At 31.9% G+C, this 144179-nt stretch overlaps 6 protein-coding genes across 12 annotated transcripts; 2 read left to right on the forward strand and 4 right to left on the reverse strand.

Moving 5' to 3' along the window:
- Positions 1-7087: 7087 nt before the first annotated feature.
- LOC134683845 (uncharacterized protein DDB_G0290587-like) lies at positions 7088-11037 on the forward strand. The gene is made up of 3 exons (XM_063543154.1): positions 7088-7133; positions 7852-8039; positions 9796-11037. The coding sequence occupies exons 1-3, from the start codon at positions 7099-7101 to the stop codon at positions 10992-10994; spliced, it is 1422 nt and encodes a 473-aa protein (XP_063399224.1). The 5' UTR covers positions 7088-7098; the 3' UTR covers positions 10995-11037.
- Positions 11038-14835: 3798 nt separating this feature from the next.
- On the reverse strand, positions 14836-16332 carry LOC134684572 (uncharacterized). The gene has a single exon (XM_063543867.1). It carries the CDS (start codon positions 16330-16332, stop codon positions 14836-14838), a length of 1497 nt encoding a protein of 498 aa, XP_063399937.1.
- Positions 16333-20177: 3845 nt separating this feature from the next.
- LOC134683846 (D-galactoside-specific lectin-like) lies at positions 20178-24549 on the forward strand. Its single transcript, XM_063543155.1, has 4 exons — positions 20178-20206; positions 20643-20816; positions 21607-21894; positions 22611-24549. The coding sequence occupies exons 2-4, from the start codon at positions 20648-20650 to the stop codon at positions 22616-22618; spliced, it is 465 nt and encodes a 154-aa protein (XP_063399225.1). The 5' UTR covers positions 20178-20206; positions 20643-20647; the 3' UTR covers positions 22619-24549.
- Positions 24550-26869: 2320 nt separating this feature from the next.
- LOC134685636 (uncharacterized) lies at positions 26870-91339 on the reverse strand. Of its 6 annotated transcripts, XM_063545567.1 has the most exons (30): positions 91240-91339; positions 91030-91106; positions 82737-82791; positions 72834-72908; positions 69911-69956; positions 69065-69102; positions 60157-60229; positions 58586-58655; positions 57803-58007; positions 56028-57572; positions 54609-55302; positions 53110-53320; positions 48347-48444; positions 47553-47651; positions 45075-45199; positions 44570-44768; positions 43934-44068; positions 43459-43539; positions 42759-42908; positions 42249-42356; positions 41215-41568; positions 40706-40796; positions 38816-38932; positions 36867-36904; positions 35288-35791; positions 33046-33126; positions 32411-32544; positions 31666-31790; positions 31080-31094; positions 26870-29446 (listed from the first exon to the last, which is right to left on the reverse strand). In XM_063545567.1, the coding sequence occupies exons 1-29, from the start codon at positions 91320-91322 to the stop codon at positions 31081-31083; spliced, it is 5625 nt and encodes a 1874-aa protein (XP_063401637.1). In that variant the 5' UTR covers positions 91323-91339; the 3' UTR covers positions 26870-29446; position 31080. The 6 variants fall into 6 exon arrangements, with proteins under 6 accessions (XP_063401637.1, XP_063401636.1, XP_063401638.1 ...); XM_063545566.1 differs by lacking the exon at positions 31080-31094; XM_063545568.1 differs by lacking the exons at positions 31080-31094; positions 38816-38932.
- Positions 91340-97268: 5929 nt separating this feature from the next.
- Positions 97269-105984, reverse strand: LOC134684574 (uncharacterized). Its single transcript, XM_063543868.1, has 5 exons — positions 105823-105984; positions 100484-100640; positions 99615-99850; positions 97908-97930; positions 97269-97559 (listed from the first exon to the last, which is right to left on the reverse strand). The coding sequence occupies exons 1-5, from the start codon at positions 105836-105838 to the stop codon at positions 97269-97271; spliced, it is 723 nt and encodes a 240-aa protein (XP_063399938.1). The 5' UTR covers positions 105839-105984.
- Positions 105985-108508: 2524 nt separating this feature from the next.
- On the reverse strand, positions 108509-124762 carry LOC134685638 (17-beta-hydroxysteroid dehydrogenase 14-like). 2 transcript variants are annotated; one of them, XM_063545573.1, is made up of 9 exons: positions 124646-124762; positions 124429-124467; positions 122465-122559; positions 120651-120717; positions 113937-114028; positions 110885-110989; positions 110293-110360; positions 109746-109842; positions 108509-108997 (listed from the first exon to the last, which is right to left on the reverse strand). In XM_063545573.1, exons 1-9 carry the CDS (start codon positions 124728-124730, stop codon positions 108845-108847), a joined length of 801 nt encoding a protein of 266 aa, XP_063401643.1. In that variant the 5' UTR covers positions 124731-124762; the 3' UTR covers positions 108509-108844. The 2 variants fall into 2 exon arrangements, with proteins under 2 accessions (XP_063401643.1, XP_063401642.1); XM_063545572.1 differs by having other exon boundaries at positions 122465-122562.
- Between the last annotated feature and the right edge of the window lie 19417 nt (positions 124763-144179).

The raw sequence follows: 144179 nt of genomic DNA on the forward strand, positions 1-144179 counted from the left end.
AGGTCATAAACGTAAAACAATCCACACTACATTTTTATCGGAAAGCTAGGTAGAACAATTGATGTACAAATTACTATTTGATTTGGCCTTACAATTCGATTTGGTCCTATGTTTTATTGTAGATATGTATAAAATTGCTATTCTCATTTATTTTTAAACGGTTTAACATGCTCTGTTTTATTGTAGCTAGGAAACATTTGAAATTATTGAATAAAATATTTGTTATTAATGACATAAATTAAGCATTATAGTACCAACATACTAAAACATTTTAAAAAGAATATTTAAGTCAATTAAATACATTTTTGTAAAGTATTTTCTTTGTTCAGATTAAATTAGTCTTATTAAAACTAGAAGTCAGAATTAAAATAGTGTCATTATATAAAATAATGTAGGTAAAGAAATGTCCTGTAATAATAAAACTGCTGTCTTAACTTATATTTGCAGAGAATTTATTGGCCATGTTATAGGCGAACTAAATAAAACAAATGTTAACAAGGCAATTCATGGGAAAGTTTTGAGGCCTTTTGGAAGACAATAGAGACAATGCTGCCAGATAATGATTTATTAGACGCATCACACGTATTATCTTAACTTCAAACATATTTGATCATTTGCTTAAAACATATAACCTACTTGAGACAGCAAACAGACCTAGTCAAATGTATATATATATAGCCAATTTATCTGTTTGACAAAATCTTCATTAGGGATAGGTATTAGTTATATTAAATTATATACATTTGGTAACATCAGTATCTTTGCAAAACATATCAAGAGCAAACTGTATATGTCCTACTTTTAAAGCCTTTATTCACCAATGTAACATATACATTTTTTGAATGAATATCAAGAAAAAGCAGTTTTTCTAAATCAGTATAATATTTCATTATTTTGGTCATTGAAATAGTTTACGAATGGATTCTTTCTTTCTGTGGGTCGATTTGAAACTGCCATCATCATTAACTTTACGCCCCTGTTTTTTACAACACATTTTCGGCTTACTGAAGAGTCATGATCAGTTTTTGAACTTTTGGATTTTCTGCTTGGAAACAGCGGATGTTGCTTTCGCTTTCTTGTTATTTTTGGAAAAGTTGGTTGTCTTACAAATATATAATGCCGTTGTGATTGCTTGTTAAATAGTCTTTTTTGTTCACGTCAATTGTCAGGAAGTTATCATTGTTTACATATATACTCAATTTTTCTTTTAATAGCCTGTTCGGTTGTTTCTTTGTCTTCCTTTAATTGTTGTCTTGTTTCATCAATTGGGGTAGACTCTATGTCAGGTGATGAAAATACCATTTTTTGCTACCATCACACAAATACAATGTATACCATGGCTATTGGCAAAACATGTACATTTAAATGAGGTCAAATAAACAACTGATACATTTCCCAATCTGGACAAAACCTCTAGATCTGCGCCCTACAGTGAGGTCGATGTTCCTTTTAGACGCAATAAATTCAGCTTAATGAACATGCTTACACATCCATAAAAAATAGGAGAGAATGGAACATAAATAATGCCTTATACCTTTATGGTTTACTTTCAATTGTACAACCTTCAAACAAAACCACTAATGAACATTCAGTAAAGATTAACTTAAATTAAATCGCATTGTTTTAGAAAAATTGATGAGTCAAATGATTATTTGCACTTGTATAACCTGATGACGCCTTGTTGGAAGACAAAAACAATCAAAATCGAGGAGACTCTTAACCCAAAAGACATTCACAACAGTAAAAAAATAAAACAATAAACAACGCGAATTCCACTAAAAACCTGAAGTAGAATTAGATGCTCCAGAAGGCTAAGCATTTGTGGGACCATATACAGCACCCGCGAAATTAATAATCTTGATTTCAACAATTCTTACTTGATGGTGTACTTTTAAACATTGTTGATCTGACTTAAGATAATAAAAAAAAAACATACCTCTTGTTGTTGCAGCTGGACAATTGCACACTACATTGACAATGTCTACATTATAAATCGTCCCAAATGCTGTCTGTGATGGAACAGTGCATTCTGTGGATGAAGTCCATTGTATCATTTGTTCAAGTTCTGCCTTGAGCATATTCTCTGCTGTCAATTTACTTTTGTCTTCCCTTTGTCCTCCCATATTTTTCAAGCGACTAATCTTTGCGAGTTCATCTATATTGCTAAAATTACGATGTTTTTTTTATTTGAAAACATAATTCAAAGATCTATTAATAAATAATTTCTTAAAAAATTGAATTCACAGTATTTAATATTCAATGTAATGAAATTGCATCTTAAATTGAAATCATCTTTCTAATTTCAGACGATTCAAGTGAACGATAAGAAGAACAGGATTGTGACAAAATTAAACTTACTTACTCATAAAACATAGTTTCATTTACATGGAGTAAGATTATTAAGTCCTCTACTCTGCTATTGGCATACCCACCAAGGAAATGGTATTTCATGCCCAGGAAAAACCTGAAAATGACAAAATGTTATTGAGTTTGAATTTATGATTTATGTTTGAAGGAACAAATAGAAAGTACATAAAATTTTAATGTGCATACATTTGAATGTTATAAGTAGCATTATATTTTTTGTTTTAATGTTTTCATACACATCAGGTTTTGCTAGACTACATTTTTCATTTGTCTGCTTTTATGTAATTATCGACTTGCATTGACGATTATGATTTTTGTATTAAATTTGCATAACCTATCATGAAAGAACGGCAATAATCTCTCCGTATAGTTAAACAATTGTATAGTTTATATCATTTTAAGTCTTTGGTTACCCACGAAGAAGTAGGATATAGACAAAGTGTAACACTTTTTATACTTCAGGTCATAAAAACAGAGACAGTTCAGTTTATCCCCAAAATAAAATATAATTAGTTACTATTATCAAATAGATAATGATTAGATGATGCTTAAAATTTCGATTTTGTAATATATAAGGTGTATAGTAATAAAATGTATTAATAACCTTTCAACTAAGTTATTTGTATCTTGATCTTAATGAAAAAATATGTCTTCCATAGTTGGTCCATCGACATCCCAACTTGTCAGTACACCAGTTGTCTAACAAGTAGTCTGTTATTTGTTTGGAAGGCATCTTCTTTTGCAACATTTGAACTTTTTGAAAAGTATATTTGTTGATGAAAATTTATATTGACACATACAGGAACAGAATCTTAAGATTAAACACGCATGTACTCATAAGCATTGTATATTTATAGGTAAGATCTTCAAATCGCATCAAGCAACTCTTTGTACTTTTAAATTATTTTACTGATATAATTCAATAGAGATTCATTGCTATATGTTTTAGTGGGTTCTTTTTATCTTTTATCAACCAAAATTTATGTTTTTTGTAAGTGTCACTAGTTCATGAGATAAATATTATTATGTAAAATTATTTATCTAATATTCTTTGCCAAAATTCAACTGAAATTTGTGTTGACGTTAATTGTATTAAATTTGATATGCAGGAAAAGATGTTTCTTTAGATGAATCTTTCTTAGCATTGTCTATTGGTCAATTGTTAAATAACTATCACTGCACGAATATGTGAATAATGTCATAGTTTAACCTGTAATTTTTACAGACAAATATATTAAAAGATATAATTGAATGGCCTTTATTTATCTTTTATATCCATATCAGATTTGGTCTTGACTCCGAATGATGTAACTAACTGTAAACAAATAACATGACGAAAATGGAGTGTTAATAAGCAATGATATTGAATTTGAATTATTGTCAACTTTGATACCCACAAACCTTGGACATAAATCAAATCCATGATTTTCAGCCGTAGTCTTCAGAGATCTCACAACTATTTTGACAACCAGTATCATTTGACGAGATATATTACAAAACATGAGTGCCCCGGCCTTGCTGTTCGTCTCTTGCAAAAAGAGCATAGAATGAATAACCATAGGCAGTTAAACAAAACATATGTTGTAAGTTTATTGTCCCACAGTTAAACTTTTTTTTAAACGTATCAATATTTTAAATTGAAATTTCCATGATTATATATAAGTATATACCTTTATATGTAACATCTAAAACCACCACATTTTCTCCTAGTTTCATTATTCTTTTTCTTTGTGCTTCATTCTGGTAAATAATTACTAATGGTTATACCCCCCTACAATGTAAATGTTACATATTTATAAATGCCCATAAGTATGAGTATGAATTACATATTTTATGCTAAAATCATGTTCATATAATGGAAGAGAAGACGACAAACTAGCTACATTGTACTCATATTAAATAACCTCAATTAAAACTGAAAAGACAAAAATGTAAACTCTATTGACAAAATATATGACGTGTGAACAAGTATAGCACTTAAAACAATCAAAGGGATAAAAAAACGAAAATACAAAACATCTATTATAAGAAGTCAGATATACGTTCAGTCTACAGAAAACTCGTCTGTACAGCTCTCATTGAATCATTTTACGGACAAAACATATACTTGTTCACACGTCATATATTTTGTCAATAGAGTTTACATTTTTGTCTTTTCAGTTTTAATTGAGGTTATATTCACAATTTTGGAAGGGTGACCAGAGGTCACCATAGTCAATATATGTGTAGGGTGACCAGAGGTAACCATATTCAATATCTTTGTATGGTTACAAGAGCTAACCACATTCAACATCTTGGTAGTGTGACCAGAGATTACCAAATTAAGCATATAAGTAGGGTTAATAAAGTTACCTAAATTCAATATTTATGCATGGTGTCTAAAGAAAAATATTTGTTTATCTATGTATAGTGATCCGAGGTAACCACATTCCAAAAAGGCAATTGCTATATATATTTGTTGACAATGGCAAAATAATTAGATATATGTGTACAGCGACCAGAAGTTACTATATTAATTATAAAAGTAGCGCAAAAAGTGTGAATCGAGATATCCGATGCTAACCAAATTCATTTTTTGTGAATTGTTATAATAAGTAACATAAGTCAATTTATTGAATGTTGGCCAAAGGTTACCATTTTCAATATCTTTGTAGGATGACCAGAAGTAACCATAGCTAATATCTGTGTGGGTGACCAGAGGTAACCATTTTCAAAAGATGTGTAAGGTGACCAGAGGTAACCTCATTCAATATCTGCATAGGGTGACCAGAGGTAACCATATTCCAAATTTTGGTAAGATGACCAGAGGTCACCATATTCAATATATTTGTAGGGTGACCAGAGGTAACCATGTTCAATATCTTTGTAGGGTGACCATAGTCAATATATGTATAGGATGACCAGAGGTAAGCACATTCGATATCTGTAATGGTTAACCAGAGGTTACCTTTTTCAATATTTGTGTAGATTGATCAGAGGCTACAACGTTCAATATATGAGTAGAGTGAACGAAGTTTACAAAATTTAATATTTAAGTAGGCTAAATATAGGTAACCAAATTCAATATGTATGCACGGTGACTAGAGATAACCAAATTATATATTTGTGTATGATAAGAGGTATCCAAATTCAAAATATGTGAAGGGTGACCAGAGGTAACCCCATTCAGTTGATGTGTGGGGTCACTTGAGGTATTTAAAGTTCATAAATGTATAGAGTGACCAGAGGTCACCACAATCAATTATGTAAAAGGTGACAAGATGTAACAAAATTCAATATCTGAGAAGGCTTGCGGGGGTGACCAGAAGTAACCAAATTCAATATCTTTTAATGTTTAAGAGAATTTAATGCATGTGTTGGGTGACCACAGGTAACCAATTTCAATATATGTGTAGGGTGACCAGAGGTCACCACAGTTAATATCTGAAATGTGACAGGATGTAACAAAATTCTATATCTGTTTAAGGTGGCAAGGTTGACCAGAGGTTACAAAATTCAGTATCTAATTAATTGTAGGTAAATTCAATATATGTAAAGGGTGATCAGAGGTTACCAAATTCAATATATGTGTAGGGTGACCAGAGGTCACCACAATTAATTATGTAAAGGGTGGTAAGATGTAACGAAATTCAATATCTCTGTAGGGGGCCATTCAATATATGTCATGAGAGTGCAAAATAGGACATTAGGGTTTTTTTTCTAAAAAAAAAAAAGCCATGTCACTCGCTTTAAGATATAAATAGAGTAAAGGGTGAATCTTCTATGCATTTTCAATTGTTTCTTTTTAGTGAATTATTATGATTATTGATTATTTGGTATTTTCTTTACTTTTTGTATCTCTCTCAACAGTATCCTTTGAAATATGGTTATTCCGGAACTTTGCATTAAGCTAATATCCGTTTTATATAGCAGCAATTATAAACTGTGTATCCCCTTAGTAACGTACTTTCACTTTAAACCGGAAATCATGTACTATTTTTTGTCGCGTATAGACTCAATTTTAACCGTTTCTGTTCAGGTGACCAGTGGGCACAGTTCAGCGTAACTATTATCCTTGTGCGTCTTTTTTTCTCGATTAGTTGTCTTCCAAATATATTCTAGAGTTATTAGAAATTGATGTATATTGATTTGTTCAATTTATTGTTTTTAATTGTCTTGTAACTTTATATGCATATGTCTATAGATATATTTGTATTTATTTCAAAGGTCATTATATTGATTTTACATAAATCCCATTAATTTTTCAAATTGTTTTGTTCTTATTTCCAAGCATTTTTTTTTTGTATCTATGTAAGATTGAAACTTAAGTATCTTATAGCATACAGACAAAATAGTTTGATAGGCAGTTTATGTCAAGAATCATGCTGATGATTTGCGCATTTGACTTCCTGATAATTTTCGCAATTAGTTTTGGTAAGTTTATAAAAATATTGTTTGAATCCATGTTGTTTTTGTGTGTATTTTATCAAAATTTCAAATAATTGACTAGAAAATATTTAGAGGGAGATATGCAACCTCATTTGGGCATGCGACAATCGATAAATATTCAAAACTTCTTTGAATGTTTGATTGTCCCATGCTCGTACCAAACAACTGCATGGTTTTGTGTTGTGTGTGTGTTTAAAGGATGGCGTACAAATCTTTGTCGTTGACGTGCACTAGATACCTTACTTTATTAGAATTACAAATATCTGATAATCTTAGCTAAAATTATATCTATTTATAGGTGTAATGGCAGAAAGTGAAGCACAATTTGAAACCTTTATGTAAGTTTTCTTCATATTGTTCTATACAAATTAATTCCGTTGAAATAGAGGCTGAAAATACCTCAGAGGGTAAAAACTCACAAGTCTAAGAAAAAACGATAAATATTTGAGAAAATAAGGAGAGACGAAGAAACAGTATATAAATTGAAATCACTACACTAAAACCCTAAAAGGACTGAGAAACATGCCAATTATGGTGTGTATCATTGGAATTATAGAAGACAAAACAAAATAATCAAACACATCCAAAAACAAAGTTATATGAAGCTGTTAAGTATATGCTCAGAAAAATAATATATATAACTCAGTCATTATATTCTGTTCGCTATGATCTCTTATGGGCGAAAGTGGCCGTTTGATGGCATTGACGGTAAATAATCTTGTTATGGACACAGATGATGGAGGGAAAAAAACATACAGGCTATATACATGTGCATTCATAGGAATACGCGTATACAAGAACGATTATTAAAATGGCGTGTTTGTACAATGAAACGGGGCAAAACAACAATACACCAAAAAATAGCATTTTATTTATCATATTAAAGGTTCAATTAATTGATGAAGATACTTCTTTGTAAATTGAACAGAACTGACATCTTAAAGCCGGAACATATTTTCGTTGCAACTTCTAATTGATGCAGCTGTACCATCAATTGCTATTTTGGCTATATCCAATAGTATATGAATATTCATAAAACACTTCTTACTTTTGTAGTCCAGCAGGAGGCTATGTGATGATTTTAATAGCAACATTGATTGGTCTAGCTATTATAGGCGCTTTGATCTTCGTTATTATCCAGGGAAGGAGGGCAAAATCTCCAATATCTAGATGCCCTGAGAGCTCAACCAGTGGACCAAAACCTTCAGCTCTTGACTTCAACAAAACCATGGCATTTACTAGAGGTGATGCGTTTCTTCGTTGTTTTCTGTGTTCTGTTGTCTTTGGATTTTTCTAGCTTTGAAACATTCAAAAATGTGTGTTTTTAAAATGTGTGTTTTCAAAATGTGTGTTTGTTCTTTCTTGTCTGTTTTACGTTCTACATACATTTGATGAAATGCACGTGGTGGATTGTTGGTTCATTCAATTCATTGTATAAAAATTTCAGAATAAAAATGATAGTTAGCTTTGCTGTTATGGCATACAAAATATAAATTATCAAACACCTTTTTTATGAACATCTAACTATTTGCTTACTCGCAAATTGTTAAAGGGTTAAAAGAAATTAGCTTTTAAAACGCAAGTTTAATTTAATCATATATTCTTGCAGATAAATACTTCAAGGAGTCAAAGAAAAAAGAAATGAAAAAGAAAAAACCGTTTAGAAAATTCATAGGCCAACAACCCATCACGTCAGAAGAAAAAAGGCTATTTAACAATGGCGAGTCTTTAGGATCAAATTCAAGCTCGCTATGTAATGGAGAAGTTGAGCGGCAGTCACCGGAAGTTGTTTCGCGAAATAAAATGATTTTGAAGAAATTCTTTTCTAATTCCTCCTCTAAAATCAATGCACTTAGCAAGCTATCTACTGTAGACCAGGGCAAGAAAAATCATACCACTGACCGACATAATATGAAGGGGAAAACAAGTCCGAACAAACAGTTAAATCAGTCCGGAAAAACAAGTTCCTTATCAATTTCGAATATCGATGTTAGTCAGTCAATCGATACGAACACGGGATGGGATGTTGCAGCAAATAAATTTGGTCAATCATCACATACTAAAGGGTCGAAACGAATTGTTGGGGGTTTATCATCATTTGTTAAGGATAAGATAGTCCCAAACCCTCCAAATTCAGGATGGGATGTTGCAGCGTCAAAATTCGGACAAACATCCGAAGCAAAAGGATCTAAACGAATCGTTGGTGGTTTGCCAGCGTTTATGAAAGTAAAAATTCTCGAAGAAAGTAGAAAAAGAGAATCAGAAATGTTAAATGGAAACAAAAAGATGCAAAGCGTTCAGAAAAACTTCGGAATATCAGCAAATCCAAACAGATATGTGTGGACAAAAAAACATGTAAAATCGCAGAAAGGAGCGTAAAAACAATCATTTAATCTAAAATGAGATTATTTTCAATCTTAACATTTGTTTAAAAACGAAAGGAAGGAAAATATATAAGTTGATTCGAAGTTGATTCGACAGTACCACATGTGCAACAATACAATATGTTAGCAAATACAACTGTCTATTAGTTGTTTATCTTTGAAAAGGAGTTTGTCTGGAAATGTGTATATAAACTTTGATAATACTATTTAAGAAATTTTCTTTTTTAAAAACTATAATTTATTGCAATCCATTAATATTTGCTCTTTATTACAAAATCGATTAGTGTTTGGACAATAATTTCTGCACTGAAGTAGAGACAAGTCCGAGTGTAAATCTATTATTGTCGTATTGATCTAAAAGCTGATAGTTTTAGTATTTAGGCAGCAGAGCTTTTATAGTCATCTATTGATATGTGAATGACATGTTATTTTATATATTTTTGAACTTTTTTATTCCATTTTATACTAGTTTTTACTTAAGGACTGACTTTATATGCCTATATTATAAATACATCTACCATTTTATGTTGAAACATGTTTTGTTCTTTTGGATGCTTTCCAAAGTATAATTAAATCAGTACTGTACATTATATTATATGAATTGTTGTTTTCACAGTATCACTGAAGGATGACAGGATCGATACAGTGGACATTGAAAATGATACGGAACCAAAGACAAAAGAGGAAACAGAAACAAAAAAGGAGAGAGGAACAGCAGACGACAACGGACTACCAGAAGAATCAGAAACAGATAAACCAAATGTTCCACCTCGTCAAACCCTTAAGCGATCGCTCTCCCGACAAGCTATAGCTACTCCCGAACAAACAGAAACAAACAGGTATAGTGTGATGAGTAATGCTTCGGTCATAACCAGACAGGCAAGCTGTTCTTCTATTTTGGTAAGAACATCACCTGATGACGCTAAACGACCGGAGTCAACGAGACCAGAATCAACCATGGTAACTGTAGAGGAACATCCAGAAGGACCATCGGACGAAAATGTGGTACATAAGGGGCCTACTCCGCCACCTTCAATTGAAAACAGTGCTACAAAACATCCCGAGAAGACAACTCCACCAACAGCTAAAGCACCTCTAAAACGAACGATGTCTAGAAACGCAATTGCCCCGATTCCTACCAACAAGCCTTTGAATAGACAAATGTCTAAAAGTAATATCACACCAGCTGCACCTGCTTACAAACCAATGAATCGGCAAATGTCTAGAACGATGTCCAGATCTGTCTTGCGTATAGCAGAACATGCACCAGTTCCAAAACCTGTCATTCAAGAAGAACACGCCGAATCAAAAAAAGAGGAAACACCAGCGACACAGATACAGGAAACACCAGCAACAAGTACTGAAACAACACAGAAACAGGAAACACAAGCGACCAGCATTGATATGACGACAGAGAAAAAGGAAACACAAGCGACCAGCATTGAATCGACCACACAGAAACAGGAAATACAAGAGGCCAGCATTGATATGACGACAGAGAAACAGGAAACACAAGAGACCAGCATTGAATCGACGACACAGAAACAGGAAACACAAGAAACTAGCACTGAAATGACGTCAGAGAAAGGGGAAAATGAGGCAATTTCTAACCTTGCAGATAATGAAAATAAAGAAACACCAGATGGAGAACAAAATACTCAAAAGGTTGAAAATCTAGTCGAGAGCGGAACCAAATCTGATGGAGAAGACTATGAAAAGACTGGTGATGGGACAAAGACAGACGAAAAGGATGCCAAGGAAAAAGGGGTAAATGATAATATAATTGAGGACGTAGCTGAGATTCTAAACGCTTGAATCAGACGTTTTTATTTTGTTTTAAGTTTTATTTGTTGTAGTTTTATTTGTTAGACTTTTTATTAAATATCTTTGATCGTTGACAATCATTCTTGAAGAAGTGTGTCAAACATTATATAAAGCATTTTTTTCTAATATCAGTGCTTGTTTGACATTTATTGGTATGAATAATATAAAGCATGAATTCTCTCCTAACTTATACCTTACTTCCTCATTGATCTCAGCTTTCAGTTTTTAAACTGGCGAAAGTGCTAGGATATTTAATTTGGAATGGGCCTTTATTTGGTGTAACAACCTATCAATATGGCTTTTGTTGATTTTTTGTTTTAAATTATCCAGATATCCCCTGACACCATTATGACATGTATATGAAAATGTTATGTTGAATGTTAACAAGAAATAACTCGGAGAATATTTATGAAAATAATTTAAAAAAGTTATTAATTATCGGTATTATCCCTGATACCTCTCTTGAGGGTCTTCACGCGGATTCTTACTTTCTCTATTCTTTAAAGGCCCTTAATTTTTGTTATTTTTTAGAATCATTTTAAGGACTTTTTCATTTTCATGTTTTGCATACAAAGCTTCTTATCTAAAATCGTCATGTCTAGATTGTTCTATTATTACATCTTCCTGTAATGAGATGATTTCATTTTTCTTTACATAGTTCATTCCATTTTCCACAGTAAATCTGTTTAATTTTGAATCTATTTTTTCTATTCTTTATATATCTTGCTATTTTCCCTCCACTCATTAACTTTTTGTTGCCAATATTATCTATTCCAAAACCCCATTCCGACCCCTCATTTATTATGCTCTTTTCAATTGTAACAGAAGATACAACCAAAGGATAAAATGTGATATTTTCTATGTTATTTTCATAATTCGCATCTTTAACAATTTACCTCAAAGATTGATTATGTTATCTAAAATAAAAGTTTTCCTGTGATACAGTTGATATGTTATATGAGACTATTATTGTTGTTTATAAGATAATGTAGCATTATAAATATTTCATAGTTATAGTCTGTTAGAATTTATATTTTTTATAAAGTTGCATTGATTGAAATAAAAAACGTGTCTTGTTAATTTATCTGTTAACCTTGTTACTAGGCAAATGAATTATTAAAGATTCAAATATTGGATTTTTTTTGTATCAAATATTTTCCATCAATTCAACATGTATCCATAAAAAACGTTATTCAGCAGTTGAAGTTGCTTTTAATACCACGTTACAAATTTCACAAGTTTCCAGAATTATTCATCGATGTTTATCACTTGCCCTATTTTTTAATTTGAGTTTGTAAGACATACTAGCTAACCTCCAACAGAAATGTTGGTTTAGTTTTTAGATTGTAGAAAAAACGACTTATACGACCGAAGGCAAAAACTGGAAAAGACTAAACCACAAATTAGCAAAATGGTGATTATAGAAAATCATAAAACGCGTATATGTTAAAGCACAGTTTAAACACAGTAAGTGAAAACATGAAAACTTGTAAAGAAGAAAACTCAAAATAATGTATAATGACTTTAAAATTGTTTGTATCCTTCATTGTACTTATTTCTGTATAACATTCACATACTATGTAGGGTTATAAATCAATTTGATTTTAGAATTATTTATGTCTTTAAACTTCTTCCACTATTGTTATTTACCTCTATGATATGTTATATATTGTTTATGATTGTTATACTTTGTACCTTCAATCATCTTAATAAACAAATTTGTTTTGAAAGATTCTTATTTTTATATTTACTCCTAAACATATTTCCGATTGTTACAACTGCTTCGTTGGAGGAGGTGTATATTAATCTAACTCTATTTGTCCTTTTCATGAAATCAGCATACCATTGATACGATGAAATAAAAATCAGATAGTTTAGCCTCAAGCTTCAGGTGTGCATGCTGTATGATGTCAAATGCCGAAAAAAAAACAAAAAACGGAAAGTTCCTTATCAAATGGCAACATCAAAAGTTCAAACACATGAAACTGACTTGTAGCAAGTATTTCCAACAATGTTTGAGTAAATCAAAACGAAATGCATTATGGGAAAATATGTCAAAAAATGTGGTATTGTGGTCAACTTGGTGTTTTAATCTTAATCACTATAAACGAATAACTTTTTTAACAAAGAAAAACGCAAAACGGCATAGGAAAACTCTTTAGACACAGTGTATAAGCAAAGACGAAATTCAAAAGTACAAAAAGACCAGAGCACTAGAACACAATGACGGGATTAATAAAAACCTAGCTACGCTAAATGTATTCACCACAAATGGACTAAACAGAGAGGATAAAAAATATAGCGACCAACAAAACTTTAAAACTTCAAAACAAAAAATTAAGAGAATAAACAACGTCAGTACCTAGACTCTACAAAATATACAAAAATATCGAACTCCGAGGAAATTGAAAACGGAAAGTTGGTAATCAAATGGCAAAATCAAAAGCTGATACACATCAAACGAACGAATAACAACTGTCATATATTTCTGACTTGGTTCAGACATTTTCTTATGTAGAAAATGATGGATAAAACCTGGTGTTATAGCTAGCGAAATCTCTCACTTGTATGACAGTTGCATAAAAATGCATTATATTTACAACGATGGGTAAACAAAACAAACAGACAAACTACAGATTCCTATTTTTTGTCTGCTCTATGGTATGGTTGGTGTCTCTTTGAAACATTCTCCATTTCCATTCTCAATTATTTTCCTGTTTTTCGTCGGTTTTTATAAAACAAAAAAAGAGCTATACTTCATGGAGTAAGTTACAATTTGAGAAGCTCTTAATTTTCGCATTTTAATTTCTAGTGATCAATCATGTTCTCTCACTTCTCGATTATAACAAAGCCTTTCAACATTAATAGTTTTAATAGTATGTGCATGTCCTTTCAGAGCAATTTGAATATTAATTTCAATTAGAAAGGATTTTAATGTGACTACAGTGGAAACCGTATTCAAAAGAATGTTTTGAGTCATTTGACTATTTGGTCATTCACCTGCTCATCGATGGTGTGTTTGATTTCATTCATTACATTATTGGTTATTGTACTCACAAAGTACCTAGGTAAACTCGTCTGTCTTTGTTTGTATTCAGTCTTAAGTAAGTGTTGTTCTTACTAGTTTCTTGTACAGTGAAATTTGTAATTATGAAAAAGACACAATGCATATAAGTGACTAATCACGAGATATTTTTGAATTTACAGGTTGGTTAGAACTTTTTGAAAAAATAAACGCTAACACATCATAGCAAGTGAGTAATCTATGTTTCAAGTTTTATAACAAAAATCGCGGTTTTAAAGACTGTGGATTTTCTATAAAAATCTTGATTCATTTGACACAAAGTCCTCTTTTTCTATTAAATGTAATGAAACAGTAAATGATAATGCTTTGCATCAAGTTTCCCCTTGGTATGTGTACAAAATGGCCTACCTCTTATATTCATTATATCTGTAGTTTTGATACATTTGAAGTTTTAAAATTTCGTACAAAAATGGCTACAGAAGTGGTCATAAACCTTAAGTTCATATCTGGTAAACAACAAATGTATTTGATGGAGAGTTATCTCACTGGAAATCATACCACACAGTCTTATTGTATACGTTCGTCGGTTTTAGTAATAAAAAAAACGTTACATCTCATGGAGTAAGATACAATTTAAGAAGTTTTAATTTCCTGATTGATCTCTCGTATACTCTTATTCCTTGATGTTATTACAATGCCCTTCGACATCAATAATTCTTATATTTGGTTCATGTTTTGAATGAACATTTTTCACAGCATGAATCTGAATATTTGTATAACCTGTTATCTCCAAATGTATACATAATGTTACTCTATGTCGTACAGTGCAGCATACCCATCCGTTTCATTGCAAATTAATAAGCGGTCTCCTTGTGCGTCGTAGAATAGTCCTGTTGGCCAGTTAAGGCCATCCGATTCTCCACTCAACAATACTTTGTAACGTCGGCCATCGGGAGAAGTCACCATTACATTGTTTGTTCTATAGCCGACAACAAAAACATTACCTTCGGCATCAGTCGCTATTCCCTGCTCTGAAACAACATTGTCATACCCGTAGCACCATAATTCATCGCCGTTAAAGTCACAGCAGTTTACGGTGTTTTCTGCCCAGTCAGTATAATAAATTTTATCGGCGTGAAGCGAAATATAAAAGACATGATCTACATTGATAGGAATGACGGCTATCAACATTCCAGCAATACTTATTACTTCAATTCCCTTTCTGTAGACCACGACGAAGAGATTCCCATCCCGATGGCAAATTCCCCAACAATCATTTGCGGTTTTAATAATTCTATCACATTTATGTTTCGAAATGTCTAAAATTTCGAGTTGTCTGCCCCTACCATAGGTTACTGCAACTCGGCGGGGATCGATTACAACAACATCGAATGGTTTACCGGAAACACTAATATCGTGGTGATGTGATCCCTCTTGGTCGTGAATTACAAGTCTTTCGTTTTTCTCATCGACGAAAAGAAATTGGTTGCTTGGTAGTATAATACACTTCTGTACCGACAACTGGGCTTTATTCTTTATCCTTATGTCTGTTTTAACTTTCAGTCTTATTTCGGCAATATTTCTTGCAGGATTGAGGTTTAATTTCAAATCTTCATTTTTACAAGATAACTGTAATGATGGTGATTTTTCGGATATTGCAATTGCGCCAAAAGATTCAATTTCTAATACCATTAGTTCTGCTTCAGTACTGGCGTCAAATTCCAAATTTGAATGTTTTAAGCCATGAAGTAGAACAGTTATGGGTTTCGTAAGTCGCGTCAATTCTTTCTTTACCTTTTTTGCTATAATGAAATTTGTCGGAGATTTTTCTTCCTCGGTAATATTTTCAAAATTTATTATCAGTGACGCAAGCTTTGATTTCTTATTTTCAAGATCTTTAATGGTTTCCTCGATTTGAGCGGCGAGTTTGGTATGTGTATCTGATAAATCATCCATTAGATCTTGTTGCAATCGATCAAGATGGTCATTGATCTTATCCCTAAAATGTTTAATGTCTGCTGCGATAGTATTCTTCTGCTCTTCAAGTTGTGTTCTGTTTTCTTTTTGATCTTGAAGAAAACTTTCTATATTTTTCTCCATGTCTGCAGAGGCTTGCTTAATGTCTGATAATTCACTGAGGTCAGCGTCTTTTGATATTTGATCAACGTCAATTAAGTTACGACATCCTTCATGTTTGCTTTCAATGCATGACTCGCAGATGACTTCGTCGTGTCTCGGACAATAATAGTCAAGTTCCTTCCCATGAATAATGCAATGGTCAAATTTCTCAGTCACTTCTGACATCTTTGAAAAATCTGTATGCTAAAATTTAATATCAAATATAATTTTTTTATACCGTACAATTCTTTGTATGTTTAGACCGGTATGTCAATCAATGACATTGTTTAAATAGTTATATACATTATCTAATTTTGCTTTGAAGTTTCTTTTGTTAACAGATGACAGAAACTACCGAATATTATACTTATTTGGCCTTTTCAAATGTTTTTTTTTATTTGAGCGTCACTGATTAGTCTTTTTTTTAGACGAAACTCGCGTCTGACGCAAATACTAAATTTTAATCCTAGTATATGTGATGAGTTTATATATCACTAGATTTCCGTTGTTTTTATTCTATGTGTCATTGCATTGGACTGTTATACAGGGTTTGTTTAAATTCATGCGATGGAGATTCATAAGTGCTCTCATGAAGTTTGTGAGTAAACACACCTCCCCTATTGCCTAAACATGAAACCCGATTTTATGGAGGAGTCTACTTGTTGTTCAAAAAAAAATACCAGAATTAGGCGTTATTTTTAAGAACAATGTTTTAGCGGTAGACGACATATGTCTGAGGTACGCACCACAGTTTAGGAAATAAAATTAGAATTGGCGAACTACAAAATGTTAAATCCTCTTCTATTCAAGGCTTTCCAAAACATTATGTTCAAGTTTGCGTCATAAATGTGGATTTGTATGTATCTTTGTGCTTATAACGTGACTCTGTACTTTGAAAGATCCCGTCAGTGTGATATTTGTCTATAATATGTCATTATGATATATTTCTATTATGAATTACTATATACGTTGAACCACAAACGTCAAAATCAATCAATGGCGTAGTGGAATTAACAATTTTTGGATTCTCATAAATTCTATGTATAACTTTTGGACTAGTTTGAATCTCGGTCTATTTCTGTAATTTATACTCACATACTTTTGATTTTTTTACCCTGTATGCGTACATTGCCTATGTAAATTTTAAAATTGTTTGTATGCACATTGAACGACAAATTTATGTGACGTATATAATTTTTCTGACGTCAGACACTCAAATCAATCCATGTGTTCGTAGATTATAATAGTAGATGTTTTTGTGTCCTGTTAAATTGTTCCTTTTAAAATTGTTATACGATGATGACTGATGTACCCATATTTTGACTATTTTATTAATTGTGACTGTTTATGTAACGCATCATGTAAATGTAGCGGGATTTGATGAGACTGTTATTAAAGTGAGAGGGTTAGCGCTATAGAACCAGGTTTAATCCACCATTTTCTACATTTGAAAATGCCTGTACCAAGTCAGGAATATGACAGTTCTTGTCCATTCGTTTTTGATGCGTTTTGTTTTTTGATTTTGCCATGTGATTATGGACTTTCCAAATTGATTTTCCTCTGAGTTCAGTATTTTTGTAATTTTACTTTTTTCCATAGATTTGATTTTCAAGAGTTGTAATGGTGAAGATAAGTTCTTTGCTGTGTTATTGACAAGAGTTCACCAAATAATCAAATAAAAAGTGGGTGTCTCTAGCATTATTTTTTTGTTAAATTGAATAACAAAGTTCTTGAAAATACATCTCAAAAGTTTCTCAACTAATCTTGTATGGACATGAAATACTGACTGTCATACAGAAAACTGCCCATAATACATACATTACAAGTGAAATGTAAAGCTTGCTAAAAAAACAATCTTGATGTTCATAAAACTCACTTCGAAGGATATATTTATCTTCAGCTATCATAAAATTAATATAATTGAACACTAGCTTTTATATTTGAAAAATCTATGAGACAATGATGCGAAATTATACACTTAACTGGGGAGTGTTTCCTTAACAAAGTTTCCTTTGAACTAGAATTTAAAATGTAAATTTTGCAAAATAAGATGTCATAACAACTGTGTGTTTATTAAGGAATAATTACATAAAATAGTCCATCTCGTTCCTTGTGTTATATTGCGAGCTGATTGTAAATGAATTAAATTCTTTTCATTATTTATTTAAAATATTGTTAATTTTAAACGCATTTATGAGATCACTTCATATTCTGCTTGGTAACAAATCAAAAGTTAACTTTTAAAAATAAGTCTTACCTATAAGCGACAAGACGGTATTGGTATAGTTTAGATCAAATCCTAATTCACACACATCTTATACATATTCCAAAATCAATGCATTGACCCCTGTAATTGTTACAAGCATTGGTGGAGGGTATCTGATACAGTTTTAAAGGATGTGTATATTTAAGTGTATAACCGTGAAGGTCTAACACAATGAAGAATAATCTTAATGCGTGGTGTATTGTCATGAAGGCTTTTGAATATGATTTGACTAATCAATTCAGTTGAAAATATCTTTCATCAGTTTATAAACCTAAATAGGAAATATTTCAATCAAATTAAATAACATGTACTATCTTTAACTAACTTGGTATATATATAACACGTCGATGGTCACTTGGTTCACAGTTTTGTATTTTATCAGTTTAAACGCATCTTAAGACGGACATTTTGATTATTTAAAAAATATACAGGACCATACGTGTATCTTAAGTATCGAGATGAAATAAGTACTCGGTGAAAGTGAGAATATAAATAAGGAATAGCTTCATATTTGAAACAAAATATGTTTTGATAAGATAATTCAATTTTAACAACGTAAAAACTATACAGGCTCCGACATTGATACGATTGCTGCCTCAAGAGCTGTGTCACTTCTTACGTTTTCAATTATCTAACTACAATGTATGTTAACTTGAGCAATACTAAGAAGACATCTGGTGAACTAAACTTTATGTCGTTTATTTTATGATATTTAAAATTTGTAATTTAAAACAACATTTTGTACACACAAAATATATGATATATATGAAAAAAATCACCAAGCATTCAATCATAAAAGCACAGACTATTAATTGTAAAAAAAAAACAGATTGAGATTAAAACAGGATGGATTTACGCATTAGTATTTCCTACACCTACGATTGGTAACCTTAGTTGTACTGTTACTGTTTTTTACTTGTACATCACATCATTATCACGTTAAGACATCATCACGGCTTGGATGATGATCTCACTTGAGGTTTACAACGTTATATTACAACCCTAGGACCAAAACAGTATTCATAACTATTGGCTAACGATCCTTGTAAACCATTTGTAAATCACTATTACTTATATAGTAGGCATCTATATTGATAAAAGACTAAGGTTTCAATTCCCTCCGGAAAAGTTGGCCTTGGATTAATTTGACTATTAAATACAGTCCATTTCTATCATATAGCTCTTCGACTGTTTTGATTCTTATATATTATTGGCTTTAAACGGTTGGATGAATGGAATCCAGAAAATTGTTTTGTTTTAATTTTTGGAAACGGTAGGTCGATTCTGCTACTGGTGGACAATCAGTCCACGATATTATCATCAGCTCAGTAGTCATTACTATAATACTGATATAATTCATAACAAACCTTTCTTACATTTTCTGTTTATAGATATAGAAATTATTGAGAAAAATAAGTTTCAACTTCCTCAAGTAAAGTTGACCTGAGCTAATTTTGTAATTAAAAAGGGTCCTTTTTAGTCACATAGCTCTTCATCTTTGTAGTTTCTTGTGCACCCTTGGCTTTCAAACATTTAGCTTTGTGCGTTCCTGGTGAAGTTCTTTATTATTAATTATATAGCTTGAAGAAATAATAAGTCCGATGCGTTTCCCTACTTTATATTGAATGACCGGTTTTAATTTATTATGTATACATGTAGAAAGGCTTTGCTGTACATGTAATTGTAGGATTGTTGTAATCGTATAAAAGGATAAAAGAATTAACAAATAAGAAATGTATTTATTGTTATTTTAAATTCGGGTTGGCCTCACAAGATCATCCGTCTTTTGATCAGGTAAGTTGTATATTTAAAACTTTCCTTAATCATAAATACATGCATATAACGGGATAACTTCAACTTTATTTACCACTATCTGGTCAATCCCACTGCTGATGGAGTTTGTATTTCCCGAGAGTATCACAACTCAGAAGTCAGCATTTTTGTGTTGACATGAATCATCATTAATATGGTCATAATTATAAATAAGTTGTTCACAAAACAAATAAATACTTAGACTTGTTTATCTCAGAAATAGATTACCTGAGCTGTATTTGGCAAAAGGAATGTTTAGTCCTCGATGACTTTTTTTAATCGAGCGTCACTGGTGAGTCTTTTGTGGACGAAACGCGCCTCTGACGTAGCACAATATTCCAATCATTGTATATTGGCGAAGTTTTTTCAAGATGTAACAAGATCCAACAACATTGAATAATAAGGATTTTCATTTCAGGTTATATGCTGGTTTACATAGCAATGAAACTGCTGATATTCATCCTGTTATGTGTGTTATCAAGTGCAGACTCGCATAACTACGAACGGTTATTACAGGTTTTGACAAATTTTGGAATCCAGGAAAAGCCATCGATTGTTGGTCATGGCTTGCAGGAAAGGGGTCAATTAGACCGTAAGTATTCGGACTACAACTTCCATTGTATGATATAAACACCATATGTCATACTATATGCATTAAAGTAGCTACAAGTTCAATAAGTAACTTAACTATATTTAAAGCAGCAATACAGGGAGGGAGATACTAAACGTGCAATATATCAGCACTCAACGATAAAGACAAATACCAAAGAGAGACAACAAAAAGATATATTAACATTTATTGAAACATTACTCAGAAATCAAAGTTTGATCAATGAAATATCTCATTACATCTCGATGCTCGGCAAATATTTTCAATTTAGAAAGGATTCAGCACTAATTATAAGGTAAATGTAAAGCACTTTTCTTAAGTAATTAAAGCATAATTTAACCCCAAAAAAGTTAAATCACAAATAAACTGAACTCCGGGGAAAAAATTCAAAACGAAAAATCCCTAATCAAATGGCAAAATTTAAAGATAAAACACTTGAAACGAATGGACAACAACTATCATATTCCTGGCTTGGTACAGACATTTTCTTATGCAGAAAAAGGTGGATTTTATAGCTAGCAAAATATCTCTCTGGTATGACATTCTCATCAAATTTAAGGCAATTGCTGGTATAACGTCACATAAGTAGTTGTTCTTGTGAGTTGTGATAGTAATTTCAGTAACATACAATATACTTGTATGTAAAAACGATAAAAGCACCCTGTACACGTACGGATAGACATTTTGTGTTTCCAAAAATTTTCTCGACAAATTTAAAGTAAGGTATTGTTTACATACTTAAACAATCAATGTGAATTTACATTCTTTTCAGCAACTTACCATGCTTATATTTGTGAGAATCAGTTTTTGACTATTAGATGCCCTATTGGTTATATCATTAGAATTATTGAATCTAATTTTGGACGACAGGGTTCCACACATTGTCGAGGAAGACATGCTGACCAACTGTGTTACACAGCGTGGACAATACAGGAGCTAGGTACACACTGTTATTGGAGACAAAAATGTACTGTCTTTGCCTCAACAAAAATATTTGGAGATCCATGTACGGATGTGGACAGGTATCTGTCTCTAAGTTATCAATGTGAGAGCATCTCAGGTAAGGATTGGCTTGTATGCGTTGTTTATATGGGTGTCATACATAATATTACATACATGCTGACTTTAGGGTGGGGCATAAACATTAAAATCATAACCTTATAAGTTTTTTAATGACCGAAAGTCTGATTAATCAAATGTTTTGTTAGCTGATGACACTAAATGACGTTTTTGGATATAAGGTTAAAGATTTGTCTCTATTGCGAATAGACAACAACAAAACAGAATGAATCCATACACAAATATACTCTGCTTTTATAAATTCAACACTGTTTTAAAATGAATAGCCAGTCAGAATTTTCTTTATTGCGCTTATTTTTTCATTATTCAAGGAATGACTGCAAAATATTTTCTGTCTATGAAGAAATAACATAAAAAAATGTGGTGCACATTGAATAACGCGCGTAGCGGGTTATTTAACAGTGTGCACCACATTTTTTCTGTTATTTCGAATAGACAAAAAAATATTAAAGTCATTTCTTATAATTTAATTCTAAATTCCATTTGAAACCGTAGAAAACCAGGAAAAAACGTTGATGACGTTACGGTCACATGACTAAACTATGTCTATGGGCTCATAACAAAATAACATCAGCCAATCAGAAGACGCGTTACATCCAAAATTAAATTATATATCAATAAAAACATGTTTAGTAGATTTAATTGTAGTAGTAGTCTTGGTGAATAGCTTGTGTAAATTTAGTTTTTCTATTTTAGGTCGTTAACCTGAAAAGTAAAATGAAACGAGGATCAGGACTATACGGCAAATTTGTAGACTCATTTGTATAAACTCATAAAAGACAGCAGGCTTCTAATTAAAATTTCCCGTTTGAATGGTTTTACACTAGTATTTTTTGGGGCTCTTTATAGCCTGATATTCGGTGTGAGCCAAGGCTCCGTGTTGAAGGTCGTATTAAAACCTATATATATAATGGTTTACTTTTATACATTGTTACTTGAATGGAGAGTTGTTTCATTGACATCATACCACTTCTTCCTATATCTATATTAGTTGGAATGACACATATTGAGATGAGCAATTATTGACAGAAAGCTGGTTTTCATTTGTGTGCTTCACAGGATGATAAAAAAGAAACGGGTTTTTATTTGTGTGTAGTTATCTTTTTCAAGCAAAAATCTGCTGTGACAATAAGAAGACAGTATTGGATGTTTGTTGCTTGTTTAATGTCAACTTGCTAATATTCCATGCATATTCAGGATGATGATGAAAAAGATTAATACCGTGTTTAAACCTGTGTGTTACGGTGTTGAAGACAACATATTATGCTATAAAGAATGTAAAAAAAAACCTCGCAAAACAGAATATTGTCAATTGCATAGTTTCGACCAAGTAAAATGCGATAATTCATAGGATAGTTGAGAATATTCTCAGAAACAGGAATGGCTAAAACTTTATATCACTAAAGCCAGATTTATCTAGCAAATTTGTACGGTGTATCATTTTTTTACATAGTATTTAGAATAGACGGGTGATGAAAATAGGATGGTAACACTAGGCACAAACTATTTTGCAGTATGCATTAACAAAATTAAAAAATTTGTGAGGATTCATTTAAATCAGTTTAAAGATGCAGATCTTCATGGGTGCAAATTTTGAATACTGTTGAATGAATCTGTGTGAGCTACGTCTGACACAACTAGGTACACACACAACTTTCTTGGGGAGGGATAAATCCTACTTTGTAAAGAATCACTCTGATTAAAACCAAACATTCACTGAAACTGGCATTACCAAGATGCTTGATTTCTTAATTGACAACATAATTGTTACGTTTGGAGGACGTGTTTTTCAACAGACTGTCAGAATTATCCAATGGAAACCAATTGTGCCCCTCTTCTTGCCGACTTGTTTCTTATTATTATGAGGCTGACTTCATACAGGAAGAAAGATAAGACGCTAGCAATATCCTTTAACGTGACGTTCCGCTATATATATGATGTTCTCTCACTTAATAAAACAAAATTTGGTGACCATGTTGAACGAATCTATCCCATCGAACTGGAGATAAAGGATACTACACATATAGCTAAGACTGCAACATATGTTGATTTACATATAGAAATTGACAATGAGGGTCGGTTGAAAACAAATCTTTACGACAAAAGAGATGATTTAAGCTTCCAAATTGTGAACTTTCCATTGCTATGAAGCAACATTTCGCACCTGCATACGGAGTATATATCTCCCATTTTATACGACATTCCGGTGTTTGTATTTCCTATCATGATTTCCTTGATATAGGATTGCTACTGACAAGGAAACTATTAAACCAAGAGTTCCAAATGGTGAAGTTGAAATCTTCCCTTCGTAAATTTTATATTGGTTCTCATTTGTATGCTTCTAAGAATTTTCATCGGATTTTGTTAATTGTCTTGACGTCTCTTCTGTTATATACATGTGTTATGGTAAAGAAAATTAGTCACCGCCTTGATTTATTAGATTTGATTTGTTTCAACGTAATTTGTACGATGTATAACGATTGCAGTTTGATTCAGAATATACCGGACATAGCTATATAATATAGTTGTCTAATTGCTACCTCAGTTTGATATTTTAAAATAAGTATTGCAATTTTCGTTGTTATTAAAGGTAATATCAGTATTTAGTACAAATATAATCTTAAATCAATCCTAATTCTATCTTATATTTGAGAAACAGCTTGAGTCATTTAAATGTGACGTCATTTTTTGTGTGCTGTTTTAGAATTTCAAATGTGACGTCATCTTCTGTGCTTTCATACAATTTCAAATTGTGTTTCAGTGTGTCTTACATTTTAACGTTGTGTTTCTGTTGTGACATTTGTTTCCTCTTCTATTTGAGTGGGAATTCACATTACTATAAGACGTGTCACGGTTCTTTTCTATCCTTAAATTCATGTACAATGCATTTACTTTTAATGTTATGCTTGTTATTCTCATCGGATTTTATCTAATGTTTACTTCGTTTCTGTGTGTGTTACATTTTAATGTTGTGTCGTTGTTCTCCTCTTATATTTAGTGCATGTCCCTCAGTTTTGTTTGTTACCAAGATTTGTTATTTTCTATCGATTTATGAGTTTCGAACAGCGGTATAATACTGTTGCCTTTATTTAAAGACGCCATCACGAGTTGGTAGACTGTTATGGAATAACCGTTTCACAGATGATAATGAATATGTTCCTTATGTCGTAACTACAATACCCTTTCCCTTTTCACGAATGTGACCTACCGCACTATACTTTTTACCGAATTTGTAATAACATAAGCAACGCAATGGGTGCCACGTGTAGAGCAGGATCTGCTTACCCTTCCGGAGCACCTGATATCACCCCCACTTTTTGGTGGGATTCGTGTTGCTTGGTCTTTAGTTTTCTAAGTTGTGTTCTAAGTTGGTGATCTTCTGCTGTTGTTTTTTTATTTGTTCGGGTTGTTCTCTTTGACACATTCCCTATTTCCATTCTCAATTTTATTTGTCAGTATAATTTGACTCTCCCTCATATCTTTCTTCCCGGTTTTATATTGATGGAACATATTTGGGTGCGCAACATCTATGTACCTTTTATATCGTTCAATGACTCAAAATATACTGTTCCACGCATGTGAAACCTGTGAAAAAAATATTTTAAATCATTCCAGCAATTGGAATGGTGCGCATCTTAACTTTATGTTAAAAAATTGTGCAAAGTTTGAATAATATTCATTTGGAGCTCTTGTGACTTAACACTGACTCTGTACCTGTATAGCAATTATCAATGACACAACTAAATTCCACACATGGGAAGCTAGAGTAGAATAATCAAACAACCATGTCTAAAATAGAAATTCTACATTCACAAAACGCATGTGTACAAAGTTTGAATACTTTGATGATTAGCAAGCACCTCACTCCTTTGTTGCTGCATGTTATTGAGTTATTGCCTTAGGAACGTTCTGAATAAAAGATTGTCATGGGTTATTGCCTTAGGAATGTTCTGAATAAAAGATTGTCATGGGTTATTGCCTTAGGAACGTTCTGAATAAAAGATTGTCATGGGTTATTGTCTTAGGAATGTTCTGAATAAAAGATTGTCATGGGTTATTGCCTTAGGAACGTTCTGAATAAAAGATTGTCATGGGTAATTGCCTTAGGAACGTTCTGAATAAAAGATTGTCATGAGTTATTGCCTTAGGAACGTTCTGAATAAAAGATTGTCATGGGTTATTGCCTTAGGAACGTTCTGAATAAAAGATTGTCATGGGTTATTGCCTTAGGAACGTTCTGAATAAAAGATTGTCATGGGTAATTGCCTTAGGAACGTTCTGAATAAAAGATTGTCATGGGTTATTGCCTTAGGAACGTTCTGAATAAAAGATTGTCATGGGTAATTGCCTTAGGAACGTTCTGAATAAAAGATTGTCATGAGTTATTGTCTTAGGAATGTTCTGAATAAAAGATTGTCATGGGTTATTGCCTAGAAATTGGAACAGCCAATAGCAAATGGGGTATGTTGGATAGAGACAGAAACATGCAACAGACCACCTATGGAGCCTTTGATTTCGTCATGAGACTTAATTACAATGTTCTTAGAACCAGATTATGACATTCCAATTGCCGTAAATGGCAAAAAAAGTTGCTTCTGGCTACTGTTTCTCTAAATTGACATATTTAATCGTATTAAGATTTCACAACACATCTCTTTCCAGAAACCTTCAAACCCTTTTGGGAATTCAAACTGGTAGAGGATTATAAGTAAAGGTTAATAAAAGCATTTCACTGCAGAAAAGTTGTCTTTTAGAAAGAATAGATAGCTTGTTTACTCCCAAAACTAGCTTGTAGATTCTGGCTGAATTTTAGAATAATTTTGTTTGCTTGTTAGTTTGAAAAACTTTCAGGAAATTTGGCTTTATAGTGGCAGCTTTTTTTGTTGGCTTAGAAAGCCAGAGTGTGTTATATCTTCATATAACACAAACAGGGTCAGATAAATTGGCAACACAAATTATATATAAATAATATTTAATTTTATAGTTTGATATAATTATCTTTAAATGAACAAATATAAATATACAAATATGTTCTGTACACTGTACAAAATAAAGGAATGTACAAAAATTGATTAAACAATACAAAATGATTTATATTCAAATACCAACTTGATGAAGATATGTTTATTTTTTTTAACAGTACAACATTATAAGCGTGACTTATTGCCAATAATAAAGATAAAATAACCTCAGATTTGGAACTATTGATCTTCTAACATATTTGTGCACACAATTTACGACATACAATCTTTAATGTAGTTTCTGAGTATCAAAAATACTTAAAAAAAACAAACAATAGAAGGGATATGGTGTATTTATTTATGACACAAAATCCCTCCTTTCACTTGATATATATCGATATTACCCATTGCATATAAATAACACTTCTATCGCTGTGCTTCTCATCAGGGTCACAGTGAGGCTTTCAACATTTTAAATGATAATAAATTCATTTACATTTTTACATGTCCTGCATTCAACTTATACAATATTGTTAACAATCATATTTCTGGTCTGACAGATTATGAATTCAATTCATAATTGTTTTTAATCTATATTTTTCAAGTAAGTGATCTTTTAAAAAAAAATAGTACTTAAACTAGATTTTAGCAGATAACTTCAAAATATATTACAATTGCTGTGACACTATTAACTGACACAATCAAAAATTATTGTTCAACATAACAGTATAAAAACTTGCATATCTATGGACAAAATAATAATAACAAAAATAACAATTAATAAACTTGAAACATACAAATATATAATAATATTTAGATATATAAATTTGCTAATATAAACAATTTATTCAATAAAATATATTTTAGAAACGTTAGTTGTTCAATCACTAACCTTACATCACACAACTTCTACTAGATCTGACATAATATCATTGATAAAGCAACTTGTCTAGCTTGACATATAGCTATAGTTTGCCTCTTTCTTAAGTTGTCCTTCCATAAAGCGAAATATGAAAAACTTCCTATGATTTTTCAGATAATTTAACCAGACTTTAAATGAGAATAAAAATGTCCTTAAAAGGTCAAAGGAAACCAACTGTATTGAGACTAATTATTGTATGCCTAATTTCATCCACAGAATACTTCACTGCATAAAAAAACTTGTACAATACCTATTTTTCTTCTTAAAAATTATTAACAGAAAGCAAAGACTTGGACAGAAATTGTGGCACACAACCATATTCATATTATAAAAAAATAAAACAATTTTTAAAAAAAAATTGACTATCACAGATTATTTCATTTAAGCAGCATAATTGTTCATTGTATAAAAAATATCACAAAGCTATTCATCTGTTAATATCATTTGTTGTAAAATTATTGTTCCAGAGGTTAAAGCTAAATTGAAGTAACCTATGTTCACAATACTGAAAAGGACGTATAAAATATTTCTTTGATTCTCACATTTAATGGTGCCTACATCTAAGTAAAGTCAGCAATAAACAAAAATCTTTGTTTTTGATATATAAATATAAAAGATAAACGTTTGTTACAAAAATTTTCTTAAAATCCTGAAAACTAGATAGAAACATAATAATTTTCTTTTTATTATTTCTTATTTTTTAATTGCAAAATCAGAAAACTAAGATATCATCTATACTTCATTTTTCTACAAAATACGAAAATTGACTAATGAAATAAATTGAATCCATCAAAGTTCTGAGAACTAGTATTGCCTAGTGCATATAATACTACAAAAAGTTCACATTTAATGCAAAACTATGAGTAGCAAAAACTCAATTTGAAAATAGCTACTAAGACATTTATAAACAGTGAAAATTTTAACAAGCAACATTTTACAAACTACCTCTAAAAAGTCTGATTAATAAATAACATGCCCTAATTTATAAAGAGAATAAAATATTCAAATATTTAGCAATGAATATAATAACACATCTTTTAAATGCGTTTTGACTACAGTTTACCATCTTTATTGAGTTTAAACCTTGAACACATTCGCTTTGCTGTATCAATAATCATAAAATGAGTTTGAAAATAGTTTTTGCTTTATCATTCTGTATCTACCATTTAATTATTTTAATGGTTGAGGTAGCGTTTTTTTAAACCAAACCAAGTCAATCTTGTAAATGAATTTTGTTGATAAGTAAACATGGTAAAGGCTAGTTCAATAAATAAAATGAAAATATTTGAATAATAATGATATGTGATAGCAAGTATTATGCAAAATTTCAATTATCATTATTTAACACATATTTATGATAACGAACTGATACATTTGAATACTGTTAATCGTGTTATGTTTCGGACATTCAGTTTATTCATTTAGTAAAATATGTTAACAGCTAAGTATTAAAAGTAAAGTTCATTATAAGTACTACATCTTTTAATACTGGCCTCTAAGATTTTTTTGGAAGGTTTTCTAAATGTATAAGTTTTCTTGTCGTTGGTATTTTTCTATATCCGTAAGTTCAGCTTCCTTGACAATCGAATCTTCAGGGTCAGGAACAATTATTTGTCCTGGAATTCCAGACCATGTTTTTCTCCTGGCAGCTGAAAAATAAGGTAACATTAATCACTACATGTACAAGAAGAAGTCAGAATGTCTTTTGATTAAATTAAAGGCAAAACCATTTAATAAGTAAACTGTCTATGGTTAAAGATGACATTGGCTAAAACACTTGATAGAAACATTTATTTCTTGTACCCCTATTTGATATGTGGTCCTCTTTCAATTAAACTCTTAATAGGAATGATCTCAAACATTATAACTCTACCCATTGGCAGTGGGGTGGTCTTATGACACCTTTCAATTGAGAAATCACTCTTTTTGAAAGATAACTATTTATCTGAAAATAAACAACAGGATTGTTTCTCTAAACAGTCGTGACATTATTTGTGAAATTGCTGTATCCCTTCCTAAATAATGTTTAATAATCAATTTAGAACAACCATCTCAGACTAACATAAACCGGTAAGTATTTTTTATTAAATACAATATTTCCAAAGCAGTATATACTGCAATGTTATTAAGTCTCTAAAAATCTACACTATATGGTGCTGGCCTTCCCACACTAGGTGTCAGCAGTGTTCTCATTCCATAAATCATGTGAATGTTTAAATATAATTATCCCTTCAGCAGCATTCAATTCAATTCAAGAACTTATAAGACCATTTCCATGCATAGAATTTGAAATTAAATAATTGTGTTATCACACTATACAATGTAAATGTGTTAATCTTTAAGATAATTTTAAACGTAAATAGTTTTTTGGTTTTTTAATTTTAATTTATTTATTCTTCTTCAAATTAAATACATAGAAAGTGATCTTTAAAACCAAATAACAGGACAAAATCAAAAACTTTGTTAAAATTATGAGTTTTATTCTCTTAATCAAATATTGTATATTGTTAAAAAATTAGTAAAAATGTTTATGTTTCCATGCTGAATAACAAAACACATATATAAAAATATTTCTACAAAATAAATAATATACAGCAAGTCCACAGTAAGTCACTTTAAAAAATTTGGTTTAAATTTTGAATCCCATGAGAAAATTGATTAATCAAATGCACGAGTCAATACAAAAAACAGCATAATCTTTACTTCAATACTTTTAAAGTTTTTAAAAATGCACTAATAAATCTTTCCCCTTCTTTCAAAGGTCATTTGTTGTACTTATTCTGGACTTGTGTCATATAATGTTATAAGAATATAACCAGTTTGAACAAGTTTTGATTGTCCTGTTATTAAAAAAGAAGTTTTTATTAACTTGAACAAAGTTATTTCAACAAATCCTGACAGTATAGAAACTTTGTTAGTACCAAATTCATAATGCATTTACCATTATATCATTTATATTTATAAACCATTTGCAAACAAACAAAATAAAATCAATTTTTCTACATCAAACCTGCAAAAAGTTCTGTAGGCTATCAAACATCTGAAAAAAGCTTAATTTGCAAAACCGCCTTGATCTACTCATTATTCTGTAATAAAGTTCTGTCTTTGTAAATATTCTAGCTCTAGCTAACTACTAAAAAACTTTCCATGGTCACCATAAAATTGTTTGCATCAAGTTCATACATATATAATATCTACATTCATTCCAATTCAATAATAAATGACAAGCATACAAGAAGAGAAGCACCTGAAAAAGTGCAGACTCAGCATTAATACACCTACCTTAACGAGGCCACTCTATATAATTAAAGCACAAATACACATCACAAAATATTATGTATTAAAGTTTAAAGATTAGCTCTGAATAAATGCATTCAACAGACCTTGTAGGGTAAAAAACACAACACCCTACAAGTGTCTGGTTACACAATTTCAGGACCTACCTTTATAAGGCCCCTATCAGTCGTCTATAAAAACCCAATTATTTTCAAATCATCTTAGTTTTAAGAAGTTTCTAGTTTGAAAGTATTCCTTTAATTTCTAAAATGTTTCAATTTTTCATCAAACTAAATACACTCAACATGACCAATATCCATTCTGACATGCATAGTCAAAAATACTTAAAAATTATTTCTTTGGAAAAATAAATTTAATTTGATAACATGCTTGAGAACAACTATACTTATATACTACATTAACATAGTCAACTGAAAGCACAATGCACATGAAACAGACAGAAAAGTACAACATATAATTACTGAATATATATTTTTGTCTAATTCTACAAACAAGAAGACATTCAAGAGAGACAACTCTTGGTATAAGACATTCAAGAGAGATAACTCTTGGTATAGTGTTAATGACATACCTGCAGCCTCTCTTGATTTTTTAGTGACTTGTCTTGCTAATTCTTGGTTCATGGTCAACAACTGAGCTCTTCTGACTTTCTCTTGGGCTACATTACTAACATCAGGCTGAGATAATGAATGAATACTGAAATAAGACATTAAAAGGCTATGTAAAATAAGCCTCATTTGTAAAAAAAACATGATGTTCAATGAATGTCAATGCCATGGCAACACATCTTTAGCTATATTGAAAGAACACAAAACGTAAAGAAAACTTGTCTCCATAAGTTTTGAGCAATTTAAAAAATTTGATTGAAGCTAAACATGTGAGAAAAGATTATAATTATGTCAGTCCTGATTAAAAACCTGTGATTTAGATTTCTCACAATCCTTGTCCAAAGTCAGAAGTTGTACCTTTTGCAACAGTTGTTCATTCTGTGATTTTGATACTAGTTCTATAAGGACTTCTAAGACTGTTTAGTGTCAAAAATAAATTTCTATTGTAGTAATCTCATTATAAAGTCATAAATTATTCATCATGTATGAGATTGAGGCTCATGTTTATTCATCCTCTGCTATTTCATTTATATCATAATTAGCTATTTATGAATCCTATGAAATATGATCAACTTTATTTTATATGATATAACTTTAATATCAACAATAAGATGACACTATGAGCTAAATCTGTGAAGTTATTTAAATCACAATTGTTTAAAAAAGTAAATAATCTATTTTCATATCGTCTGATTTTTATTTATTTACCTTTGTTGTGTAAGAATCTTTTTCAACCTATCAGATTTTTCTTGTCGTCTATATTTCTCTTCTTCTGTAAATGATTCTTCATCAGATTCAGGCATATATCTTTCAGGTATCAAAACTTTGTTGGGGAAAGCTAACTGTAATGATTGAAAATTTACTTATTTAATAATGATGTTAAACATATTATAGAAAGTATATTCCTCTACTTGTGAATAGAAAATAAACTTTCAGCCAATTTTTGTACATGCCATATGTATAAATGAACAATAGATGTAAGTTTTCAGCAAAATACTGATCTCAGATTGGTTTAGATGCATATTTGTCAAAATCATAAAATCAAATTTGCTGAAATTTGTTCTTCTTCCTAATAAACAGAAACTAATTCTGCTGAAATAAATGAATCTAAAATTCACAATATTACTGGTGTTTGTCAAAGAAAGGATATCCAAAATGTTTTAAAACATTAACACAAAAAATTCTCTTCATGTGTTTTCATTGTACTAGCAAAATCTATTTAGTGTTGTGTTTATCTTTGCAAAAAAATACTAAGTAAAATGCAGTTTTACTTTTGTACTAGAGTCTTTGATCATGTGGTGTATTATTATACAGAAAACTGAAATCTATTTATAGTAACTTACAACTTCTCGTTCGAAAGACGTATCATCCATCTGGTCTACTTTTGTGGTAGAACTCTTCACTATATCAGGGACCATATCTAACTGTTAAAATATTAAAAAGATGTTAATTAATTTATTATTCCATAAATACTTCAGGTCTGTGATGCTCAGACTTTATTTTTCAGACAAAACTTATTTCTAAAAGTCTAATCTAATTTCCCATCTAATTTGAAAAAAAATAGTCTTTATGTCATCAACAATTTAGTTCCTATGGAAAAGATTCATTCAAAGGGTGGTAAGTTAAAAAGAAGGTTAACCTTATGGTAAATACCAAATGTGCTATGAACTGATAGATATAAGAAGATGTGGTATGAGTGCCCGCCAAATGAGACAAATCTCCATCCAAGTCGCAATTTATAAAAGTAAACCATTATAGGTCAAGGTACGGTCTTCAACACAGAACATTGGGTATATTTCTTGATCAAACTTTACTGCTCAAAAGCAATTCAATAGGGAAAATTAAGGAGGTATAAACAGGAAATTTTATTTTCCAATATTGCACACTCACTGCTGATGTCTCTATTTTAGAGGAAAAAAAAGAATTTTCAAAATTTTACAGGCTTGTAAATTTTTGTCTCCTCCTAGAATTTGGAAATGAAAGACAACTTCTCCATAAAAATATCTCCAATTTTTTTTATGAATAAACTGACCTGTAACTTCCAAGCTTCCTTTTTTTTAAGGAACATTATTATTTAAAAAACACAATAGAGACTTAATTTGAAAATAATGTCTTGGATATATGTATTTGTTATACAGCATATAAAGTGTGTATATGTATCATTATTAAATCTTATAATATAAAAGTTATCTGTTGTACTATAAATATAAGATTTTTCAGTAATTTTAAATTTCCTAATTGAAATGATATGTGTTCCTAACTCATAAAACGGGTAATTCTGCATGCAAGAAATACACAGATGCTTCCAAATACATTCTTTTTTGGGTGAAAAATGTTTTGACAACATTTGCATACAGATTTAGTGTTAAAGTTGTTGATACGACAATGACAAACCATTTGTATGTAGATTATTGGTTTATTCTGAGTATACACAGAGAACTTACATGTTATGTTTTGTCTACAAACAAAAATAAACAAAAATATGACTGGAAACACTCTAAGGATGGAAACTACACCACATTTAAATATAGCATTGAAAGTTCATTACCAGATTATACTTTTTCAAAACATATTGAGAAGTTGTTGGTTACTCTTTGTCCAGTGGCAATATTATTTCATGTATACTATAAATCAAATATAATAGTTGTGCAATGGGGGTTCATCAGAATCATTGACAAAATATTTGAAATGCCACAGGTGAAAAAAAAAGTATAATGAATAAGGGCAGAAATTTGCCTTTTTTATGATATGAAACCCTCATATATGTTGTTCGACCAGGGGGTGGGATCCTCCTTATTTGAGTCATTGGATTAAGCATCCAAATTTAAATCTGAGGGATACTGTTCTACTGAAAGAATAAACAACATTTTGATGTCTGTCAATTATTGATTGAGATATTTCCTGTGAGTCTAAACTTCTCACAACTCAATACATTGCAATAAAACCTGTCAATAAATAACTGACAATAGAAAATGATTCAGTTTAGCTACAAGAAGAAGAGTACAATTGTAATTTGCTGACTTCTACTCATTTAATGGACTTCCAGTGGTATTTTTAAACAGTGTGTAAATATGACGACTGCCAGTGTTTTAAGTAAGACATTTTAAAGTATTTAATAATGTAAAGGAAAGAGCAAAAACAACATCTTCAAACCATATACAACAGATCAAATGTTTATAGATACATGTTTCATGTTATTTGCTAATCTAACACAAACTTCACACATACTTACACATAGCCATTTACATAGAAATGTATATACATCTTAAATTAAAATAAGTAGTCAGATTTTAAAATATCTAGAAGAACCACATTTGTTCTACAAGCATTCTGGAACCTTTTCTTACATTTTTTGTTTGTTTTTTAGATTGAAAATAATTTAAAAAGTTGCCAATCAAAAATAAAACAAATTTTATTTTATTCTTAATTTTTGTGAAATCGGAGTTTATATATCGCTTTTTTTTTCTTTGTACACCTATCTGAAATGATCTTGTATCATAACACAAACATCAAGATAAATTTGACTTTCAATTCTTCCACCGAAAGCTACAATCATGATTTCAGGTAAGATTTTCCTGTACTTACATTATTATTGGTCATGAGGTCTCCCGCTACCGAATGTAACGATGCTGGCTGCAAGAGTGATGTTTCCATCTTCACCGGCTCACTACTAGATATTGTCATATACCTTCCTTTAGGAGTCCGTTTCACATTGAATAAATTAGTCTTTACCGGAGACCATCCTTTTACAATAGGCTGCGACCTTGAAGGACTCAGGGGTGATGTGGCAGTTTGAGAATCGTCACTTGGTTGCACTATGACCCTTGTAGCCTTGACAACACCACTGTCATTGAATGATAATCCACTAGAAAAATTAAATGATTTTGATGGCAGTATTTCTGCTGATTCAGCAGTCGGTGAAGGGTATGTTCTAACGAATGGTCTAGGAGCTATGAGATGTAAATTTGAATGTCTACGGGAACCTGTGGTCGATGAGTTATTGCTACTACTTCCACCAAGGTTAACAGAAGACCATGCCTTCGGGGCATTGTTGGCTGGTGGAAGATTTTCATATATAGGTTGATACTCCTGAAAAAACAATATTATATGATATGAAGAGTTACCGCAATTTAAATATTAATAAAGTGCTGCGGTTTAGCGCATGATACGCCCATTGCTCTTTTAACTTGTCTTTTATGCTTTAAATGAATTTATATGATCAACTAGAAATAGTGTGAGCCCTGTCAAATCCCCCCCCCCCCCCCCCCCAAATAATAAATAAGAATGCACAAAAAAATTGGCACTATTAAGGTCAATAGATATAAACAATTTATCAAAGTTGCATAAAATTTTGTGAAAGTGTTAGTTATTGTCCCAAAATAAGAAAATCACCCCTTTTTTAAGCATAAAAATTCATAACATGGAAATGTAAAATCTGAAATTTATAAAAATTGAAAGGGAGCTTACATCAATAGATATAAACAATTCACCAAAGTTTCATGGACATTGGTGAAAGCCTTTTTGAGTTATTGTCCGAAGTGTTAAAAATCCCCCTTTTTTTATGAATAAAGCCCCATAAATCCAAAACTTAAAATCTGAAATTTATAAAAATTGAAAGGGAGCTTACATCAATAGATATAAACAATTCACCAATGTTTCATGGACATTGGTGAAAGCTTTTTTGAGTTATTGTCGGAAGTGTTGAAAATCCCCCTTTTTTATGAATAAAGCCCCATAAATCCAAAACTTAAAATCTGAAATTAAAAAAAAACGAAAGGGAGCTTTCCTTAATAGATATAAAAAAATTCACTTAAGTTTCATGGAAATTAGTGAAAGTGTTTTTGAGTTATTGTCAGAAGTGTTGACGACGGACGGACAACGGTATACCATAATACGTCCCGTCTAAAAGACGGGTGTATAAAAACCATGAATGTAAAAAGAAACTTTTACATGGAAATTATTAAGTTTCCTATTGACCTCAACCTTGTAACAACAGATCACACTTATATTATATAACTAAGCAATTAAAAGAAAAAGACTGTAAATTCAACCATTGATAAACATTTCTATATCATTATTAAGATACATTAGATACTTATATACTAATAGTATGTGAGAAGGCCGTTAAAAAGTTTTCAATTTAAGAAATTATACTGTTAGCTACCTGTTTTGGACTCACTGTAGAACTGGCCCAACTAGGATCTGAAAAGAAATCAATCATGGTTATTTCTAAGCAGTAAATGACAGACTTTAATAAATTCCTTTAAGATAAACTTTTAAAATCTTTAACTAAAAATAATGAGCTAACTGATGAAAATAATGCCTTTGGTAGTGCAGTTACCTAGCAATACATTTGGTACAAAAACAAATATTTACATAAAAAAATAACTAGTTAATTAAAACCAAAGTCATGTTAAATCTATATTTAAGGTTTTCAATTACTATGGATTCATTATATTATTCCATGTATTCATGGGGAAACCAATTTTTGTGAATTTCGTGAGTAATGTGAACCACCAATTTGAAGTACAAAATAAGCTTGTACACAGATTTGGGTATTGATACTTATTATTGCTACCTATTCTCAAAGAATACAACATGCAACCTGTGCCTCTAAGCAGTGTGCATTCATACATAACGTCAGCATGATTTTGATTCAGACCATGAATACAATAAATGATTGGTACAAAACACAGATGGGAAGCACACAGAATGCTGTATTCAATAGCATGCATGGCCATGCAGTTTTTACTTGATGATGATCATTTATGTTTAGAGGTATGTTTAATGCATATTAAGGATAAGAACCTGAAAATCTGTGTAAATATTAACCCAAATTGAGCTAGACTTATGTGCTGCACTTGATTTCAGTGTGCTAGTTCATAAGGTCAAAGACTAGCTGGACACATTATTCTGATGTTGAGATAGCCCAACAATCTTTACCCTTACTCATTAAAAGTCTTTGGATTGTCCTATGCCTCAGCAGGGCTTGAACCAATGCCCTCACACTAGGGTATTTCACTGCTGCAGTACTTTTCACATGATAAATTCAATAACATTTACTTTGATTTGATTCAAAAACAATTTTGCTATGTCCTGACTTAAAAAAACTTATGGTGTTTTCTGCATTGCCAAAAGGTATATGATAAATGTTAACCTAAATTCATATGGAAAATTCTACTACTGGCAAAAAATCAAAGTTATTAAATCTGTAATGCAGAGTTAAACAAGTCAACTTGTTAGTCTATGATTTGTTAACTTAAGGTAACCAATTGCTATTAGTTATGGATAACCTGATTTGAGTGCTGCTATCTTAGTTATAGAAAGTTTCTATGATTTGTCAGATACATGTATTAATGATTACAAAGGACAAGTTCTGTATGTGTGTGTTTAACAGTATACATGGTAATTTGATATGTCATGCATAAAACACCTTAAATTCTATAAATATGTTAACTTAAACAAGACAATATTACACATATAATTACACAAAACATTGTTACACATAACTAATATGATTTATAGTCTTCATGACTTCTATATATAACTGTGACATGCAATTAGACAACTGAACATACATGCGCCAACTAAAAACCCTCCACATTGTGCATATTAAGTATGTAATATATCATAAACATAAAAAATATTAAACATAAAAAACAATGCATGATGATGGTTTATTAATCAGGAAATATTAAGGATTTGTTTTTAACCTGATAGATTGTGTATTGACCTTAATATGGTACAACCTAACTAAATTTCTCCGTCAAAATTTCACAATTTGTGTACACATAATATATAACTTGGTGATGGAACACACTCAATTTTAAGCAAGACATGCTGAGCACTCTTTAGAGCAATTTTCCTAATGCATGTAGGTTAAAGTTTTGGTTAGCTTGCTTGCTTTGTTTGCAAAATGTTTGCTCAAGCATTCCAATAACATCATAAAAGTTGAATATCCATATATTTATTGATGGCAGATGTCAATCTTAATTACAATGCTTGAACAAACACTTATACAAAAACAACAAGACATTCAACCAAACCTTTAAACTACATGCATTAGGAAAATAGCTGTAACAACAATGTCAAACACACACAACAGTCATATACCTTCAGAATCCAATTCATCGATTTCTTTTCTGATTTTTTCCCTTTCTCGTCTTTGTTCACTTTGACGTTTGACATCTCGTACTGTCAATGTTTTTGGTCTTTCTTTAGGGATAATACCTATTTTCAAAGCAAAATAAAATGTCAATTGGACAGGGCCTTTCCGTACACCTCAAGCAAACAAACCTGTGTTGAAGAGGACTACAGGAACCTATGTGTCTAAACAAAATTGGTTTAAAATATTGGTCTCTGTGAAAGAAGATGTTTGAAGAATGATTTAGGGGTGTTATGATTTGATGTCCTCTCAAAGCAGGCTATCACAGACTAAACATCTAACAGATCTAAGCTACTATAGCGAACAGGAGTAACATGACAAACCAATACCATACCTCAATCATTTCAATTGTTGGCTGAAATAATTTCGTTCTTTAAAATTTTCCACATTAAATCTTATTAACCATAATGAAACATAATATAATTTTATTTTTTAGTTTTGGTCCTTATTTTCTGATTATTTAAGCATGTTCTATAAAAACTTCAAAGAAACAAATGCAACATTATCCGTATTTATTTTTAAAGGTTTTATGATCATTATTGTATACTGTAAATTCAGAATGGTTGCCTGCATTTATTATTACTACTTTATGAGGAAGGCGAAAGGGTGATAATAATTTTTAAAAAAAATAGTGCAAATCAATTAAATAGAAAAAGGAAACCAGGAATGTGTCATACAGACAACAACCAAATCAAAGAGCAGGTAAGTGCAAATTAATACTTTCAAAATAGTTGCAACTTTCGCAATAATGAAAATATCACAAAACTTTCTAAATGTATCTGAACAAGAAAATATTGCATTCATTTCACATAATTTCTTCTTCTTGGGTATGGCTTATACAATATATACAATAATAGATCTAAGGGGTCCAATTTGTAAGGATAAATATTAACTGGAATCATACAGCATGTTAAGTCGTTTCTTATAATTATTGGGAATAAATGTGATGAATATCTCCTGAAACCTAAGCAAACTCCCTTGGTTTCATATAAAACTGAAAAGTAATATATTTATCTATACTGAATACAATCTATCAGATATTTGCAAATTATCACATTTAAGCTTTGTTAAAAATGGTATGTCCCACTACCACAACATATGAGTGAAATGAAATGAATTGTATGGTAGCTATTCCATTTTTAATTTAGAGATAATTACAAGACAACAATATATATTATTGTATAGCAATATAATATTTCATATATTATTAATAATTTTATATTAAACTTTTTATTATCTTTTACAGACATTTGTATAAAAATCAATTACAATTTCAAGTAAAATGTTGTCTTTTATCTCTAAAAGTGAAAATGGAACAGCTATCATTTAAATAAAATTATATATTCTATGACTATTATTACATTTGCTTATACACAATATTTGCAATTCAATATTGTTTCATTACAAAGTTTATTTACAAAAGTCATAAAATACATTTTGACCTTCATCAATCTGACAGTATTTGCATGAATTCTTCTTTTTAAAATCAATCTTATTAAGATCTTATTTATTTTTTAATATTTTTAAGTTTGAAAGTTATAAAGAAACAAACTTCAATTTCAGCTGTTATTCAATATTTTATGACCATATTTGTTCCAATCTTATCAAACAATTTAACTCAGACACGATTTTCGCATCTTTTCGAAAGTGAGTGAATTTTTGATCATATAGCGAAAATTAAAAAGAGCTGTCAGTTTTGATGGTCAACTAGGTGGTATTAGAGTAATTCAACTTGGCACAAGTTAATCATGAATTTTAAAATACCAAATTTAAATCACTTAAAAAAAACACCATTAGATAACCCATGCCAACAATTACTTGTTAAAATTAGAAATTACCATAAAATCGTTTAGTATTTTCATCAGCATCACTGATATCCCATGGGCCTTCTTCCTGGTTAAATCCCATTGACTCCAATGGTGCAGATACCTGTTGAAATAAAGAAATGTTCATTTAATTTAACAATTCTTTAACAAAAAATGTACTGTACTTAATAATTTACCTTCAATTAACATAAAAGAAACAAGAAACACAATATGAATTAAAACGCACTGATTTACTGAATAAGAGAGCTTAATAATGCCAAATAATATACAATTTTAGAGTTTCAAAAAATGCATGCAACTATAAAATGTTAAATTAACAAATCGTGCAATATCCTCATGGGTAGTACGGTCACTAAAAACCACCCTCATCAACTATAACATTCAAACAAGTATCAATCAAGCTATATTCATATGATAGAAACATATCTTATCATTCTAAGTAATGAAATATGTCTCATTTGACATTCTCAATCCCAATTTGATCGAAAAAATGAAATTTAACATATAACTAATAATTTTACCTGTGACTCAATAAAATCAACGGCCTTTGGAGAAATAGCTGTTTCAACATTTATATTCATATCATCAGGAACTGAGGTCAGTGACCTTTGAGACAGAATGGCCTTGACCTGTGACAAGTCTTTAGATTCTGTAGTGTCAAGGTCAGTTTCCATGTAAGTACCAGATTTCTCCCTCTTTCTTGGCTTGTCCAGCTCACCATTGACCAGATTAAGAGCACCACCAGATGACGATCGTTTCAGAGTATTTATAGCCTCAGATAACCTTTGACCTTCTTCTGATAAACCAGCCATAATGTTCTTCACTTTTGCCAAATCTTTCTCCATTGTCATCTTTTTTCTCATATTTTCATTAACCTTTAGAAAAGAAAAGAAATAAATTCGAAGTGATTCAATTTCTTTAAAACAACTATTTAAAATTGTTAGTTGAAAACTATCATTATTCATCTTTATCTTCAATAATTAGTTTTGTGTTATAGTAATAATGATGTATTATTATATTGTAAACCAAAAGAAGGATAAATAACGATTTTTGGTAATTATTTCATAAAATTTAATAGGATGCGCCTATGTGACCCAGAGAAAATTATGTTGAGTTAGACAGAAAACAGTGCTAATGACATTCTAATGAAAAATCCTGGGTCACATTGGTGCAGGCACTTAAAAACTAAAAAATATTGTACAAAACACCTGAAAAGTGAATAATAATTACAGTATTTGAATAATAACAGAAAGTTTACCCCTTCACCTCACCCAGTTGCTAATATTAGTGGTTTTGAAGTTCATCCCAACAAACTTCAAGCATTTAGGAATATTTTAACATAATAAGTAGCTTTCAAAAACATAATTTGAAAAATGTGAAAATAGGGGGGCTTAAACAGGCCTTGTCGTACCTTGTCCTTCATTCAGGTTAAAAAGAGCTAAAATCGATAATAAAGGATCCACAAAAAGAAGTTGGTTGAAAGTTTTCCACTTTTTTCATCGATGAGAAATATTATCAGCTGGTTCAACTCAACATTGAATTTCATAAGACTTACTAGAGAAGGAGCACTCTTACTCCTTGCCAATTCTCCATGAACTTTTGACCTCAGTAATGCTACTTCATGTTCCACCTTGTTATTTTCAGCTGTTGTTTCTTCTAATTCCTAAAATATATATCATCAAATATTTTTGATTGAAAGAAAATGTTCTACTTTTCAAATAATCTCCTTTACTTTTTATATTGTATAATTATATTCCCAGTCATTTGAAATATATAACACACTGCAATGTTTTGTCTTGAATTTGTTTAATAGATATAAGAAGATGTGGTATGAGTGCCAATGAGACAACTCTCCATTCGAGTCACAATTTATATAAGTAAACCATTATAGGTGGAGGTATGGACTTCAACACTAAGCCTTGGCTTACACCGAAAAAACAGCAAGCACAAATATTTATATTTTTCAAAGTTAGGATGTTTTGATTTATGAGATCAATTAAAAAAGATAACAAAGATTTTATTTTTTTTCCTTCTCTCTCAATTTGAATATGATTTAATTTCTTACCTTAGAAGCCTGAGCTAAATGATATAAAACTCTAGATAATTCTTTCTCTACAGTTCTTTGTTGCTTGATAAGATGATGTAATTCATGAGAACTATCTTGGACCATATCCTGTTGTCTTAACAAGCCTTGTAATGCCTTCTCTAGTAAATCCTGAAACACACAAGTTCTTCTTTACATATAGATTCATATACAAGATAAAATGCATTTAGTAATATATTTTTTCTTACTTCTAAAAACACAAACAATAACATTTGCAAGATACCTTTACTCTTTAAAACTGTTTCTTTTATAAACCATATTTCATATGACTGACTGTTGAACAAATGCTGTAAAACTATATATCTTTAACTGGTTTTTTTTTTTACTTCTGAACATTTTCATGAGCGTTACATATTGTTTTCTTAAATTTGGTAAAATACATAATTTCTTAAAATGATTTTGTTCTGTTCATTTTTAGATTCAAAATATTTTTATAACTGTATTTAAGTTAATGTCAGTTCATATGAATATCAAGTAAGTGCAACAAGGTCAAATCTATATTTTCTCATGAATTTGATAAAAAAAAAAACTGTTGCATTTACCGTGCACCATTTATCATATAGCATGCTTCCTAGTTATCATTCAATGTTCTACTGTAATATAGGATCTTATAACACTGATATGAATGGTATTTGTTTCAGAAGACAATAGTCATACTAACCTTATCCTCTTGAAATGCTGTAACTTTATATGATTGTTCCTGGAGAAGTCTGTCAAGTTCATACAATCTTTCTAGTTTATCCTGAAATCAAAATGTAAGGTAGATTTAAATTAGTAAAACTAAAATCAAGTGTTTCATTTTATTAGCAATTTCAGAATTTGACCAGGTTAAATGTGCTTACGGTAGAATTTGATGAATATATGAGTCGATTCCCTTTTACATATCAAAAACATCTCGTTGCTTGTTTAATACATTGCCTGTGAAGAGATACACTCCTTCTCCCAAATTTTAATAATTGCATATTAAAAATTTTGACATTTGAAAAAAGTTGCTTTTACCACATATTTGTGAAGAAATGGTTGTAACTTAGTTTTAACCTTATCAGTATTTTGACTTTTTGGCAATTTGACATTGACGAATTAACTACAGCAAATACAATTTGGAACCCCAATCTATACAACTACAACAGCCATACCTCCAAATCAACCTGGTCCCTTTTCAAATGGTCCACTTCTTCTTTCATATTATGTACAATAGTATCTTCTTGATGTTTTCTTGAAAACTCAATCATTTTCTTTGGAGGGGACACTTGTTCAGGGGATAATAAATGCTGTAAAGGAAAAATCAAGTTTATCAATGTTTAGAAAAACTATACATAACATAGCTAAGAATGAAATACTTCTGATAATCAAGTATGTAAGTAAATATGATGATGATGATAAATTGGGTGTTTTAAAACATCAAGCGGTAATATTGACACACTTAGACAGATTTTTTTAATGTGCTAACTATAACAGTAACAGTCCCCAGGAAAACTTGTTACCCTTCCAGATAGCAAATACAAGTTTTCAAGTCTTTGGTTTGACACAGACAAGGATCAAACCTTTCAAGTTCAGCACTCAAGGGGGGCATGCAATAATAAAACTATCAAAGTAATTAGATTTTATTTAAATATGAAAACTAAAGTTAGAGAAAAGACAACAATTTGGGAAGTACAAGGGAAAAAACTTAGTGTCCATGAAATTCTTTTACTTTCTGTGCCCTTGTTTTGCTGTTTTATTGACATATACACCACATCACTTTTAGTCATAAAAATATTCCATAAACCTACCTTTCTATATTGTGAGGCTAACATTAAATTGTCTCCTCCATAAAGACTACCCATGTTAACCATATTATGTACAAGGTTAACGATTGGTCGGTACACCTCTAACTTTTTATCACACTCCTCCCCTTGATATTTCATTTCCACATATTCATTATGTTGTCCCTCCAATCTGGGATCTATTGGCTGGTGGGAATCTTGTTGCCTATGAAAAAATATATATATAAGTACTAATTAATAACAAAATTTATCTCATAAGAGAAATATTTTTGTCTAACTTAAAATGTTTTTCAGCATAGAAAATCATCCTGAGTACTAAAGTGCATACAACAAACATTAGAATTTGCATGAATGATTAATGCATTGTTGAAAATGAGACAACAGCAATGATTATTTCTATACCTTAATGTTCATGTCATATGGACACTGGAGAATAGTCTCACTAGCTATCAATACCAGATTTCCTCAATATATTGTCTCTAACTATTTGCGAGCTACAAATACAACTTACATTTTTCTATATGCAATCTCTGCTGATCTTTTCTTTTGTACTTGTTCCCTATAATAATTCCTGACTTTCTCCAGAGCTGTGAATTCTCTCCTCAACTGTATCAACAATAGCACTAATTCATCATGCTGAAAAAAAAGTTAACAGCTATTAATACTTCTATAACTTCTAAATAATAAAGTTAACCAGATGCTTCGCAGGGCGTAGCTTTATACGACCGCAGAGGTTGAACCCTGAACGGTTGGGGCAAGTATGGACACAACATTCAAGCTGGATTCAGCTCTAAATTTGGATTGTGATTAAATAGTTGACACAGCATAGGTTTCTGACACAGAATGAATGTGTTCTAATGAACTTAAAATTTTTGTTTTCTCTTAGAGCAATTCACTATGCTGTTCAATATTAATCCTCTCAAAAAAATGTTTGAAGAAATTTTCTTTTTATTTATGAAATTTCAAATGAGAAAAATTTAACCCAATTTTTTAAATTTTTTAAACACATCCCCCTTTCCCTTATTCCAAAACTAATCTCAATTAAAATATTCTAATGGAGTTTGCAACAATAACTACTCATTTAAATACATCATAAAATATTAAGATGTAAAAAAAACTGCTTGTTATCACTGAATGGTAAAGATTATTTAAATTTATCAGTTGGTAGTAAAAAGTGAATATACATTGTATATTGTATATAACAAAGATTTAAGTTGATTCTGGACAAAGAAAGATAACTCCAATTAAAAAAAAATCTTGCAATAAGATATTTCTTGCCTACTATTTTGGACAAAGAAAGATAACTCTAATTAAAAAAAAATTGCTATTTCACAATATTGTGAAATTAGATATTTCTTGCCATTGCACAATACTGTGCAATTGAAAAGACTTGCTATTCCACAATACTTAATATAATAATTTTAGATCCTGATTTGGACCAACTTGAAAACTAGGCCCATAATCAAAAATCTAAGTACATGTTTAGATTCAGCATATCAATGAGGCTCAAGAATTTAATTTTTGTTAAAATCAAACTTAGTTTAATTTTGGACTCTTTGGACCTTAATGTAGGCCAATTTGAAAACGGGACCAAAAATGAAGAATCTACATACACAGTTAGATTTGGCATATCAAAGAACCCCATTTATTCAATTTTTGATGAAATCAAAAAGTTTAATTTTGGACCCTGATTTGGGCCAACTTGAAAACTGGGCCAATAATAAAAAATCTAAGTTAATTTTTAGATTCAGCATATCAAAGAACCCCAAGGATTCAATTTTTGTTAAAATCAAACTCAGTTTAATTTTGGACCCTTTGGACCTTAATGTAGACCAATTTGAAAACGGGACCAAAAGTTAAGAATCTACATACACAGTTAGATTCGGCATATCAAAGAACCCCAATTATTCAATTTTGATGAAATCAAACAAAGTTTAATTTGGGACCCTTTGGGCCCCTTTTTCATAAACTGTTGGGACCAAAACTCCCAAAATCAATACCAACTTTCTTTTTATGGTCATTAACCTTGTGCATAAATTTCATAGATTTCTATTTACTTATACTAACGTTATGGTGCGAAAACCAAGAAAAATGCTTATTTGGGTCCCTTTTTGGCCCCTAATTCCTTAACTGTTGGGACCTAAACTCCCAAAATCAATACCAGTCTTCCTTTTGTGGTCATAAACATTGTGTTTAAATTTCATTGATTTCTATTTACTTAAACTAAAGTTATTGTGCGAAAACCCAGAATAATGCTTATTTGGGACCTTTTTTGGCCCCTAATTCCTAAACTGTTGAAACCAAAACTCCCAAAATCAATCCCAACCTTTCTTTTGTGGTCATCAACCTTGTGTCAAAATTTCATTGATTTCTATTAACTTAAACTAAAGTTATAGTGCGAAAACCAAGAAAATGCTTATTTGGGCCCTTTTTGGCCCCTAATTCCTAAAATGTTGGGACCAAAACTCCCAAAATCAATACCAACCTTCCTTTTATGGTCATAAACCTTGTGTTAAAATTTCATAGATTTCTATTCACTTTTACTAAAGTTAAGAGTGCGAAAACTAAAAGTATTCGGACGACGACGACGACGACGACGACGACAACGACGCCAACGTGATAGCAATATACGACGAAATTTTTTTCAAAATTTGCGGTCGTATAAAAATTAGCTTTAATAGGAAATAGTGAATTATATAACAAGCTTTTGCAACAGAAACCCATTTTAACATTTTTCAAAGGCATAGTGCGGCTATTTATATAAATTGATAAGAGTCAAGCCCTAGGTTCATGCATAAATATAAACTTCACAGTCATGAAGTGTAGGCATTGTTTGCTGTTTTGCATAAAATGTTAGGTAGGAAAACTGACCATCCTAGTCAATTAAGATTGTACGAGAGTGCACCTGCCCCGTGCGGGATTCTTGACTACCTCAAACACTCGGACACCAAGGCCCCCTACACACATCAGAGCCATACTGACAACTTACTGTTTTTCCAATTAGATCAGCAGCAGATATACTCATTCTAAGTCTGGTTCCACTCAAAGCAGGATATTTGGCATGCAAGTCTGGAATTTCCCTGGTTTCCTGCAAACAAATAGCTTTAATATAGTATACGGTTATCTTATTATTTACATGAATTTGTAAAGTTGTGGATTTGATAAGTAAAGACAATTTATAGTTGTGTGAGGTAACTGGTTCATTTAACATTGGTATATTTGACATTGCCATAAAGGGCGGAGGTTTGGTTAGCCACAAAACCAGTTTCAACACACCATTTTTTTTTCTTAAAATGTTCTGTATCAAGTAAGGAATATGGCAGTTGTTATCTAATACTTTTGTTTCAATGTATGTTTTTTTGTAGCACTTAGTGTTCTGTTATGTCATTGTTTTCCTCTTATAGTTGGAAGTGTTGCCCTTAGTTTATGCTTGTAACCCTGGTTTGTTTTCTCTCAATTGATTTGACTTTCAAACCATGGTATACTACTGTTGCCTTTATTCATGATTGTCTGATGCTATCAATTATATGTTTTTATGTTAGAAAACCATCTCAATATCAAGGTAACAATATTCCTTAACTTGAGTTTAACATATATACTGTGGATTACTTTGATATTTGATTTTCTGGTTTTACCAAAGTCTGCAACCAAGCCTAAAGAAAGATTGTGATTTGTTAAATTTTAAGTTCATGGTTCACCTGTACTCGAGGAATTCATGCAAATGGGTATCCCCTAAATAATAATGATTCCATGATTCCACAGTTCTACATATAGTATACTTACTATGATATCAGAATCTGGCATGTCAGGATGTTCTTTGACAGTTTGTATCAGAGGTAGAGACTTGGGAGGCTGCTTTCCACCTGGTTGTAATGGACCACCTAGAAAGAAAATAAATTTCATCAGTAAATCTGTCTTTTTACAATTCAATTCAACGAATTCGTTTTTTTTATTAGAAGGGTTTCAAGCCATTTTTTAATCAATTTCAACATGTTTAAATACAAAAGTTATCTAATTAGCATGTTTTAAAAACCTAAAAGTAATTCAATTGGTTTAATTCACAACAAGAGCCCTACTAAACTTCAATTGATTGTTTTTGTCTGAGAATATGAAATCTTTTTATAGTAAGTTTGATAATAAACAAAAATGTGTCCATAGTAAACGCATGTTTAACTCTCACTATCATTTTCTACGTTCAGTGGACCGTGAAATTGGGGTGAAAACTCTAAGTTGACAGTAAAATTAGAAGGATAATATCATAAGGAACATGTGCACTAAATTTGTAGTTGATTGGACTTCAACTTCATCAAGAACTACCTTAACCAAAAACTGCAACCTGAAGCAGGACAGACGGACGAACAAACAATGCACAGACCAGAAAGCACAATGCCCCACTACTATGGTATGTGGGGCATAAAAAATGAAATTGAATGTTCTTTTGTAACTTTAACTTCAAAAGTTCTGCTGACTTTTAAATTATGCCTTGTATACTGTAAGAATGACTGTCCATGTGAATTATTTACAATGGTTTAACTAATTATGAAATTCCCAAATTATGACTTCAACAAGAAACTGGAATGTTTTTTTTGTTTTTTGGTTAAAAGATGACAATGATGACCAAATCTAAGGAATACACAGGATTATATACATTCAATATAAACATTCGAGTCAAATTATCTTACTTCATTAACTCCATCAGATCAGGTGTGGTGAAACATTTAAGTAATCGGGTGATGTTTTATCTAATACAGAGGTGAATATTGATAGTTTTCAAACTTATTACAATTATGTAAAAATGTTAGTCTCTTTAACATATTAAAGGACATATATATGTTGACCAGATTTTTCAATTGTTTTGCAAATTTGCACTTGAAACAAAACATACTAACATGTGGAGCAATGATAAATCATTTCCATTTAATGATGGTTTAAGTTCTACATGCTACTCTCACATACTCTGTACAACTACATGCTACTCTCACATACTCTGTACAACTACATGCTACTCTCACATACTCTGTACAACTACATGCTACTCTCACATACTCTGTACAACTACATGCTACTCTCACATACTCTGTACAACTACATACTATGGGAAATACTAACACCATCAATAAAAAAAAATCCAAAAAAAAATCAAAATAACACTAGTACAACAACAAAAGTTATAAATACAAAATCCAAACTTAATGCACTATACATTAACATGCTAGTGATACATAGATTCATTTCCTTAGTGCTTGTGTGGTTGATTGTAAATTGACATCTTTTTGGGGATAAATATATGGGAATATAAATCGGGTCTCATTTATTTTTCTTAAAAAAAAAAGCCAAAAGTTTGCTCTAAGCATGCTGATATTTTTCTGAAAAAGCTCTTTAATATCCATAGAAATCGATATCAATTATAGATATGTTGAAGCTTTTTTGGGCATGCTGTAAATCTATTTTTAAGAATTAACACTGCAAATTCCTTTAATATCTTTGAATTCCTTTCTATGTGTTGAAGATACCTGTTAACTTGTTGATACTTCTATGGCTCTGCTCCGATACGTGAGAGCTAGCCACTGAACCTCTTTTCGTAATGTCTGTTTGATCCACATCTTGTAGACTCTCACTCTGTGATGTCCTTGACCTTTCATGACCTTCTGACGTAGAGTCATGTCCATATCTAGGAGAAGCATTGACATTTCTTGACAGAGGCCTAAATGCTGAAGGTTGGTCCATTTCTCTCTCATCTGACCTTACAATTGAGTCAACATTAACATATGGTGAGCCTTTTACAAGACCAAGGACAGATAATTCATTCAACATATCATTTGGATTATCTTCTCCTGGTTCCCTGTCATGTGACATTTTGTCTAGCTCAGGTGGTGACTTCTGCTGTGATAGCCTCCTTCTGAGTAGATCACTTTCATGTGGATGCAGAATTCCTGAATCTGTAGATTGAATGTCATCAAAATTGGATGAGTTTTCAATTATTTTAGTATTGTTAGTGCTTTGTGTGTTGGTGAGGTCAGGATCTAAGTCAGGATTTTGTGCCGTCCCTCTCCCATTAGGGTGTCCACCTAGAAGAAAACGTTACATATGCTTGCATGCAATTTGTGTATATTAGGCTATTATCTAATGAACAGTTAAGAAACAATGGACAGATGCATTTTATTGGTATAATTCATACCTCCATGGTTTTATCAGGTGACGTATCATGACAATTTTTGATTTTTACAGAGAAATAATTTTTATATATGATGAATTCGAATTTGACTCCAGAATAATTTTTATGTTTTTCCTTTTTAATTTTTTCGTTGATAAAAAATGTATTTGTCTTCATTGACATAAAAAAATATATCTTCAAGAGCTTAAACTACTGCTATAAAATTCTAAAACATCTAAATATACCGAAAACAGTTTCTAATATTTAAATCAAGTAATTAAACCTCCAAATAGTTCAAAAGATTTATAAAGAAATGTTACAAAGTTATATACAAATATATTAACTAAAAGTCTTATTTTATATTTTAAAAAAAATTGAAACAAGAAGTTGTTTTTTACTAGAAAACACAAGTAAATAAAATTAATGCAAGCAATGCCTGTGCACTTTACACTACAGATTTGTGTTATGGTAAAACTACACAGAAAAACAAGACAAAAATGTTACAATGCATATTCAAACAAAGAGTGCAATTTGCCTGTTATATGTGTTTCTGGTTAAATAGGCACTTATAATTACTCCTAAATGAAAATCAGCATACAAATATATGTATCATATATCATAATGCAAGTTCTTATGATTGTGATATTCATTCAGTCACATTATTTGCATTAATAAAAACCTCAAAAATAATTTCTGAATTTACAGTATTACAATGTTTTAACAGATGGTAGTTACACACTGATTGTAGTACTAATGTACTAGTAGTTCATCTAACTTAAAAAATTACCACTATGATATATAAAATATTTTCCTGAACAGTATTTGTACAATTAGAAATTAATAGAAATGTAGAAATGTAATAACCAGAAACACATATTTTTGCTCAGCCTAACAAAGCCATTCAATTTCAGCTACCAAAACTATACAACAGTTTTATGTTTTATGTTTTAAGTTACAATTTCATTTTCATTTTGCCTTAACAAAAACCAAAAGGAAAAGAAAATGAATTTATTAATTATGTTTTTGATTTGAGAATACAAAACAAAGACACTGTGGAATATAAGCATAAGTCAAAGACAGAAATTTGAAATAAATAATTGGTAAAAATGCAGTTTTATCTGGAGTTTTTTCTGTGTATTTCTACACATTTAAGATGAAAATGTCATCCAAACGATCCTGATCATGATACTAATAACTACATACCAATTCTATTACTGTTCTTAAGTAAGTATAATTCAATAATTATCTCCCCTTTCACATGTCAGACCAAGATTATCTCCCCTTTAACAAATTGGACCAAGATTCTATTTCACATCTGCTTATAAAGTACAAAGACAGGAAGATGGCTGGACATGGTGATATCTAAATATTCCACCACTTTTTTTCTTTCAAGGATTTATAATAAAGGTATAAAATAATTTTATATGTCATGAAATTGTAACATGAAACAAACAGAATTTAAGAAATAACAAATCATAAAAAAGCAACACTAAATTACTGAAATGTGGTAAATTTGTAATCCCTGATATACATGTTATAACAAAGAGCATTAATAATACTAAGATTTTTTTAAATCTCCTATTAGAAAGTATTATCATATACTGCCATGGCTGTTTTTAAAAAATAATCTTAAAGAGTAAAAAAACTTGGAAGTCATACACATTTCAGCATAACTTAAGATCAATTTTAATTGTAAATTTTTTTTTGTAAAAAGAGTCTTATAATGTCAGAATATGTAGGAAAGCAAATCTACCACTAAAGCAGTATAAAAATACAAGCTTTTTAATTTATCCAAAACACTCACATAAAAAAACACTCTAGCACACACACATTTTTATACATTTCACATTCCAAATGATAGCTATGAATGATTTCACCAATAATCACTAAAGAACAAACATCTTTAAAATATGTTCTGTTTCAAGTGCAAATATTAATTGGGTAGTGATTTGAAAGTGCTACCAAGTTAAATGTTAACCACAAAGTGTTGAATTGTTAAATAACAAAACTAATTTCATGTTATATACATTATTGAAAAATAAGAAATAAATAGAAACAAAGCAAAAACGAAACACACAGTTTCTGAAAAACAGCATTACATCTTTACATTTAAAAGTTTGGATGTTTGTATGCAGAATTAATAAGTTAATTCAATAAAATCAAAATCAGAACACTTCAATCAAAGCTTTCCAATTTAAAGATCTAGCTTGAGTCTATCAAAAGACTGTGCAAAAAAGCTTTAAGCGTGAATGTATCCAAAAGTTAAAACTTGCATTCTAAAAAAAAATCAAATTTTACAAGTTTTCAAAATTTTTTGAACCAAGTTAATTATTTGAAATATAAATCATAATGATATCAATTATTATCATGAAAATTGTGTAAAAAAAATTACCATTATGTCTTGAGCGAGGATCAGCATTTAATTCAGGTCGTGCCAACATCCTTAAGTCTTCTTCTACTTGACCTCTTGTAGGTAAACCTTCAGTATACCTTGACCTTCCCTGGTCATAAGACTGGTTGTCATGGTAATTATCTCTATGGGGATGATACTGTTTTCCCATGGAATCTGATGGCTTCCCATATCTTGGGTCTATGGCTGGGTTCTTAAACAGTAAGTAAATTTGTTAGAAAGTTTGTCATTAAATTACATTTTGAACCAATGACTTACATTTAAAATGTTATCAGTGATGTTCATGTGACTAATTTCATTTTTTTCTGTTTACTAATTTGAGCAAGAATGGTGCTTAGTGATAATACTGATTTTATTATAAGAGTATTCAAGTACTCACAAATATTGAACCATATGCAATGATACGTACTGGAGTATTGATTCCACCACAAATAGTTGTTCAAAAATATTTGAAAATGAATGTTAAGTGAAATAGAGTAAGGGGTCATTCATAATTGTCAACCATTTTCCAAAGTGTACAAGACATACACTTTTTCAGACCCCCTACCCTCCCTCAAAAAGTGTACATCAACCATTTTCAGATTTCAAGACAAGAATCAATCATTCTTAATAAAAAGAAGAACCTGCTGTTATAGTTTAGTTTAATATAGAAATTTGCATTGAAAATAAACTGAAACATATCTGACTGTTTTATTTGATGACATCTATCTGTGATGCTTGTGTTTCGTCAGAATAAAGAGTGTAAAGTTACCATTTTGTTGTTTAGTTAATGTACAATTTCACGTTATTTTCAATTGCATAGATGATATATGGCTTCATTGCTGTAATAATGCGGAAACGAAAAAAAATTCCGGAAATAAAAAAAAAGTGTACGGTAAAAATGTTGATTTTTAACCCCCTCCCCCCCCCCCCCCCCCCAAGTGTACATTTGTACACTTTGGAAAATGGTTGACAATTATGGATGACCCCTAAAATGCTTTTTTTCTCTTGCAAATACAAATATCTTGACTTTTTTTTTATCATCCATGACTATATAATTGTACAGTAAAATAATGCAATTTCATATTCTTTACTAGTATAAATACATGATTCTTTAAGTATCAACTAAACATTATATACATGTTTTGAATGACAGTTTAGTAAGATTCAGAAGTTACAGGAAAAACAATAACATCTACCCCCCCTAAGCTATATTTCTTTCCATATAACCTACCTGGTGTGAATAAGTTGGTGGCAAGGTTGGAGTAGGATAATTTAAAGAAAGCTGGCTGCTGCATTCTAACATCATACCCCATCACTACCCCCCCTTATATATTGATATAACTCCTGTACTTTCAATATTACCTACCTGGAGTGAATGAGTTGGTGGCAAGGTTGGAGTAGGATAATTAAAGAAAGCTGGCTGCTGCATTCTAACATCACCCTCTTTAAACCCCCATTTAATATAATGAAATAACTCCTTTCCTTTCAATATTACCTACCTGGTGTGAATGAGTTGGTGGCAAGGTAGGAGTAGGATAATTAAAGAAAGCTGGCTGCTGCATTCTAACTTCCAAGTTTCTCTCAGCATCTAATATTTCCTGAGAAGTATGTGGAGTTTTAGCTTCTGCAATTTCTTCAACAATTTGTTGCCGAACAGCTGTCGGCAGTGGAGGTCGGTTTGGTGTATCCTCCATCATATGTCTTTGTGTATTGTGAATATTTTCATATGTATGATGAGAAAGGTCAGGATTTGTGTCATAATGAGAAAGTTGAACCTGTTCAGTCCGTGATGGTTCTTGAGGTTGTGGTCCATTTGTTTTATCTTTATATTTTGTCAATGTACTATATCCGTCTTCAGGTTCTCTATAACCTGGATGATATTGTTCATGCGTGGGTAAATGATCACGATTCTGACGAACATGATATGGATCTTCCTCGTTAAAATTGTCCTGAGAAGAATACACAAATTTTTGTTCTGTTTCCTGAGGTTGTGATCTATCATACTTCGACTGAGCATAAGGATCTTCCAGTCTATTAGGATTTTGTTTTTCTCTATGACGGGATTCAGCTTGTGGAGAGTATTGTCCGAAATTATCTCCTTCCCGCACACTACTAGTTAAATCTTTCTGATCCTGCTGCATTGACTGTTGTAACCTATCATGTGTTATGTAGTCATCAGGGTGTTTCCCACTTCTATAAATAAAACAAAACATTATAGAGATCTATTTATCTTTGGCGAGAAAGCATTGTTAAAAAGTATTCTAAAACATCTAAATAATATAAACTCATCAAAACAAGAACCGTAGGCCTGAGGGCACATATATTGATGATAACAGTAACCATATTATATTTTTAAAACATAATATCAATAGGCTGAAATATCATTTCCGAAACACATCTGATGAATTTAAACATTTTGACATAAAATTTACCCGAATAAGGCTTGAGTGCTGATAAAATGTATGGAAGACAGAATACATCAGTAGATTGCTAATTTACAAACTCAATTTTGAAATGCAATAAACTTAAAGAAGAAAATATTTACTAAAATGTTACAACCCCAAATTCTGTATACATGTACCAGTTATAAGTCAGCAGTCTGTAGCTGTAGTTCAGAGATTTTCATTTTAATGTGGTATATCACATTAGTTTTGAGTTTATTGTTTTATTCTAAAACCTGTCAAGTTTTCAAGTTTCAAAATGAATTGTTTTACATTTGTTATTTATGAGCCTTTAAAAACTTATTTAATTGGCATGTGGATTTTGCTTACTGTTGAAGGCCATGAAGTGACCTATAGTTGTTTTAACTTCTACGTCATTTGATCTCTGGTGAAGAGATGTCTCATTGGAAATCATACCACATCTTTTTATCTTTTAGATTCCTTAGATGCATTGAATAGAAAAATGCATTGAATTACCTTGAAGAATTCATCTGCATGTAAGGATAATCCTCTGGAGGATGTTGTTCCATATCCTGTCCTCTCCGTACTTTGATAATTTTACTGTATTCCACCTCTGGTTCCTTGCCCTTGGTCTCTGGAGAAGGCTTGTGTCTATATCCATGAAAAGGATCGTAAATTCTCTGAGTTTGGAAGGGATCATACATACCACTATCATCATCATACCCTGGACTTCTTGGTGCTTGTTTCTCTGGAGCATCATCAGAATACCTACCTGGTGACAAGTCTTGTTGACTCACATGAGATTTTTGCATTTGTTCTTGTTGCCGACCATATGCAGCATTCAGAAATTCATGTGGGGGTTGTCTCCCATCGTTTAACATAGGATTATTCATTTGTGGATGTCCATTATGCTGATTAGGTCTTTCTATATATTCACTTTTTGGTCTTTGTCTTTCATATCTTCTATCAGAGTCTCTATGCCGTCTTGAAGCATTGTGCATTTGTTCTTTTGGTATGGCAGGAAGACCATCTGTAGGGTCACGCTTACGTGACCTTCGTTGCTGTTCAGATTCCTCGGAATAACCAGACCTTGAATCTCTCTGTCCATACCGAGAATTTTCCTCTGGATACCTTGAATCCATTGTTGGTTGATGCTTTTCTGCAGAACGCGACCTGTACCTATCTGCTTCTTCAGGATATTGTGATCTTGAATCTCTAGGAGCTCTTTCTGATGCATATTTGTTAAAGGCATCCTTGGGAATTCCTGAACGAGAATTAAAATAAGGACTGTTTTTATGATTAGAATTTGGTCCATGTGGACTGTCATCACTCGGATATCGGTGCCTAGGATCATTCTGTCTATCCTCATTGGGATATTGTGACCTAGGGTCATCAGGATATTGTTGCCTAGGGTCATTAGGATATTGTTGCCTAGGGTCATTAGGGTGTTGTTGCCTAGGATCATTTTGCCTTCTATCATCTGGATATTGACGCCTAGGATCATTTTGTTGGCTATCATTACTAGAATATCGTGGCCTAGGGTCATTCTGACGGCTATCATCACTTGGGTATCTTTGTCTAGAGTCATTTTCTTGATGCCTGTGACCCTTTTGTTTTGGGTCTCTGTGTCTCTCATTGTACCTTTCTCTAGGACTTGCTTTTTCTTGCTCCTGAACTTTATTATTCCTTGGATCATTATGATAACCATGGAAAGGATCATATGTTATTCCTTTAGGCATATTTTTGTCTATAGGAATTTTTGGCCTTGAGGTTGGACTACTAGGCGACCTTTTATCATCTCGGGAGTGAGGATTATCAGATGTTCTTGGTTCATGCTGTCTTTTGTTGGAATGTGGGCCTTTATGATCTTGAGGACTTCTATTATAATCTGGAGACCTATTTTCTGGTGGTCTCTGTTTCCTATCATGTGGGGACCCAACATCAGGTCCTTCAGTCCAAAATTTATTATTCATAGGAGAGCCTTCATCCTCATCCCATTCCATAAAAGCAGACTTAGGGACCAGCTTTTGTGGACCATTATTGTTAGGTTCTTTTTCTATACTGTAAACCAAAAAGAAATACACTATATTTATAATGGTCATAAACAGAAGATATAAAATACAAGTCTTTTAACTCTAGCAGCTTATAAAAGTATGTGTCTATTCTTAAATATTATCATATCAAATATTTATACAGTTCATAAACCATGTCTGTCAACATTGTATTTTTTTGTCATAAATTTGGGTATCAGTTTCAGAATGGAATCTGAAACATAAAAATATTAAACTTACATAGGACCTCTTAACATGGCGGCTGATTTGAGAAGGTTTATCCACATATCCATATTCTCTTGGTTATCTGACGCAAACATGTAGGTTTTCATGTTACTATGTTCTGCTTTGAAGGCAAATTTTTTACTAGATTCACCCGGCAGACATTGACCTATTTTATAGCTAGGAAGTAATATAGAGCCGATCTGGTTTTTTTCTTCATCATCTGAAAAATCACCATTTTTCAATTAATATTTAAGTACAAATGTAAGCATGTTCAATCATTCAAAAAAAAAAAAAAAGTATATGATGAATTTTTTTTTAAATGAAAAACTTAAAAAAAAAATTAATCATGACAATTGAAAAATTTGAAACAATTCAGAAAAAAACTTGTCTGTACACCTCTTTATGCAAATGTACAAAATGAGTTATAAATGTAGGCCAAGTCATGGCATTTGAAACAATTTACATTGCATATGCAGATAAATAAATCTAAATCTAAATTTGAAAATGAAACATCACTAGACATTTACACCCCTAAACAAAGGTCAGTGATTAAACTTTGACATAGACCTTCATTATTAGCTATAGAAACAAATTGTATCTATGTTCTAGTTCTAAATTAGACCTTAGTATATGTTTAATAAACAACATATATTCTATACAGGTCTATAAAATCTTCTTTGATGCTGGGAGGCAAGGAAAATAGAATTTTTAATTTGTTTTTTTCTTCAGCATATTACATACATCTCATTGCATTTGTTCTGTCATTAAAATACAATATTTATAAACATGAAAATATACCTTTATAGAAAAACAACCCAAAATCAGCTAAAACACACCATCTTTTCTTCCATGATTTAAACCCACTTTCCTACAATAGAACAAAGCATGCATCTGAAGTATAATGTATTGAATGACATTTTCTTATCCATCAAATAAATTACATACAGTGAATAACCATACATAAATTTGGATTATGTAATGTTATTGTGCAAGGCTTAAGGACTGCTTAGGCTCGAATATTGTAGGCAATCTCCATGTAATTTTCTACACAAACATATTGTAACTGTCCAAAACAAGCTTTGATTACCTGATCATTACAAATATTTCATGTATTTTGATTGTGCAAATAGTTTTTTTATGTGATTGCTATTCCAAAGAGTTAGAATTTTTGTGAGTTCAAACCAAAGATTTTATAAGACTGGTATTTGCTGTAGATTAAAACCTAATCTATAGGCAGATAAGCAGTAAGAGCAAAGGCTGGTCAGAGTGCAGTTGTGCAATGTTAAGAGTGCTGAGGTGAGGCCTTCCTGCCACTGTTAATTACAAATTTAGATTACGCTTAAAATCTGGTTCAGTATGCCCCGACATAAAATATTTTTGTGTCCAGATCACGAATAAATATATTATTCACTGGACCTTAAAATATTCATCATGATCATTTCAGTAGGTCATGTGTGTCAAATATAAAAAGTAATTATTCATTAGTTTAACTACATTTTTGCCTGACAGAAAACTATGTTAGTGGCATGTATATGCTTTCTTTTTCAAACTCCATTAAGTCATTGTAAGTAATTTAATTAATTTTTCAGTTAAAGATCAATTTATATTTCCATTACCAATTTTAAAGAATTGAAAAATTCAATTTTTGTGGGTACGGTAAATGATTTCAGGATTTTGCCCCCAAGTCTGCATTCAAGTCTACAGAAGATATCATTGAATATATAAATTGGTGGTTCACATACGAGCATAAAAGCCAAAAAAAAATGTTTTCGGAAAATGATAACGAATCCATAGTATCTGAAATAAATTCCCCTATTGAACTACTGTTTTTGTAGGTACCAGTTTCTGTGGTAAGAGGAAAACTTGCATATTTGTGGGAAATGTGGATTCATTTATTTTCATGGGTATCAATTTTTGTAGATTGAGGATAACTTGCATTTTCATGGATATTTGAATCCGTGGTTTTGCAAATCTCTGCACACAAAGCCTACAAAATTTTGTAATTGGTTGAACATTTGAAATTGTGGTTTACCTGTACCCACAAAACCCACGAAAATTGGTATCCAATGAATAATAATGAATCCACAGTATTAAATTTTGTGGTTTTGGCAAATTTCTACATACATTTCTTTAGAAAATTTGTAATTCGTTGAATATTAAAATTCAAAGTTCCCCATGCCCATTCCCACCAAATCCAAGAAAATTGGTATCCAACGAATCCACAGTACCAAAAATATTGAACTATATATAGACAGACAATTGTTTGTTCAAAATTAATCCAGAGTATTTCATTTCCACTCTGTACTTAAATAAGCAAAGGCAAATTATCAAAACATCTTTAAGTCAAACAGAGTAAAAGTGAATCTAACCTGTCTGTACAGCCATCCTTTCATGGCCACCATGTTTGTTTCTTCTCTTTTGGCTGGAGGTGCTTTTAATGACCTGTAATGTAAACAATTGATTAGATAATGATATACCTGTAATTGGTTGTTGGGATCTTGAAACTGTCAATGTACAATAGTTTATTTAATTTATGCTTTCAAGGTTATCTTAGAATGCATTTTTTAAAGATTCTAAATATAGAGCTAACTAAGTTTGATAAATGGTTAAATGAGAAGATTGCCAACTCATTTTTAAACACATTTTTACTTGAAACTTTAAATTACCTGCACAAAAAGTAATCTGTTATTTAAGAAAAAATACATGGAGAAGCAGCTCTAATAAAAGAACCCTTTGAGAACATGAAGCTCAAATAACCAGTCCATATGACCATAAACTTACGCTAAAAATCAATAGGGACTAAAAATTAAAATATTTCGTAGGTAACGTGCAATCAATGTTAAGTAATTGTCTGAAGGAAACAAATATGACTGACAAAGAAAGACTGGTCAAACCTATACCTTACCTTACTTTGAACACTCAGGTTTAAGTATCAACAGAGAAAGACTGGTCAAACCTATACCCCACTTTACTTTGAACAGTCAGGTATAATGACAAAGAAAGACTGGTCAAACCTATACCCCACTTTACTTTGAACAGTCAGGTATAATGACAGAGAAAGACTGGTCAAACCTATACCCCACTTTACTTTGAACAGTCAGGTATAATGACAGAGAAAGACTGGTCAAACCTATACCCCACTTTACTTTGAACAGTCAGGTATAATAAGTATCAACAGAGAAAGACTGGTCAAACCTATACCCTACTTTACTTTGAACAGTCAGGTATAATGACAGAGAAAGACTGGTCAAACCTATACCCCACTTTACTTTGAACAGTCAGGTATAATAAGTATGACTGACAGAGAAAGACTGGTCAAACCTATACCCCACTTTACTTTGAACAGTCAGGTATAATAAGTATCAACAGAGAAAGACTGGTCAAACCTATACCCTACTTTACTTTGAACAGTCAGGTATAACGACAGAGAAAGACTGGTCAAACCTATACCCCACCTTACTTTGAACAGTCAGGTATAATAAGTATCAGCAGAGAAAGACTGGCCAAACCTATACCCCACTTTACTTTGAACAGTCAGGTATAATAAGTATCAGCAGAGAAAGACTGGTCAAACCTATACCCCACTTTACTTTGAACAGTCAGGTATAATAAGTATGACTGACAGAGAAAGACTGGTCAAACCTATACCCCACTTTACTTTGAACAGTCAGTTATAATGACAGAGAAAGACTGGTCAAACCTATACCCTACTTTACTTCGAACAGTCAGTTATAATGACAGAGAAAGACTGGTCAAACCTATACCCTACTTTACTTCGAACAGTCAGGTATAATGACTGAGAAAGACTGGTCAAACCTATACCCCACTTTACTTTGAACAGTCAGGTATAATAAGTATGACTGACAGAGAAAGACTGGTCAAACCTATACCCCACTTTACTTTGAACAGTCAGTTATAATGACAGAGAAAGACTGGTCAAACCTATACCCTACTTTACTTCGAACAGTCAGGTATAATGACTGAGAAAGACTGGTCAAACCTATACCCCACTTTACTTTGAACAGTCAGGTATAATAAGTATCAACAGAGAAAGACTGGTCAAACCTATACCCTACTTTACTTTGAACAGTCAGGTATAATGACAGAGAAAGACTGGTCAAACCTATACCCCACCTTACTTTGAACAGTCAGGTATAATAAGTATCAGCAGAGAAAGACTGGCCAAACCTATACCCCACTTTACTTTGAACAGTCAGGTATAATAAGTATCAACAGAGAAAGACTGGTCAAACCTATACCCCACTTTACTTTGAACAGTCAGGTATAATAAGTATGACTGACAGAGAAAGACTGGTCAAACCTATACCCCACCTTACTTTGAACAGTCAGGTATAATAAGTATCAACAGAGAAAGACTGGTCAAACCTATACCCTACTTTACTTTGAACAGTCAGGTATAATGACTGAGAAAGACTGGTCAAACCTATACCCCACTTTACTTTGAACAGTCAGGTATAATAAGTATCAACAGAGAAAGACTGGTCAAACCTATACCCTACTTTACTTTGAACAGTCAGGTATAACGACAGAGAAAGACTGGTCAAACCTATACCCCACCTTACTTTGAACAGTCAGGTATAATAAGTATCAGCAGAGAAAGACTGGCCAAACCTATACCCCACTTTACTTTGAACAGTCAGGTATAATAAGTATCAGCAGAGAAAGACTGGTCAAACCTATACCCCACTTTACTTTGAACAGTCAGGTATAATAAGTATGACTGACAGAGAAAGACTGGTCAAACCTATACCCCACCTTACTTTGAACAGTCAGGTATAATAAGTATCAACAGAGAAAGACTGGCCAAACCTATACCCTACTTTACTTTGAACAGTCAGTTATAATGACAGAGAAAGACTGGTCAAACCTATACCCTACTTTACTTCGAACAGTCAGGTATAATGACTGAGAAAGACTGGTCAAACCTATACCCCACTTTACTTTGAACAGTCAGGTATAATAAGTATCAACAGAGAAAGACTGGTCAAACCGATACCCCTATTTACTTTGAACAGTCAGGTATAATAAGTATCAGCAGAGAAAGACTGGTCAAACCTATACCCCACTTTACTTTGAACAGTCAGGTATAATAAGTATGACTGACAGAGAAAGACTGGTCAAACCTATACCCCACCTTACTTTGAACAGTCAGGTATAATAAGTATCAACAGAGAAAGACTGGCCAAACCTATACCCTACTTTACTTTGAACAGTCAGGTATAATAAGTATCAACAGAGAAAGTCTGGTCAAACCTATACCCCACCTTACTTTGAACAGTCAGGTATAATAAGTATCAACAGAGAAAGTCTGGTCAAACCTATACCCCACTTTACTTTGAACAGTCAGGTATAATAAGTATCAACAGAGAAAGACTGGTCAAACCTATACCCTACTTTACTTTGAACAGTCAGGTATAATAAGTATGACTGACAGAGAAAGACTGGTCAAACCTATACCCTACTTTACTTTGAACAGTCAGGTATAATGACAGAGAAAGACTGGTCAAACTATACCCTACTTTACTTTGAACAGTCAGGTATAATGACAGAGAAAGACTGGTCAAACCTATACCCCACCTTACTTTGAACAGTCAGGTATAATAAGTATGACTGACAGAGAAAGACTGGTCAAACCTATACCCCACTTTACTTTGAACAGTCAGGTATAATAAGTATCAACAGAGAAAGACTGGTCAAACCTATAGCCCACTTTACTTTGAACAGTCAGGTATAATAAGTATCAACAGAGAAAGACTGGTCAAACCTATACCCTACTTTACTTTGAACAGTCAGGTATAATAAGTATGACTGACAGAGAAAGACTGGTCAAACCTATACCCTACTTTACTTTGAACAGTCAGGTATAATGACAGAGAAAGACTGGTCAAACTATACCCTACTTTACTTTGAACAGTCAGGTATAATGACAGAGAAAGACTGGTCAAACCTATACCCCACCTTACTTTGAACAGTCAGGTATAATAAGTATGACTGACAGAGAAAGACTGGTCAAACCTATACCCCACTTTACTTTGAACAGTCAGGTATAATGACAGAGAAAGACTGGTCAAACCTATACCCCACTTTACTTTGAACAGTCAGGTATAATAAGTATCAACAGAGAAAGACTGGTCAAACCTATACCCTACTTTACTTTGAACAGTCAGGTATAATAAGTATCAACAGAGAAAGACTGGTCAAACCTATACCCCACTTTACTTTGAACAGTCAGGTATAATGACAGAGAAAGACTGGTCAAACCTATACCCCACCTTACTTTGAACAGTCAGGTATAATAAGTATCAACAGAGAAAGACTGGTCAAACCTATACCCTACTTTACTTTGAACAGTCAGGTATAATGACAGAGAAAGACTGGTCAAACCTATACCCCACCTTACTTTGAACAGTCAGGTATAATAAGTATGACTGACAGAGAAAGACTGGTCAAACCTATACCCCACCTTACTTTGAACAGTCAGGTATAATAAGTATCAACAGAGAAAGACTGGTCAAACCTATACCCTACTTTACTTTGAACAGTCAGGTATAATAAGTATCAACAGAGAAAGACTGGTCAAACCTATACCCTACTTTACTTTGAACAGTCAGGTATAATGACAGAGAAAGACTGGTCAAACTATACCCTACTTTACTTTGAACAGTCAGGTATAATGACAGAGAAAGACTGGTCAAACCTATACCCCACCTTACTTTGAACAGTCAGGTATAATAAGTATGACTGACAGAGAAAGACTGGTCAAACCTATACCCCACCTTACTTTGAACAGTCAGGTATAATAAGTATCAACAGAGAAAGACTGGCCAAACCTATACCCTACTTTACTTTGAACAGTCAGGTATAATAAGTATCAACAGAGAAAGACTGGCCAAACCTATACCCCACTTTACTTCGAACAGTCAGGTATAATAAGTATGACTGACAGAGAAAGACTGGTCAAACCTATAGCCCACTTTACTTTGAACAGTCAGGTATAATAAGTATCAACAGAGAAAGACTGGTCAAACCTATACCCCACTTTACTTTGAACAGTCAGTTATAATAAGTATGACTGACAGAGAAAGACTGGTCAAACCTATACCCTACTTTACTTTGAACAGTCAGGTATAATGACAGAGAAAGACTGGTCAAACTATACCCTACTTTACTTTGAACAGTCAGGTATAATAAGTATCAACAGAGAAAGACTGGTCAAACCTATACCCTACTTTACTTTGAACAGTCAGGTATAATAAGTATGACTGACAGAGAAAGACTGGTCAAACCTATACCCTACTTTACTTTGAACAGTCAGGTATAATAAGTATGACTGACAGAGAAAGACTGGTCAAACTATACCCTACTTTACTTTGAACAGTCAGGTATAATAAGTATCAACAGAGAAAGACTGGTCAAACCTATACCCCACTTTACTTTGAACAGTCAGGTATAATAAGTATGACTGACAGAGAAAGACTGGTCAAACCTATACCCCACTTTACTTTGAACAGTCAGGTATAATGACTGAGAAAGACTGGTCAAACCTATACCCCACTTTACTTTGAACAGTCAGGTATAATAAGTATCAACAGAGAAAGACTGGTCAAACCTATACCCCACTTTACTTTGAACAGTCAGGTATAATAAGTATCAACAGAGAAAGACTGGTCAAACCTATACCCCACTTTACTTTGAACAGTCAGGTATAATAAGTATCAACAGAGAAAGACTGGTCAAACCTATACCCCACTTTACTTTGAACAGTCAGGTATAATAAGTATGAGCTCATAGCAATTAAAGAATCATTCAATGAAATATTTAAGCAACTGCAGTAATATTGCTTATGGAAATATTTAGATAACTGCAGTGTTCTTCCCAGGGCCTTATAATTACAGCACCTTTTTACCCTGGTGCTATCTTGAATGATTTTTATGGACAATGTATAGCAGCCATGGTTCTATGTTTATTGGAAAACCAGTGCTATGTTGATTTCCATGGTGTATTTTGAAAATTTAGGGAAGAACATGGAGATAGGTACATCAAAAACATACAATTACAAATGTATCTTCAATCAATGGGAATATATATGCCTAAAGTAACTACAGTGAAGCATCACTAAGTATTGACGAACATTAGTGAAGAGCAGCTTTGTAAAATACTAGGTAGAGGACGGACTTTCTCATCTTAGTGATTTCAAGGTGATTAGGATTGTAGATATTACCATCTGTAAATTTACAAATCAATGCAGATGTTATGCAACTTGATAAATGTGGGGTTTTTTAACAGTTGTACCTCACATTTAAATTTCATCTAGTAATATTCCATAAAACATGCAAGGAAAATTGAATAAAAGCACAATATTGGATTCAAAGATTTACATAATTTCTTAAAAGGTTGAAAAAACAAATTCACTAATTTATGGCTCTACTTCATAAATTAAGAAAAAAATCTCCTAAAATTATTCAAAATGTTTTCAATAATTTTTAAACTGTATTCATTTGCAAAAGAAGGTTAAAAAGATAAATATTAGAGATGAACGTTTTTTAAATATGCAGCTTGTCTAGAGTTTTTAATGTATTCACATAGTTATAACAGTACAAACTTAAGAATGATGTTTGCAGTTTTTATTTTATCTCATTTCAATAACCTATAGAACTTAAACATGAAATATTATTTAAAGAAATCAATTTAAAGATATGAAATTAGAATCTTTTATGTGCACTTAAAGGAAAATTAAATCTTATTACAAACATCTGAATGAAGGCGTTGATTAAATTTTAAAAAGATAAGCAGATATTATAACAATTAATAAAGCCACAAATTTAGCTGCCTACCTGATTTTAAAGCAATTCATTTTCCATCAAAATTTGAGCCGTAATCAGTTTCGCAATTCCAAGGAAATTGAATTTCAGATTCTCCCTCTGCGGTTTAACATTACAACCTTGTGAACACTGTGTTGCGTCATGCAAGTAATTTGGAAGATAATGCATAAAACAAATTGTAGCAGTATTTCTTGATTGGTTTTTCAGTGATTACAATTTTTAGTAAACTCAGCTGTAGAAAGTTGGCACCGTTCATTATTTATCATAACAATACACGGCAAACAACTGTTCCTCCATTTGATTGATTTTGGGTTTTTTGACGCCATTTCTGGTTTAATCAAAGAATGCATGAATTTTAGCTATACCAAAGTGCATTCAACTTGTCAAGGGAATTTGTTTAGTATGTACAATGTAAACACACCAAGGTTAGAACAGGTGTAACAAACTTGTTTATATACAGTACCTTACAAATATTGATCTTTATATTCGTGTATTTGGCATTTACAAATGTAATTCAATTTTACTGTTTCTCAGATAATTAAAGTACAATGCACTATTTGACAATTTGTGTAGAATTCTATTTTTAAACAAACTATCCATAACCCCTTAATTCATATGAGGATTCTGTGACAAGCCTTGAATATACATGTATATACCTCTGAAGAACAAGCAGTTTAACAACATAAGACCTAGACCCATCAGTGGCTCTCAAATCATATCAGTTGGATGGTCAAATCCAAAGCAATGGTTTAAGAGTTATGAAAACCAAAAACTTAGTGCAAATGAGCACAACTTACAAAAGTGTTGAAGGAAAATAATTATGGTTAAAAAAAAAAATATTGACTTGATTTCAAGTTATAACAGTTCTGCTATAAACCCTGTGTCTAAACCCAAGTTGAATTTCATGCAAAGATCATGCAGTCAGACTGGTTTCTGCAATCTGGCCAAAGACCTTTCTCATGTAACACATTATATTTCCCATGTAACACATTATTTCTCATGTAACACATTGTTTCTCGTGTTACTTGTTTCTCATGTAACACATTATTTCCCATGTAACACATTGTTTCTCATGTAACACATTATATTTCCCATGTAACACATTGTTTCTCGTGTTACTTGTTTCTCATGTTACTTGTTTCTCATGTAACACATTATTTCCCATGTAACACTTTGTTTCTCATGCATGTTACTTGTTTCTCATGTAACAAAAGAGCTGCGTAAGATAGAAATCCACCTAATGCAAGTGTATGTAAATATGTACATGTATTAGCTATAGACTCAGATTAAATTTTAGAACATGTATATATACAAGATATTACCAATGTTATTTCAACTGATCGGGCGGAGCTTACGTTTTAATTTGCATAAGGACAGTCTATTTGAAGATGTGTGTGATAAGGATGATTACCGTTATAACTATAACTGATTTCCAATCACCTATCAGTGTCATCAAAGGAATTTACAAAAGAATGACTGGACACTTCATTGATGAGTTTATACTAAAATACCTATCTATAGATGGACTGGTTTATTATGAGCGAAACCGTTAAACTCCGCCCAGTCAAGTGAAATAAATTGAGTAATACAACGAAAGAAAAGTTGAAGTTTGCTTAGTTTTGTAGCATTCGATAAACAATTCAACTTGCTAACAGTCCCAGACATTTTTTATTTTTTTTTACAAAACCAAAATTGATTAACAAATAGATGTTTTGATGCTGATTGGTATAAGGGTGATTAATTCGACGCAGCTCAAATGGTACAAGAGATATTGTTAGATCTAAGTGTTGCAATGCCTCACTTTACCAGTTCAGTATATGAGGCTATGAATATCAAACATATTTATACAAAAGAAACGACTTTCTTTGATATTAACCATTATCTTGTGTTTTAACCTCTGTTATCAAACTATAGTACATAATGTACAAGGGTGTTTGCTTACAAAAAACATTACTTGTTTTCTGGTTAATTGAAAATAGAGATAAATTCATAATACATTTTCTGTTTTATGAGAATAGTGCCATGAAAATATTTAAGCAAGCAGTTTAATACCATGCAAACTATGATGTTTTTCTGCATTGAAAAATTTGCAAATACTTTCAAAAAGATGAAGGCTGTATTCCAAATAATTGATTAATTGCTTTCAATTAATTCCGCTTTTTTTGCTTTGTTTAATTTTTTATCCACTCTGAATTTCATTTTAGTACATATGATATTTGCAATGCATTTTAAAAATCCTATTCCAATTATAACAGTTATGAATATTTGTTTGTTTCTTGGATTTGTATCTCCTAAATCGATTTATGAGATTGTGATCAAATTGGGAGTCATCAGTTAACAATTGCTGCCTAAATTAAGCTTCAATATTTACCAACTTGCAAACCCCCTTTCAGGATCTGCACAAATCATACATTAAGGAACTGTTTATACTTACTTGACTTTTGTTGGTGTTGCTGCTACTTTTCTGTTTGACTGCAAAACAAAATCCAAATATCAGTTTTACAATTAAGCATCTAAATTGAAATTTCACATAGAGTTTGTAGTAATTTCCATTTAAATTTAGAATATCACAAAGTTTAACTAATGAAATGTACACAATATTCTACCAGCTCCACAAAACTTTAACACAAATTCAGAATTCCAGCCCTCCTTCAAATCATCTCAATAAGAATTTTTCGAAAACACAAAAATAGAATCCTCTCAATCTTTTTCTAAAGTCATTTCTACATTCAATGACAGATTATTAACTTATAAAACATCTAACCTAGAAAAAATACCAATCTGAGTAACATCGTCACAGACAGTTAAAAATCATATCCCCGGGGTACACATGGCCGTCAACCATCAATTAACAAGATATCTATCTATCATAAATATGTAACCCTTAAATTATTTTTCATTTCACAGGTAAACAAGGGAATCCTACATTAAAATGATCTCATTTCAGGATAATGTATATGGTCAGTTGATATATATAAATGTTTAATGATTCCTTGAAACATTACTAGATCAATATTCATACAATAAAACAGGATATGTTCCAAACTTATAAATTGATTCCGAGTCAAATTTCCAATGATTAATACACATAACTGTACAATTATAGTAATATATATAAGAAGAATTGATTCTTTTAGAAGGTCTCTTAAAAACAACTGAACCTGAATCTGCAGTTTGCAATGTTAGCCACTAATTCAATGCCCCAGGCTATTAAAATTTAATTCAGACTAGTAGATGAAATTTTTTTGGTGCAGACAATCTGACACATTTTAATACATACCTCTTGTGTGGGACTGGTTGGTGTCCGTGGGGGTGAGGAAGATGAGCTGGAATATAAAATTATACATATTATTTTTTCATAATTTGCCTTTTCGGAATCTAATGTATTCTGGGTAATATATTCAGTAGCATACATCAAAACGTCCTCAACAATGGAAATTCAACTTATGACGTAACTATGATTCTGAAAAAACAAATTGCTATTAAACTGCAAAAATATCTTTTCTAGTTGAATTTAAACCATATCTTATAACTACTTTAATGTGTTTATAATGAAAATATCAATACTTTTGTGATCTATGTATATGTATTTATAAAAATTCCTTTCAAAAAAACTACTGTGGCTGCAGGAGACCCTCATGGGTATTCAAGCTCGTTCAACACCATTCTACTAGTACAATTGAACAAAACAATACACTTACAGCAAAAGTTGGAATTTGGTTTTAGCAAATGGGGTTCATATGCATAGAGAATGGAAATGGGGAGTGTGTAAAAGAGCAGAAAACAGCCCTTGGCTACAAATTTCTTCAGCACAGCAATTTGGAAATTTATTTATAGTGCAATTCTTACTTTTCAGTTTATTTACATCTTTGGTTAAAGAGATGCTACAAAACTTTTAAATTTAAAATTCACCACAGATCGATACAGTTTGTGTATTTAAACTAAAGTAAACACACACTTTTGAATTTATTTGAGAAGTTTAACCTAATCAAGTGTATAATAATTTTGACAGGTTGTGAATGGGATTACCTATACATTGATTGATCAGTACCAATGACAGACACTACTAGTGATAAAATCTGTAGATAAAACATGACTATAACAGTCTGACTGATGTAATACAACAGTATGTCACTATTCTATGTCAAATACTTGTTTATACATCTGTCAAATTGGTGCAATAAACTTTTTTATAACATCTGTATGTACTTGTGTATATCTGGAGATTTTTATGAACAATGATTTGACTGATAAGGTCAGGTCAATAAAATGTTGATTTAAACCAATCCAATCCAAAAATCAACAAATTTATACTAAATTCTGCATCTGTTAACTTGAATACCATAGTATAGTAGTTAGTGAGTAAGAGGGTCAACTGTCCCCAAAATCATGTAACTATTTTGAATTTGCATTTTTTTTTAATAAGCTATGTAAATGAACTTGGCAAGTTTTGGAAATAACCCTTTCAAAGATATTAAGTATTCAATTAAAATTAAAATGACTCGTTAATCATTCTAAAACAATTATCTTGATTTATAAATGATCATAAGTTAGGGAAAAAAGTTTACAAGTTCTTAATGATGATCCCTTAGATATGCTAATGAAAACATAGAAATGTCAATAGCACTGAATAACCTAGTGCACACTCTCATACATGTATAGTTTATGAACTAATTCAAAATGATTTTGCTTACCACAAAAGGCAACTTCCAAATAAATTTTCAAATCCCATCTTAAAACACGATCATAAATACTTTCCAAAAATTAATCAAACATAACAATGTGGTTAAAAATGTTACATTCTCAACTCATTTTCATAATATAAACAAAGTCATGTCTGAATTTAAAATAATTCCATTTCAGGACAGGTAAATAAACCTCAATAAATCGAACTCATAGGTATACATTGTTTTCTTGTAGTAATGTCCCCCTCCATTTTATTTGTTCACATTTTATCAGCTATTTACCGTTAATAAAAGATCAATCATTAGACCGTGATTTCCCACTGATACACATTTGTTAAGTTTTTATTTGTTGCTATTTTATGGTATTTTCTAAACGTGATAATTGAACAAGAACATACAATACAAAACGTTGACAATCCAATACCTGGATAGTGACACCCCTTTTTGATTATTTGAGAAAGTTTCCCAGAGATACTGGATTCTTTATGTGATACCCCATGCATTTAAATCAATAAAGTGTGAACTTATAACTGTATCTTGAAAAGTTTAAAGCTTTGAAACTAAACATCAATTGTCAGTTTCTTAAGAGTAATGGATACCTGTGTTGTCATACTGAATTTCAATTGTGAATGTATAATTGTATGGGAATGAAATGCAATGTACTTTTAAATGAATAAATATATAATGGCTAGTATAAGGGACCACATCAAAAAATCAATGAAGGATAAAAAACTTAATTCAAATAGTTTGGGGGTTGGGGGGTTAAACATGCTGCAAGTTTTGTTTATCCTACATCGATTTTACATTTATCCATATGGGTCAATCAATGTTTCCCAAATTAAGTTAAGAAGGGGGTAGGGGGGTCAGTAAAAAAACTATCTGAATTAAGTTTTTTATCCTACATTGAACTTTTGATGTCGTCCCTAACATAAAATCAAATTGAGACCATTTATTGTAAGAGTATAAATCACAGCCATGGATTTAAACTAAACATTTTGGAGATCTAACAAAGTAAACATGCAGATATAGTTTTATGTTAAAGAAAAGGATTATTGTAATAGATCCATGTTACTGTATTTAGCTAATTTTGTGGATACTTTTATTTGCTTTTTTAAATGCAACCAATGTTATCATAAAATAATGACTGACTGACTGTGCTAGCTTTATATCACTGTTAGCACACATTTTTGGCAAGAGAACCAGCAAGTTGGTATTTCAGTGACCAGATTTTAAATTAATATCAACACCCAATTTGGTGGTGTTAGTAACAACTTACAAAGTCTATCTAAAAATGTTTTGAATAGAATTCCATTCAAACTAGGGCTGTTCTTAAACTTGCAGCTAGGGGAGTTATTTATTTGTTCATTGTTGAAGGCCTTTATCACTGTGACTGAGATGAAGAACAGCAATAGAAGAGCTATTTCTATGCTTTTTGGAGTTTTTGTTGTGCATGTACTGATTTTGTGTCATAGATGAATACCCATATCATTTGTTTATATCATGCTTTACAAAACTTACCTTGTTTTATTTGAAGCATGGTTGGAAGGTTTCCGAGTGACAGGATGTTCAAATGTTGTTATTTGAGTATTATGACTGAAATTAGAAAAACAAATGATTTTATACATAATTTTTACCATTAACTATAATTATCAATAAAGTAGTGTTAGAAAATATCTTGCCTCAAAAAAATAAAGTCACTGTTAAAGTTAAAAGCCTTTTGTCATTATTTGATGCAAATTTCTAAGTGTACTAATTCAAGGAATAATGAGTTCTAACAATGGTATCTTAAATTTTTAATCATATACCTTCGTTCTATTAGCAATTTATTTCTGATTACCATTTTGTATTTTGATAAAATTAATGAAAAAAATTCTAAATATTTACATGCCTTACCTGTTAAACCAAAAAATTTTCAGTAACCTTTCAAGAATTTTAGATAGTTATTTCAACAATGTAAATACCTAAAGAAAACAATTTCGTAAAAATAATTATAATTCTATTAATTTAATCCGTTAACCTTATAATCCATTCTTAATACTATGTTTGTAACGAGAGACATTTAACCAATTCCCATACTACTGAATTAAATAATTGTACTTGTTTCTTCAAAGTTTATATATATAACTCTGTCACACATTGTTTATTTGGATTAAAGACAAACAAAAGTAAATGCCATTTTAGACATGTGAGTGACTTTTACAGTCTAGTTCAGTCTATTTCAAGTAAATTGATATGTCTTTTCTTTATTTCAATTGTCAGACATATATTATGTCTGTCAAAACACATTTCAACATTAAGTTTTACATGTAATTGTTTTCTAGGTGTGTTTTCATTTATATTTAATCTTACAGGTCAGACAAGTTTATAATTTTTAAATAGAAAATAGAAAGTTTATGCATGTTATCAACCTGAAAGTAATACCACACACTTAAATTATTAAGTAAAAATGTGTATGTATGTTCATAAAAAATAAATTTTGAGCAACAGAAACTGCCTATAAAACAGGGGTTAACTTTTGATTTCTTGAAGAGTTTATGTTCCTATTCCAACTAGTGGTACCCAATGGCTCTTGTCTAAGCATTGCTTCATAAAAACATGCATTGTTGCAAGAAAAGACACTTTCACAATCAGGTAACAACCTTATTACTATACAAAATATTTGAAACCCACCCATATTTGAGATTTTTAAGTGCAAACCCTCAGACCAGGGTCCCAACTGCAAAGTAGTTCTTAATGGAATTGCCATGACATGTTAATTAATTTCATTTATAGGTCATGGTGAAGCCTCAAAAGGAAAGGTCAAGACAGCTTGTCTCAATGACATGATGGTCATTTTTAAGGTCATATCATGTGGCAGATATACTATAATGGTCTATATATATCAAGTTGTAACAGGTTACTAATAACTAAACCTTTCAGAAAGAGAACTTTTAAAATACCTTTATCTCTGCAACTCTAGGCACAATAGATTTCCAGAAACACTTATAATAATGAACAGAAGCTAAGGAGATGAGGTATGATTGACAATGAGATAACTAACTATATTAATCATTACTGTTTAGGACAAAGATGTGCCCTTAAACAATGAGCAAAAACTCATATCGTAAGTGACAAGATCCCTATCACCTATAAATTTGTATGTAAAACACCTCCTTAATGGATATCTTTTGTATCTTAGATATTTTCTTCTGTCATTGAGTGAATTTGGTGTGAATAGCAGATCTGTTGGTAATATCTGTAAAATTCATTCGCAACTTTTCTAGACCTTGACAAATTGCATTATAGACGCATTGACTTACATCTCATTAGATTTTTTTGTTTGCAGATTATGATCTGCATATATATCAAACACCCTTCATTCAAAATATAAACCACACAGCTAGCTCTCTTTAAAGATAAACAATTCATGTTGTCGAACATACAATGCAACTTCATATTTGCCAAAGCTGGTTGGTTTAAGCATGATTGCCCAAGGTAAGTAACCTTACTAAAACAGCAACATTTTTCCAAACCTTTGATGTAATGAAAAAATTGAGGTCAATATTATTCCTTTCTCAAAAGAAAAGAGCAGTGCCACTAATAAACTACATACATATACAAGAAAACCTTTTTTTAATACAATTATTTATCATTATTGTTTTACTGGGACATGGAACAACATCGTTACTGTAAGTACTCTTACAACCATACACATTGTAACCCTTTAAATACAAGAACAAAACCATCAGGAACTTAATCTGAATATCATTCTTTCTATTCAACCATACAACAATAAAGACAAGATAAAATTCCATTTTGTACTTTTGTCCTGAGAAATTTAGTTCAGCAATAATTTGTTTATTAGTACGACAAATTGGTTTATTTCTAATGAAATAATACCACAAATTGTCAATTTAAATACTTGTATAATTATTTTTTTCACATTTTTCAAATTATCAGCATTTTGTCAACTCAAGAGTTCATTATTACTTTATTAAAAGTTATTTGTCCTATTTCTTGTTTATGATCCAACAATGTTTTATCTATTAGAAAATAACTATCATACAATTCTCTGTTACTTAACTCGGACTTTACAATTGTGTGTACAAATACAGAAACCTGCATAAAAAGATTTATAACGTATAATTGCTTATTCATGACATCTTCAAATGTACCATTTTTTTAAAAGTCTTTTGATATTAAGTGTCTCAATTGATACCAAAGGTTGTGTGTACCATTCAAGACCAAGTCAAAGTAAAGACTTACTTTAAATGACTTTGCTACTCTCCCAGGTTTAATACAAATTATGTTATTTCCATGTTAAATTTAAGTCTAATATTTGCCACTGGACACCATTGAAAGGACAATAAAATGTATCTGACCTGACATCTTTTGTTTTTTTGTCATCTGGATTTTTGAAGGTGAAAAAATAACCAGACCTTATTCCTACTCAGCAAGTCATTTGACAAGGCAGTGAAAATAACCTGAATAGCATTCCAGCCAAAATAACTGCACTTTCCAGAATCCTAAAAAAACATACTTTTTTATACAATAAAATTCTTAATCTTGGAGAAATAAATTGTTAACTTACCAGTGCACTGACTTATCAAAACTTTCCAAACATAAACCTGTCCACAACAACTCATAAAACCTAATTAACTTACTTGTGCATTATTGCCCTTTATAATTAAGTTTATAAATCATTCACTACATGTATCTCTTTAACAGGCAATCAAATTAGTCAAAAGTTGTGACATATTCTACTATTTCCATTTCAATTACATGCTTGATGCCTCCAAACACTGACTAGACACCTTATCACACCATCCATTAGTAGTCTGATAAATCAATTATCGCCCTGCAATAGCACTGATTATCACCCTGATAGCAGGTAACTAATTGTCCATTAAATTATTGTTGTTTTCTCTGTATACAGGACAAGACATCATGTTCTGACCTGGACACTATTTGTCAACATAAATGCCCTAAGGAATGACTTCCTTACATGTAGGTCTTCAAATATAGAATTGTGGAATTTTATTACATGTATGTGTGGTTGTCATACTCAGGATAAATATAACTTGTGACATGATTGTAATTGGTACCATTCAGACAAATGTTCAATACTGAATAACAGTAGCATGGTCCATTCAAATGACTAATTGGTAAAATTGTTTAACATTTTAGCCTACTAGGAATTTGTTTTTATGAAGCAACAATGTGCAAACATGTATATTGTTAATAAAAACATAGTTATTATCCTTGATTCTTAAGTTTCTTTTTCTTTTGGTTTTCACAGAAAAACATCAGGCATCAGACTTTATCGAAAAGAGATTTGTTCCAAAGTTTTTGACTATCTGACTAGCAAATTTAGCAAAGGACTGACACAATTTTGGTATTTTGTATTGGAAATTAAGTAACAGCAGATTTTCTTCCAGGACCATGAGGAATATAAACAGAGTTCAAGAACTCTGTGGCTTGAACTTAAACCAAGACTGTTCCTTGGGCAATGATTTTAATATAACCATGCATGTAATCTCTCAACAAAGAAGTGCATATTAATATTCATTACTAATTTGTGATGTATCTTCCGATCTTTGCTATTGGACTCTGATGGATATTTGGTGATCGTTCCACATCTCTAAATATCATAGCTAGAGAAGCAAGATAACTTGAGACTTTATTCCTTGCATGTTTAAGTGTTATTTTAACAATGGATGACTGATTAAATATTTGTGGTTAAATACATTTCAAGTGACCAACAAAACAATCAAGAAACAATTAAATCGTTTTGCAGCTACTCTGCTAGGGTCAGATCAGGAAAGATATTAAATTTAATGAGGCATCATTATTGCTTAATGATCCAATCAATAATTTAGTTTATCAAAACTTATATTGAAAATCTATAAACTGTAAACTTCTATCCATCTACCGCCATGTTATGTTGTCAAACCATTGTGAGGAATATAATTTGGTTTTAGAATTCTAATAATAAATTTTATAAAAATAAGGATGTGCTATGACTGCCATTGAGACAAGTGTAACCCACCAAGTTCAAAAGAAGTGGATGTTAGTAATTATTGGCAACCCTTACAACCTTCCACAATGAGAAATATAACATACAATATGAATATAGTCGGCTAATAAAGGCCCGTAAACAAAAAGAGAAAAACAGTTCAATCAAGTTTATTTAACCAACAACTATTACAAATGTAATAGGTCCAGACTCCAGCCCTTCATAAATGGCATATAGTTAACAGTTAACTTTTACAAATTGCGACTTGGATGGAGAGTTGTCTCAAAGGCACTTATATACCACATCTTCTTATATCTATATATTTGTGTTTCTCAATTAATACTCATTTCATATTGCTAATCACTGTATGAAATTGAAACTGGATATGGGGAATATGTCAGGGACACTGTGAGTGAGTGAACCCCCTGACCAAAGAGCAGAAAACAGCAGAAGGCCAACAATGGGTCTTCAACGTATCAAGAAAATCAAAGTAAATGAATATAACACAGTCACTCACTCTCAATTAAGAATAAAATTCATTATGGCTGTTTGAAAATGTCAAAATTTAAGCATTATTCTTTTAGGTAAAGGTTAACGTTGTCTTGTGTAATGTCTTTATCACTGAATCATCCTTGTGTTGTGCTTTGACTTTTTTTAATATAAAATGTTAATTTTGGTGAACCTGAAATGAGCTTATGCTGCAGATATTTATATGTCTCAGTTTTTTGGTTAATATTTTTTGCAAATATTGGTTTGCACCATGTAATCCAGATAAAGGATTAGTCAACTGCTGCATAGTGGCCCAACCTAGTTCATCCTTTGTCTAATCATAGTTCTTGACAATCATTTCACAACCATCGATTTGTTACCTTATGAAATCAAAAGGCACAGACTGTCTGAGGTCATGCATGTTTATCCATTTTTTAGTTGAAACTTTATACAGAAAAAAGGAAGTCAATCATATTTTATTATTCAATTGAACAAACAGTAAGATAAAGATGAGTGTTGCAAATATTTTCCTATAAAGAGTTCATGTCATATTTTTTGTTCATTATACATGTTTATATTAAAGCAATGTAACAATCAATTACGATAACTGAACCATGTACCTACTGAATTTTCACAAAAAGTACAGTTAAAGTTTATAATCCACTTAACATAAAATATGTAAATGAAGCTGTACCCCTTATGTAAATGATTGTTTGCAATGTTTGAACAGTTTATCCCTTGATCTTCTTTTAACAGTTAATTTCCTGATAAGAAGAATGATCAACTTGAGCAAGCAAATATTGACCAATAAGTTTCCAAGTGTCTTTACAATTACATGTATCATGGGTTTGGACTCCAAAAAGATCAACATTTAAGAGCCAGTCTGCCAGAAAACCATGCAAAATCGAAAATGATAATGTTTAGAAAAGTAATATTGACTAAGGAAACATTTAATTTTGAAGTTTTAAGGACATTATCATTGAACAACAATAAATCAAATCTTCAATGTTAACAAGTGTTCTAGGGCGAGACACATAAACTAAAATCATGACACAACATTTAATTTTTTGTGTGTTTCAGAATTAAATTACTCTCATATTCAAATTTTATGAATGAAACTATTAAGGTTTATTTCATTAATTTATCTTTGCCATTTACTGACATTAATTATAAGATTAATATGAAGTTCTTGCTAATTTTGAGGTAAACAGGTGGTATATTATAAGAAAATTTAAAATGTGCACGTAAGTCTGTCTCTTTTTTTTACATGTCCTGAGTAAGCAACTAGCATCTTGCTATTTACACATACAAAATGTCAGAACTGCAAGCATATAAATTGACTTTTCTGTCTTTTAAACTCTGCAGGTACAGATATAAGTGCAGATATAAGGACAAATCTGCTTTACAGTTATTGCTCAGACTTTCTTTTAAATATGCACTTATTCTGTTCTGATAAAAAATATTTCATTTCCCAGAAAGAATCTTGTCCTATAAAATGTACATTAGGATTTGTCTAAAGCCAGCTAGCTAAATAGTGGAGAGAACTATACTATACACCTCCTATGCTGCCTACACATGAATGAGATGACTGGAAAATGACAATTGAAACAACAAACTTTTTTAACTAATCTATTATTATTGAACCTTAATTGCCACTATGTACTGGTGGATATCCATGCTTTAACTACAAACTGCCACACTACAGTCCCCCTCCTCAATTATTAATTAATATATATATTAATTGAAAACTGTACCTTTAATTTCAACTTTCATTTAACCAAATCGTATATGTGTACTATACCTTTGTAATTCGGCCATTACTACTTATTCATTTATGATTCAAAGTATTTACAGGTGTGGGAGGAGGACAGGTATTTTGGATTTATATCAATTTAATCAATGACATTCAAAATCCTTGTAAGAACAATGTACTACAACCTAATAAAGAAAAATATCAAATGATGAATGAAAAGACATTTTTTCTTGACTGTCCTACAGGTAAACTATTGTTTTAATCAAAGCGTATAAATAATTCTGTTTGAACCTTCATTTGTGTAAAGATAATGACACAACTTGACTATTTGACTTTTAAAGAACAAAACTTGTTAAAAAAAAATGTGTTTTTCTAACTTGGGAGTTGGTCCAGTAAAGACAAAATCTACATATGCAGTCTGTAAAAGCTTTGAAATTTGATTGAACCTAATAATAGATCTTCACTCCATTCTCATCACCCAATAGAAATTCTAGAGGGAAAGACCGAAAATATTTGTTTCCTTTCTTTGAATATTTCTAATATTTTACCTAATGTCAATGTTCACCCGTAGGCAGCAACCAAATGCATTATAAATTCAAGATTGATTGATTTTCAAGCAACTTAAAAAATATTTTAAATTTTGTATTTCAATTAAAGCAACAGTAGTCATTTTAAATGGACCATACATAAAAATATTAAGAATAGATCATCACTCCTTAATCATACAAATAATATGTATCACATCTTGTGATTTCACCAAATATATTTATCAGTTTATGTCAAGGTTTGAACCTTCAAAAAGTCTCTACTTTAATGTGCATTTAAATTTTTCTTTGAAGTTTAAGATATTTATTATCATTTACTATTTAAATGTTTTTTTATTTAAATAAATAAGTTTACAGGTTCAAATTGGGTAAAATGAACTTACCATCAAGAAAATATTTTTCCCAGAGTCGCGAGGTCAATGATAAATATCCAATTTTATATTTCCAAGCATGCAATAAAGTCAACTGTTCATTGACAAACTCTCCACTAATCTAAAACTCCCAATTCGTCATTCTAAATTTGGTACAAAATGGGTTCAAAATGAAATAAATCAATTTTCTCAAAACAAGTTTAAATTGAAATCTTTGCATTACAAAAACTCATTCATCATTTGAACAGATAGCCTTAATAATCAAAGCCTTAATCTTAACTTTTAAAAACTCACCAAACCAGTCACGACTTAAAATTCCGACAAAAGATGTCACAGTAACTGTCTTCATTCGATTATAAGATTTCACAGTTATCCCGTTTACAGCCCCGAGAACTGTCATACACCTGGGTTAAGCTATTTAACTAGCAGATACACATTCACAATAAACAATTGTTAACACAATTCCATGAGAGATAATAACTTAGTGATCATCTAAAGTTTAAATATGGTATTATATTTTTACGTTTGTTTTTATTGTTATGTAAATAAGTTTCTCACGTCAATCAAGGTAATTAGCATATCTTTTTTCATATTTGTAAAGGAAACCAGATATTTTATTTCCTTTTCACTTCAAAGATGGTTCAGTTGTAAATAACATTTTCTCAAGTTGGTAAACACCGGTGCGCAAACTCATCTTCAAATTTATATAAATGTATTGCCCTTCAATTACATAATAATTTAGGATCAAAAAAAAAAATTGGAGATACAAATCATACAACCACTGTGCCAAGGGCAATAACTCTAATTACAAAATTTTATTCTTGTACTGAAGTGCAAAATTTTAAGTATATAAAGACATTCAAGAATTGATCTTAAAAAATAAAATTCAATTGCAAAGATAAACCCTTGCGTATTAATTGAGTGACCAAAAAATTGGTCCTGTTAATTTTAAGACACTTGTAATTATAACCCTTTCTGAGGCACAATTGAAAATAATTACAATAAACTTGAAGGAGGTTATAGTTTTATCTAATTTATCATCTTTAAAAGTGATTGTAATAAATCTTCCTGATGTGTCATTTGTTTAAGAACAAAATTTGTTTGGTTCTTTTTTAAATTAAAGTATTATTTATAGTTTCTCTCAGTTTCACTACAATGTCATGTATCAATGTAAACAAACAGTTTTGATCTGCTGTGCTTGCTTATAAACTTAGAATAATACTCGACATTTCACAGCTATTATACATATAATATATTATATATAATATGACAATATTTTATTGTAAGGAACTGTTATTATTTGATGTGAAATGTAGTCTGCAAGTTTTAAACTTTAATATATTTATGCATCTTATTTGTGATATGTACAAACAATGTTTAATACTAACTTGTTACAATTTTGTTGGTACCTTTTCTTCTTTATTTTCTACTGCAAAAACTTCTATTGTACCTTATATTTCATTCAAACACAAAGGTATTTGAAAAAGAAGTATGAATCACAAAGCTAAAGACTTAAACAGGGCTTGTAATAATATATTGAATTTACAACTCTAAGCTGAATTTTAATTTTAAAGACTTGACTTTAGCTTATTGGTAGAGACAACTTCAAGCCATCAAATAAAAAGAGGGTACCTTACAGAAACATGCATTGCTTTCACTCTGATTAATTCATGTAGATGAATGAAAAAGCTTCTTTTTTTGAATTTACATAAATTTACATTTACACATGTGATAAACTTGATGGATAATAAATGAAAGAAGAACTTTCAAAATCAGTAACATAATTCAAACCATAAATAAACAGAACTTTCTAAATTATGAATAACTCCCTACTACAATTTACTTATCAGAGGGCGTAAAGGGTTATTTTCGTGCAACGTTTTCGGCCTTTTATTTCATGTGTTTTCATGTTTTGGTGTTTTAATTATCTCTTGATTTCTTGTGTTTGTCATTATTATTCTTCAGACAAAATAAACTGACACTTTAACTTGCACCAAATTGGTCAACAGATATATCTTAAGTTCTTAAATGACAAGCAGATAAACTGATTTTCTAAGCAGAGAGAAGTTTACTTCTTAAAATAATTTTTGATCAAAATCCTTTGAAATTTAATTGGCATTTGATACTCAGCACTAAAATTCAAAATTTTATTAGAGTATGCTCAACTTAGTTTTTATTAAAACTATCCACCTGTAAATATTGTATACAATGAGACAGTTCCACTATAAATAAAATATTTGAAAATCCATTATTCCCAGTTATACTCACTCAATATAATATATAGCACCTTCTGGGGTAACTGCCTGCTCCCAACCTTGAGCACCTAGAAAAAACAAAAATATTTATTAATTGTATTACTCATTATACATACATTGTAGTTATTCCAACTACATGTACTTATGCAACAGTTGTACATGCTGACTTTTAATATTGTATTTTCATTCCAGTTCAATATTCATTTGTGCATTATGCATGCATGTATTTAATCCTCTATATTCATGATAAATTCAATGTTAATAAGGAGTTATTCCCCTTACAACCAGGTATGATAATTTAAGTTTGTATATTATTAAACTGGAGATGTTTTCTCTCAAAGCAGTGTTTTTTCTTATGAAACATGTTTTTTTCATGGCACAGCACGCTTATAAAACTGAAAATGCAAATGGGAATGTGTCACTAAGAGACAACAACCATGACAACATGACCATAGATCAGACAACAGCAGCAGGCCACCAATGAGTCCTATTCTTAAATTAAGTTATAGATTTTCTCAATATTTCTGTTAAAATTGAATTGTACCACCATTAAGCTTAAAATGCTCTTGAAGTCATTCCCCTTACCCTTTTAAACATATGTATGGAAAATATTGCAAAATACTTTTAATATTTATCTTATTTCTTTATGCATGTATATAATGAGCACAACCTTTTCATTCTTCTGTATTGAAAAACTACAAAAATCTTATTCTATTGACAAAATTTATTACATGCATAACATTCATTTCAATTAATATTCAAAAGGAACTTTTTACTTTCGAAACTCAGAACAACTCTAACAAATACAAGAATCAAAATACTAGCATATGGTATTATCAAAATAAGAATTAAAGTATGATGATCAGTTTTGACTGATCTATATCTCTTAGAGAAAAATTTCACAAATGACCGCTCAAGCTTTGCAATTATCCATGTTGGAAAGGGCCATAAAACAGAAAAGATTCACTGCCCAAATTTTAACTCTATCTTCATATTGTAGTTCTTAGCATTGTGTATGAGTTACATAAAATTTGGATGTAAAAACCTCAAGTAAAAGTGCAGTAACTTTTTTTTTTTACAATTTTCCCAATGTAAAGGGAGTGGAAGTTTCCACGGTCTTCGTTTTCCTGTTGTCTACCCAAGTTCCCTGATATTCGACAAACTTTGTAAAACTACGGTTAACATAAAGATGTTTATTATACAAGACATATGTATGGTTAAGGCCTGTAGCCAGGAATTTCCAAGGGGGGATTCGTTGGACTCACAAACTCGACTTTAACACTTAACAGTCACAATTCGAACAGAACATTGACTTTAACAGTGCTTATTTGTAGTCAAGGGGGGTTGGTTGAACCCCCCTGGCTACGGGTTTGTGGTTGAATATAAGTTTATATAAATAAAACTACAGCAGTGGCTAGTCTTCTTGTCGTATAAATAAAGGTTCCATGTTTGCAAGCCAAATTGTATAAGCGTCTGTGCATGCTCATTTCAAATCCTACACTGTAAGTGTAGACTATTATAATCCCTGGCATAAGCTCTAGAACGGTAGACAATACATTGCCAGAGTTGTATTAAGTCCACATCTGTGGTTCTTAACATTGTTTATGAATTTCATCAAATTTGCATGAATTACATTTTGTAACTGATTGAAAAAAGAGGAAACAAATATATTTTCATAGTTATAATGGGGCATAACTATAGAACAATATTAAAGTGACTTGCTGACTTGGAACTCTGTTTTTGTGATTTGGTCCTGTGCATTATTAAAACAAGAAGATTTGCAATTTTTGTGACTTACTGTTTAAATTCAAACCATGTCTGCAAGTTAAATCACTCACTCACAGTTTGGTTCTCAAAATTGTGCTAAATCAGTTCCAAATCTAGTGGGTCTAGTGAAAGTATAAGAGTTTAATCAGTAGCTAAATTAAAACAATGATAAAGCCTGAAATTTTAATAAATTGCATATTTCCTTCCAACCCTCTCACCTTAGGAATGAAACACAGGTGGTAAAAACACTTAAAGACATTATCTTTATATGTACATTAAGCCACCTGAAGTGGTACATGTATCTACATAATCTGTGCATTAACAAGTAGGGGTAACCTGAATTATCTAATAAGGATATAAAAAAAAACTCATAGGAAGAATTTACTATAAGGTTAAGTTGGCAATGAAAATACAGTATCAAAGTACTTTATGCATGGAAACAACTAAAAACTTCCTGAAGATGTACAATCATAATTTATGTACATGTATTATTGATTCTGAACTTTTTTAAAGAGTGGAAAGCTGCTAGCCATAGATATTATTTAATTGATTGATTGTTGGTTGATTAACGTCCAGTGGCAAATATTTCATGCATATTCAGGGCGACAACAAGTTAACAATAAAACAATAGGTAGGTTGTTGTAATAGCGGCCATCTAGGATGATGGTCGGGGAAATTTGGACTGCCACTGGAAAAAGAGGGTATATTGGATAGGGACAGAAATATTGCCTTGCAACAGTCCACCTACGGACCCCTCAAAGAGTTGTTGAAAGTGTTCTTAACGTGCACAGAGTGTGTCAATCTTTTTACACGAGGCATACTATTTAATGATTTCTCTCTATCCCAACTCGCAAGTCAGGAACTTTACTAAGTATGAAAAATGAAGATGTGGTGTGATTTCCAATGAGACAAATTTTCACAAATGACACAGATAAAACATTAAAAATGTTTTTGAGGTACCGAATTACTACAACATACCAGGCCTTTTTAAAGCCAAAAAGAGTGGTTTATTTTTGCTTTCAATACTGTCTACCACTCCTTATTTTGAATTCCCCCTTTTTAAAAGGCATGGATCTGAACTGAAACTTGAGATGTCTTGTTTTATTTAATAAATCAATATTTCATCATGTTCATCTTCTACTTTTTATGTTCATCTGATTATATGTAGCACTAGACCACATTATTCTGCAATAGAAATTCTAAAGAGAAAACTGAATTGTTATGTAATTTAAGACATTAAATATGTATGCCGTGCTGATATTAATTACACGTATTATATACAGCACAAATTACTTGGTTTACTTTCATGTGTATGGGCTGTAGGTTAACCAAATTTATAATTTAATTATAGTTCTGTGAGATCAGACAGTGACTTACTACACATGCTACATGTTCAGTCCAACCTAACCGAAACTTTTTGAAATTTCACATTAATATTTTTCTTAAGTTAAACCCCATTGTCCCCATTTGTAAATTAAATAGAACAGTATTGCAGGGATGATCATGAAGATTTTATTTTTTGTCTGATGTCAACATATATAAATGTATTGGCAGTTATAATCTGTCATTAAATGGTGCTATAGTAACCTCTGGGCCGTATGGGGCCACTTCCTATATACATGCATATATACATGGTGATAGAATATGCTGCTAGAATAGGTCAACTTTTTAAACTTGAAAAAAATGTGAATATGTCGAGAAAATTGTCAAAAATATTTTGGATTAAATATTGAAAGTGGTATCAAAAAATGTAAGAAGATGGATGTGGCATGAATAAATAAATGAGACAATTTTCCATTCAAGTCACAAAATTTATACTAGAGGCTCCAAAGAGCCTGTGTCGCTCACCTTGGTCTATGTGAATATTAAACAAAGGACGCATTTGAATTCATGACAAGATTGTGTTTTGGTGATGGTGATGTGTTTGAACATCTTACTTTACTGAACATTCTTGCAATCATTCTATCTATATTGAACTTGGCCTAAGAGTTTCAGTCGAAAATGTTAGTTAGAATTTACAAATTTTATGAAAATTGTTAAAAATTCACTATAAAGGGCAATAACTCCTTATGGGGTCAATTGACCATTTAGGTCATGTTGACTTATTTTAAGGTCTTACTTTGCTGTACATTGTTGCTCTTTACAGTTTATCTCTATCTATAATAATATTCAAGATAATAACAAAAAAAAGCAAAATTTCCTTAAAATGACTAATTCAGGGGCAGCAATCTAACAGCACTTTGTCCGATCCATCTGAAAATTTCATGGCAGATAGATCTTGACCTGATAAACAATTTTACTCCCTGTTAGATTTGCTCTAAATGATTTGGTTTTTGAGTTATAAGCCAAAAACTGCATTTTACCCCTATGTTCTATTTTTAGCCATGGCGGCCATCTATGTTGGTTGGCCGGGTCACGACACACAGTTTTTAAACTAGATACCCCAATTATGATTGAGGCCAAGTTTGTTAAAATTTGGCCTGATAGTTTCAGAGGAGAAGATTTTTGTAAAAGATTACCAAGATTTACGAAAAATGGTTAAAAATTGACTATAAAGAGCAATAACTCCTAAAGGGGTCAACTGACCATTTTGGTTATGTTGACTTATTTGTAGATCTTACTTTGCTGAACATTATTGCTGTTTACAGTTTATCTCTATCTATAATAATATTCAAGATAATAACAAAAAACAGCAAAATTTCCCTAAAATTACAAAATTCAGAGGCAGCAACCCAACAACGGGTTGTCCGATTCATCTGAAAATTTCAGGGCAGTTAGATCTTGACCTGATGAACATTTTTACCCCCATGTCAGATTTGCTCTAAATGGTTTGGTTTTTGAGTTATATGCCAAAAACTGCATTTTACCCCTATGTTCTATTTTTAGCCGTGGCGGCCATCTTGGTTGGTTGGCGGGGTCACGCCACACAATTTTTAAACTAGATACCCCAATGATGATTATGGCCAAGTTTGGATTAATTTGGCCCAGCAGTTTCAGAGGAGAAGATTTTTGTAAAAGTTAACGACGACGGACGACGCCGGACGACGCTGGACGCCAAGTGATGAGAAAAGCTCACTTGGCCCTTCGGGCCAGGTGAGCTTAAAAGTGAACCATTATAGTTCAAAACAAATGTATATGTAACATTTAGACCCCCACCCTCTCAATTGTAACTTTATAAATACAAAACAGTTATCTTAGCTATCATTAAATTTAACAAATCCCTACAAAGATATTTTTATCTGATGGAAGATCATGATCAGAGTTCTACACTTTCATAATATACATTAGGCTTGTAAAAATGTTCAGATAATAATCAACATTCTTAATCAATTATCACCCTGTAAGTTTATTTCTGATAATCAACTACTCAAATATACTGACACTTGTTTAAAGTTACTAACAAAACTTTTCCTCTGAAAAGGAGAGACTTGTACAATAGTCAGTAATATTGGTTTACTCTGCTATTCAATGGTTAATTGACAAAAATTACAGTCATTTTTATGGAGACCTACTAAGTTCAACATTTTTTAAATATTGAAGTTTTTGTGTCAATTTAAATTCTTCACAAATACAATTTAAACATCAGTAACCTGTACATACAAATGTATGGTTTAATTTTGATGTGACAAATAGGATTAAATGGCTTTATAAAAATATGGACTTGAATTATGTCATGAATATGCCAAATGTAGATTTGTACAAATCCAATGCATAAAAAGATACATCGTAAGAGTCTTGCAAGACTTAGGGCAAAATAAAAACAAAACCCTTTGATAAACGAAATTATCGTCGTTCCCTCCGTCAATTACCTTTCTGACAGTCTCTCCATAATACTCCTATTATGGCTTTGAGTCGAGAGCAGGTAATTATTCTTTCATGCCATGCTCTATGCTCATTTTATCATGGGTAGGCATTATATTTGTCAATATCTTAATACGGAGCATTGTGGCAGGGGAATAAATATCTGAGTATATATCATAATTTATTTCTCATCATGAACATAAATAGGATCTTTAGAGCCTTCACCTTACGTATATACTGTGCTATTTTGTTTGTGTTCCGAAAGGTAGAGAGAGATGAGGCCTGAACATATACATGTACATGTAGTTACCAAGTCAGTAAAACTAGTGTTTTGAATGCATTTTGTGCATTCTTTACACTCAAAAATCAAATTTCCTAACAACATTCCAACATAGATATATCTATTGATTTTTAGAAAGTTATAAAGGCTATTTTAACTGTAATCACAATAAATTTTTATCTAAGGATTAAATTCTGATCAGGGTAGGGTAAATCCATAAACTGTTATAAAAACACTTGAAATGTCAAAATAGGTCATAAATACATAAATTCAATCCTCTTTTATTGTAATCCAATTATATATGAATCAATCTGTGTTCATACTTATTATTTAGATATATTATATACAATGTATATAGCCTACATTGCAAAATAATCTGATGTCAGTCTAAACTAATAAAGTTTGTTCAACGTGCATCTGTAAACTGTATCTGCACTTGAACATTTGACATCTTCAATTAAAGCATCAATATCAGTTTAGGTTCAATGAGGGTAAGTCATGAAATCCTGAGGTCCTTAATTTAAAGAAATTTAAATCCTGACATCCCGAGAATTCCCGCATTCCAAAAGGATCAATCCTGAGCTTAAAAAACACCATATCCCAACGTCATGAAAAAGGTCCTGCCCCACCTTTAATGTGGCAAATATATAGTCACAATGTACAAAATTTATACTTACTGACACTAAGTCATTTTTTGGCTCTTTATTGCTTGCAGTTTCTTGTGAGCCTATACTATATGTGTTGAATGCCATACTTAGAGACCTTTAATGGTTTGCTTTAAACAATCAAATTATGTAGCGATCTAATTTGTTTCATTTCACTAAATTGGATTTTAGCTAGCCAGGCAAAAGTTGACAATTCCTTGGACTCGCATTCAAAAATTCCTTAGCATCTCAGATCAAAACCCTACTGACAAAATATCTGATACAGCTAACTTAGTATATATATTTTAAGTAAAAAGAAAGACCTTAGATAAATAAAAATCTAATTGATCTGGAAGATAATGATTGCAAAAAATATGATGTATAACCATAATCAATCACCTGGGTATAATTTTCTTGATAAAAGGCTTAATTTGTCATATTGTAGGTCAAATTACCTAAATGGTATGTACAGCTGGTATTTGTGTTGTTATTTGTTAAATGACCCAATAAAAAATATTTACAATTTAAAATATTTTATTTCTAACATATTAAATGTCATATTTACATTCTAAGCACATCACCTATAATAATATAAAATCATTACAAGTCAATATGACCTCTGGAGCCTTCAAGGTGCATCAATTCAAGTGCAGATTGAGGAATTTTAAATACATATATATATATAGTATTAATAGAGGAATTTGTCTCTATCTTCTTATGGTTAATTGATCTTTGGCTAATAAAGTATGGTTTCAAATCTTAAATTTTCTGAACAGAAATTTAGTAATCAGAATTTCCAAAATAGCTATTTATCTTAGGCACTTGTTTCGTGCATGGGGAATGAATTCTAAGCTGAGTGATATATTCAAAATAAAAATATTTTCAATTTTGATAACATATTTTTACATAGATTATTATTAAAACTAGACTACAATCAAAATATTGTTTTTTCATCCTGGAATGCATAAACAAAATAGAGCTACATGTACATATGAATATAGTTAGCAAATAGATTTTCTGAAGTCCCACTCATAATTATGAAAGTTGTCTTAATTGGGGGGACAGTCCCCTATTAAAAATTACTGTATACATGTACTTCCATGATCAAAATTGGGAATCACTAGATCCTTTAAATAACCATAATTTTATTTTTTCACAGACTAACTGGAACCTGCTGATATCCAAATAGTTATATTTTCTAGTCAATGAGAGAGAACTCTTTAGGTAGAAATGGGGGTACATTCATGATGAATTATGGTGAAAATTCTTGCCAAATGACTTTAACTGTAATTTTAGATGCATGACATTTTTCTTTTAGACTCGCATCACATTATTTTTTTCTCTCAAAGATATGCTAACGATAAATATTTGAGACCTCTGAAGAATCACAATAAGGATATCTTGACTAATCACAGTAAAATTTTGACCAATTTGACGCTAAAGGTAGCTGAAAATGACCGTTTGACACCTGAGGGTAAAGGGCATTTTACCCTATATATTTTTAACCAATATATAATTTTAATTCATTTGATTTATGGTATTTTTAGAGCATTAAAATTATATGAACCATTAAAATAATCATTGCAGGCTAGACTACCTTTATCATTGTATATGGTAATGTGTCATGTTTTAAGATGTGCAAGCATGCACATTCTGGGTTTGACAAGTTGATGAGTGAACGTACATTGTACTAACTGACTAACGATGACTATATATTCCTGTGAATCATAACTTATATGGGAATCTCCCGCCATTTCTCTACAAAAACGTGCATGTTAAGTTTAAAATTTTGTTTATTATATTTGTATATCTACCTTCAATTTGTCTATGACCCGTTTTGACTGGCTGTCCTGTTCTCGGATGAAGCCATGATGTAGTCTGAATTCGGTCACTGTCAACATAAACAAAACAAACAGGTGTGAAAAACTTTACGGAAGGTATTGTAAACAAGCAAGTGACGCGATTATTGAATAAAATGTCAGATTGAAACGATTAACATGGACCTTTTTTTACAGAAAACTTACTCAACAAAGAAAACTCTTCCGTCTCTTGTGACACCTATGCTCAGGTGTGCAGGGAGTCGCTCCCGAAGTAGATCAGCCGCCATGTTTGAAAAGTTGGAAAATACCTTTTGGCTGTTCCGGTGACCTCCCACTAACTTTTTTGAGATAAAAATAGTAAGGATGCAAAAGGAAAATTGTATCGCTTTAAAAATATAGATAAGATGACTAGAGATAAGAAAACTTTATTCCAGAGTGTAAAAGTAATAAAACAAGAATTCTTTTAAACATTATTGAGCAGGGGCGAATCCAGTCATTTTAAAAAGGGGGGTTCCCAACCCAGCACAAAAAGGGGGGTGTCAACTATATGTCCCCATTCAAATGCATTGATCGTCCAAAAAAGGGGGTTTCCAACCCCCGGAATCCATCCCCTGGATCCACCACTGTTGAGATTATAACCGTTTTTGTCAGAAATTTATTCTGCTCTCACTAGATATGTTCTGAGCAAATCTTTAATGCCTGTTATATATATAGTCCACAAACACTTGTGTCTGAAAAAAATTTCAAACCAAAAGCATTGTATTGGTATGGTCTTGAAAATTCACTTCAACAAATTAAACTTAAAAAAAGTTAAATCTGGGCTTGCCAATTCAAGTTAAAAAATTGATTAAAGAAAATTTGAAATGTCCAAGTCCAGAGGCGGATTTAGGGGGGAGGGGGTCCACCTTTTTGGGGGAAAAATATGGTTGCTTATATAGCGAATCACTGAAGCGTGACTGGAGCGGGCCCCCTCTTAGGTCAGTCAGTGGGCCCCCACTTATGAAAATTTCTGGATCCGCCACTGAAGTCTAAAATATCGCATAAAGCAAGGTTAAAAAAATTGGAACAATTTTAAAGATTCTTCAATTCATACTAGATTGATCAATTGATTAATGCTTAATGCCACTTTGAGAATTTTACGCTTTGGCGAGGGCTTTACTGCCGGTTGGAGGAAGACCAATGGTGACCATATTTCTATTACCAAGTCACCCTTGGGGTTTATGTCAGATTGTGTCACTGCATGAATACTCAGGTTTTATTTTAATTTAACAGTATGTACCATAAATACATTTTGTAGATATTAAACCAAGTTCGAGTTATCTCTCTTTATATTTATAGTTGGGTACTTTCTGTAAAGGAATATGTGATTGAGCGAATCAGTCTTTTCTCTTGGTTGCATGCTTATAATGATCCGTTTGATAAAAAGTTCAAAGTTTGTAAACTAACCTGATTTAGGAGGTGATCTTCATTTCTTAGTCTATGTATCATTCTCTATTCTGTACTTTATAGCACAGGTTCCTCTGTTAATCATACTTTTACTGTCTTTCTCTCCGTCAGCTGTCAATTCCCATTTTTCTAAATTTTATAGACTTACACCTCATTTAAACTTTCTCAAGAATTAAGCAAACTATACATTCAATACATGCAAAACAGATTTAAAATGAAAATGCAAAACAAAAGAGTTAAATAAATATACAATGAACTTAATAAAATATTACAATGTACTGGATGTCGCCTGAACATTGCAGTTAACGTTGAACCATATAAAAATAAATGTAGACAAAATGTAGACAAAACTATTAACTACTGCATACTGAACAGCAAACTGGTTTCTAAGCAATTCCTGATTTATGATCAACGCATTTAACACATTGAATCAACTTGAAATAAAGGATATCACAGATTTAACTAAGTTTGTCCAGATCTCGAAAATGTCAATGAAGGTCGGTTGAGAACAAAAACGTACGGATCTATAGAGAGGATTTCAATTTTCTTTTTGAGAACTTAAAATATTACACAATATAACAACAAACCATCGCCTCAACATGTTTATGGAACATATATTTCCTAGTTGATATGTAAGCAAAGCTTGCTTTTCCTATCACGATTTCTTTGATAGAAGATAGTTGCTTGAAAAGTAAATAGATATTGAACTAAGTGTTCCGTTTAACTGAATAATTCCTTTATAATTTGGTTGACCGCTATTGCAAAAAGTTAACAATGAATATATAAAAAAATACTGATAAAAGTTAGCACCAACTTTAACTACATTTTTTTCTCAATTTGTTTTACTGATCGAAGCTACAATCTCGTCCTTTTTCCACAATTTTGACATCATCAAAGTTGACACCACAGAATATAAACTTACCATAAATAATAAAACTAGTGCCACGTATACCATCGAACTTTTTTTATTACTGTTTACATCGTGGGCACTGTCCCGGTTTATAGGGGAGGGATCAGCGCTCTGATATACTTTATACCCCCCCCCCCTACATGTTGCGTTATTCCAACTACAAACCAGGAGCCAGAGTTGTAGTTGATGGATGCTGTCTGATATATTTGTAAATGTTGATTGTTTTGTCACAAATCAGGCCATTTGTTTTTCCTGTGTGAATAGTTAAACATTTTGTTAGGTCAGTATTTTTATATCTTACTATTCGGTATGGGGTTTTAAGTAAGTTGGCTTTGTATTTTACTCATATAAAGAGTCCAAACAGTAGAGCATACAAAAAATACACAAACAACTTTAAAAAAAAAACGCTCATGATGTGATGTGGCTTTCTGGCTGTCAATGACTGTTGGAAATAACTTGAATTTTCGTTAAAAAAAAATAATTAAAAGGTCTCGACACCGCCTCGTCGTTTTTAAATGTTTTGAACTTAAACAGACTTTCGATCAGAATATTGTAAAGTAATATTGTTGAATTTATGGTTAAAATCGACACTTTGGTCGCTTAAAATTTTCGACAGTTGATATAAAAAAAGATCTGGTATGATTGCCAATGAGATAAATCTTCACAAGACACTAAATGACACAGAGATTAACAAATATAGGTCACCGTATGGTCTTCAACCATGAGCAAAGCCCATTCAATTAAGTTCTCTATTGTTAAAGGGACACTAGCTACGAGATATATAAAAAATCTAATATATTTTATTTTTTTGCTCAATCATTAATGATATGCAAATAGTGAAATAATAATTCGCTGTTAGCAGCCAGTATGGTTCAGTTTTATAAAAAAAAATAAGCTAAAAAAACATTGATTATGAATTATTCACTTGCAAGTGAATAATTTGACCTCATTGAATCCGTATTCATGTGAACTTCAATTTAACCCCTTAGCTTGAGATGGATAACACGTGAATTGTATGTGTAAAATTATTAAAGGAAAAAAATGTCAACATTGAAAGTGGTACCTTTTGTAAGCTATTATTCGTGTGTTTCTCAGTCCTATATGTTCTCCCATTTTTTGTAATGTAGTCCTGTCATGCAGTTTTGTCATTTTAATAATTTATTTAACGTTGCCATAAAAGCGGGAGGTTTGGCATGCCACAACACAAGGTTTAATCCACCATTTTTTTCTTAAAATGTCATGTACCAAGCCAGGAAAATGGCCATTGTTATATTATAGTTCGTTTCTGTGTGTGTTACAGTTTAATGGTGTGTTTCTGTTGTGTCGTAGTTCTCCTCTTGTATTTGATTCGTTTCTCTCAGTTTTAGTTTGTAACCCGGATTTGTTTTTTCGATTATGAACAGCGGTATACTACTGTTGCCTTTATTTATTGAAGTTTTAGGGTATTTTTTTATGATGAAAGTAATCAAATAGAATGTTTTTATTTCTAAAGTGAAACACATTTTGCTAGCATCTGTTAATTTACCCAACTATGATCATTTCCCTTTTTGATCATTTTACTGCTAAAACTTCTGGAACATTTTTGTCACAATTTTAATTTAAGTAAACCGTTTGCCATGGGAAAACATGCGAAATAAGGGAGTGAGAAGTGATATGATTGCAAGTAAAACAACTTTCTAACACAGACCAATGAACAAGTAGGCAAACACTTATAGACCAAGAACAATAAACTTTTGAAAGGCATGACAAAATAAGGAACAATTTAACAATGGAAGTCCATGTCCTTATTTATGAAGAGTATATTCCCAATCACTTTCTAACGAGTAAATTTCAAAATGCTAAATTATTTTCAAAATTATTCATAAATCATTCATGATAACACTTGCTTCAAATTTTCGCAAAGAAAATCACACATTCCTTTACTAGCATTGTCAGTTTTCATTATGGAAGTTTTCGTCTAAATATTTAATCAATTTGAAAGGTATCTTTTTTTGGTAATAACAGAAACATATAGAACGTCTCTGGTCATAAGTACTCCCAGTGTTTCATTTAAATGGGGTCCAACTGGACCAAATGCAAAGTAAAATTGTATCTGCAGATCACTTTTGAGTTTTGACGAACGTTTGCTATTGGGGTCGTTATGGGTTAAATTTGTCATCCAAAGTGTAAATTAAACCAGATGCTCCGCAGGGCAAAGCTTGATACTACCGCAGAGGTCGAACCCTGAAAAGTTTGGGCAAGTATGGATACAACATTCAAGCTTGATACAGATCTGAATTTGGATTTGGATTAAATATTTGACACAGCATAGGTTTCTTATATAGAATAAAAATGTGGTCTATGAACTAAAAAAATCAAATTGGAAATTTACCCATAAAGGTTCAATATCCAAAATTTAAATGCATGGTTAGATTTTCAGCAAAAGAACCAAATTTTTTTTTTTATGAAATCAAATAAATTTCAATTTTGGACCCTTTGAAACTCAATGTGGACCAATTTGATAAAGATATTTGATAAATACCAAAAAATTTGATAAATATAAAAAAAAATGATAAATATCAAAAAAATTGATAAATATCAAAAAATCTAAATACATGGTTAGATTCGGCATATCACAGAAATTCATTTTTTGTTGAAATCAAACAAAGTTTAATTTGGCACCGATTTGGACCAACTTTAAAACTGGGCCTATAATCAAAAATTTCAGTACATGTTTAGATTCAGCATATAAAAGAATTAAATTTTAAATTTTGTTTAAATCAAACTAAGTTTAATTTTGGACTCTTTGAACCTTACTGTAGACGAATTTGAGAATGGGATCAAAAATTAAGAATCTAAATACACGGTTAGATTCGGCATATCAACAAACCCCGATAATTCAATTTTTGATGAATTCAAACAAATTTTAATTTTGGCCCCTAATTCCTAAACTGTTGGAACCAATACTCCCAAAATTAATTCCAATCTTCTTTTTGTGGTCATAAACTTTGTGTTTAAATTTCATAGATTGCTATTTACTAATACTAAAGTTATGGTGCAAACACCAAGAAAAATGCGTATGTGTGCCTTTTTTTGGCCCCTGATTCATAAACAGTTGGGACCATAACCACCAAAATCAATCCCAACCTTCCTTTAGTGGTTCTAAACCTTGTGTTAAAATTTTATTGATTTCTATTTATTACTTATACTAAAGTTTTTATCCAGAAACCATCCGTCTTCGGACGACGCTGACGGCGACGTCGCCGTGATACCAATAAAAATACGACAAAAAAATATTAATTTTTGCGGTCGTATTAAAAGTAGTCTATAATTTTTAAAAGTTACCTATCTGAAATTTAAATCCAAAAGATGAAATTTGCTGGAGATAGTTAATTTATCTATATTACATGTAAAAGATCATGTACCTAAGAACAATGAACCACCTCCGTATTCTCGTTAAATCGTGTGCGCCTCGAGTGCGGATTGTCGTGGGTTCGAACCAGGCCAGGTTCAACCATAGATGGCAAGATTGGTACATATGCTTCTTCCCCGCTCAGCACGCGAAATTAAAGACTGTTCTTCTGTGTGAGAATGATGTGTCCGAGTATGGTGATTTTAAAATTCCGACTCAGCGTGTCGGTCCAGTGCAAAGTAGGGTTCGTGTTCATATCGGACTCGCATTTTCTCATCCTGAATATGGATTTAATTTGCCATTGACGCTAAACGGTCAGCCATCCATCCATCTAACTAGTCTAAAATGTTTAAGAACAGATTTTCTTTAATGCAACAAGATTCATTTATATATAATTATTGATAAAACATTTCTTAGATTTATCCTTTTTATTGATAAAACATTTCTTAGATTTATTTTACATATTGATAAAATGTTTCTATCATTTTATTTGATGTATTTGTGTCTTTTACCAACAATCTCATTAGGCAAATCAAAGACGTATTTCTGACGTAAACAGAAGCTTATTTCCTCCTGTTTCATCCATGGATTGTCAAGTTTCATTTGTTCAGTTGTATCCACAGTAACCTCTTTCACTTCCGGTGTGTGCTCGATCTTGTTGTCATCTTTACTTCCGCATAGAAACTTCCACAGAAAGCAGCACATGCAACACAACATGAAAAAGCCTCCGAAACCAGCAGACAACCCAATAATGATAATCAAGGATAGTTTGCTGTCCTACAAATATTAATATAAATTTCATAATAAGGGAACCATGACAACCTTGAACTTTAAAAGGTTTTTTTTTAAGAAAAAAATGTTTTCGCACTCAGCGGAAACATATTTATTTAGTTTTTCGGCGCTATCAATCAAGTTTTTTTTTCCTTCAAAATTTAACACTATAAGGTATGAGGGAAAACTGCATTCAGAATAATTTTTTTGTCATCTGCTTGACTAGACTCAAATTTAGGATCAGCATGTTATTTAAAGAGGGACAGTATCTTTATCATGTTCTTATTTCAATACGTAGGTTCTAAATACAATACGTTACTTTGATTATACAATACATATAAATAATGTAAATACCTGAACAAAAGTTTCTGCAGGAACTGTAAAATATATATACAAATATTATTAATCCTTATATTATGCCATTTCTTTGGGTGTGTTAATTTTCCAAACTCGTTTGTCATGCTAGTGTTTGAATATTGTGTTTTTTTATAGTTCATCAAACCTTTTATTGTCTTTTGTGGATAGTTGTTTCATTGGCAATCATACCATATCTTTTTTTTTTTATCTTATCTATGATCTGATAAAACGTTCTCTGTGTATATCTGATACATAAAGGATTTCGTTATAAAAAACACTTCTACTGAATTCCTTCATATACGTTAAGATACGGACAATATACACTGGTTGTTCCTTTAAATACACGCATGCCTAAAGTTTATCAAAGACAATAAAGCACCGTATCATAGTTATTAGGATCTATGAACATTGAACATCGGCAAAAGAGACATTGATTTTATTTCAAATATCTTATTGATAACTAAATATGAATTACTGTCCATTTATGAACGTATTGGTTTTAAAACTACCGATTCTGTTTACAAAGTCATGTTAATGTTTACTTTTATACACAATTCAGCTGGTTAGATTTTATGGATTATATATAAGTTGAAAGTAGGCTGTAAGTAAAGGCAAGACCTGCAATACATTTATATGTCTCTTGTAAAGGCGAGTACTCTCAGACTGGTATTTTTGAATTTACTAAGGATTTTCTACCTCAGGCATAGATTACCTTAGCTGTATTTGGCCAAAACTTTTAGGAATTTTGGTCCTCAATGCTCTTCAACTTCGTACTTTATTTGGCCTTTTTAACTGTTTTGGATTCGAGCGTCACTGATGAGTCTTTTGTAGACGAAACGCGCGTCTGGCGTATATACTAAATTTATTCCTGATATCTATGATGAGTTTATTGTTATCTTTGTTATGTATTGTGTGTGCTTAGTATCGATATAACGAGTAAATCCACTTTAAAATTAAATCTTCTAGGTTTGTTCTTCTGTTGTGTTGTAATGTCCCTAGTTGGGGTTATGGTTAAGTGCTCGCAAACATTGGTTTGGTTTTCCCGTTTGAACATTTTTTTCACTAGTCATTTTTGGGGTTCTTTATAGCTAGCTTGTAGGATTATACGATAATTATATTTTGTGAATGTTCACATTGGTGTACTATTTATGGTGGACACCGTTAGAAATTGGGGAAAGTTCCAACTTTTTATCAAATTAATAACAATGAAAAATCGAAAAAGCAACGTTTCTTCCTTCATAAGATCCCATAATTTTTCACTCATAAAATGCAAACATTAAAATTTAAAATGCTTACAACGGTCTTTATTCATGCAACTTAAGATTTTCATAATCTAAAAGTTTTCTTTTTCATTTTAACATAAGTACCATATATAGACTCATGGAGATTAAGGGCCTGACATATTGTATAGATATTTGTTTATTGTTGAAGGCTATGTTTACCTAAGTTATTTGTGTCGTTAGGTTGTTGGCTTGTCTCATTCACATGTATCCGAAATTTCTTATCATTTATACCGAAATATTTCAATGTGATCTAAATAGCATTTTGAGCCATATACTTATTGCGTTAAATTGAAAGACAGTTGTATCATAACCTTTACTTTTCCCAAAATCGGATTAAAGAAACTGTGTATGTCACAGAGTGGTCTTCAACAATGAACAAAACACGAGAGATATTATCCGGACTTTTGACAATTTTCATTACCTTCACAAAGTACATCATATAACCGTGACTTTACATGAGATCTAAACTCATATGACTTTGTCATACGGACGAAGTTTTCGTCTTGACTGGTACAATTCACTGACGAAGGACTCATACAGTTAGGCTCATCACCTCCATTTACCCATGGAGCCCAAGACACAACTTCTCCATCCAGCCATTTATGAACCTGGTTTGCTGTATCCCAAACCATACCTATCCACATTTCTTTGTCGGGTCTGAAATAACATTTGTTTTAATATCAGATTTTGTAACGACTAAATCAAATGTTATACAAGTGTGAGAACGAGAGACATTATAAAATCATAAGTACAAAGAAAACAGACCACATGAGAAAAAAGAAGAAAACAAGACTAATAACAATACCAAAAAATATCAGTTATAAAAGCAAGAATTAGCCACACGACCACCATCAAATATAAGGGGTGTGATATTGTTTAAAAATTAAATATCAAGGCATATAAAACCAGATGTGACAGTTCTCACCGGATGCGAAATAGGAAGTAGATTTTTTTTTATCCTTTTTTGGTTATTGTTCCATGGTTTGACTACAGCATAGTTGGTTTAAAATGTATAAAGTATACCCTAGAATTAATTTACCACCAACTATAACAATGTAAGTTTTAACCACCTACCCACTAACACTAGCAATGTAAGTTTTTACCACTTAACCACTAACTCGTACAATATAAGTGTTAACCACCTACCCACCAACACTTCCAATGTAAGTTTTTACCACTTAACCACTAACCCGTACAATATAAGTTTTAACCACCTACCCACCAACACTAGCAATATAAGTTTTTACCACTTAACCACTAACTCTTACAAAATAAGTTTTAACCACTTACCCACCAACACTTCCAATGTAAGTTTTCACCACATCTAATTCATCATTGTCCTTAATCAGCGCTAGATCCATTCCAACATCTGTACATCGTTGTCGTGATGGATCCCAGGTTTCTCCCCCGGTCTTAAATAATTGATATGTATTACTCCGAACTAAAACTGTTAAGACAATAAACATGACTAATCAATGATTCAAATACCATTCATAAAAGTATGCAAGTGTCTTAAGTCAAATGACCTTGATTGTTTATTTCTTTTTTTTTTGTCATTTATATAAAGCATTCAGTTATTGGTATTAGAAGAAAATATAAACTCTAATTGTATATATTAAAGGGGATAAAAATGCACAAGAAAAAATAAAGAAATCATGAATTAAATGCAATGAACTAAGGTAATCTATTGGAAATAATACATTATAAAAACAAAAAAGAGAAAGTTAAATAAATGGGAGCATTCGATATGTTCTCCCCTATAACAGTATATGTTTGTTATTGATGTGTTGTGTTTTGTAAACCTATTATTCCGTTTTTAAAGTTCTCACTTGACTTTATTAGAATATTTAATATTCATAGGCTTTTTGTATATTGTCAAATTATGTTCATGACACGATGCGTTCATCAGTGTATGTAAAGTGCGGATCCTAAAATATCATTTTTACTGTATATGCCATAAATGTCTACTGTAGAATGATAAATAAACAGACGAACTTTTTTTAATTTTTGAAGAAAATCAAGAAAATTAGTTAAAATGTATATGTTCAGAAATACATAATACTAATAAAACAAAGTAAGAGATGCGAGCGGGGTTTTATCGCGCCTAAAGCCATCCAGTTGTTAAATATATACCAAAATAGGTGAATATTTAGGACATTTCACGAACAGATCGTGCAGGTGCTTTATAACTAACAGGTTAGATGTTGTTGCAGTAAAAAATATTCATTTTAATACAATTATTAAAGTTGTATAACGTAGAATATGTTTTGTCATTCAGTTTCTTCATATTTAACTAAATTCCACTATGATGATTTCGTAATGCTAGTCATGTTTACTGTCGAATAATGATACTATTCTTTCATTTTCACTGTGGAGCAAATCATTATTATTGTATATGCGGTGCATTTTCACTGTATAATTTTATTTTATTTTATCTATTACAGCTCATTTCTTTAAGCATGTAGAGCAAGACTTTAGTTGATTTGCTTGCTCTTTTTTTATTTGATAATCATTATGATAACACCCAATTTAATTAAAATATTAAAAATACAGGTTAAACTATGCCTATTCATATTGTTTAAAAATGTCAATCTTATTTACAAAGTTTGTATAAACAATTATACAAACAAAGCAAGCCAACCAAAAATTGCTTTACATGCATTAGGAAATTAGCTGTTAAGCCTTAATTTAGCCGACTTGCTCAAACAATAGATAAAGTAAAAGAAAGATTTGATCAAATTTAACTTACGGAGGAAAGTTTGGTTTTAAAACACTCTAATAAATTCAATAGAAATAACATTAATTTCAAATGTATTCCATTTAGTTTCTTATAAAGCGTATAGGGATCTTTATCCTTATTTTTTTATCCATTTCCATGACATTTCACCACTAATTACGTACATCTTGATATAGATTGCACCTTTGTTTTCCCGTTTAAAAGGTTTTACAGTGGAGCCCTTTATAACGTGCTGTTCGGTGTGAGTCAAGACTCCATGTTGAAGACCGTATTTTGACGTATAATGGTCTACTTTTATAAATTGTGACTCGGATGGCGAGTTGTCTCATTGTCACATACGACATCTATATATGGCTCAAAAACGAAACGAGACGGGATAAAAAGGGATAAAAGAATCTACGCTACTTTTTTAATATATTTATAATGGGATTAATATGAGTCAAAATAGAGTAAAATAGTGGGTCGCATTTGGGTATAAGCGTCACGCCGGATTGCCGATTTTTTGCAAGCGTGACAGGTGAAAGTCAAATGATTGTGTAGTGAAAAACGGGAAATGAAGTCTAGCGGGACACGGATAAAAATTAGAACTGCATAGTATAAGCGGGATACGGGAATCTGACAAAACAATAAGCTGAATACGGGAATCTGACAAAACAGTAAGCGGGATCCGGGATCAGAACCCCCCAATGAGACCCAAGAATAAGATATTTTTGTATATTCATCCTATTGTTGCAGTCATGCCTTGAAGAACAAATGTATCCGATGCATGCATTTTTTTTATTTATTTTTGGTCCCTTTTTCAATTTTGTGGGGTCCAAATTTATAGACAAAAGTCCTTTAATATAGATATTTGGAATTCGTTGACATGCTGAATCTAACCGTGTATCTAGTTTGGGAATTTCTTTTGCCTAGTTGCTGAAATAGCCCACATAGAGTTCCAAAGGGTGTTAAATCAACAAAAATGAATTGTAGCATGCATTTCGCGTACAATAACCCAAATGTGCATGGTTTTACCTCTGCGGTAGTATCCATTCGCGGATCTACAATTTTTCATAAGTAGGGGCCCACTGACTGCCTAAGAGGGCCCGCTGCTGTCACCTTCCAGTGATTTCCTATATAAGTTAAAATCAAGGAGAAACGTAATCTGAAGAATACAATATGACATTTTGAGAATCGCTTTTGTTACAAGTTTGAAAAGCTATATATTTGATGAAGAATGAATGAGGAGTTTGTATTTCAATTTGAAAATACATGTTTCATAAATCCTAAAGTCATCAACTAAGGTTTTTTTCATTTGTTGCAAGTGCATTTATCACATGATTCTACAATGAAAATTCCTCGCATCTTTGAAAATTCTACATTAATAATGACTGCACTAACAGTGATAATTCATCGCATCTATAGTTAAAATGGATCGCTTTCAATGATCGATATGCTATATTATGATGCTTTTATAACACTTATTTGAACTTTAATGATATGTGTGTATATTATAAAGACATATCACAATGAAAATATGTTAAAACTTAACTTAAAATCCTTTAACTTGATATTTTCAAAACGTAAACAAATACAGTTTTCCCATGATCCTTTATTCTACAATAGACATACCCGCATATAACAGTAAAAATGAACTAGCTGGATTCGCACTTTATATACACTGTTCATTAAGGGATTCTTTTTGGTATGATACTCAAGCATCCCGCCAATGTTTTATTGTGCTGTGGTAATTTTTAGTATTCTTGTCTTTTATTTTTGCTTAATATGTGCTATGTATAAACAATCTTTAAACTTTCTTGTTGACATATATATCTTTTTATAGTGATTAATAGTGGCGGATCCAGAACTTTTCATAAGGGGGAGGGGGCATTGACTGACAAAAAAGAGGGCGATCCAATCATGTATAAGTAATTCCCTATATAACCAATCAATTTTTTCCCACAAATGCGGACCAAAGCCCCCTGGAATCGCATATGGTTAAAATTACAACACACTATTGACCTTTTGTTTACATTGTATGTCTGTTTGTTTTTATCACACATTGTTGTAAATTTTTATGCAACTGTCATACAATTAAGAAGTTTAGCTAGCTATAAAACGATTTAATCCATCTTTTTATACAGAAGGAAATTCCAGTACTAAATCAGGATTATGACAGTTGTTTTCCATTTGTTTGGTGTGTTTAAGATATTGATTCCGCTATTTTATAAGGGACTTTCTGATTCGATATTTTCTTGGAGGGTTTTCTTTTTTTTTGTTACTGCAAAGGCTTATACCATTGCATCTTTTAGAAATTCAATGTTAAATCGTAATAGTTATAATTATTGTCTCGAACACGACTGACAACAAATTCTGAAGTCGCCACGTTCTTTTGAAGGATATCAATGTTTTGGATAGTTGTGCGCATGTCGAAGTTTAAACAATACTGTATTTGTACGACTCCGTAAATACAAAAAAAAAAGGCGGAAGAAAACAGTGGACGATCAAAAACTCATAAGTCCAATAAAAACTAACAAAAAGCGGAGGACACATAAAAACCGCCAAGTCAATCAAAAACACAAAAAAAGACTGAATAACACGTACTTCATAAAAACAAATGGGAGAAACTTAGATGGTCAAGAAGGAATAAAAGTTCCTGGTAAAAAAGTACAAGTCTCGAAAATTGATGCCATTATTGAGGAAAAGAAGACGGAATTGTTGTAACAATTGCATCATATGCGTAAGTTGTTTCTTATACGTCATCTAATTAATTACATTATTTATTCTTGTACGTCAGTCAAATTTGTACATTACCATAGGCGGATCCAGAGGACAATGGTGGGCCCCGGCCCCCTTTAGTGGGAAAAAATGGGTTGATTATATAGGAAATCACTGAAGCATGACTAGAGCGACCCCCTTTAGGTCGGTCAGCACCCCCCTTTATGAAAAGTTCTGGATCCGCCACTAATTACGCCACCTCATGTGCATTCATATTGTAGTTGTAGAATCTGTATCTTGAAAATGACGTATGCATATGACGGGATAATAACAATGAGCATGTGGTTCAACAAACAAAAACTAAACTAGGAAGAACCGATTTGTTAACAGTTATATGTGGTTCCTGTTTAAAAGTACTCATGCGAAAATAGCAGTATTGTCAAGGTCAAATATGGCTTCAGAAGTAAAATCGATTGTAATTTAACAAGAAATGGCGTGTTTACATTTTTGTACTACGAATACGTAGCATAGACCAAAAATGCATGTATCAGATAATAAATGGATAAAATATACTCAATAAGAAAAAAATACCTAAACATTATATCACATGCCAATTAGTTTTTTTTTATCAAAACAAAATCATCCTCTAAAGACCATAATCTTTAGACATCTATGTGAAGAGTTCGCTTTGTTTTGTGTCTATTATTCTTGTTTCTGTTTTATATTGTGCATATACTTTGTGTGTACTGTATATTTATGTATTGCAAGAAGTGAGACTAAAAGTATAATAAAATATTGAATCTGTAATGTTTAATTAAATGTGTAAAAAAAGTACTATACCTGTATAAGAAACAAAATACACAAAAATGGTAAAAGACATGCTTATATATTAAGTTCCTAACTTGATTAAAAAGAAGCAATGCAATGTAAAGTTACGTCAGTTGGATCCCTGGTTGCATTTCTGAATATTTAATTAAAAAAAAAACTATATATTAAACTGTTTGCACTGTATACTCAAGTAAACATAATTGTAACCCTACTATAGTTTTTTTAATTGACTTTCTTCACGAGATCAATAAGGACTACCATTTATATTCAGCTAAATTCAATATTTAAAATAAAATTTGCTATTGACTGATCACATCAAAAAGCAAACCAAAATAAAGAAATATAATAAAGTAACAATGCCACTAACTTATAAACATTTTCATTAGTAGCAGTTTCGACCCCGTTTTAAGAATTTCTGGTTCCAGTAGTGTAGAGTGTAGTTATTTGTAATAATTATAAACGATGTAAAATGCCAAGGAATAGACATAAAACTTATAATTACATCTTAATGTTGATTATTTCGGATCCCATTTCGATCATATTGTGTCGCGGTTTTTTCTTTTTATTATGTCAAACTCAAAACTCAAGACATTTTTAAGTTCTTTGTTTTTTTCAAACTTATGTTGTTGTATCCATGTAACGCGCCACCACTAACTACACGAAGCTGTCAGAGTCTTTTCTATATTAGTCTGAGAATCAACGGCCAGTTATAATAAATATAAACATCCCAATTTCTTGTATTGTTCGACCCATTTCAAGAGAAAAAAAAATCACTAATTCTCGCTTTTGTTCCACTCTATCATAAAATTTAAACTCAATTTTTTTTTGGTTGATGTAGATTTTTATTCGCAAGTTTCTATTTAACCTCATACAGTCCATGAAACGTCTTACAAGTCAAATTTGTCAATATGTATACATAACATGTATGTATACAGGAGACTATACATACAATGTATATTTGAATAATACGCACAATACAAATACCAACCGTGTCAGTGGTTTGTGACAAAGAAAGCTTAAACAACCTTCTATTGGAATAATGTTTGACATTTGCGTCACGTCTAAGGGCAGATATGCCATTGAACAGAATGATTGATCGGAGTGAATGTTCTTTTCAACATAAGTCAGGAATATGACAGTTGTTATCCATTCGTTTGATGTGTTTGGGATTTTAATTTTGCCCTTTGATTAGGGACTTTCCTTTTTTTTTTATTTTCCTCGGAGTTCCATATTTTTGTGATTTTTTATTTTAAAAGTGTCAGTACTCGTTTATAATGCTTGCATAGTGTATATGCTCTTTACTATAAGAGACACTCGTAAGATACACAATGAATATTTAATCTAAAAATGCCATGGCAAATAAAGGCAACAGTAGTGTACCGCGGTTCAAATAAAGGCAACAGAAGTATACCGCTGTTCAAAAAAAAGCAACAGTAGTCTACAAAAGTTCAAAAAACATGCATCGATTGAGAGAAAACAAATCCGGGTTACAAAATAAAACCGAGGAAAACAACGAAACAACAGAACATTGAAGTGCAACAAAAAACAAACGGAAATGTAACATACATAGAAACGAACTATTAGATAACAACTGCAATATTCCTGACTTGGAACAGGGCATATTAAAACAAATGGTGAGCTGAACCTGGTTTTATGGTTAGCCAAACCTCCGCGCTTTATGGCAATTTTTAATATACCGCAAAAATAAAATAAGAAGAAAAGACGACGGGTTTGGTGTTGCTTGCTCAGTCAATAGTTTTCTATCTTATATTTTGATACTTATATCTGTAATTTGGTCGTGTTTCGTCTTTTGCAATGGTGTTTTCAGATTGCGTTTTGACTTTCGAATTTTGAATATACTTTAATGTCCCTTTGGAATCTTTCGTTTCTCTAGTAAGATATAATTACATCATTGCCAAATGTTATTAGCAAAAGCTGAATCAAAGTATACTGTCAGAGTACATTGGTAGCTTTTTTCTTACTTTTATGGCCTTCTTATTGTAGTCGTCATTGTTATTAATGAAGCAAGCAAATAACTTATTCTCATTTGTAATGGTGTATTAGTGTTTGTGATGTTAACCACTTTAAGATCTCATTCTTTATGAATATCAAATACATCAGATTTAAAGCCTTATTAAAAATACCATACATTTAATGTTAAATGCTGAGGAATTACCGAAAGAAAATAACTGTTTTCAATTTTTAGTTCCATAACTCCTTGCTTATATCTTCCCCTTAATGGCAAGAAATGAAAACAATACTTTATAACTTTCATCTGTCCCAAGAGCTTTTCTGGATTTACCTTCATCAGTTATCTTAATGTTTAAAAACCATCAACTGTTTACTTAAAATTTCATATAAATCTTCATCTGAACGATCAAACAAATCAATGTCTGACACTTTTCAATTGCCATACATTTAAATTTGGATAAATATCTTTAGATATCATGTAAAATACAATCTCTTGTAATAATACACTTTAAAGATCAATTATTTTATAATTTTGAACTTAAAATAGGCGGCAAAAATTATTTTCTTAACTTCAACAGATACAAACTTTTCTCAAAATTATCGACTCCCTATGCCAAAGTTATCCATAGATGGTTTTAAAGGCAACAGTAGTAACCACTGTTCGAAAGTCATAAAGAGAGAAAACAAATCCGGGTTACAAACTAAAACCGAGGAAAACACATAAAATATAAGAGGAAAAAAACGAAACATTAGAAACCCTGAAGTGCAACAGAAAACCAAACGACAATGAAAACACACAGAAAAGAACTGTAAGATAACAACTGCCATTTTTCTGACTTGGTACAGGACATTTTAAGATAAAAATAGTGGGTTCAACCTGGGTTTGTAGCTAGCAAAACATCCCGCTTTTAGGGCAATGTTAAATATAACAACAAAAGGACAACATTAATTAGCTAAAATACAAATAAATGGAAGAACATTAAGGTCCTATTGCTGATAAAGTAATTAAACAACCTAATGGAATCAACAGTTCCTGATGAAATTAAATACAGAACAGCGATTAAGACACACCAAATCATGTATATAAAGTTATTTTTATTATTCTGTTTAAAAAGTTATTATGAATAAAAATGTTAACAAGCCTCTCCATGACCGATCATTTAAGCACTACCATTAGTTGTCCCTTGCTTATGTGACGTCATACTTTATTCGTTTTAAAAAAAAATACAAATGAAGATACATAATGTTTAAATCATAAGCAGATATTCCTATTATAAACTCATATTCAAATGGTTTTTTTAAAGTAACCTTCTTGTATATAAATGTATTACTATCATTTCCGAAAACCTATTGTGTAGTTGTTTTATGAGTATATAACACACTATAGATAGATACAGTGTACTAAATAAGGAAAGGTGTCATGATGACTTTGGTCTCATATTTTTATTGGCGTAGCCCAATTCTGCACCAGCACTCACATTAAGTTCGGTTCCTGTGCAGAATGTTGCGTCAGCAGCTAAAAATAAACATGCTTGTCCAATTTCCTGTATTGTACCAAATCGTCCCAATAACTGAAAAAGAACACCCATTATGAATTATTAAAAACAACGATTATGTATAGTTAAATCATACCCAGCAGACAGAAAGCACTGACAGTCTTTCAGTTGGTCTTCTAATTTTTTTTCTTGTGATTGTTTTTCATGATCTAAACCGGCGCACCATATACGGAAAGCAAAACTTAATGGCAACGTAATGCAAGTTCGCATTGGAAGTGGATTTTTTTACATACGTATATGCGAAATACTAGTAATATGTCTCCCTAAAATGTGGAATTATCTGTGAGGCAAGTGTTACCAGAGAAACGGGAGTCAATAACTTTTTTATAATTCTAACATACCGGGTATTTAGTGTTATTAAAAAAAGAACCGGAAATATCGTAACGTTTAAAACGTTAGAAAAAAATAATGTTTGGTACATTAAAAATTAATCATTGGTACATTGAAAATAAATATATTTTTTTATTTTTTAAAATTTTTATCGAAATTTTTCCACATCGCTGGACTTAAGATCTTCAGCGCTGGCCTTATCGACTATATCGCTTGACCTTAAATATCCAGAGATAGAATTTACATCATCAGCACTTGTCTTTAAAACCCAAAATGCTTCATCTTACGAGACAAACAGAGCTCCGTAGTTTATCAAAACAACTCTAAATAAAGTTCAAATTTCCATTTATAAGTTTCTTGGTTTCTCTAACACAAATTACAGCATTGGTATACATCATATTAAAATAAATGTGCGTAACAATATAACATTTACCTGATTATTCTCAAAACCTTTCTTCATTTCCTCGGATTCTGGACAGGTTTTCAAATAACTCTCAAACAATGGAGTCCATATATTGCCTGGGGATATACTGAAAAACATAGATAAAGATGATATATGGAGAAGGACATAACATAACATTAAATCGTATGGAAACGTTAAAGCTGCAATGAAGTTGAACCGAAAAAAACAAAAAAACAAACAAACCATTCAAAACACCAAGCTTATTGTTTTTAAACAACTCATTAGTGATGTTCGAATTAAAAAATAATAATAAAAGGCCATGCCAAGTACGAAGTTATAAAGCATAAATGATTTGGTACCCGACATTCACAGATGTTTTGCCGAATACAGCAAAGGTAAACTTCCTTTGGTAGAAAATCATTAGCAGTCTGTAGTTCGACCAATTCAAAATTGTATGTTTACAGTTAATCTATAAATTAACCATATCAATTCTATGAATAATGAGCTGTTTTTCTTTTATTGATTGTTTAATATACGAAATTATAAAATAAGAAAGTTTTTGTTAACATTTACATACCTGTTTACTCGAACATTATATTTTGCTTCATCAATTGCTAGAGCTTTTGTCATCGAAGTGACTGCTCCCTAAAATATTTTGTTGATTTAGTTTTATATGCAATGTTAATAACTCACTGAAACCATAGACAAATATATATATATATCTTTGCTGAACCTAATTATGAGTAAACTGCAATTTTAATTTAAATTTATTTATTTCAGGAAGATTTAAACTTTTCGATCATGATGAACGATGAAAAATTTGTGTCACTTGAAAAGCGGATAGCGAAAGGTCACGTGTTGTTATTTCTAAATACATGTACATTAAATCCTTGCTTTTCAAACGATTCGAAAAGAAAACTAAGACATTTAACATTTTGTGTCCATTCAGTAATACTGTGGATTCATTTATTTTCGTGGATATCGATTTTCGTGGATTCAGTTAAAATTGTATTTTCGTGGGCAATTTCGTAGTTTTGCCAAATCTGTATACAAGCCGATAGAATATATGTATTTCGTTGAACACTTGAACTCGTGGTTCGCCGTCGCCCTCGAAATCCACGAAAATTATTATCCCACGAATAATAATGAATCCACAATATTTTATTTACCTTTGTGGCACAGTATGTGACTGCTTGACTCTGACCAATGGTATTAACCAAACTGCTTATATTTATTATACTTCCTTCAGTTTTCCGTAAATAAGGGAGTGCATACTGAAACAGATGATTTTTAGTTTTAGTTTCTTGTGTATAATTCGGGGTTTAGTATGACGTCCATTATCACTGAACTAGTATGCATATTTGTTTAGGGGCCAGCGCTGAAGGACGCCTCCGGGTGCGGGAGTTTCTCGCTACATTGGCGACCTTCGGCTGTTTTCTGCTCTATGGACGGGTTGTTGTTGCTTTGACACATTCCCCATTTCCATTATCAATTCTAACCATTGGTAAATAAGTGTTTGAGTCTGTTATTGTTTGAATTTGTCGCATGTTTGTAAGAAAGCAACTGTATCGTATTCAAATTAAATAAACCATAACAATGTAATTAATAACAATTTTATGGACGCCATTCTCATTTGGTTGACCAGTATGGAATATATGTTTCGTAGAGGACGACGGTTATTTTCTAATCATTGTAACCAATCTCTCGTCAATCAACTTTCACTGGGGTAAAGCTGATGACCGTAACTGCATTCACGGTCATCCCAAGATGTCGGACGAAAAATTAGGTCAGTATTTGTATTGTCTGTTAAGGTGTTTCTACATCATTTTCTTTACAAAGCATACTTTGATACGATGTAAATTTATAAAAGATTCACACGGAAGTCACAAATCTCTACCGAGGAATGTGTATAGAACGGGAAATTGGATTTGAAAAATTCGCTAAGATGACCGTAAATCATCTTTAAAATATTTTCAAGATGACCGTAACAGATAAGGATGACCGTGATTGGTAAAATGATGACCGTAATTTCGAAAGGATGACCGTAATTTATTAAGGATGACCGTAACTTTCATAGTATAACCGTAATTTCTAAGAAATATCCGTATTTTTATTACCTTTTTTGTATCAAATAATTAATCGTGTTGGTGTAAGACGTATTTATAAGACAACATTATCATAAAGGTAGACAAAAATAAGACGTGCTTCAAATACATGGTTCGTCATATGTAGCATCCAACTACCAGCCAAAAGATTTTTTTATTTCTGAGATTACTTTTAATTTTATATAATAAATACAGCTTTTTAAAAATGCCAAAAAGGCAATGGATGTACAGCCATTTATATTATATCGATTCAACTACCATTGCAGATGTTTTTTTTTTATTTCAGATACGTACATGTGTTATCAATTTTCCACTTGCAAGTTCACCTCATCTAATGTAGACACATCAAGATTTTATTCTGCTCTTCTGGAACCATACACATGGGCTCAATTACCGGATATTCATAATGTTAAAGGTTCATCTAAGGGAATTGAAAAATATGGCCGTTTTTACACACACATATCTATTAAGAGAACAGACAAACTGATGCATCTAGGAAAGTATTAAGGAGTGCGTACCCTTGTGTTGCTTCAATGCTAAACATATTGAAATTTTATAAAAATTCCACAGCCTTTATCCTTGTTCTATCATATTTGTCAATTTGATGACCGATGGATATAGGATTATTGCATACAGTACTAGCATTGATTTCCTTAAAACAAGTTTATTAATGTAGTTATTGGTTAAAACAAATAAAAATATGGACCAAATCAAGTACACCTTTTAGGGTGCGCTCGACTTTAGTTACTCTGCACGAGGTATTTTGAAATTTACAGGTTGGTTAGAACTGTTTGTAAAAAATAAACACTAGCACATCATAGAAAAGCAAGTGAGTAATCTATGTTTCAAATTTTATAACAAAAATCTCTTTATTAAAGGCTGTGGATTGTCTATAAGAATCTTGGTTTATTTGCCACAAAGTACTCTTTTTCTATTAAATGCAATGCAACAGTAAATAATAATGCTCTGCATCAAGTTTTCCCCTATTATATGTTTAAAATGGACTGTATCTATTATAATTCATTAATATATCTGTAGTTTTGATACAATTGATGTTTTAAAAAAAAACGTACAAAAATGGCTACAGAAGGGTACATAAACCTTAAAGCATGGCAGGACCTTTAGATATGTAAAATTTATATAAAGTCTATGTTTGAGAAAAAAACTAACTTACCTGGTTTTTGAGTTGCATTCTATTTTAAATATGCAGAAGATAGCAAAATAAACAGACATACGAGTTTCATTTGATACGGTCCACTCAGTTACACAGTAAAAATCACCTATTGTTTGCAGGTGTCTTTTGTCTCTAGTGTCCATTTAAATCAAAACTACTCACAACATCGATTATACTATTTACTATCATTTTCATATAAACTCAAAATACGCCAAATAATTAAAAAGAACTAACCGAGTCCCTATTGCGACAAACTCAACAGAACTTTGAACAATACATACAAATATGGATATGTCTTTCAATTGACGGTCATCCTTTTATATTTAGTCATCCTTTATAAATTCCGGTCATCCTTAACAATTTACGGTCATCTTTTAACCAATTACGGTCAGCCTTGTTATGAATCGCTAATCCTGTTACGGTCATCTCGATTACGATTTACGGTCATCCTAGCGAATTTTTCAAATCCAAATTCCCGTTTTATACACGTTCCTCGGTAGAGATTTGTGACTTCCGTGTGAATCTTTTATAAATTTACATCGTATCAAAGTATGCTTTGTAAAGAAAATGATGTAGAAACACCTTAACAGACAATAAAAATACTGACCGAATTTTTCAGCTGACATCTTGGGATGACCGTGAATGCAGTTACGGTCATCAGCTTTACCCCAGTGAACTTTGATCGACTAGATCACGATTTGCTTTTTCTTCTAGAGCACCTGAGATCACCCCTGTTCTTGGTGGAGTTCGTGTTGCTTAACATTATTTTCTTTTTCAATTGTCTTTTCTTTTTTTTGCGTTCTTTTGCAATGCAATTGTCATTTTGTTTTCGACTAATGAGCTCGAATATCCTTTTGGAATGTTTCACCCCTCTTTTATAACCTATACATATTTAAATAGTAAATACACGTACAATACAAAGCAAACAAACTATACAATTACCTTAGAAAAAAGGAAGTAGCTAATTAGATTCAGGTCAATAAGTTTTCTAAAATCTTCTGCCGAAAACTCATCAATAGGATGAGGAGGAGGATCTACATGTAAATATATTAAAAATATTATAAAGAGATTACAAATTTTAAAAATTATATTACTAGTATTTTATTCATTAGCGAAAACGTTTTGTTTTTATATCATCTTCGAAAATTTTACGGACGCCATCAAGCACGAGATGGTTGACAGTTATGGAATATCTGTTTCACAGATAGGATCCCGTTCTTTGATTCTCAAACGTTACACTTATCATCGAATCCGTACACACATGAGCAACACGGCAGATGCAGAATCTGCTTGTCCTTCCGGAGCACCTAAGATCGGCCCGCTTCTTTGTAGGTTTCGTATCTTGTGTTTTGAATGCTGTTGTTTGTCTTCTCGTCTTTTTACGGGTTTTTTTCATGACGCTATCAGTTTGTCTTCAACTTATGAATTTGAATATCACTTTGGTTACGTCTCCCTCGTATAATACATATTAAATCAAGTATTCAAAAATTTCTAATGGATACTGACAAAATGAAAATTAAACGGACGTTCATTCCGATAAAACAAAATCTGCTTATCAACAACTCTACTCTTTAATGAAATGCCATGACCAAATTTTATTTCAATGAAAGGTTTTCAATGCTCTTTTTGTTGTTGTCATAAAGCCCTGTCATGATGGTATTTTATATAATTGGTAATATCCGTAGTTACATATAGTCCCCTATCAAAAGTATGTTTCACTTCAATTTAAAATTCGAATATTTCTGAAATAAGTGCAAAATAGAATCATATGTTATAAACATGAATGTTTTGTTCACTAGTAATTTTAGCGACAAGGCTCCGTGTTGAAGACCGTACCTTTACCTATAATAATGGTTTACTTTTATAAATTGTTACTTGGATAGAGAGTTATATCATTGGCACTCATACCACGTCTTCAAATATCTATGTAGATGATATGCAGATAGTTTAGTCCTGGAATTTGTTTCGGATCACTCTGAAAATTTTGGGCCGTGCTCCTTAACATTTTCATTTCTAATTAGAGAGAACAAGAATTAAACAAGAATGTGTCCAAAGTACACGGATGCCCCACTCGCACTATCATTTTCCATGTTCAATGGACCGTGAAATTGGATAAAATTTTTAATGAGGCATTAAAATTAGAACGATAATATCAAAGGGAACATGTGTACTAAGTTTGATTGGACTTCAACTTCATCAAAAACTACCTTGACCAAAACATTTAACCTGAAGCGGGACAGACGGACGGACGAACGGACGAACGGACGCACAGACCAGAAAACATAATGCCCCTCTACTATCGTAGGTAGGGCATAAACATAGGGATTTTTGTGGTGGTCGCTGCAGAACATAACATGATTTAGTATAGAACCATTCGTCACAACTCGGTTGATTCCGTACCTTCGGATTCACCCGAGGATTGCTAATTGAGTATAGAACCATTTCGGGAAGAAACCATGTACACAACTAGTTTTTAACACTAGATTAATATTGTAAAGCATGATATTTGTTTGTCAATTCCATTTTTAGCTCACCTGGCCCGAAGGGCCAAGTGAGCTTTTCTCATCACTTGGCGTCCGGCGTCCGGCGTCGTCCGTCGTCGTCCGTCGTCGTCCGTCGTCGTCTGTCGTCGTCGTCGTCCGTCGTCGTTAACTTTTACAAAAATCTTCTCCTCTGAAACTACTGGGCCAAATCAAACCAAACTTGGCCACAATCATCATTGGGGTATCTAGTTTAAAAAATGTGTGGCGTGACCCGGTCAACCAACCAAGATGGCCGCCACGGCTAAAAATAGAACATAGGGGTAAAATGCAGTTTTTGGCTTATAACTCAAAAACCAAAGCATTTAGAGCAAATCTGACATGGGGTAAAAATGTTTATCAGGTCAAGATCTATCTGCCCTGAAATTTTCAGATGAATCGGTCAATCGGTTGTTGGGTTGCTGCCCCTGAATTGGTAATTTTGAAGAAATTTTGCTGTTTTTGGTTATTATCTTGAATATTATTATAGTTAGAGATAAACTGTAAACAGCAATAATGTTCAGCAAAGTAAGATCTACAAATAAGTCAACATGACCAAAATGGTCAGTTGACCCGTTTAGGAGTTATTGCCCTTTATAGTCAATTTTTAACCATTTTTCGGTAATTAAAGTAATCTTTTACAAAAATCTTCTCCTCTGAAACTACTTGGCCAAATTAATCCAAACTTGGCCACAATCATCTTTGGGGTATCTAGTTTAAAAAATGTGTGGCGTGACCTGGTCAACCAACCAAGATGGCCGCCACGGCTAAAAATAGAACAAAGGGGTAAAATGCAGTTTTTGGCTTATAACTCAAAAACCAAAGCATTTTGAGGAAATCTGACATTGGATAAAAATGTTTATCAGGTCAAGATCTATCTGCTCTAAAATTTTCAGATGAATCGGTCAATCGGTTGTTGGGTTGCTGCCCCTGAATTGGTAATTTTGAGGAAATTTTGCTGTTTTTGGTTATTATCTTGAATATTATTATAGATAGAGATAAACTGTAAACAGCAATAATGTTCAGCAAAGTAAGATCTACAAATAAGTCAACATGACCAAAATGGTCAGTTGACCCGTTTAGGAGTTATTGCCCTTTATAGTCAATTTTTAACCATTTTTCGTAAATTTAAGTAATCTTTTACAAAAATCTTCTCCTCTGAAACTACTTGGCCAAATTAATCCAAACTTGGCCACAATCATCTTTGGGGTATCTAGTTTGAAAAATGTGTCCGATGACCTGGCCATTCAACCAAGATGGCCGCCACGGCTAAAAATAGAACATAGGGGTAAAATGCAGTTTTTTGCTTATAACTATGAAACCAAAGCATCTTGAGCAAATCTGACAAGAAGTTAAATTGTTAATCAAGTCAATATCTATCTGCCCTGAAATTTTCAGATGAATTGGACAACTGGTTGTTGGGTTGCTGCCCTCCAATTGGTAATTTTTAAAGAAATTTTGCCATTTTTGGTTATCTTGAATACTATTATAGATAGCAATAAACTGTAAACAGCAATAATGTTCAGCAAAGTAAGATCTACAAATAAGTCGACATGACCTAAATGGTCAATTGACCCCTTAAGGAGTTATTGCCCTTTATAGTCAATTTTTAACAATTTTCATTAATTTGGTAAATTTATGTAAATGTTTACCAAATATAGTTCTCTGTTACTAATGGGCAAAGTTACATCACCATCACCAAAATACAATTTTGTCATGAATCCATTTGTGTCCTTTGTTTAATATGCACATAGACCAAGGTGAGCGACACAGGCTCTTTAGAGCCTCTAGTTAATATGTACAGCCGATTCAACCTGTTATGAATTTTTGGGTTACACTAAAGACCTGAAAGTGGACCTGAAAAGACCTGAAAAGACCTGAAAATATACGACTAAAATTATTCAAATTGCAATAACTTTTTTATTATTGGATGGAATTTCTTCAAGTTGGAATTTTATTAATTGTAAATATTCATATTTCATTAAAATTTAATTTTTTTAAATTAAAAACAATTTATTGATGCCAAAAGTTGGACCTGAACGGAGAAATGAAAAGACCTGAAGGGACCTGAAAATCTGTGTCGGACTAATTCTAACTACAATAACTTTTATAATATTCAATGGATATCTTTCAACTTTAGATTTTGTGAAACTAAAAGTTAGTTGTAATGATAAAATTTAAAAAAAATATATGAAAAATACCATTTGGGTGTGAAAACTCGGAACTGAACGGAAAATTAAGTAACATAAATTTTCCTGGAAAGACTGCGGTCAGATTTATTCAATATCTTTAACTGTATAGGAAAGGTATACTATATCATTGAAAATATAAAGAATTTTATCGAAAATATAATGGTTGGGTTACAAAATTCGGACCTTTTCGGTGAAATAAAAGACATGCATGGATTATAGGGGTAGTTGTATTTAAACTCGCAAAACATTGTTTTCCTATTTGTTTCTATTTAAGACAAAAGTCTATCGAAGAGTACGAATGACTTTATACATGTATTTATACAGGAACATATTTGAAAACATTAATATATATTTTATTCTTATTCTATATTAAAGCGGGTCGTAAACTGCTTTATTTATAAAATGAAAGTATTAGTATTGCTTCCCCATAAACCATATGTAATTCAAAGAGTTCGTCGATTGGAATGTTTTAATAACATGAACGTGTGCCAGTTGTAATTCACACCTTGTATTGCTATTAGGTGATAATTGGATCATTAGTCTAAATAAACATTTCACTTTAATCTTTTAATTGGATTATCACTATATCTGGTTACACGAACTAAACATTGCTCTTTCACCAATTCAAGTATAAAGTTTACAAATTAAAAATATAAGCATATATCAAATAATCAGTGAATTCAGAAACTTTGAATCGTTTTTAGTCAGAATAAAAATATTCAACAAAGTGCGTAGTTTTCAACGTTATTATATATCAGCATGTCTCTTGCATTGCCATTACCTTTGCTCACTGAACACACCAGACTAACACCATACCGAGACACTTTGCAGACACAAGACCAAAACGCTTTGCAGGTAATATTTTAAAGTCATACATATATATTGTTTATCAAACAGCATGTATTCATTTCAGATTTGTATGCCCCACCTACGATAGTAGAGGGGCATTATGTTTTCTGGTCTGTGGCTCTGTTCGTCCGTCCGTCCGTCGTACCGTTCGTTCGTTCGTCCCGCTTCAGGTTAAAGTTTTTGGTCAAGGTAGTTTTTGATGAAGCTGTTATATATATATCCAGGTTCATTCAGGACTTCATTTTTCATTCACAAAGTGCAGGTTCCAGACTTGGGACACCACAAAAATTGTGACGGGGTTATCGTAGTTTAAAGACACCAAACCTTTTTCTGAATTATTTATTTCTATGGTATATTATGTCTCTTTGACTTATAAGTTTTGACATCCGAGTTTTGATTATTCTTTGGTATCTTCCGTCTTTCAGTTTTACTTGTATCAGTTTTGCGTATCATATTAGTATCTTCCGCCAATAAAAATTAGAGATGTGGTGTGATACCAATGAGACAGATCTCTACAAGAGACCAAATGACATCGAACATGAAAAGTTATCAACCATATTTTTCGTCTATGTTTATTATTTTCGTTTAAAAAAAAATGTGGAATTTTAGGCTCATTCAGATTTTGAATTTTCCGTTCAGGTCCGAGTTTTGACACCCCAACAATATTTTTTTTTATATTATCATTACATTGAACTTTTTGTGTCACAAAATCAAAAGTTGAAAGATATCCATTTAATATTAAAAAATGTTATTGTAGTTAGAATTAGTCCGACATAGATTTTCAGGTCCCTTCAGGTCTTTTCATTTCTCCGTTCAGGTCCAACATTTGGCATCAAAAATTGTTTTTAATTTAAAAATATTTACAATTAATAAAATTCCAACTTGAAGAAATTCCATCCAATTATAAAAAAGTCATTGCAATTTGAATAATTTTAGTCGTATATTTTCAGGTCTTTTCAGGTGTTTTCAGGTCCACTTTCAGGTCTTTAGTGTAACCCTGAATTTTTGTAAAATATTTTCTGGAGAATTTTAGAAAAGGTAATAAAATTGCTTCTCCACGGCGCTCACTGCTATATCATATAGATAATTTCTATATATTATTAGGAGTATAAGCATAACGCGATAATAATTGTCCTGTACACGGATAGTTATGAAAATATTGATTAAAAGTTAAAAACCAGTAATCTTGCCTATGAATGAATTGGTGGATTAGTGGCACGTTCCTTTGTTTGTTCATATGAGTTTGTAGTGGATGCGGATGTGTATTGTATATAGCGCATTAGCCATCCTACTATGTAGGAGTGCGCCAATCTAGAACGGCGATTCATACATGTTGAAAGAAAGTAAGTCGGTCCGATAACGGAAGCAATATCCGGACGCCTTATTGGTGTCAGACCACCAATTATAAATCCCTATCTGTTCAACCAAATTTTGCAATTTTCACAGCTTTCTAAAATGTTTACCTTAAGTTTAACTTCATAGAAACCAGGTATATCCTGAATTGCACATGTTTCAGCTTTCTACATGCCAATTTTCAGCATACCTTTAAAGCCTTCTAACAAAATAAATGACCTTTAAATAGAAGTACTCCAAAACAAAAACCTGGTTTTCTGGAAATCTAAAATTAGCATACTATGGAGCGCATTAATCCTCAATTTTTAATGCAAACTCATAGACAAGTAAATTTTGGCTCAAAATGATCTAGATATATTTATCTTTCACCAAAAGTTTCATTTCTGCAAATTTGTTTGTTAGTTTAAGTAAACAAGGACACCAAAAGCACTATTTTGTGTCAGAGTATGTCTACTTTTACATACGTTCTAAATTGGACGGAGTAATTGGTGGTCTGACACCTTTTTAACGTTTTTCTCCCAAAATAACACAAACTGAATAATCGTGAGTATGGATGACAAATGCGACTATGCATGGTACCAATAGGACACAAAGGCATGATGATTAATTTATTGCGGAAGAAAGAGAAGCAACACACAAAATGAGGTCTTCTCGTTTAATAGTATAGAAGATTGTCTCCGAAATATTATTAATTTTCATTAGTGTCACAAAATATAACATTAGCTGATAACAAAAATACTCACGTGTTCCGACATTATTGATTAAACAATCTAGTCTACCATACTTTTCAATTGTCTTCTCAACTATATTCTGTTAAAAAAATATATCAATGCCAAATTACAATCATACCGATACTTTATGTCATCTTGCTTAGTTTCTTCAGAGACGTATATATGTCTCTGGTTTCTTTTATTACCTATTTTGGCATCAGACTTATACTTTGGCCTTTGTAAGTCTTGTATGATTTTCAGTTTAGTTCATTTGTTTGTTTTGGAGTTTAGAATGACGACCATTTTCACTGAACTAGACTACACATTTTTATTTAGAGCCCACCTCCGGGTGCAGGACTTTCAAACTGCGTTACAGACCCATTGGTGGCCTTCGACTGTAATCTTCTCTTTGGTCAGGTTGTTGTCAGTGTCTCTTTGACATATCCCCATTTGCATTCTCAAGTTTATCAAAATAAAACCATACAATAAAACATTAAAACTAGAGGCTCTAAAGAGCCTGTGTCGCTCACCTTGGTTTATGAAAATATTAAACAAAGTAAGCAGATGGATTCATGACAAAATTGTGTTTCGGTAATGGTGATGTGTTTGTACATTTTACTTTACTGAACATTCTTGCTGCTTACAATTATCTCTATCTATAATGAACTTGGCCCAGTAGTTTCAGTGGAAAATGTTAGTAAAAATTTACAAATTTTATGAAAATTGTTAAAAATTGTCTATAAAGGACAATAACTCCTAAAGGGGTCAACTGACCATTTCGGTCATGTTGACTTATTTGTAAATCTTAATTTGCTGAACATTATTGCTGTTTACATTTTATCTCTATCTATAATAATATTCTAGATAATAACCCCAAAACAGTAAAATTTCCATAAAATTACCAATTCAGGGGCAGCAACCCAACAACAAGGTTGTCCGATTCATCTGCAAATTTAAAAGCAGATAGATCTTTACCTAATGAACAATTTCAATTCTTTGTTAGATTTGCTCTAAATGCTTTGGTTTTTGAGTTATTCACCAAAAACTGCATATTGCCCCTATGTTCTATTTTGTAGCCGTGGCGGCCATCTTGGTTGGTTGACCAGGTCACCGGACACTTTTTTTAATTTAAATACCCCAATGATGATTGTGGCCAAGTTTGGATTAATTTGACCCAGTAGTTACAGAGGAGAAGATTTTTGTAAAAGATTACTAAGATTTACGAAAAATGGTTAAAAATTGACTTTAAAGGGCAATAATTCCTAAAGGGGTTAACTGACCATTTCGGTCATGTTGACTTATTTGTAAATATTACTTTTCTGAACATTATTGCTGTTTACAGTTTATCTCTATCTATAATAATATTCAAGATAATAAACCAAAACAGTAAAATTTCAGGGCAGATACATTTTGACCTGATGAACAATTTAACCCCCTGTCAAATTTGCTCTAAATGCTTTGGTTTTTGAGTTATAAGCCAAAAACCACATTTTACCTGTATGTTCTATTTTTAGCCATGGCGGCCATCTTGGTTAGTTGACCGGGTCACCAGACACATAATTTTTAAACTAGATACCCCAATGATGATTCTGGCCAAGTTTGGTTAAATTTCGCCCAGTAGTTTCAGAGGAGAAGATTTTTGTAAAAGTTAACGCCGGACGACGGACGACGACGGACGCCGAACGCAAAGTGATGGGAAAAGCTCACTTGGCCTTTAAGGCCAGTTGAGCTAAAAACGGAACATAAACAAGTTGTTTCATTGCAACAATTTTGCCTCTAGTCTGATCAAGGCATCTGCTCATGTTCGTCTCTGTGTTTACTATTTGGTACATTTATAATCATTTTACCTTGATGTCAGGTTCTTTCGTGACGTCACCATATATGAAGCATGACTCTCCTGGTCCCCTAGAATTCAAATCTTTTTCTGTATGTTTACCTTCTACTTCTGTGAATAAAAGGGTCTTTTGTCAATGATGCGACCATTCCTGTCATGTCATAAATGAGACTCAAAACTTTTATTATATGAATGTAGAAATGAGGGTAATACAATTTTCTGGTTTAAAAAAAAAATCTTATCCAATTCTTACTCTGTTACCATTCTGTATCCATATAGTCATATATTCTGCCAATATAGGCACACCTTCAGTAATAACTCTAATATATATCCAATCACCAACAGAATTATAATAGTCTGTACACAACACAAGTATGTCAATATATTCCTTCCCCAGTATCACACATCAAGTCTTATTTATGGAATTTAAAAATATATTTTCTTTTGAATAATAATAACTTACAGTCTACACACAACTACTTCTGAGCTTAATTTGACTTTCTTAAGTTTTTCTGTCCAGTGTTTAGGAGTTTGTACCATTGAATATGCAGGTTATATAAGTGTTCTACAAGCAGGTTCAACATGCAAGCTAATAAAGCTAATAAATCACTAGTTTGAGTGCAAGCACAGAATTTCACAAGGCAGTACTATGGGTTAATTATCACATGGATTACGTTTGTATCCACACTAATGTTAAATAGTTATACCATTCTAAGACATTGCTGATGTATATATTCAAAAGATTTGCTCTCTCATGAATAAAAGAGATAAGAAAGTGTTCAATCGAGACCTCTTTATTACAAATGTTGCAGGTGACAGATGGCTAGAGAAGATGGAGAGGAGGGAAGTGGATCGTAACCCTTGGCCTAAACGAAGATGCCCTCTTAATTATCAATCATCTTTCCACTCCAGTAGGTATAAATTTTCCTTGTCATCAATTTTTTCCATTGGAATTTTCCAACAGGATATGTTAATTTTTTTTTTACTAAAACATAGACAAAAATAAACAAGTTTTTTTTTTTTTTTTTAATTACGCAATTTTTAGAATTGTGGTGGGGTGGAATATGATCTTAATCAGGACTATGGGATCAGGTGTTTTTTAAGCTCGGGATTTCGTGTTTAACCCTTTCGGGATCCGGGATTCCTCCTTCGAATTTCGGGATGTCTGGAATTAAATTTCTTTAAATTCGGGACATTGAGATTTCATGTTTTTAGCCGGGGTTTTCGGGATCAGGACCAAACTACCACCATCTAGTATGAAATAGTAGCACGTATGGATCTTCACTAGCCAAGGGTTACGATAGGAGGGAAGTGGATCGTAACCATTGGCAAGCGAAGATTGCACGTATGATGCTTTGAAATATTTGGCACTATACAATGCATGCTCGGACATGGTAAATAAAACAATGCTGGAGACAATGTACTGATTGCAAAAGCCTTAATATATCCATCTTGACGTTACAAGGTTTATGTTCATAACATATATAGAAAACTAAGGCACCGACCACTGTATTCGGCATCTTTCCAATTTTTAGGATAATTTTTCTACTAATTAAATTGTTTGGTTCTAGTAAATTTCTTGAAAACGAATTTGTTTTAAAAGAAAAGTGAATAAAATTATTTGTTTCCATAAAAAACTACAGAAAAAAAATAAAGCCACTTACAGTTTCAAAATATAGAACATGTTCCTTGAATAAAATGCTCCTCAACCCAACCTATCACCCTACCGCCTGCACACACATACACAACATGGTCGTTGTCCTAATGTATTGTTAAATATCAAAATCAATCTATTTTAAAAGTACTCGCGTAGAACCAAATTTAAAAACACCACCTTTGTAAATCAATTGAGGTCAGGATGATGACTTATTTTGCTTGCCGTAAAATTCTTTGTTTACAAACATATCACGGTTCTATAAATACACGATATACACCAGCTTACTACATACATGTAAAAATAAAATATAGAATCCTTACCATCATTTGAACAGAAAACAACCTGTGCACCATTTTCAACTGAAAAAAACAAAAACAAACATAAGAGTTAAACTAAATTTTAATGCCACTGACTCACCCGGCATATCCCAAGGTAGGCAAATGCATGCAAACACTGAAAATTACCGTTCATCATATTTACTTCGTCGATGCAAGGCCTGTTAAATGTTTAGCCAATAACATTACAAACTGAACCTACCGAAGACCTCTACACATCCTTTTCCAATTCCTCTTGAGCCTCCTGTCACCAACGTTATCTTGTCTTTATAACGAAGACCTGCCATACTTCAAACAATTGAATTTAGAAAGTATGGAAACTCATCATGCTCATAATTGTTAACTATAAAAACTTTGGATTCAGTGAGATTGACTTTAAATAGTTATCAAAAGTACCAGGATTATAATTTTATACGCCAGACGCGCGTTTCGTCTACATAAGACTCATCAGTAAAATTACCTCTGGTGAACTCCAAAAAAAAATTTAAATTTTGGAAAAGTCCAGGTCAAGACACTATTTCAAATGAAATGTTAAAAGTTTCACAGAGTTATATGCAAGATTCACAGGCACTTGTCTCAGATTATTTCCCCTATATACAATACTATAACACTATTATATATTATATAACCATTATATGTGTTCTATTAATGAGGTATATAGGATTATTTTTTTCTGAGACAAGTGCCGGTGGAAAGATCGCTTTTTAATGCCATTCTTCTATCTGGCATTTATCCCAGTTACAAATGGTCTGAGAGCTACATTACTCCTAAAGTATATTCAAATCAGATAACCAACAGAACCCTGAAAATTACAGAGGTATTGCCATCAATAATAGTCTTGGCGAACTTTTCAATACCATGCATTCTGTATAACTGCATGACTTGATAATTTTTTTTCTGATAACAATATCATAAATAAAACTAAAATTGTTTTTTCTAAGAAAGCTTGCACTTCGGATTTGTACTAAAATGTCTCAAAGAAAAAGATGTTAAAAGAGACAAAGGTATTACTAACTTATATGTATGTTTTGTAGATTTTCGCAAGGCCTTTGATAAGGTTATCCATATTGGTATGTTATACAAATTATTACAACATACAAATAATGGTATTTTTATAACATATTGCAATCTATGAATAGTATTTGCAAAGTGTGTGTTAAAGTAGAAGACAAAATAACTGATTTTTTTAGATATAATGTTGGTTTACGACAAGGTGACGTTTTGAGTCCCACATTGTTTAAATTAAACGATTTATTAATGATTTGCCAGAGATATTATCAAACAATTATGATGATGTCAATTTAAATAGTGAAAATAAACCACGTCTACATTATGCTGATGATCTTGTATTACTAGTAATATCTGACTCAAAAGAAGGGCTTCAGAGGAGACGTGATACTTTGTGCACATTCTGCCAAGATTGGTGTATGGAAATAAATGTGAAGAAAACAAAGATTATTATATTCAATAGGAGTGGTAGACTTCTTAATGAAGATTTCAATGAAGGAAATAATTCTATCGTATGTGTTAAACAATACACATATTTTGGCAAAGTCATCCAAAATACTTGAAATTTTAATGAAGCCAGAAAACAATTATTCCTAAAAGGTCAAAAAGCCAGTGTTGAAATCCTTAAGTCCTCCTATTAAAACTCTTTTGCATTTATTTAATCACTGTATAAATGCCAATTGTAACTTATGGTTGTAAAAATTGGGATGTTATTAACATTACTCCTAAAAGGAATTCAAAATTTTATCCCTTTATGACATATATAAAGATTGGGAGGTCGAGAAGCTAAATTTAAAATTTTGTAAGTATATTATTGGTGTTACAAAGATATGCACACATGTAGCAATCCTGTCTGACCTGGGTAGATATCCCCTTTATAATAAGTATCATACCATGGAAAACAGAAAAAAAGGAGAGTACTTTTCTGTACTCCAGATCGGACATCAGGAAATTGAATTTAATGAAAATTATAAATGTATATTTAAAAAGACATGAAGAAAATTCACCAAGCATTTCTAAAAGAAATTAACATAGTTAATGCAGTCTCTATATTTTATAGTTTACAATGCAGGCAGACGACGTTATCATATCAAATGCGAGCAAATCTCCTGACTTCCTGAATAGAAACCTAAAAGTATCAAATACCAACATCAAATCCCGTGCATAACTATCCATAATGATCGAGACCAAAAATTGAATACGCCAGTAGCTTATGGGATTCACACACAACAGAATACAAAAAAATAAGCTAGAAATGGTACAGAGACGTGCCTGTTTTGTATGTAACAACCACCACAACACCAGTAGTGTTTCATCCAGGATAAACAATCTCCAAAAGAAAAAGAAGAAGAAGAATATCTGCAATACAAACAAACTTCTAAAAATGACATAACATTGAAATATAACAATAACCATCACTGAGTAATAAACAACTTTGACTATACCATCAAGTCTCAACGATTTCGTCTATAGTGTAAAGCCACACAATATTCGTCTGTACCATAAAGCCAAATCAACGATTTTCTGAACCATAAAGCCACAACAGCTTAGTTTGTAACTTAAAGTCGCAACAGCTTCGTATGTATCATCAATCCGCATTGACTTCATATGTACCGTACAGTCACAACAACTTCGTCTGTACCATCAATCCGCATTGACTTCGTATGTACTGTAAAGTCACAACAACTTCGTCTGTACCATAAAGTCACAACAACTTCGTCTGTACCATAAAGTCGCAACAAATTTGTCTGAACCATACATCAAACACAATTCTGTCTGTTCCTTAAAGTCGCAGTATCTTCGTCTATTCCGGAAATCAAAACAACTACATCTGTACCGTATAGCTAAAACAAGTTCGTCTGTACCATAAAGACATAACACGTTGACTTGACGGTAAAGTAAACACACCTTTGTCTTTACAATAAGGTATCATACAGCAAAAACAACTTCGTCGGTATTAAAAAACCATACACATTTTGTTTTTATCATCAAGCCAAAACAACTTCGTTAGTGCCATCAAACCAAAATCACTTTGTCTTCATCGTAAATACACGACAACTTCGTCTGTAGCATCAAGTCATAACAACTTAACCGTTAGGCAAAAACAAGTTCGTCTGTACCATAAACTCGTTGATTTCCGTCTATACCATAACATCATACAATCTTTGACTTAACCGTAAACAAGTTATTTTTACCATAAAAGCACAACAACTTCTTCTGTATTTAAACTCCCAACAACTTCGTCTTGATCATAAAGGCACAACAACTTTGACTGCAACGTAAAGCCAATATAGCACCATCTGTACACTAAAGCCCAAAAAACTTCTACTGTACAATAAAGCCATGTATACATGTTTGTACCATAAAATCTCAACAACTCCGTCTTTTCCGTTAAGTAACAAAACTTCGTCTATACCATAAAGCTATTTTTGTCTCATTCATAAAGCAAAACATTTTCGTCTGTACTGTAAAGCCATATCAGCTTCGTCATAACAATAAAGTCACGTCAACTTCGTTTGCAAAGTAAAGTCACAGCAACTTTTTCCCTATCGTAAAGTTACAACAAATTCATCTGTATAATAAACTCACAACACATTCGTATATAACATAAAGTCGCAACAATTTCGTCTTTGCCGTAAAGTCCCAACAATTCGTCTGTACCGTAAAAACACATCATTTACGTTTGTACCATGAAGTCACAAAAACTTCGTCTGTACCATAAAGTCACGGCAAGTCCGTCTGTACCTTCTAGACAAAACAACTTCGTCTGTACAATAAAGATGCATCAACTTGTCTGTGCCGTAAAGTCACAAAAACGTAGTCTGTACCGTAAAGCCATAACAAATTCCTCTGTACCTTAATGCTACAACAACTCCGTTTTTTGCATCAAGCCAAAACAACTTCGTCTGAACCATTAATTAACTACAACTACTACTGTAACGTAAAGTAGTTTCGACTTTACCGTCAAACTGAAACAATTTTGTCGGAACCATTAATTAACTACAACTACAACTGTATCGTATAGCAAACACAACTTCGGTTGTATCATAAAGCCATAACAACTTCGTCTGTATCATAAAGTCACAACAAGTCCGTCTGTACCTTCTAGACAAAACAAATTCGTCTGTAAAGTAAAGTTGCATCAACTTGTCTGTGTAATAAAGCCACAACAACTCAGTCTTTATCATCAAGCCAAAACAACTTCGTCTGAACCATTAAGTCACAACTTCGTCTTTACCATGAGTTCACAAAAACTTTGTCTGTACCATTAAGTCACAACAACTTCGTTTTTACAATGAAACCAAAACAATTTTGTTTGCATCATAAAGCAAAAACACGTTTGTCTGTACCGCCGAGCCACAACCTCGTCAAAACAATATAGCCACAACAACTTCGTCTGTCAAGTACAGTCACAATTTTGTGTGTACAAAAATTCCAGAGCAACTTCCTGTGTACCGTAAGACACAACAACTTCGTCTGTACTGTAAATTACAATAACTTAATCTATAGCAAAAAGCTCAATTAACTTTGTCTGTACCTATAAGTCACAACACATTTGTCTGTACCATAAACCCCTGACAATTTCGTCGGATACATCAATGCAAAACAATGTTGTCTGTATCGTTATGCTACACCAACTTCGTCTAAACAATAAAGACATAACAACAACGTCTGTACAGTAAAGCCAAAACAGTTTCGTTTGTACCATGAATCCACAACAAATTCGTCTGAACAATGAAGTCACAACAACTCCGTCTGGACCATTAAGTCACAAGAACTTCGTCTGAACCATGAAGTCACTACAACTTCGTCTGAACCATTAAGTCACAAGAACTTCGTCTGAACCATGAACCAACAACAACTTCGTCTGAACCATTAAGTCACAACAACTCCGTCTGAACCATTAAGTCACAAGAACTTCGTCTGAACCATGAAGTCACTACAACTTCGTCTAAACCATTAAGTCACAAGAACTTTCGTCTGAACCATGAACCCACAACAATTTCGTCTGAACCATTAAGTCACAAGAAATTCGTCTGAACCATGAAGTCACAACAACTTCGTCCTAACCATTAAGTCACAAGAACTTCGTCTGAACCAAGAATCCACAACAACTTTGTCTGAACTATGAAGTCACAACAACTTCGTCTGAACCATGAAGTCACAACAAGTTCTTCTGAACCATGAAGTCACAACAACTTCGTCAGAACCATTACGCCACAATAACTTCGTCTGAACCATTAAGTCACAAGAACTTTGTCTGAACCATTAAGCCACAACAACTCCGTTTGTAGCATAAATCAAACATGATACTGTCTGTACCCTAAGGTCACAACAACTCCGTCTGTACAATAGAGCCAAAACAACATCGTCTTTAAAGTAAATCCACAACTTCGTGTGTAAAGTAAAATCACAAAGTTACAGTAATTTTGTCTGTACCATAAGGTTTCAGTAACCTTGTCTATAACGTAAAACCAAAAACAGCTTCTTCTGTACAATGAAGTCAAAACAATTTCATTTGTACCATAAAACCAAAAACAACTTCGTATGTACCATCAGTCAAAATAAATTTGTGTACGATAATGCCACATCTTCGTCTGTACAATAAAGTCTCAACAACTTCGACTTTGCCGTAAAGTAAAAACAACTTCGTCTGTACCGTGAATAAAAAAAACTTCGTCTGTATCGTAAAGTCGCAACAACTACATTTGTACGTGTGTACACTAAAATGACAAAAACGTCGTCTGTACCATAAAGACCAAACAACATCGCCTATACTGTAAAGCTAATACAGCTTCATTTTAAAAAATAAAGCCACAACAACTTCGTCTGTAACGTACAATCGCAACTTTGTCTGTACCGTAAAGTCACAACTTTGTATGTATCATCAAGTCACAAATTTGTCTGTACCATCAAGTCACAACTTTGTATGTAGAACAACTTCTGCTGTACGGTAAAGTAACATCAACTTCGTCTGTACTGTAAAGTCACAAAAACTACGCCTGTACTATCAAGCCACAACAGCTCCGTATGTATCATAAATTCGCAAAAATTTTGTCTGTTCCATACAGTTTCAGCAATTCCGTCTGTAACTTAAAGCCAAAAAAAAACTCCATCCAACCAATAAATCCAACACAACTTCGTCTGTACCGTAAAGTCAAAACAACATCGTGTTTACAAGAGAGCCCAAAAAAATTCGTATGTACAATAGAGCCATCACAACGTCGTTTATACAATACAGCTATCGCAACATCGTCTTAACAATAGAGCTACAGCAACATCGTATATACCCAAAAATTAAACAAATTTGTCTGTGTCTACAAGCAAAAACATAACTTCGTCTGTCCATAAAGCCGCATTATTTTTCTGTGCCATTAAATCACAACATTTTCGATTAAACCGTAAAGCCACAACAACTTTTTTTCTGTAATGCAATTCAACAAACATTCCGGAGATTCTTGGCATGAAAATCTCAACAATTTATTTTGGTACTGAAAACAATTTTTTAAAAGATGTCATCACCAAGTAGTTTTTATATCCATTTATATCCTTTTTGCTTCATAAAAGCGAGTATTTGATCACGATGTTGAAAAATCCATTTTGTTTTTTATTCAACAACTTATCAATGAACTTGTCCTGTCCATATTGTCCATATTGTGACCAGCTTATCACATTTGGTTTGAATCCATTTGGGTGTTCCAGTTTATAACCTACTTTTCCTTTAACTATAGCTTTTGATTCCAGGGATTTTTCTTCTTTTGTGTGCAAGCGAGAAAAATAATATAGGAATAGAATAAAAACAGCAAATCAATCATAACGCAGCGTATCGAAATGGATTGCCTCTTCATTTCTTCTGTGTTTTAGGAGTGTCTCATAAATCCAATAAAAAACTCTACAAAATAAGAAATTGTAATTATTCGTGTTGTTGCAGAGTAACAGTTGCATTTGTAATTGGGACAGTAAAATCTCGTGAAACAATTACTGTTGAATAATAATTTAGGGGTTGCATTTCATGTGAATGGGCTCGTATAAAAAATAAAATATAATAATACATTGATTTGATAAGTATTTTTAGCATTCAATTGCGAAATTATATTCTATAGTCAAACGTGATAAATATGTTTTTCAATTTCTATAAAAAAAAATTAAAAAAAACAACAGAAGATACGTTTTTATAAAACCCTGAGAAGAAAAAATAAAAATGAAAAATGCCTACATATTGATTGAATAATTGTATGAATTTCTTTGAGAGTTTTTTTAATTTAAATTTTGCAGATTACAACTTATAAAAAAAAAAGTAGTAAGTCGAACCAGAATTTTTTTACCAGATATAACGGAAATGCATGTGGATATACAATCTGCGTAGTTGATAAAGAAACGAGGAATTGAATTGAAGTAATCGTATCTAATATGTATATAACGATCCAGATTTTTTACCAACACTTTTTTTTCTTCTATAATTTGCGCTATAATCCTAAAAGCATTCATATTACTTCTTCTCAAAAAAGGTAAAGCAAATTCAAAAGCTTTATGAAAAGACTGATTCTTGGCAAATATTCTTTTATTTGCTGTTGAAAATTATAAAATAACAACGCTTGACATAAAAACAATAAAACTATTTAGTAGGTCCGAGACCACCATTATTGTCCCTTGATTTTCGTTGTTAAATATAGTCCCTAGTGTTGACAGTGGGTTACTTGCCATTAATCTTTATACCCCTTCCAAACTTATTTCTCCATGTTTAATGCCTCAAATTGCAAGTAGGGGGATGAAATTACACTGTAAATAAATTTGGGTCCAGAATTTTAAAGGAAAGTAGTGATTTGGTCCAGCTGAAAAAGATTGAAAATTTGCACTTCGAAAACTGTCAAAAGATTTCAAGACGCCCTAAACATAAAAGTGTCCATATTTTGAGTTAGAGGCGATGAAGTTTTCTATAATTTTGATATTATTTGTCCCAAAAGTGGTACAATACACTGTAAAAGTTTCTTTGAGAAAGCGTAGGTTGATTTTTTTTATTAACATTTATGTTTTTAAAGAAATGCACTACGAAACAATTGTGTTCTCGGACCAGTATTGACATTTAGATATAGATAACCCAGGGACATTTGTTTCTTTGGATATAACAATAACATAACAAAACATGTTAACGAACCTCTATCTAAAACAGTAGTTATAAAATTGTGTGACTATGCCTTTAACTGAGTAGTCCTGTTTACAACATTTAAAAATTAGCATGCCGAATTTTGTATAATTTTCTCTAATCAATAAGGAGATGCAATATAATTTACTTGTTAAATTCCAAGACAAGACAAGACAAGACAAATACTTTATTAAAGTCTCACCACTTGTTACATATAAAATATACAGCTTTTTAAAACAAAAATTAACGACAAGAACCACTCTATAAAGAGTTATGAGAGACAGCTGGGACATACTGCGTATTTATGTTAATTAACGTGATGACAAATGATCAAATAATCAATTAAACGCCTTTATAAATTTGTTTCATTTTTTTTTAAATAAAAATAACTTTTCAGGAAATATTGATTTTGAATATAAGTTTCATTTTCAAAGCTAAGGAATATATATATTCACTTTTTATTATATAATCACAGCCACAATAAACTAGTCTATCGTGTGCACGTGAAGATGTAGTCCGAGATTACTCTGACGTCCGACGGCTGTTTTGCCAGACAAGCTGGGGCCGTGGGACATTGATCAGAAAGGGAAAACCGGAAATATATATTAAGGAAAACTTAACGTTTCTCCATTTAACCATACACTTTACGATTTTCTACAGTCCTATCCAAATAAGCAAGGAGTTGTATATTTAAATATGCAATTCTTTGAAATAAGGTACAGTGAGTTGTGCCTTTTTTATACCAATTTTGTTTTGTTAGGCTAAAAAGCTTTGATACTATAAATGTTAATCGTTAAAGAGATACGACAGATACCAGAGAGACATTCAAACTCATAAGTCGAAAATAAATAAACAATGCAATGACTAAAAACTAAAAAGACAAACAATATAGTACTATAAACGCAACACAAAAAACTAAAGACTAAGCAACATGAAATTCACCTAAAATTGGTGGTGATATCAGGTGCCCCGGAAGGGTAAAATGTATATATATGTTACAGTAAATAGGTGAAATTAGGAATTACATGTAATTACTAAACATTTCAGTAAATACCTGTAATCACTAGTCAATTTAGTAATTACATGTATTTACTAGTTGTTTCAGTGATTACAGGTATTTACTGATTTTTTTTGTCATTTTTACAGCTATTTACTAACCTGATATTTTTGTTTAAAAATTAAAGACATAATTCAAGATATCAAATTAGAAAGTAAAGGTTAGGGATTTTTAGGGCTTACTTAAGGATCAAGGATTATAAGGCACATTAAAAGTGCATACTCTTCAGTGTTTGTGAATTGAAACTGGAAAATGGTAGTTTTATAAGTTTTGAAACTCCCTAAAAATCATTTTGAGCATGCAAGACAATGATATCAATCCAAAATTGAGAAAAACATTTTCTAGAAATTTATAGGCAATTTAGCCAGCTATTTTTTTAAGATAGACATTAGATTATGGCAAACTTGGTTAAATGATCTTGATAATTCTTAAAATCTCATAATTTTGTTATATTAAAATCTTTATCAGGCATACTCTGCATATCAACTTGGCCAATAACATGAGTTAAATTCCTTTTATAAAATAGGTTTAACTACGACTTCTTTTGTCAGACATTTGCGATGAAGCTGACATTCTTCACAAACAAATTAATACAAATTGATGGCGTCACATTTTCATATTTCCGTGTTTTTATGAGTTCTTCAAGACCTCCAAACTTAAGCTTATATACCTCCAACAAAATTTTATCATCGTTTCTTCCTGTATATAATGATCTTTTTGTGGATTGACAAAGTCAACTAAATGGTCCATCCCTTTTGTTTTACTTTCAATGTTGACATTCTTTTCCTTTTCGTCGAACCTGCGTTTTTTGTCGCAAAAGCGAGACATAGCGAACCAACCTAATAATTCCATCGCCAGCGGCGTCCACAAATATTCGCTCTGTGGTTATATTTTTTAAATTTTGATAAGTTTCTCAAATTATCCTGGATTTCTACCAAACTTGAACAGAAGCTTCAGTTGTTTATGATCAAAAGATAAATTTCAAGAAGTAAATTTTGTAAAAATAAAATCAAGTTTTTCCGTACTTTCCTTATAAAGGGACTTAGTTTTTATGCCAGTAAACATTACATTCACACTGTGGTTAAATTTTTTAAATTTTAATAACTTTCTCAAAATATCCTGGATTTCTACCAAAATTGGACAGGAGCTAATATCTAGAAATAAAGTTTGTAAAAAAAACTATCCGTATATTACTTATTTAAACAGACTATTTTTTTCCAGTTAACATAACATACACTCTGCAGTTAAAGTTTAGATTTCATGAACCATCCTGAATTTTTAACAAATTTTGATAGAAGATTTTTACAGAACTAGTCAAAAGATAGAATCTAGAGGAAAATTATAAATATTTTTTTTCCTATTTTTGTTGGGCCTGCCACTCACAGCAAAAATAGGCGAGACACTGGGTTCTGCAAAACCCTTAAAATTTTGATAGCTGAATACTCACTGATTTTCTAATTAGTATTACCATAACTTTTGATCAGTTGACCATATTACTGCATTGTTTTAACAGTTAGTAAATAGGTGTAAAAAATCATTTTAAAATTAGTAATTACTGGTAATTACTGGCCAGTTTTAGGAATTACTTGTATTTACTAAGTGCATCGGGAATTACATGTAATTCCTAAATTTTAGTAATTACATGTAATTCCTAATTTCACCTATTTACTGTAACATATATATATCCCTTTAAACTTATCATGTTTTGGAATTTGTAGTAGCCTTCTGTTTTTGTCTGGTTAAGATTCGGTCTACAATTAGAACCACGGAAATAGAACCTGATTCTAATAGAATCAAATCGGGATTTTCTTATACATCCTTGATATCTTAGGACTTAAGGAAAAATATCAATTTCACATGTGTAATATTATGTGCATGCACTTGAAAATTACAATATAAATGTGAATCTAAAATATCGCTTGTTTATATCATTTCAAATAAAGAAAAACAAGGAAAAGTTGTTACAATTATGTTATATATGTTGTGTACAAGTTATCATTTTGTACAGACTAAAATTTTTCTAAATAATTGTACTAATAATAATTTTTATTTTGAATTTGTACAAATTGAAATTGCATTAAATGTGGTTGCACAAATTAAATTTGTACAAAATCTGACTAAAAAGTAAAATCACAAAAATACCGAACTTCAAGGAAAATTCAAAATGGAAAGTCCCTTACTAAATGGCGAAACCAACTCAAACGAATGGATAACAACTGTCATAGTCTAACTTGAGACAGAAGAGGTAAAAATGTAAAAATTAGGAATAAAGCAATCAACATTGTGTTATAATCTTAATACTAAAAAAACCCAACAAATATATAACATTCACTTATAACTTGTACAATAATTTATCGTATGGATTTCGTTGGACGGCAAATGCACAGTACTTATATTTGACGACAAGGCAAACAAGACAGTGCATATGATATGCTTTCGAATGTCATATGATCTACCAAGATTATCTATATTTATCCTGCAGTTGGGTGTTCTACTATACAGATACAGCCCTACAGATATCGCTTTGCTGTATCTGTTTACAATACAAATATCGCTTTAAAGCTCCGCCCACTGCCTGACTAAGTATTGTATGAACCTGCGTGACCGAATTAACGATAACCTTTATAGGTTCTGTTTGATTTCAAACATTTCTTTAGAGCAATAAGAATCACACCAATTTTCTGATTACATACACGCATGAACAGCAGTCTTTTCTACGTTGACAACTATCGATTTCAAAACTTGAATTGTTGAGCATTCGAGATTCTTTAATGCGAACCCGTCTTCAGCTGGATGTGTGATTACTGTATCGTATTACTACACGGGCCTCAATAGGGACTTCAAATAAAAAATAAATGCAAAACATGTGTTTTTGTGTCATTCAAAACACAAATAATATACAGAATTAATTGCAGGATAAAGACAATAACTGTTTAGTGCCTTCAAATATCAGCTGTATTTGTACTCGGATCGAAACAGGTGTATTAGCTCGCTAAAAGCTCACATACACCTTGTTTCCTAGCCTCGTACAAATACAGCTGATATTTAAAGACACTAAACAGTTATTGTCTATGTTGTGTTCAAGACATTTGTTAAAAAAAATGACAAAACTTATAATTTGTATTTTGATTTAAAAAAAATTGTAATTTGTACCAAAATTGCTTGTACAAATAATGTGAATTAATGCAAAATTCATATGTTAAATTATTGTTATAAGTGAGTTCTACCCACTATTTTTCCTTAAAAAATGTCCTGTACCAAGTCAGGAATATGGCCATTGTTATAATATAGTTCGTTTCTGTTTGTGTGTTACATTTCAACGTTGTGTTTCCGTTGTGTCGTTTGTTTTCTCTTATTTTTTAGTGTGAATTCACATTACTATAAGACGTATCACGGTACTTATCTATCCCAAATTCATGTATTTGGTCTAGATGTTATATTTGTTATTCTCATAAGTTTTGTCTAATGCTTAGTCCGTTTCTGTGTGTGTTACATTTTAATGTTATGTCGTTGTTCTCCTTTTATATTTAATGCGTTTCCCTCATTTTTAGTTTGTTGCATCGACTTTGTTTTTTGTCCATGGATTTATGAGTTTTGAACAGCACTACTGCTGCCCTCATTAAGTTGAACGTATATACACCACGGTCATCCCTCCTCAAGAAACACTAGTACATGATGAATATTCCCACTTTACCATCGACATCCTCCTCTTTAAACACAACTCCACAGCATCAACACCCCCTCTACACACGTTTGGACATAATCGGCACCCTCCTCTTTAAATATTGTCCACCATCAACATCCATCCTTTACAAACAAAAATTTCAGCTCATCACCTCAACAAGATAGCTAGTATCTAAAATCAGTAAGTTTCCATCTCTTAATATTATAATTAAAAGGAGGAAAAGGTTATAAAAAAATATTTTTACTTCCTGTAAACTAGGCGCTTTCCTGTCTACTTCTGATTTATACTAAAAATACAATTATCTTTGCCAATCACCAATCAAAGATTTTAAAGGCGTGAGAATAAACGAAGGAAATAACTATTCGTTCATGTATATCTTCAACTGATCTCAAAGTGTTTGAGAAAATTTCTGAGCTAACTCATTAAATACAAATCGGTCATAGCTTATTCTTCTGTTAAGTTTACTATGAATTCAAATATTCCTATCCTTTTCGATATGATGTTTGTTCAGTTTAATTGTAAATATTAAATCTAGTCACAATCTAATATCGGGAACGTAACATCTTTGATGCATTTTTCGTCACTAACGGTTCATCTACTTTGACCATGCGCTTAATACACTTAAGATTTAAAACCAGGTTTGAAAACTCCACTGCCCCCTTTTTGACAATGAATGGTTATGACCTTTTGAATTCAACTGAAAATCGGCTTAAGAAACTTTTCTCACTGTATCATAGACTGATGCTCTAACGATACTGTGATATATAAACAATATAGTAAGAGCATAATTCTATGATGAAGTGAGTACAGTTTTAAGGCTGTAAGGTCGTTTATGCGAACAAGAATTAAGAAACTGAATGGGTCTACAAATACCCATGCTACGTCAATCGTTAAACACTCAAATGTTGCAAAAGTCTTGTCTAACCTCCATGACAAATATGTTGTTGCCCCTTTAGATAAAGGCCCATACTACATATTTTTTGTGTATAAAAGAGGGTCGAAAAATACCAGAGGGACAGTCAAAATCTCATTACATTACAAACTGCTTGTTAAATAAATTAGATATTGATGATTCACCTGAAAACTCAACATATACCCTCACGACACTAACAAAAGAGGAAATCCTGGATAAGCATAGGCCTGTTCTATGTTCCTTTGTTATTTCAACCATATATGAAGAAGTGGATCTTCCATCACTGTACTGGATACCTCAACTATATAAGTGTCATTAGAAATAACGGTATATTGCTGGGTTTCCTAAGTGCTTCACAAAAGTCCTTTCTTAATTATCAACATCTATTTTATCAGCAATCAAAGCGGGGCTTCAAATCTATCATGAAACTGCCTCTTATAGAGGTGGCGTGAATCAGATGTGGATACTAAAAAGATCAAAAGATCTTTTAGAGTACATACAATCTAAGACTCTTTCATCTTGCAATAGTATCAAAACATTTGACTTTTCTACACTTTACACAAATATTTTCTATTCGGATTCCAAACTTAAACATAAATTGAACGAGTTGGTAGTGTTCTGTGTCATAAAAAAGAAAGGCCAAAGTAGATACAAGTATCTTTTCTTAGAGAGGGATAAATACTTTGTAACGTATCAATCTGATTCAAACAAAACATTTTATGGAACTGACATTTAGTATGACGCCCATTACTTTTGAATTAGTATACATATTTGTTAAAGTACGCCTCCGGGTGCGGCAGTTTCTCGCTGCATCGACGACCCATTGGTGGCCTTCTGCGGTTGTCTGCTCTATGGTTGGGTTGTTGTCTCTTTGACACATTCCATATTTTCATTCTCAATTTTATTATCAAGATGATTGATTTCTTGATTGATCAAATATATGTTACATTTAAATGACGTATTTTCCAACTGACTGTCGGCGTTCCAATGGGACCCATTGTGTCCGTCTGTTTGCCCCGGGCTTGTATTTCCTATCTAGATTTTATCTGCTCAAAAGGAAGCTATTGAAATAAATGATGACATTGGAATCATCCTATAGTAATTGTTACAGACGCAATCACAAGTTGGTTGACCGTTATGAAACAGTTCATATCGGGTATCGTTTCTTATGTCGTAACTTCAAACCCCTTTCCTTTTCACGAATATGACATACCGAATTAGACTATTCAACGGGTTATAACTTGAGCAACACGACGGGTGCCACATGTTCCTATTATGAGGCTGACTTTATACAGAAACTTCTAAGAAAGAAAGATAAGAAGTTAGCAATATCTTTAAACTTTACTTTCCGCTATATCGATGATGTTCTCTCACTACATAAATCAAAAAATGGTGGCTATATTGAACACATCTAGCTCATAAAACTATATGCAAAGGATACAATAGATACAGTGAAATGTGCATCATATCTTGACTTACATCTAGAAATTGGCAAAGAGGTTCAGCTTCTGAAGTTTCCATTTCTATGTAGCAACATTTAAGCAGCGCCTGCATACGGAGTATATATATATCTCCCAAAGGAGTAGGGGCTTTAATGGCCTAAATTGGCCCCAGATTTACAAGATAATAAAAATTCTAACAGAGCAGATTTTTCTCCATAAATTATTAGAATATGAGTAAATGATTTAAAAAAAATGTTTTTATTTAACTAAAAAAGGTTCAATGACGTCACAATGCTAGGTGCAAATGACGTCATAATTGGGAAAATAAGCAAAAATACCGAAAATTTGATGTTTTTTCTAAATTTTGACCACCGCACCAGGCTTGCACCAATAAGAAATTTTAACATTTTGACAAGTTCATACATATCAAACTTCGGATAAAAAACCTTTTTGGTGCAAGGTTGGTGCGATAGTTTATTTTATATTTTTCATAGCCAAGCGGAGCAATAAAAAGCTGAAATTTGCCGTCCAAATCATTCAAATTGGACCTTTTCATCTGACAAAGTTTAGTTTATACATTCTTATGCCTATAGAAACTTGTTTTTTGTTTATGAATGTAAAGTGTATTCCTAATTATATTTCCGTAAGTTTATCTTGTTAAATTTCTTTAAAAAATCCGACAGCAATGAACTTCATGTTTAAGGGAGTCAATGACAACTTTGAGGACATTTTTTTTAATTATAAAATTTTAGATAGACCTTCAATATAACAAAATCTGTACATTTCTGATGTTTTTGCTAATTATAAATTCAAAATTTGTTTTTTGAATGGGGCAATCTTCTCTCTCTGGTATTAAGGTCAGATCCATTTATGAAACTTTACTTAAATTTCCATAATTGGCGAGAAACACGAGATTTATTTCGAAATGAAACTACCTATATTCCAATTGGATGTGTCTTTGTGGGTAATGTGCATAGAGAACAAGTTCTATAAAATTTGATGGTAAAAAAACGGAAACGGCATAAGGTAGACTTTCCATACATCCGTATAAACATGTATATATATAAATAATTATATAAGTACGCCTGAACCTGTGACAACTCTACAACAGATTTATCCATTGGATCACCAGCAGTGATGGTGATACATGGCTGTGTACATTATGTATATACAACTCGTCTAAACATCAACCCAACAATGTAAGATCTGTAAATTTGCAAATGTATGTATATATATGGATAATTGACCTTTCCATGCATAGAAACAAGAGCATGAAGTCTGTAAGCATACTACATATCTGTTACCTTTTTAAAGGTTATGTTTTGAATAGTTTTATAATCATGTGTAAAAATGAAGTGAAAATTTTAAAATGTGACCCGGCTTTGTTGTTAAGTCCCATTTGTGGGCATTATGTTTTCTGGTCTATGTGTCTGTTCGTCCGTGCGTATGTCAGTCTGTTCTTCCAATTGTCCTTGTGTCTCGCTTCAGGTTTAAGTTTTTGGTCAAGGTAGTTGAATCTGACATCAGACTCAGACTTTTTTGAAGTGAATAACTTAACTTTTCACTTATTCAAGCTTAAAAAGCTGTAAATAGAAGTGCCCCCCTTCAACCCCAACCCCTTCTGGAAACATAACTACTGTCATGGAAATACACTGACTTTTGAAAACACCCTTTAATGCTTAAGTCTGTATCTATTTATTTAAGATAATCAATATTAAGATTTCTTTGCGCTAAATGTGTCTTGTCTTTATATTATTCTTCTTGTCACTGATAAGTGAGACCCCACCCAGCATCAGATGCACAATCTGTATATATCAGCAATACCCGGTGTTTTGTTTTGTTTGTTGGTGTTTCAATATTGCTTTCCTCCTTAGTTTAAACATATTTATTTAGAGTGGATTGGGAAACAAGTTTTGCAACTTATATTAATCCCTCTCCACTTTGCGGGTGCGAGTGCTGCCTTGTAGCGGCATTAGCCTACTCTTTTTCGAAATCTACAAGGGTGTCTTTAACGTGCAAGAGATATGGCTCTCTCTTAACACGGGTCAGCCATTTATCGTCCCCTTCAGACAGACTATCATCGTTTCCTCAAGACCATACTCGCAAATGGTGTCAAGGGAGAGCCGAAAATTGAGTTCCTGAAATTTTCATCCCAAACGGGAATCGAACCAGGAACCTTTGTGTTAGTAGTCCGATGCACTAACCACTACACCACAGCTCTCTCAATATTTACCTTGGAGTTTGTTTCTTTTTACAATTTACATCTTAAATTGCCTTTCTGTTTCAATATATTTAAAATGAAATCTTGTAAATAGAAAACAAATTGCGGTTGCCATGGGCACAGATGTGTTGCTAGGGAGAAACAACAGTGAAATCGGCAAAAATGTGCAATTAGTTATGTAATATTTAAATAGTGTACAAGTGTAAAATTCACTACATGCTAAACAGGTTCGATTTCAAATATAGATATATTAAAGCTGTATGATAATCATATTTGATGAGTTTAACTCCGCCATTTTAGTGGTTGCTAGGCAACAGAATAAACGAGCTAGACTCAAAATTCGATTATTTTCAGAAGGTCTATGGTATAGACTTACAACATGACAAATTAAATGAAATTTGGAGGTGGGGCCAAAAATGGCCCTTATAGCCCCTAGTCCTTTAATGACAACACGACAGATACCACATGTGGAGCAGAATCTGCTCACCCTTCCAGATCACCCCCTGTTTTCGGTGGTGATTGAGTTGTTTATTCTTTTAGTTTTTATGTTCTGTCTTGTGTACTATTATTTGTCTGTTCGTCTTTTTCTTTTTTAGCCATGGCATCTCAGTTTGTTTTCGACCTATGAGTTTGGCTGTTCTGGTTTCTTTCGAAACCTCTTAAGATTGGGATATAAAATGTCCACCTGGTAATATTCAGATTACCAATATTGCATTCTATTTTCGACTATTGGAAAAATTGAAAACAACACGTTTAACAATTTCTTATGTCCGAAGCGCTTTTCTAGATTTACCTTTATCAAGATCGCTCAAAGCCATACATTTAAAATCCAAAGATGTATAAGTACCGAAACCGTTGAAGAGCTATATTTCAAAAATACCTAAAAATAATTAGCTAAATTCATCTAAAGCCAACTTTGCTTTAGATAGTTAAAACCTTAGTTTCTTAATGATTTAAAAATTTATAAAACCAACAAAGTTTGTTTAATCATGTAAGTACTGAAGTACTGAATACTGAGTTGCTGATACCCTCGGGAACTGATAGTCCACCAGCAGAGGTATCGACCCATGGATGTAAAAAGTTGAAAACAACACGTTTGATAATTTCTTGCGTTTGAAGCGGTTTTCTGGATTTACCTTCATCAGGAACGCTCAAAGCCAAACATTTGAATTGGTAACACAGATCTGACGAATTTTTTTCGGGATGACAGGTAGATACATCTATTCGCATGTTTTCTTGGTTCAAATTGATACTTGAGAGCCGTTGTGTAGTGGTTAGTGCATCGGACTACTAACACAAAGGTTCCTGGTTCGATTCCCGTTTGGGATGAAAATTTCAGGAACTCAATTTTCGGCTCTCCCTTGACACCATTTGCGATTATGGTCTTGAGGAAACGATGATAGTCCGTCGGACGGGGACGATAAATGGCTGACCCGTGTTAAGAGAGAGCCACATCTCTTGCACGTTAAAGACACCCTTGTAGATTTCGAAAAAGAGTAGGCTTATGCCGCTACAAGGCAGCAATCGCATCCGCAAAGTGGAGAGGGATTAATATAAGTTGCAAAGCTTGTTTCCCAATCCACTATAAATAAATATGTTTAAACTAAATTGATACTTGTTTTTGTAATGATTATACAACGGACATCTTTTTGTTTTTATTCAAACACGAGATTAGGGCATTCTTGTTAACAAACATTTCAATAAAAAAAGTTGAGAATGCAATCGCTATCAAGAAAAAGATAAGCGAAAAATAACTGACGATGCCATGGGTACATAAGAAAAATTCCAGCAGATAAATAATACAGTATCGTCACACATACATATTTCTTAAAAATTAGAATTAAATTGTCACATTTATGGTTTCATAAAATGACTGTTACAGTAGATCATGTACGACTATTAACAAAGAAGACAATTTCTTTTTTGATAATTAAATTACTGTTATATGCACGATTATAGTTGGTCAATCAACATGTTTTGACCATAGTGATCTATAGTGAACAGCAATACCCTCAAATACTGACTACCACGTTCATTCTAAGGAGATCGGCTTACTCGAGGGAAAGGAATCCCTCGTTAACCGTTTTGAATTTGGAAGTTAAAAAGTTAGCATTAGAAAGTGATAATATAAACGAATTTTTATATTTCTGAAAAAGTAAAATCACAAAAATGTTGAACGCCGAGGAATATTAAAAAAAAAGAGTCCCTAATCAAACGGTAAAGTCAAAAGCTCAAACACATCAAATGAATGGATAACAACTGTCAT

Source organism: Mytilus trossulus, chromosome 9 (genome assembly GCF_036588685.1).
Source record: "Mytilus trossulus isolate FHL-02 chromosome 9, PNRI_Mtr1.1.1.hap1, whole genome shotgun sequence".
Taxonomy (NCBI): Eukaryota; Metazoa; Mollusca; class Bivalvia; order Mytilida; family Mytilidae; genus Mytilus; species Mytilus trossulus.

What these genes read in the sequence shown, in the direction of transcription:
- LOC134683845 (XM_063543154.1), top strand. Translation starts at nt 7,099, where the DNA reads ATGGCAGAAAGTGAAGCACAATTTGAAACCTTTAT. An exon ending in GCACAATTTGAAACCTTTAT is followed by an intron (nt 7,134 to 7,851) that starts GTAAGTTTTCTT and finishes TTACTTTTGTAG; the next exon opens with TCCAGCAGGAGGCTATGTGA. An exon ending in AACCATGGCATTTACTAGAG is followed by an intron (nt 8,040 to 9,795) that starts GTGATGCGTTTC and finishes TTGTTTTCACAG; the next exon opens with TATCACTGAAGGATGACAGG.
- LOC134684572 (XM_063543867.1), bottom strand. Translation starts at nt 16,332, where the DNA reads ATGTCAGAAGTGACTGAGAAATTTGACCATTGCATTATTCATGGGAAG.
- LOC134683846 (XM_063543155.1), top strand. Translation starts at nt 20,648, where the DNA reads ATGCTGGTTTACATAGCAATGAAACTGCTGATATTCATCCTGTTATGT. An exon ending in GGAAAGGGGTCAATTAGACC is followed by an intron (nt 20,817 to 21,606) that starts GTAAGTATTCGG and finishes CATTCTTTTCAG; the next exon opens with CAACTTACCATGCTTATATT.
- LOC134685636 (XM_063545566.1), bottom strand. Translation starts at nt 91,322, where the DNA reads ATGGCGGCTGATCTACTTCGGGAGCGACTCCCTGCACACCTGAGCATA. An exon ending in GGAAGAGTTTTCTTTGTTGA is followed by an intron (nt 91,107 to 91,239) that starts GTAAGTTTTCTG and finishes TTATGTTGACAG; the next exon opens with TGACCGAATTCAGACTACAT. An exon ending in TCCTCGCTCAAGACATAATG is followed by an intron (nt 48,445 to 53,109) that starts GTAATTTTTTTT and finishes TTTTCTTTCTAG; the next exon opens with GTGGTCCATTACAACCAGGT.
- LOC134684574 (XM_063543868.1), bottom strand. An exon ending in TACATTGGAAGTGTTGGTGG is followed by an intron (nt 99,851 to 100,483) that starts GTAAGTGGTTAA and finishes ATGTTATTTCAG; the next exon opens with ACCCGACAAAGAAATGTGGA. An exon ending in ATATGATGTACTTTGTGAAG is followed by an intron (nt 97,931 to 99,614) that starts GTAATGAAAATT and finishes TATATTTTACAG; the next exon opens with TTCCTGCAGAAACTTTTGTT.
- LOC134685638 (XM_063545572.1), bottom strand. Translation starts at nt 124,730, where the DNA reads ATGGCAGGTCTTCGTTATAAAGACAAGATAACGTTGGTGACAGGAGGC. An exon ending in AGGATGTGTAGAGGTCTTCG is followed by an intron (nt 124,468 to 124,645) that starts GTAGGTTCAGTT and finishes TGTTTTTTTCAG; the next exon opens with TTGAAAATGGTGCACAGGTT. An exon ending in GCTACTTCCTTTTTTCTAAG is followed by an intron (nt 110,990 to 113,936) that starts GTAATTGTATAG and finishes CATCTGTTTCAG; the next exon opens with TATGCACTCCCTTATTTACG.